This window comes from Elaeis guineensis, chromosome 8, assembly GCF_000442705.2.
Source record: "Elaeis guineensis isolate ETL-2024a chromosome 8, EG11, whole genome shotgun sequence".
NCBI classification, from domain to species: Eukaryota; Viridiplantae; Streptophyta; class Magnoliopsida; order Arecales; family Arecaceae; genus Elaeis; species Elaeis guineensis.
The window spans coordinates 75,243,332-75,384,297 of NC_026000.2; the positions used below are offsets into that span (position 1 = coordinate 75,243,332).

At 39.4% G+C, this 140,966-nt stretch overlaps 1 protein-coding gene across 3 annotated transcripts; it reads right to left on the minus strand.

The window, feature by feature from the left end:
* Window positions 1-33,239: 33,239 nt before the first annotated feature.
* On the minus strand, window positions 33,240-121,003 carry LOC105034770 (serine/threonine-protein kinase CTR1). 3 transcript variants are annotated; one of them, XM_029261716.2, is made up of 16 exons: window positions 120,311-121,003; window positions 114,276-114,574; window positions 114,038-114,182; window positions 113,791-113,894; window positions 112,426-112,634; window positions 101,317-101,769; window positions 100,825-100,865; window positions 76,210-76,278; window positions 36,909-37,009; window positions 36,698-36,782; window positions 36,408-36,506; window positions 35,464-35,532; window positions 35,231-35,362; window positions 34,737-34,831; window positions 34,459-34,644; window positions 33,240-33,797 (listed from the first exon to the last, which is right to left on the minus strand). In XM_029261716.2, the coding sequence occupies exons 1-15, from the start codon at window positions 120,860-120,862 to the stop codon at window positions 34,536-34,538; spliced, it is 2,562 nt and encodes an 853-aa protein (XP_029117549.1). In that variant the 5' UTR covers window positions 120,863-121,003; the 3' UTR covers window positions 33,240-33,797; window positions 34,459-34,535. The 3 variants fall into 3 exon arrangements, with proteins under 3 accessions (XP_029117549.1, XP_029117548.1, XP_029117550.1); XM_029261715.2 differs by having other exon boundaries at window positions 33,486-33,684; XM_029261717.2 differs by having other exon boundaries at window positions 33,593-33,797; window positions 100,825-100,850.
* Window positions 121,004-140,966: the final 19,963 nt, after the last annotated feature.

Below are 140,966 nucleotides of genomic sequence, written 5' to 3' on the forward strand. Positions count from 1 at the left end.
ATGCAGCTACCTGTGTGATTGAGTTTCTCTATCATGAGTCCCGACTGAATTAGGGTTAAGGTGAACTCATCAAACCCAACATCAGTCATATGAATTAATCGATCCATCCGAGTCTGATGTGAAACTCCAATGGAAAACTTTTTTTCATTATTTCACTCTGCCATGGCCATGGGCTTAAGGACATGATCTTTCGATCATCATAGGACTACTCCTCTCATCTACCGAGGTTGATAGATCCCATCTTGGTGCGATCTAGTTCTTATAATGAATATGCTACAGCCAACATATACCTCAGGGTTTCAAATGGCTAGGAGATCAAGTTATGGTGTAGTCAAACTATAACACACTCAAGGTGAACTGTCGATGCACCTCAGGTTAAAGAACTAGACACACAACTGCAGCATCGAGCTAATCATCGACGAGAAGGTAGACTTCCTTATAACTGCTCGAGGTGGTCATGCTCAGTACTCTCGATCTTAATGAATATCTATACTCTCACTCCGGTGTCTCCACACCATAGACTCAAGACACATCTATCCTAAGAAAATGATCGTACACCAACCTTTCAGATCGATCACCATCCTCGTGATGATCTTATGGTCAGGAGCTGTTTATGAGTTAGTTATGTAAATTCATGCTTTAAATTTTTAACTCTTGAAAATATGAATTGACATTCCTACTAACTCAAAGGATGTATCACAGACACAATGTACATAATGTGATAGAAGAATAACCTATTTATTGATTTATAGTCAAAATTATAAATTTATCCTTAGATTTGTATAGAAACGTATCAGCCAATCTGGCATCTAGGGCACACATCTACGTACCATATGAGGAAGACAACTGCGCTCCCACTGACCTTTTTGAACACACATAGTTCCTCCTCATTCTAGATGAAACCAAATATTTTGATCAATCATTGAAACGAGTATTCCAACTCTGAGATGCTTGCTTAAGTCCATAAATGGACCTTTGCAGCTTGCAGATCCTATGATTATCATCACTGGATGTGAAACCAAGCGGCTGTTCCATATAGATATCTTCCTCAAGATATCCATTTAAGAACATCATTTTCACGTCCATCTGCCATATTTCATAATCGAAATAGGCTACAACAGCAAGCAATGTATGGATGGATTTTAGCATGGCTACGGACGAGAAGGTATCCTGATAGTCAATGCTTTCGCGCTGACTATAACCTTTCGCTATGAGCCTAGCCTTGAATGTCTCTACATTTCTATCTGCACCTATCTTTCTCTTGAAGATCCATTTACACCCAATAGGTACAATACCTTCAGATAGATCTATCAAGGTCCAGACTTGCTTTGAGTACATCGAGTCAATTTCTGATCTCATTGCCTCTAACCATTTCTCAGAGTCGATATCTGATATCGCCTCGTCATAGGTCTTGGGATCATCACCATGAACCCCATTTTTCATGAGGAACATTTCCTCTACATCCTCTTGTATGGTACCTAAGTACCTTTCAGAAGGATGGGAAATCCTAGTCGATCTACGAGGTGGAAGAGGTTGTGTTAAGACTAGTTCTAATTGATTTGGTTCCTCAGGTTCTTTAGCTCGTTGCTCTTGGGAGACATTCTCCTTGAGCTTAATAATTCTTTAAATGCCACCATCTTGAATAAACTATTTTTCAAAAAAAATAATATTTCAACTCATAATCACATTGTAATCTTCCAAAATATAAAAATAGTATCCTAATAACTCTTTAAGATATCCTATGAATCGATCTCTAAAAGACCTGAACTCTAACTTGTCTGCCTGCTGTCTCTTGACATGAGCCGGACAACCCCAAATTCTAAGATGATTCAGACTTGGCTTCTTACCATGTCATATCTCATATGGTGTGATAGGAATGATTTTAGAGGGAACCCTATTCAATACATAAATTACTGTCATGAGACAATGTCCCCAAAAAAATTCAGGGAGGTCCGTGAAGCTCATCATAGAACGGACCATATCTAATAGGATCCGATTTCTCCTTTCTGAAACCTTGTTGAGTTGAGGCATTCAGGTGGAGTCCATTGAGAGACTATACCATTGTCCTTAAGATAGTCTAGGAACTTTCGACTAAGGTATTCACCTCCTCAATCTGATCGAAGAACCTTAATGGGCTTTTCTGTTTGTTTTTCTACCTCATGTCTGAATTCTTTGAACCTTTCAAAAGCTTCAGACTTGTGTTTTATTAGAAACACATATCTGTACCTAGACATATCATCGATAAAGTTAATGAAGTAGACGTAGTTGCCTCTAGCCGGTACATCAAATGGGCCGCACACATCCGTATGTACTAGGACAAGTAGGTCTATGGCCCTTTCCCCATGTCCCACAAAAAGAAACTTGGTCATTTTGCCTTGAAGGCATGATTCACAAACTGGATATGACTTGAAAGTCAACGGACTCAATAGTCCAGATTTCTCCAATTTGTTAACCCTGTCTTCCGCTATATGACCTAGCCTTAGGTACCATAGATACCTATTATTTAGACTATCTCTAGGCCTTTTAATTTCTATGATATTCATATTTTGCTCGATATTAAATATAGATACATCAACATGTAACTGATAGAGATCATTAATGATAAAATCATTTGCAACTTTATTATTTTCATAAAAAATATTACAATGGTCCTTATGAAAGCTACATAGCCTTCTTGTGCTAAACATGAAACAGAAATCAAATTCCTGCTTGCTGCAGGCACATAATAATAGTCTCTTAAAACTAAATCTAATCCTAACGATAATCACAGAGGGTAGGTTCTCACAGCCACAACAGCAACTCTTGCTTCATTCCCGACGTGTAGGATCATCTCCCCATCCCTCAGCCTCCTGCACTCCTCAAGACCCTGCATAGAAGTACACAAATGAGCACTAGAACTAGAGTCAAGCACCCAACTGGATGCAGAAGAAACTGTAAGGTTAGATTCTAAAATAAGCATACCTTCAGAAGGACCATCCTTCTTATTCTTTAGGGTGGCCAGGTACTGAGGACAATTTTGCTTCCAATGGCCGTTTGATTGATAGTGAAAATATTTTTCCTTATCAGCAGCCTTCTTCGTCGGTTCTGTCTTCTTCTTCTTGCCATCCACCTTCTGCTTCTTCGTAGATTACTTTTTCTTTCCAAAAGACTTTCTCTTGGAAGAAGTTTGCTCCACAGTAAGAACTGAGCCTTTTGAATCCTTCATAGAAAGCTCAACCATAACCAGCATGTTCATTAACTCGATCAGGGTACACTGCATCTTATGCATATGAAAGTTTATAATGAACTGACCATATGCATCAGACAAAGACTAAAGGATCACATCAATCTGAAAATCTTTGTCTAAAATGATACTGAGTTTTTCAAGCTCCTCAAGGTCCTTGATCATTGTCAAACAATGATCTTGGACTGACTACCCATCACGCATCTTGGCCTTAAAAAGTCTTTGACAGACTTGATACTTGGCTGTACGACTTTGTTCACCAAAGAACTCTTGCAGTTGAGCCAACATTTGATGGATAGTCATAATATTCTCATGCTGGCACTGCAAGTCATCAGACATTGCATCCAACATGTAATACCTTACTTTGTTATCATCATCCGTTCACTTTTTCAGAGACACTCTCTGTTCAGCAGTCGGACGTGTTGGCATGGCAGGTGGGTCCTGGTCCAAGACATGAGTTAATTTTTTGAAACCCAGTCTTTGAAATTGGGTCCAGTTAATCTGTGGGTGTCTAATATTTTGGCCAGGGGGTTGGAGGTAGACATGTTTTCTGTAGAGAGTCGAAAGTTTCTAGTTAGATTTTGTAATCAGACTTAACCAATTTGTTTAGGGGTTTCATTTTTAAATAAATTAGGCTCCCACTATTTTCTCAAATCCCTACACTCTCTTGATAGAGATGTAAAAATCTTCGTGATTAGTGATTTCTAGTGGGTGGTGCGATCTCACCAACTGGCTTATCACCTCACCTAACAGTTATTGGTGATGGGTCAACCGATGAGTGGATAACTCTTGTCCAATGATTCTCTAATCATGGTGCACCCAAAACTTGGTCTCTAATTCATGAAGCTCACCGTGTCCGAAATATTGCTCCAATCCTTAGTTAAGTCAGACCCACCATTTGCACGAACTAGATTCCTGATTGGGTCCCTCACCGTATCCGAAATATTGAGCCCAACCCATCCTCTAATTCATAGCATCCAATTCCTAATGGATATGGTTACATCTTCCCGATGCAACTGAGCCACTGTAACCAGTCGAGAACAATCAACCCTAGGAAGGGCCCGCACATCCACAATGGTGGAAGACCTAGACTTAATATTTTTTTAAAGAGATTTGATTAGGTATCATTAAACTTGACTTGACATAGTCATAACAATTATGACTAACCTAGTGGCATGGGTCAGCTCGAATTGTTAGCCACCTCAAATCAGAACTGGATCGACACATATGGCCAGGTAAGTGAGACCGGTGGAAGGAATATGCCATTAACTCGACAAGAATGTATTCGAGTCAAGTAGCTCCCAATTAAAAATCAGTCGGTCGCATCTGCCCAACTTACCTTAGACACCAAATTATCGAACCAGAATCAATTGGATTAGCCTACAATACAGACTCTAACCACTGAGCCAAATTAGGTCTTAACTTGATTGAGTCACATCTAAATGTGATTCGACCTTGACCCAGACTTAATCCTATTAGGCTGGTCAATTATTAGCTTTCATGATCCCACCTAACTAACTCTTGATTCGGTTTGATCAACCACTGACCTAATTGAGCTACCCAAGCCCGAACCCAATTTTATGAAAATATCTTAGATCTAAAATTTTTAATTTTAGATCAAATTGATTTCATAAACTTAATTCATTAATTAAGTTTGGGTTCATAAACAAAACATGTAAAATAAATCCTAGGATTTCAGGATCTAGGGTTTTGCAGAAAAGTAAGTTTTGATTTCTGATTAAGGATGAACGTGCAGCACCTCTACACATCATAAGAACACCCCATTGAATGGAAAGAGAGGGTCTTAAAACTCTACTTCATTCTTATGATCGGACGGTCATGAGGAACACCTTAATCAGAAATATAAATTTAACTACAAAACTAGTTAGATCTAAATTTACATATCTCATATACAATTTAAGATCTAACTAATACATGCTTTGCGTACATCTCATGTATCAAAAATCAATCTAATTAACATACTTTCAGATCTGATACATCACATGTAATATCTAAAAAATAAGATTTAAATTAAACTATTCAAAATTAAATCTATTCTAGATAAGTTACTAGAACAATTCTACAACTAGTCTAGGCATGTAACAGATCAATTTTATGAAAAAAATAAAATTTTATTTTATTTTTGATCTGATTATAATATTTATAATATTAAAAAAATAAAGAATAAATTAGATTTAATTCATATTTTAATCTCATTAAAATATAAAACTTAAGACTGTTCATGAATTCAACTAATCCTAGTCTAGCCATGCATCTCATGCATGTTAGATCTTTTTAGATTTAATTTTAAATATTTTAATTTTAGATCCTATCATATCTGATATAATATCTGAAATCTTTTAATATCATATAAATTAAAATTAAAATCAGATCTAAATTAGATCTGAAATTGAGCCATCAACCTGGCTCTAATACCAGTTGAAGGAAAAACCGTCTTTTTCCTTTGTAGGATCTTTCAGATTTCATCAAATCTGGAGCAGAATAATTTAAAAATTTTATCCTACACTATTTTAGATCTAATATCTATTAGATTTAATTTTATTATTTGATATTTAAAATCTAAAATTAAATCTAAAAATATGAGAAGTATAGACATACCTCAAGGGCAATCTGATTACCCTGTAGATGATCTCAGCACAGCCCGAGGTTCTGATGTAGTCACGCAAGTACCTGGCCTCTACTGATATTCACTCAAGTAGGATCTAGAATATCTTCTCCTTGAGAATCTATGCTCCAAAAATTAGATCTCTATCTGATTTGAAAGTACTTCAGAACTCCTTCTGAAGTTGGAGCAGCAGCCTATCGAAGATGTCCTGCAGCCTTCCTATTCCAGGCATCACCAGGCCTTTTTCTTGCACCAAATGAATGTCCAACTCCTTGGACATGAAGAGGGGAGATAGGAGAGTCGGAAGGATGTGGCAAAGAAGAAAAGGGGTGGCAGCTATTGGGTTTAGTGCATAAAATAACTTTTTTTAAAACTCTAGGCGCAGAAGGGTTTATATAGACCCTGTATGCTGTGCAGTGCCACATCATTCAACAAATCAAAAAATTCTAATAAATTTTGAAAAAATTTTGATTGGTTGCTTGATGTCATTTGATCACATCAGATAAGAACCCAAGCCTCTATCTCAAAGTTGGCACCAACACTGGATAAGGACAAAGAGAGGTTGGCGCCAAAGAGTCCAATCTTATCAAGACTCTCCAACCTTATCCACTTGGGGTGCCCACTTAATCGAATTGGGCTCACACCATTATCTGATTATAGCACCCAATTTGATATGGTTTGGCTCCACAAAAATCCTCCAATAAGCTCTTGCCAAATGGCCTTCAATTTAAGACCCATATGTCAACTTTTGACAAATGTCCTAAAATAAAATTGGCAGGTGACAGGAATTAGCAGGTGCTTGTCTTAAATTTATCTCATGAATTAAGACAAGCTTTTTCTGAGCTGGACAAGCTTCATTTAGATGAGAGAAACTTTCTCAAGGTTCTCTGGATGAGTCAAATCATATTTGGCTCAGTAGAGACAGAAAAGATTACACGAGGAGAAAGTTAGACTCAATTGTGTACTAGCACGATTTCCTTGAACCTAATTGGATCTTATCCAAATCAATTGGATTAACCCAATTGATGATATCCAGACCCTAACCTTGTTTGTGTGACCCAGTTAGGTTCAATTTCGTATGGTAATGAGACATATCATGATCTCATCATCGACATAATCGAAACTCCTTTCGATGGACCAGAACTCTTCTGATTCAGACAATTAGAATGATCGATTATCAATATCATTCTAATTGCTCCCAAAATTCACCAGTGACACCTAGCAGTATGTGGTGGAAACCCATCAGAACTGAAGATGAACCTCTCAGTGCAGCTATCTGTGTGATTGAGTTTCTCTATCATGAGTCCCGACTGAATTAGGGTTAAGGTGAACTCGTCAAACCCAACATCAGTCATATGAATTAATCGATCGATCTGAGTCTGATATGAAATCCCAATGGAAAACTCTTTTCCATTATTTCACTCTGCCATGGCCATGGGATTAAGGACTAGATCTTTCGATCATCATAGGACTACTTTCATCTATCGAGGTTGATAGATCCCATCTTGGTGCGATCTAGTTCCTATAATGAATATGCTACAGCCAACATACACCTCAGGGTTCTGAATGGCTAGGAGACCGAGTTATGGTGTAGTCAAACAATAACACACTCAAAGTGAACTGTCGATGCACCTCAGGTCAAAGAACTAGACACACAACTGCAGCATCGAGCTAGTCATCGACGAGAAGGTAGACTTCCTTATGACTGCTCAAGGTGGTCACGCTCAGTACTCTTATTCTCAATGAATACCTATACTCTCACTTCGGTGTCTCCATACCATAGACTCAAGATACATCTACCCTAAGAAAGCGATCGTACACCAACCTTCCAGATCGATCACCATCCTCGTGATGATCCTATAGTCAGGAGCTGTTTATGAGTTAGTTATGTAAATTCATGCCTTAAATTTTCAAATCTTGAAAATATGAATTGACATTCCTACTAACTCGAAAGATGTATCACAGACACAATGTATACAATGTGATAGAAGAATAACCCATTTAATGATTTATAGTCAAAATTATAAATTTATCCTTAGATTTGTACAGAAATATGTCAGCCAATCTGGCATCTAGGGCACACATCTAACAAGGTGGTGCACAAATCTGGTTCAAAAAGGATTCCTTATGGTGCATAGATTGGAGGAGTTTCAATCTCACGAGACTCTTATTTAATATGGCTATTTTAAACCCAATAAAATATCAATAAGTCCTAATCATGTAAAAAGATGGAAAACTAAATCTGATTTGGAGCCCAATTAATTTAGATTAGATGTCTCCTAATTGGAGGAGGAATCCAAGTCCTATTGGACTTTTTCTTGGTGCTTAAGTCCAATTCATTTTTATCCTAATCTAATTAAGATTTGGTGCACCCAAAAAAATAAGGATTCCTAGTCCAATTAGAAATTCGTATACCCTAGTCTAATTAGAAATTGGGTCAAACCCAAATCCTAATTCAACTGGGGCTAATCATTCGATTCTTTTGGGGTTATCTTATAACCCTATTGGGGTTGATCAAATCAAACCCAAAATGAGTCAAATTAAATCCAATCGAATTGGACTTGATACAAGCCCCATTACTCAATCAAATTGAGCCAATTAGCAATCTTATTGCTAATTATTCCTCCTATAACTTGTTAACTCTTTAGTAAGTTACATAATGCAACATTTGTATTAGATCAATTATCAATCAAATTGATAATCAAATTCTATTACGATTCATAATCGTAATTCAACCATCTGATCAGTCAAAAGTCTATTTTGTGTATGACCCCATAGGTTCTATTCTGTCTGACAGTGAGATATATTATGATCTCTATCACAATATCATTAAAACACTTTTCAATGGATTGAAATAATTTTAATTTTGCCCACCAAGGATTATTGATCATCAAGATGATTCTCATGAGTCTCACAATCCATCAGTGATACCTAACAATATATAGTGACAATCTAACAGAATAAAAGATGAACCTTTAAGTGTAGTTAACATATGATACAGTCCCTCTATCGTGAGTCCCAATCAGATGGCAGATCATGAATGAATCATCAAACCTCAACATCGGTCATATGATAGATTCAATCAGCTTAAGTCCATATGTGATTCTATGAAAATTCTTTTCTATCAAACATATTGCTATGGCCATAGACTTAAGAACTCAGCCTCTTAAATTTCATAGGACTACTCTCTTCTTCTAGGATCGATAGATCCCATCTTGATGCACACCCCACTCCTATAGTGGATCAACTATCGCCAGCATTCACTACAAGAACTCATTGAGACCCATGTTGATGTATCAGTCAAACTCCAGCAATCTCACTATGAATAGTAGTGTCATCTCAGGTCAAAGGATCAGTCATACAACTGCAGCATCGAGAAGACACTAATGAGTGAGCAGATATCTATGTGACTTTTCATGTTGGTCATGCTCAGTGCTAGTTATTCTCTAACAACCACCTGCACTCTCGCTCCAGTGTCTCTATACTACAGACTCAAGACCCATCTACCCAAAGAAAATGATCCATGCACTGGTCTATCCAGATCAATCACCATCTTTATGATGATCCTATGATCAGGAGCAATTTAAGAATTAACTATTAATGACATATGTCTTAAATTTTTAACTCTGAGAGAATATGTGTCATCATCTTGTTAATCCCTTGGATCATTCATGGACACATAGATATGAATGGTTAAATAACTACCCAATAAGTATAAAATCATGTCCTAGAGATATGAAATATATCAGCCAATATTGGCTTCTAGGGCATACATCCAACAGGTGCATGATGTGGAGAATTTTAGGGCAAAGGTAAAATGATAATTTTAAAACTTTTTTAAAATTACTATTTTACAGCAAAAATTATTAATTAATCTAATTAATTAACATATATAAATCTTACACAAGATCTAAATATGATATATACATAGCATGCATTTAAATTTGAAATTCAAACATCTACAGTAAATATTTTACGGTTATGTGTTCAGAACACATTACCTTTGCGCGGGTAGTCGATCACCGTAATCTGATCATCATCGAAAGGATCTGATCATCGCAACACAGCCACACAGTGTGTGTGGCCTCTGCGGATCATCCACACGAAGCTCTCAATCTGATCGGCTCCTCACAAATGCTAGTTCGTGGCTGAACCCTTTTGATGGCCGATGTTGATCGAACTCCTTCGATCTTGATCTGTCGACTCCTCGGATGCTCTGGATCATCAGTAGATGCACTTGAGAGGTTGATGATACTCTCCCTAAAGTTTGGTAGGCTCACGACACTCGTAGCTCATGTTCTCACTTTTCGAACCCTAAACCAAAACCCTAGGGTACACTCTGAAGAAACTTGCGCCCATTTTGTTTCTTTCTTTTCTCTCCTTTTCTTTTCTTTTCTCATGCAGGAAAGCTCTCTCACACCATCCTTCTTTCCCAGATGATCTTATACACACGCCCTATCTTATCCTCTTTTTAAAATGAGAGGATAAAGATAAGTGGTTGCTCATTTGAATTCAAATCGAATTTGAATTCAAATGCCAACCAACTCATTCCTATCCACTCTATGCGTGAGAAGAGAGGGGCATGGGCTCTCTTGTGCGTGGATAATTTTCATGAGAAACTATTTCTCGTGTGGAAGAAGTGGCACACAAGATAAAAGGTGGGCGCAGAGATTTGTTATCCATTCGAATTCAAACATCTTTTGAATTTGAATGGCCAACCAATCTCATCCTTATCCATTCAAAATGGTGCACAAAGAGAGGGCGTGGGATGGCTTCTATGTGGGAGAAAATTCATGAGAAGTTATTTCTCGTGAATTCAAATGGACGCATGAGAAGTGAGGTGGCATAGGGAGATTAGTTAAGATGGTTTGAACTCCAATTGAACCAACCTTATTAAAATAGGTTAGACACAATTAGACTAAATTAAACCCAACACAATTAGATTTAATTAGGCTCAATAAAATCTAAATCAAATCAGAAATTGACTAAGCCCAACCCCTGATCAAATCAGTGATCAAACCACTTCGATGATTAGGTCAACTCTTAACCTAATCGGGTCAAACCCAACTGAATCCAATTCATTCGGACTTAATCCAAAAATAATTACTCAATCAAATTGAGTTAATTAATGATCAAACCACTAATTAAACCTCTTATAAATATTGAATCTAAATCTGATGAGCAATCGGACATCAGAGTCTATCGATATGAAACCCTGATCAAAAAGTCCCAAACTAGTGGGACTCTTGACCCCGGTATCCAAAATGTGTGGAACTCATGATCAGAGAATCCTGATTCTCGATCACATAATTTCAGACACATAGGATTCAAAGTCTATGAGCATTAAGACTCTTCATCAGCCATCAGATCAGATAGGAACCTCTAATGTGTGTAACCCCGCAAGTTTGAACCTAAGCCGGTAGCATAGGAACCAATTCCTGTACTAATCGAAGTGACCATCTAATAATAGTACCCGACGTCCGGATAGGTCGAATAGTCACAATCGTAATATTCAGAACCTATGTGAATATGGTTACTGTATAATTCATCCCTTTTGATCCCTGTGTTTAGGATGACTCAGGGTTAAACTGTCAACCCTGATTAGATCATCCGAATCGTGCTCAACTCAAACAGTTCTGTGACTCCTCACTAGGACTACCCTGGTCAAGGGTTTGCTAAATTGAAACATGACTGTACACAGCTCCTGAACTGGAGTGGTCAATCCCATCTTGACACACGCACCGACAAGTCAAGTACTTGACTACACCCAGCATCCTTCCGTCACTGAATTAGAAATTCAAGTAGTCCAGTGCCTAAGTGCAGTGAGTTGCTTGCAAGTCACCATGGCAGTCTCAGGTCGGAAGGATAGTTATATCCATATCCCATCGGAGCAAATTTTGACAGCAGAAAAAGCTCTGGAGTCGGTCACGTTCAGTGCAGATGTACCTTTACATCTCACCTGTATGCCATACCAGTGTCTCCACACTCCTTGGTTAAGAAGACAACCAATCCATATGGCACACAACGACCTATGCTTGATAAACGTTGTCGTCCTTGGTAACAACGTATCATTTGGTCGCGAATAGGTTTAAGGACTAAACGATAAATCCTTCTTTGTCGAGTCTAAATAGTCCTAAGGACTTCACCATAATACAGGAGTTCATTAGAAGATGAAAATTTTGTGATGAAAAATATCAAAATAACTTTTATTTATTTATAATTCATATACTAATACAAAAAAGAGCACAACTGTCAACAGACTGATGATTGATTTTGGGACACTATTCCCAACAATCTCCCACTTGGCCTAAAGCCAATCGGTGCAGTATCTAATACCCATCTTTGACTTGAAGTCGTCGAACTCCTTCATCGCAATGGCTTTAGTGAATGGGTCGGTCAGGTTCTCCTTTCCATCGATCTTCTGAAGGTCAATGTCACCTCGATCCATGATTTCTCAGATGAGATGGTAGCGACGCAAAATATGCTTCGTCCACTTGTGTGCCTTCAGTTCTTTCACCTGAGCAATGGCTCCAGAGCTGTCACAGTAGAGCAGAACTGCACCAACGAGGGAGGGTGCTACTCCGAGCTCGATAATGAATTTTCTCAGCCACATCATTTTTTTGGCAACATTTGATGCAGCGACATACTCCATCTCGCAAACTGAATCAGCCACAGTGTGCTGCTTGGAACTCTTCCAGCAGACAGCCCCACCATTAAGGGTAAAAATAAATCCCGACACACTCTTGCTGTCATCATGATCAGACTGAAAACTAAAGTCTGTAAACCCTATAAGTCTCAAGTCCGATTCACCATAAACAAGCCACTGGTCCTTAGTATTTCTTAAATACTTCAGGATGGTTTTAACAACCTTCCAGTGATTCTCCCCTGGATCAGATTGGTATCTACTCACTACCCCTAGTGAGTATGCCACATCTGGTTGTGTACATGTCAAGACGTACATGATAGATCCCACTGTCGAAGCATATGAAATTCTTCCTCTTGAAGACCCACTTACACCCTATGGGTTTTACTCCTTCGGGTGGGTCAACTAATGTCCACACATCATTGACCTTCATGGACTCCATTTCAGATTTCATGGCCTCTAGCCATTTCTCAGAGTCAGATCTCTGCATTGCATCCATGTAGGTGATCGGATCATCATCGTTTTCATCAAGTTCGACAGGATCACCGTTTTGGACCAAGAAACCATAGTATCTATCCGGTTGATGTGGTACTCTACCAGATCACCTTAAGGGTGCAGGAACAATGGGCTCCGGATTTGATCTAACCAAATCCGATTTATTTTCAGCTACTTGTGTCAGTTTTTTCACCTACCGAACTTCCTCAAGTTCGACCTTAGAGGCAATAGTCCCTTCACCAAGGAACTTCTTTTTCAAAAAGATTGCCTTAAGGCTGACAAACATCTTTTGCTCATCAGCTAGGTAGAAATAATACCCTTTGGTCTCTTTTGGGTATCCTATGAAATAACATTTGTCAGACCTAGGTCCAAGCTTGTCCATAATTAAACATTTAACATAAATCGGACACCCCCAAACCCTAAGGTGTGAGAGTACTGGCTTACATCCTATCCATATCTCATATGGTATTTTTGTTACAGACTTACTCAGAACTCTATTTAGAAGATAACAAGCCGATTCGAGCGTATATCCCTAGAGGGAGATCGACAGACAAGCAAACCCCAACATGGATCGAACCATGTCCAACAAGGTCCGATTCTTCCTTTCAGATACACCATTATGCTGTGGTATTCCAGGAGAAGTCCACTGAGAGAGAATCCCATTCTCCCCAAGATATGTCAAAAACTCATTGGAAAGGTATTCACCTCCTCGATCAGATTGAAAAGTTTTAATACACTTCCCAGTTTATTTTTCTACCTCATTTCAGAATAGTTTGAACATTTCAAACGACTCCGACTTATGCTTCATTAAGTAAACATACCCATACCTCGATAGGTCATCTGTGAAGGTTATGAAGTAGAAATATCTATCTCTTGTACTTGAGCTCATGGGTCCACATACATCAGAATATACCAGACCCAAGAGTTCACTGGCTCGCTCACCTTTTTTAATAAAAGGTGACTTGATCATCTTCCCAAGAAGACAGGACTCACATGTTGGAAGTGATTCACAATCACCAACTTCAAGAATTTCTTCTTGAGCCAACATATTTATCCTATTCTTATTGATATGACCTAGCCTATAGTGCCAAAGGTAGACTTCTGACATATTATCTATTCTAAGATATTTACCGAAGGTTTGAACCATATTTACAGGCTGTGATAGTAAGTAAATTTCATTATTTAGTTGTCCAACAAACATTGTAACACCATTCAAAATGATATTGCAAATATTTTTTTTTACTAAAAATTTATAACTGTACATGGTCAAATGACCTACAAAAATAATATTTAATAAAAAGATTGGACAATAGTGACATTCACTCAGAATTACATTACGAGAGTTGATTACAAGGTTCATGATTCCTAAAGCTAGAACTGAAACTTTGCTTCCATCTCTAACGTTCAGGAACCTCTCGCCTTCATCAAATCTCCTACTGACATGCAGACCCTGCATCAAATTACAGATATGATAAGGGCTTCTGGTATCCAATACCCAGGCAGTAGTATCATAAATGAAAAAGTTGCAAGGTGTTATCATATAATTACCTTGCTTCTTCTTCGACCTGTTTGGGTCCAGGGAGACAATGTATAGAGGACAGTTTCTCTTTCAGTGCCCCTGCTTCTTGCAAAAGAAACACTCCGCCTGGCTCTGGTCGGGCTTGCGCTTCTTGGTCTGACCCTGTGCAGACGTCCCAGCATGCGGTTGCACCTTCTTATTCTTCCTCTTCTTGTTCTTCTTCCCTTTCTTAAAGGGTCGACGTCCAGAAGAAGACCCTCCCTCAACATTCACCGACTCCTTTTGGAGCTGGTGGTCCTTCTCAAAGTTCTGCAGCAACCCCAACAAGCCGTGGTAGTTCACTGCAGGCTTTGTCATCTGAAAATAAGTAAGAAAGGGGAGGAAGGACTTGGGTAAAGAATTAAGAATCGCATCCTTGGCAAGCTGCTCGTGCAAGGGAAAGCCCAGTTCACTTAGGCGCTCATTCATTTCGATCATGTACAGTACATGATCGGTGACTGAGGCCCCATCCCTCATCCGAGCATTGAAAATGGCACAACTAGTTTTGTGCCTTTCAACATCGTCAGGAGTGCCAAAGGAGTCGTTCAACATTTGAAGTATCTCTTGCGGCTGGGCATTCTCGAACCTGCGACTGAACTCATTATTCATTGCCACCAACATTATACACCGAATGGTGGTGCGGTCGTTAAGCAACTTCTGGTAAGTATCTCGGACCGTCCCTCTAGCATTCAGGACTGGCTCCTCAGGTGCCGGATCCGTTACTACATAAAGGATCCGCTCATGCTCAAGGATGATTTTCAATTTTCGATACTAGCTATTGAAATTAGGTCCCACGAGCTTGTCATTATCTAATAATGACCGGAGCGACAGGGTAGTGGCCATAGCTGCATAAAGGAAAATCGGACCTCTATTAGTATATAAATTATTAATACTAAAGACTTGGATTTTCGTCTAAAGTTTTTCCCAGTATTTTTATGAACTGGTAGCCTCAACCTCTAATTCGAAGAATTACTTTAATTTCTTAGTGGGTACTAGAATCCATACAGACTACACACGAGCCCAACTTTGGTTGGTCAATCCATATGCATCTATGGGTAGGTTCATAACCAGTTGTTTCTCCAAACAACTTCTAGTATTTAATTTTGCCCCAGAACCTAATCAGTAGGCTTTGGCCTCCACTGAAAAGATCTGGTTAGGTCCAACCATTAACATGACTTGATTTGGTGAATCAGACCAATAAATGATCAGGCCCGACTTTATTCGGCCAACCTGACCACCATCAGAAAGACTCAACCAAATTATCATACTATGAATGATAATTCTATTAGTCAATAAACACCAGGCCTTTGGGCCGCCAGTGATTATTAAACTAATGGACTCATTATCACTCACTTAATGGGAGGCTATGACTTAGTTATCACTATAACTTAATCATTTTAGGGACCTAATAATTTTTGAAGATTTTTTATGAAAGGATAGAAGAAAAAAAATTAACCAGCCAATTTCAATCCTCCCACTAACTTCACCAAGTCAGATTATAAAGGATTTAATTAAAGCCGGCATTAGGAGTACCTAAATCAGTCACACTGATTTACCTAATGACATGGGTGAGCCCTAATCACCAAGTGATCTAATCAAAATCTAACTCACCAGGTTGGCCAGTTAAGTGAGATCAGTGGTGGGGATATGCCATTAACTCGTCAGAGATCGAATCAATGCGAGTAGCTCCCACTTAAGAACCACTAGTCAAACTGCCGAACTTATCTTAGACACCAACCAGTTCATTAGTTTTAATTTGATCAACTTAGTAAATAGGGTTCCACCGCGTAGCCATGAATTAAGTCCATCTTGATCTAGTTAAAGACATGGACCCATTCAACTACAACTATTGGAGTTGAGTCTAGAGTGTCCTTGACCTAATCTAATTCAACTTTTGATTAGATTTGATCAATTACTCTAATTTAGTCTATTTCTTTAAGCTAACCTTAGGTCTAACCCAATTATGGACCTAATCCATCTAACCCATTGACCCACAAGTTTATACAATTATCTTAGGTCTTAATTTATAATTCTAGACCAACTTGACAACACTTAATTCTTTTAATTAAGTATTTGGGCTGATGGGTCAGGGTTTGGCATTTTGAAAATAATTTTCAAATTTAAAAAGTTTTATTTTTTGTTCACCAAATATGTTGACTCATTTCACAAACAGATCAGCACATTTCATAAACAGCAATCCTATTGCTAATTACATAACAGAAAATAACTCAATCAAAATAAATTATGAATATTTCTTTAGATCTAATCTAACACATTCATGATAAATTTTATAATTGAACATTTACAATTAAGTCCTTTCACTGCTTCATCTGCATGGCATATAATTGTAGCGGCACCCTTACCGCCATAGGAGAACCTCATCGAATGGGAGGAGAGGGCCCTTAAACCCTATTTTTCTCCTATAACCGGATGACTATGGCAACCAACCCAATTAGACTACTTGCTACTTGGATCAAGTATATCTAAATATACCAATTTTAAAATTTAAATTTCAAATTTTAAATTTTAAATTTCAAATTTTGAATTTCAAATTTTAAACAAATTTCAAATTTTTGAATTTTTGAATTTCAAATTTTGAATTTTAAATTTTAAATTTCAAATTTGAAATTTTAAACAAAATTTAAATTTCAAATTTCAAATTTTGAATTTCAAATTTTTGAATTTAGAATTTCAAATTTCAAAATTTAAATTTTAAATTTTAAATTTCTGAATTTTGAATTTCGAACAACTTTCAAAATTCAAATTTTAAATTTTGAATTTTAAATTTCAAATTTAAACTTTTAGATTACAACTTAATCAATGCATGCAAATATATATCATATTTTAGAACCCGCTCTAATACCATTTATGGGGAATTTTAGTGCAGGTGTAAAATGATAATTTTAAAACTTTTTTAAAATTATTATTTTACAGTAAAAATTATTAATTAATCTAATTAATTAATATGTATAAACTCTATACAAGGATCTAAATATGATATATACATAGCATGCATTTAAATTTGAAATTCAAACTTCTACAGTAAATATTTTACTATTATGTGTTCAGAACACATTACCTTTGTGCGGATAGTCGATCGTCGTAATCTGATCACCGTCGGGAGGGTCTGATCATCGCAACACAGCCACACAGTGTGTCTGGCCTCTGCGGATCATCCACATGAAGCTTTCGGTCTGATCGGCTCCTCACGAATGCTAGTTCGTGGCTGAACCCTTTTTGATGGCCGATGTTGATCGAACTCCTTCGATCTTGATCTATCGACTCTTCGGATGCTCTGGATCATCAGCAAATGTACTTGAGAGGTTGATGATGCTCTTCCTGAAGTTTGGTAGGCTCATGATACTCGTAGCTCATGTTCTCACTTCCCGAACCCTAAGCCAAAACCCTAGGGTACACTCCGAAGAAACTTGCACCCACTTTGTTTCTTTCTTTTCTCTCCTTTTCTTTTCTTTTCTTACGCAGGAAAGCTCTCTCATGCCACCCTTCTTTCTCAGATGATCTTATACGCATGCCTTATCTTATCTTCTTTTTAAAATGATGCAAGACCGCATCTTTGCAGCATTTTTACCGCGTGAGAGGATAAAGATAAGTGGTTGCTCATTTGAATTCAAATCAAATTTGAATTCAAATGCCAACCAACTCATTCCTATCCACTCTATGCGTGAGAAGAGAGGGGCGTGGGCTCTCTTGTGCGTGGATAATTTTTATGAGAAATCATTTCTCATGTGGAAGAAGTGGCGCACAAGATAAAAGGTGGGCGCAGAGATTTGTTATCCATTCGAATTCAAACATCTTTTGAATTTGAATGGCCAACCAATCTCATCCTTATCTATTCAAAATGATGCAAAAAGAGAGGGCATGGGATGGCTTCTGCGTGGGAGAAAATTCATGAGAAGTTGTTTCTCGTGAATTCAAATGGGTGCATGAGAAGTGAGGTGGCGCAGGGAGATTAGTTAAGGTGGTTTGAACTCCAATTGAACCAACCTTATTAAAATAGGTTAGACACAATTAGACTAAATTAAACCCAACACAAATAGGCTTAATTAGGCTCAATAAAATCTTAATCAAATCAAAAATTGACTAAGACCAACCTCTGATCAAATCAGTGATCAAACCACTTCGATGATTAGGTCAACTCTTAACCTAATCGGGTCAAACCCAACTGAATCCAATTCAATTGGACTTGATCCAAAAATAATTACTCAATCAAATTCAGTTAATTAATGATCAAACCATTAATTAAATCTCTTATAAATATTGAGTCCAAATTCGATGAGCAATCGGACATCAGAGTCCATCGATATGAAATCCTGATCAAAAAGTCCCAAACCAGCGGGACTCTTGACCTCGGTACCCAAAATGTGTGAAACTCATGATCAGAGAATCCTGATTCTCGATCACATAGTTTCAGACATGTAGGACTCAAAGTCCATGAGCATTAGGACTCTTCATCAGCCATCAGATCAGATAGGAACCTCTAATGTGTGTGACCCCGCAGGTTCGAACCTAAGCTGATAGCACAGGAACCAATTCCTGTACTAATCGAAGTGACCATCTAGCAATGGTACCCAACATCCGGATAGGTCGAATAGTTGCAATCGCAACATTCAGAACCTACGTGAATATGGTTACTGTATAATTCATCCCTTTTGACCTCTGTGTTTAGGATGACTCAGGATTAAACTGTCAACCCTGATTAGATCATCCGAATCGTGCTCAACTCAAACAGTCCTGTGACTCCTCACTAGGACTACCCTGGACAAGGTTTTGCTAAATTGAAACACGACTGTACATAGCTCCTGAACTGGAGTGGTCAATCCCATCTTGACACATGCACCGACAAGTCAAGTACTTGACTACATGCAGCATCCTTCCGTCACTGAATTAGAAATTCAGGTAGTCCAGTGCCTAAGTGTAGTGAGTTGCTTGCAAGTCACCGTGGCGGTCTCAGGTCGGAAGGACAGTTATATCCATATCCCATCGGAGCAAATCTTGACAGCAGAAAAAGCTCTGAAGTTGGTCACGTTTAGTGCAAATGTACCCTTACATCTCACCTGTATGCCATACCAGTGTCTCCACACTCCTTGATTAAGAGGACAACCAACCCATATGGCACACAACGACCTATGCTTGATAAATGTTGTCATCCTTGGTAACAACATATCATTTGATCATGAACAGGTTTGAGGACTAAACGATAAATCCTCCTTTGTCGAGTCTAAATAGTCCTAAGGACTTCACCACAATACAGGAGTTCATTAGAAGATAAAATATTTTGTGATGAAAAATATTAAAATAACTTTTATTTATTTATAATTCATATACTAATACAAAAAGGAGCACAACCGTCAACAGGCTGACGATTGGCTTTGGGACACTATTCCCAATAGATGAAGAGGGCACCTTTCTCTTCGACGAACCTCTCAACAGTCTCTTCACTTCTTAAGACTTTATTTCTGCAACAGAGGAGTCAGCATCTGTAAAAATAGGAAGAATGATCATCAAAAAGATTGGAAAATCCTCACCTCTAGGGTCGGTCGGACTAATGCCAGTATTGAAGAGAGCTTGCTCCGATAACAACTCCTTTAATGAGAGAATTCTATATCCCCTTAAGGTTGTGGAACGCTCTAAGTCTTCATCTCCAAGTGTCGGGACTCAGAAAGTAGAATCCCTCAACTGACCCCAATGTGGAAACCTCCACTCTTCTACAGAGGGACCCAAAACAAAAATGAACCAATCCTTCCAACCATGCACCAAAGAAGAAGGCCCTCTTATCAAAGCAAAGACCCTCGGAGGAGGAGAGACGTACCACCAATCATCAGTATACCTCATTATAGTATAGAAGAATCGAAAAAGAGAAAGAGAAGGCTGAACTCCAGCTTTAGAATAGGAAACAGGAAAGCCAATATGAAATGGAAGGAACAAGGGATGACAGAATAAAGAGAGAGATTAAAAAAGTGAAAGAGCTCGACAATGAAGGAATGGATAGAAAGCCTAAGTTTGACTTTAAAAGCCTCTTCATATAGGCCAATCCTATCCAAAGGAGAACTGCTGACTCTACCACTTGGCCAAAAAGACTCTAATTCGAAGGCAATCGGGATCTCATATCATATACGGATATGACTTAAGTCTTCCTTGCCTAATCTAGATCCAAATGCATTAGGAACGAAGGGGGTGTAACATCACCCCTTTCACCCACACCGATAGAAGCTTTCCCCGAAGAGGAAGATGACTCAGAAGACCTATCCTCACTAAGACTCCCAAAAGTCGTCATTAGAAGATGCAAAGGAGGAAGAAAAATGAAAAAGAGGATAAAGAAACAAAAGCAAAATGAAATAAGAGAAAGAGACCAACCTGCTGCAACATGACATAGGAGACAAAAACTGTGATTCCATAAGAAGCAAAGGTGGCAACCCAAAGAGGAGCCATCGGCAACCAAAAAAGCTCTCAAAGCAGAGTAGAGAATCAAAAAGAGAGAAAAAGCTTGGAAGAGTCTGAAAACATGAAGGAAGAAGGCAAAAAACACCATCTCCTTTTATAGGCACAAAAGATTGGAACCATTCGGATATCGAATCCTGTCCAACCATTCGATGACTAACACTTGGCATAATTCCATTGACATGCAGGAGACTTCAGTCGGTCCATTAATAATTTATGCGAAAAACAAGGCATACTGCTTTTCGAATTCTGCCAAATGCCTCCTAGTAATGATGACTTGCTGACATGACCACTCGTTCTACCCAAGAACCACAAGCACCATTTTGGTAGGAAGGCCGGCATGTCTTCGGCAAATTTGAACTCATGTACTCTCTTCATCTGTACCAAACTCGGGAGTAGAGGGCATGTGTTGGAGGGAATCTATTACTTAGGTCGAAGATATAGACTAACACAAGGACAAATGATATGATATGTAAGGTCGATATCACAGCGCAATCAGGAGTGGAGGTATGTGACCCAGAAGGAATATGTTTCTCCTGTACTGTACAAGAAACATCTGAAGTCATCAAATGTACAACTTGGGATCAGTCGTTCCTAACTTCGGCCTCATCCCAACTTCAGTATCAAGTCTATCCTAGCCTCTATGACAACCGATATCTGACATCTGTCCAGCACCTGTAGACAATCGGATGCCTGAATTGGCCGACCTCCAACTTCAGCTACAGATACTTCAGCTTTCATCAGTCCTATCTTATTGAATGCAGCTGACTCTAGCCGCTTCTTTTCTTTGGCACTTGTCTCTATCGGATCACACCAGTCTCAATGAAAAAAGCCGATCCAACCCAATTCACACCCTTATTATAAATTTCAAAGATGCCCGTGATGGTTTCAGAACTGATAACACCCTATCTCAGAAATCCTGGCTGAAAATCCCACCACATTGCACCTAAATTAGCCATGTAACCTATCTAAAATGATTTTCCAACCTTCGCTTACAAAAAGACCTCCAGGGGGCCTCCTAAGGTACGTGCACAAACAGTCTCTCTATACTCTTTCTCACTTGTTTCTCTGATTTCTGACTGGAGCATTGAAAGATCTCTATCGAAGCCAACTCTAATCAGGACTTGTCTTGCAGGATTTTCTTCTGAGAGGACATGCCACTACTTCAGCCTTTTTAATCGAGTCCCAGATTTTAGCGGCAACAGTATTATTTCTCATATAAAAGCTATCACCCTTGCATATGCTTGACAATTTACTAGTGGTTCGTTTTCTCGCTAGACGCTCCATTTGGTTGGAGAATGGAAAGAAGAAAAAGCCTTTTAATCCCTTATTCCATGTTTTTGTTCAGCCAAACACTTGTTTAGATTGTGTTTCATCAAAGAATAGACTGGGACAAGATGTGCCTTTGATTCAAATAAATTTGATTTATTCAAATAATTGTAGAAATATTCTATAGGATAGGATTTTGTGTGTTTCGTTGCGCACAGGATATCCCATATAAAATAAATATGATACCATTTGGTTGGGCGGATAAATTCTTATTTTATAGGTAATTGACAAATTGCCCTTCATTGTGCATTAAAGAGGCTAAGGTAAAATGGTCATTGGATGAGGATTTTTTTTTGATAAAAAATTGAATGAGATAATTACTCACTAGGTCTACATAATAAAACTATTTGACTAGGAAGGTCGGATATTTTTATCCCTTCCAACACTTCTTCCTTCATGATCAAATAAGTTATTTGAGTTGGGCAGGATATCCCCCATTTAGGGGGTATTCTCCTCACCTATTCTAGCATAAAGCTCTTGGATTAAGTTATCTATCCATCTATCCTCCCTCCTGCCCATCATTCCTTCTCTATCTATCTTTTTTCCAATTCAACTTTCATATGAAACTGTGATCACCCAGCCCAATTGGGCCCAGAGTTAGCCAAAATCCAAACGAAAAAAAAAAAAAAACAAGAACAAGGAAACCGGAAGAAGACTCCTACCGGGAGTCTTCTTCTCCGATTAAACCACCATGATCAGAAGTCCTAGGATGATCAGGAGTCTTAGGGCTCTCTATAAAGAGACCTCCCCCTTCCTAAGAGACCCCCCACCGATCTTTTTCCCCTCTTTTCCTCCCTAATTCCTCCGATTGAAGCCGCGGCTCTTGATCGTGCTCACCACGATTTCTCGCCGACGAGATCATCGGAGGCCGAGGTAAGCTTTCCTCCTCTTCCTCTCTTCTTTCTCCTTCTTCTCGTGCCTCTGTGCATGACTGCCGGTGATGGGTGTCGTCGATTTTTGTCGGAGAAGGGACCCCTATTTGGTCTCTTCTTTCCTTTGGTTTTTCGACGCCAGCGATCACTACCGACCGCCGGCCTTGCCTCTCCGAACTCGAGAGAGTTGGCCCCCTCTGCTGCCGACCTTCGTCGTGTCGACCGTGGCCTGAACGGTCGATCAAGGGAGGGGACCTACCGGTCCCCTATTTCAACCAGGAAAGAGCCCGAAGAAGGAAAAAGAAAAAGAAGAAAAAGAAAAGAAAAAGAAAAATAAAAGAAGAAGGAAAAGAAAAGAAAAAAAGAAAAAGAAAAAAAGAAGAAGAAAAAGAAGAAAAATAATAATATAACAATAATATAATAATAATAAATAGGATTTTCTCTCCTCTCTCTTCCGTGAAGAAAAAGAAAAAAAAAAGAAAGAAAGAAAGAAAGAAAAGAAGAAAGAAAAATAAAATTAATTAATTAATAAATAATGATATAAATAATAAAATATAAGAAAGAGAGTTTCTCTCTCTTCCCTCTCTCTCTTCAGCTTGAACTAGTATTTTCTCTCTCTAGAATTGGACTTTCTCTCTTTAAAATTCTCTCTCTAGATTATTTCTCTCTCCTAAGATTTCTAAAATTTTGAAAAGAATGATGATGAATTTAAATGATCCTCATGATGGATTTTTGATCTATGATCGTCGGACGATACACCAACACTCACTTTGATCAGATTAGGTATTTTTAGATTTTATTTCTCATAATTTTATTGAATTGTCCCCATGATAATTTCAGCATGATTTGATCTGATCGATCGGATTTGTTGAATCATATTATCTGAAGAATTTAAGATGAATTTTCTCTCTCTAAAATTTTTTCTCTCTAAAATATTCTCTCTTGATTGATTCTCTTTCTAAAAAGGTTAGTGAACGAAAAAATTTCTTTTAATAGTCCTGATCTGATTCTAATGAAGAATCTTAATCCATGATTGTCAGACAGCGTACTGGCACTCACCTTAATCAGACCATGAATCTTTAGATTTGATCATCCATGATCCCGATCTAGCCATGACTTGATTTGATCATGTTGATTTCATCAATCGAGATATTGGATCAATTGTAATGTTAGATTGTGTCACCTGATCAATTCGAATTGTACCTCATGAATTCTCTCTCCTCTGATTTTCTCTCTCCACTTGATTTTATGAAATCGATGAAGAAATCTCGATCCTATCACTTCTTATCCGATTTGATCTGATAGTCAAACTTTGGATCATTTAGGTCCTAATTAGATTTTGATTAGATGAAATTAGATGATCGGACCCAATCTAAACCGTTGAAATATGGTATTCATATTCTTTCTAATTATTGAAATTGATTCTGTATAGGATTGTGGATGTTTGATCGTGGGATATCGCGATATGATCTACGAACAGAATTTTTGGAAGAAAATTTATAGAATTATGTAGATTTATTGGAATGCGTTCAAGATAAGTAATATTTTACTTTTTCTAGATTTATCGATAAATTATAATATATTTTTCTGACATGATTTGTGAAACGATGCATGAATTGGATGAATGATATTTTATTATGAAAATATCTTATTTGAAATATTATGATGAAGCATGATTTAACATATTGATTCTAAGATGTATTATATTGATTGATTTCGATACTACATGATTATATATTTTATTATCAAAATTAGAATATGAAACATAATTTATGAAAATTCTGATATAAGAACAATAAGAATTGACAACCTGACTATGTAAAGGACTCCGCCAATGGGGGCATATACGTTGGCAATTGATTTATCCTGAGGGTTCATGTCGTCAGAGAGACCACGACAAACCACCAGAGAGACCAGCAGTTTCGAAGGACTTTGCTGCCAGATGATTCGCAGCTCACCGCAAGAAGATACGCGGTGTTATGACCCTGCCACAGAGAAAATATGGTCATAGCTCATGATTGATGAAAAGATTTTAAGAACGAAAGAAATTAAAATCTGGAAAGAAACTTGAATTTTCAAAAAATAAATGAATTTGGCATAAATTATGTTGCATAATTGAAATTGATTTCGAATTGATGAACTCTATATGCTTATTTTCTATAAATGATTATTTACTTAAATGCTTGATGAAATCTGTTGAAAAGTGATCATTGCTTACTGGGCTGTCTAGCTCATTACCTCCTATTTTACTATTTTTACAGATATTGAGGAATTAAGATGATACAAGATATGAATGGAAGAGTGATCAGAAGCAGAATCTCCATATTTTATTTTAAGTTGAAAGTCTTATTGAATTTGATGTAAGGTCTATGAATCATTGTTGAATTTATTAAGATATTAAAGAAAAAATTTAGATCGTTATGTTTTGGATTTGAATTATTGACTAATTATTCCACTGTTGTTTTAAGATAACATGATAAGATGCCTTGCATGCTTATGGGAAGAGTTTTTCATGAGTATGCGGCGGTTGCAATGACTCTGGATTCACAATCTCGGGTCGGAGGCGTGACAATTAAAGTGGTATCAGAGCATAAGTGGATGAATTATGAAACATAGAATCAGATATAGAATGGGTATAAGTGGATAGACACTAGGGACATTATAGTGTAGATCTTTGATGATTGTAGTGGGAGAAATATTTAAAAATTTTGATTAAATATTGAGATTATGTATAAAAGGATCGCAAGAGATTATGACATATGGAGTTTGAAATATGATGGATAATCTATAGATCATGATATGATTAGTTAGATCTTGATCGAAAGTAATCACAAAAGAATTGACATAAAATTTTATAGTGCATTATAGTTATTAATTTGATCATTGGTTATTCAAGTGAATCGTAAGTTCAAATTCGATGTGAGAATAATACTATGATATTACTTCTAGTTGAGAAGTTGACTATTATTGGCAAGATAAAGATTTGATAATAAAATATTGTTCCAGAATGGGCTAAGAAAGTTTTTTTTATGATGCTTGATTGGAATATTTATCGAAAGTGAACTTGGTATGTGGATCATATATAAAGTGGCATATTAGGATGAATGCATATTTGGAGATATTACAAAGAAGTCTATATTTCTTATTGATGAAATCGATTATGAGGTTGTAGAATATTCATCGTACTGAAATCTTTAATCATCATTCTAAGATCTAGATAATAGATCTTATTATGTCTCTTGGAGACTACATGATGTGTATGAAATTTCAATTTAAAGATTTCGTATCTAAGTTGATCAAGAGATTTTCTGATATTATTGTTGAGGTTATTAATGAAAAATTGATATCTTTAGATTAAGATAAAAGATCTGATTTATATTTATTTCAGATTAAGGGATCCATGTGAATTTATAATTTAGAAATTTTGGATTTAAGAATTGATATGGAGTTCCTTTGTTTTTGTTAACGAGGTCCCTAATTGAATCTACTATTAAATAGAGATTTGATTTTTTTAAAGCTTGTATGATTGTTATGAAAAGATATTTGATAGATATTGAAGATCCTGATGACAAAAATTTAAAAAAAAAATAATGATTTAAAATTTTTATATATTTTGATTGTGTCCAAATTTGGAGGAGCATCGAAGGATTTTTTTTCATTGATTTGACTTATAAAGATTTTTGGTTTGAAAATTATCGAATTGAATTGATATGAGAATTAAGATTTGATTCATATTGATTATAGTAAATCTATATGATGGTTTAAATATGATATTGGACTCAAGGGTTAATCAAGATTATTGTATACCAGTAGAAGTATGAATGAGAATCAGAAATTAATCTTTGGCTTCAATTAAAATTTAAAATTTAAAATTTCTTTTCTATTGATAAGATAAAGAAATAATTTGATCAAAATTTTTTTTGGTGAAGCTAAAAAATTTTGATTGTTAGATCAGAGTGCGCAGCGGAAGCATGGTAATCTGGATTACTTTGAGTAAGTCAGGAATGTTGACTCTTTGAGTTAAAAAATTATGATAGATGATATTATTTGATACAATAAATTCATTGATATTGGAAAGAATAATTTTTGGATATCCCTAATGTAATTTTTAAAAGTAGTGCTTCCACCTACTATGCTACAAAAATAATTAGCATCCTAATTCTAGGATGAGTAAACTTTTGATTTTTGATTTTAGATTTAGAATATTTAGAGATAAATTTTTTCTATCCTAGAATTGAATTTTATAATTCTCGATTTATTAGGAAGAATTTGAGATTGTTTATCGAATGATGATTTTGATCTTAAATTATTATACTCAAATATTTAGCTCCAGTGTATAATAAAATTTGAAGTTTGAACTCTTTGATCATTATTATTTCTCTGACTGAATAGAAAAGATTGAGGTTATCTATTGATATTGATGATTATTCTACAAAAGATGGATTGGAGTTATTTATAATTTAATTTGATAATGAATCGATTAATTAAGAGTTGTTAATGTTTAGATAAAAAAAATTGATATACTTTCTTAGAATAGAGACATTGATTTTGATTATAAGAAAAATATAATTTTGATTTAGATCAATTTTTGAGTTATTGATTTTTATTATGGAATGACTTAATGATAAAATTTGCTTCAAGAATTAAAATATTTAAGAGTTTGAGGGTTTGAGTAAGAAAATTTCGATGACTAGAAATAGTGATATTGATTTAATCAACAATGGTGATATTGATCTTTATGAAATGACTTAATGATGAAGTTGCATCGAGAATTAAATATCAAAAGTTCGAGACTAAGATTCAAATGATAAATCTTCAACCTTTGAAAGTATGAATAAGAAAAAATATTTTTGAATTTTGATTGATTTGGGATGTCATCATATGATTCACATAAGTATGTTTTTCCTATCTTATGATGGGTTGAAATTAAGAGTGGATAATATTTAAAAAAAATGAATGAATGATGATGAATGAAGTTCTTATGTAAGGATAGAGACATTGACCTTCTTCTATTCACAAGAGATAGATTTGATTTTAATTTGAGTCATGAGATATTAAACATTAATTTTTACAGAAAATGAGATCATAATTTTAAAATCTTGAAATATTAAAAATCTTTGAGATGTTGATCTTGATAAATAAGAAAATGAATGGTTCTATTTCAGATCGATATTTGATGTACCGACTTTTTCCTTATGAAATGATTTAAGAATGAATTCATATCAAGAATTAGAATATTGAAATATTTGTGGATGAGATTCAAGTAAGAAACTATGAAGACTCGAGCAAGAAAAATTTTGAGGACGAAATTTCTTTTAGAGGGGAAGAATGTGATCACCCGGCCCAATTGGGTCCAAAGTCAGCCAAAGCCCAAACGAAAAAAAAAAAAAAAAAACAAGAACAGGAGAACCGGGAAGAAGACTCCTACCGGGAGTCTTCTTCTCCGATTAAACCACCATGATCAGGAGTCCTAGGACGATCAGGAGTCCTAGGGCTCTCTATAAAGAGACCTCCCCCTTCCTAAGAGACCCCCCACCAATATTTTACCCCTCTTTTCCTTCCTAATTCCTCCGATTGAAGCCACGGCTCTTGATCGTGCTCACCGCGATTTCTCGCCGGCAGGATCACCGGAGGCCGAGGTAAGCTTTCCTCCTCTTTCTCTCTTCTTTCTCCTTCTTTCCGTGCCTCTGTGCACTACTGCCGGTGACGGGTGTCGCCGATTTTTGTCGGAGAAGGGACCCCTGTTTGGTCTCTTCTTCCCTTTGATTTTTCGACGCCGGCGATCACTACCGACCGCTGGCCTTGCCTCTCCGAACTTGAGAGAGTTGCCCCTCTCTGCTGTCGGGCTTCGCCGTGTCGGCCATGGCCTGAACAGCCGATCAAGGAAGGGGACCTACCGGTCCCCTGTTTCGGCCAGGAAAGAGCCCGAAGAAGAAAAAAGAAAAAGAAGAAAAAGAAAAAGAAAAGAAGGAAAGAAAAGAAAAAAAGAAAAAAAAAAAGAAAAAGAAGAAGAAAAATAATATAATAATAATAATATAATAATAATAAATAGAATTTTCTCTTCTCTCTCTTCCGTGAAGAAAAAGAAAAAAAAAAGAAAGAAAGAAAGAAAGAAAAGAAGAAAGAAAAATAAAATAAATTAATTAATAAATAATGATATAAATAATAAAATATAAGAAAGAGAGTTTCTCTCTCTTCCCTCTCTCTCTCTTCAGCTTGAACTAGTATTTTCTTTCTCTAGAATTGAACTTTCTCTCTCCACTTTCTCTCTCTAAAATTCTCTCTAGATTATTTCTCTCTCCTAAGATTTTTAGAATTTTAAAAAGAATGATGATGAATTTAAATGATCCTCGTGATGGATTTTTGATCTGTGATTGTCGGACGGTATACCGACACCCACTTTGATCAGATTAGATATTTTTAGATTTTATTTCTCATGATTTTATTGAATTGTCCACATGATAATTTCAGCATGATTTGATCTGATCGATCGAATTTGTTGACTCATATTGTCTGAAGAATTCAAGATGAATTTTCTCTCTCTAGAATTTTTTCTCTCTAAAATATTCTCTCTCTTGATTGATTCTCTCTCTAAAAAGGTTAGTGAATGAAGAAATTTCTTTTAATAGTCTTGATCTGATTCTAATGAAGAATCTTGATCCATGATTGTTAGACAGCGTACTGGCACCCACCTTAATCAGACTATGAATCTTTAAATTTGATCATCCATGATCCCGATCTAGCCATGACTTGATTTGATCATGTTGATTTCATCAATCGAGATATTGGATCGATCGTAATATTAGATTGTGTCACCTGATCAATTCGAATTATATCTCATGAATTCTCTCTCCTCTGATTTTCTCTCTCCACTTGATTTTATGAAATTGATGAAGAAACCTCGGTCCTATCACTTCTTATCCAATTTGATCTGATAGTCAAACTTTGGATCGTTTAGATCCTAATTAGATTTTGATTAGATGAAATTAGATGATCGGAAACAATCTAAACCATTGAAATATGGTATTCGTATTCTTTCTAATTATTGAAATTGATTCTGTATAGGATTGTGGATATTTGATCGTGGGATATCGCGATATGATCTATGAACAGAATTTTTGAAAAGAAATTTATAGAATTATGTAGATTTATTGAAATGCGTTCGAGGTAAGTAATGTTTCACTTTTTCTAGATTTATCAATAAATTATAATGTATTTTTCTGACATGATTTGTGAAATGATGCATGAATTGGATGAATGATATTTTGTTATGAAAATATCTTATTTGAAATGTTATGATGAAGCATGATTGAACATATTGATTCTATGATGTATTATATTGATTGATTTCGATACTACATGATTATATATTTTATTATCGAAATTAGAATATGAAATATAATTTATGAAGAATTCTGATATAAGAACAATAAGAATTGACAACCTGACTATGTAAAGGACCTCGCCAATGGGGACACATATGTTGGCAATTGATTTGTCCTAAGGATTCATGTCACCAGAGAGACCAGCGACAAACCGCCAGAGAGACCAGCGATTCCGAAGGACTTTGCTGCCAGATGATTCGCAGCTCACCGCAAAAAGATACGCGGTGTTATGATCCTGCCACAGAGAAAATATGGTCATAGCTCATGGTTGATGAAAAGAATTTAAAAACGAAAGAAATTGAAATCCGGAAAGAAACTTGAATTTTCTAAAAAGAAATAAATTTGGCATGAATTATGTTGCATAATTGAAATTGATTTCGAATTGATGAACTCTATATGCTTATTTTCTATAAATAATTATTTACTTAAATGCTTGATGAAATCTGTTGAAAAGTGATCATTGCTTACTGGGCTGTCTAGCTCATTACCTCCTATTTTACTGTTTTTACAGATGTTGAGGAATTAAGATGATACAAGATATAAATGGAAGAGTGATCAGAAATAGAATCTTCATATTTTATTTTAAGTTGAAAGTCTTATTGAATTTGATGTAAGGTCTATGAATCATTGTTGAATTTATTGAGATATTAAAGAAGAAATTTAGATCGTTATGTTTTGGATTTGAATTATTGACTAATTATTCCGCTGTTGTTTTAAGATAACATGATACCTTGCATGTTTATGGGAAGAGTTTTTCATGAGTATGCGGCGGTTGCCGTGACTTTTGATTCACAATCTCGGATCGAGGACGTGACAGAAACAGAAGATAATACTATACATTTTATTTAATATATTTATCTCTATTTTAAAAATAATTTACTCCTGTAAAGTGTGGAATAGATTAACGCTCTAATTTCCCCTCAAACTTACATCTGGATTGTTATTTTCAAAACCAAGGCATCCTAGAAAGTACTTGTCACTGACAAAATAATAATTTGCATTTGGTTGCGAAACAAGTTTATTTAAATTCAATGTGGTAACTTGCTCCTAAGACATTTTAATTCAGAACAAACTACTTCACTTTGTAGGATAAAATAGTTTATTTTAGATCAAATGAATAAATGATTTTCCAACTTCTAAAAAATATTCACTTTTCAGTCAAAAAAGTTGACGCTTTTCTAGTTTTGGTTGATCAAACTGGAACAAATCAGTTAAAGGAAGCTTGATTCCACTGAACCGTACTTTAACCATCCCCTTAAAATGACTCATTTTCTCTCGAAATAACTTAGTCACTTCTTTAGTATTTGATGGATTAAAATGGAATAAACGTCCAAAGGAGCTTTTATTCTACTTAACCCTCCATTAAGGCTGGCCAAATGCATCTCTAATTCCCGCATGGACGAAGACATACGTCCTTGTCAGGGGGAAAATACAAGTTTGCAGACACCAGGCATTTGATGGGGATGAACCCAGATCTTCATCCATCTTAGCTGAGATAGAAAGTATGGAATATTTTGAAAGAACAAGCTCTCATATCTCGACAAATTTTTCTGAACTGAGTCAAAATTTCAACTCACATGGTAACTCCAAGATTAGCAACTTATTTTGGGCATTTACTTTGCAATTTCTTGTGGGTCTCGACAGTAAGTAAGGTGTTGCACTTTATGACTTTGTAATTTTTTAGTCTCGGCAAATAAGTTAGGGGTGGCAATTTATGCCTGGACCTGCCAACCCAAGCTATGAACGATCCACTTTAAAAAGATTCAGTTTTTATATAAATAAATTTGAATCATAAATAAATCAATTTATCTACACTTATATATTAAATTAATTGAATTTAAGTTTTGACTTTTGACCTGTTTAACTCATTTACACCCCTTTTCAATCAAATCATAACCCATCCAATTGTAAGACCCATTTCTACTTAAAACCTACTTAATCTGTCTCTATCATGTTTAAATTCATTTAATCCATTAAAAATCTCCCTTACCTATTTAACTTGTTTAACCTGACTTGATCTTTCCAATATATATATATATATAATACATGTCGAAACAAATTATCTATTTAATAAATAGATCAATTTTTTTAATCTATTTAATATATATGTCTAAGCAAATCAGATTTGATTGACAAATTTCTGATCCGACCATATCCAAACCAACCAATATCTGATCCGACCTAATTGCCACACTACATCAAGTGCTTCCAAAGCACCGTTCAAAGTAATGCCTTTACTCAAGTCTCAACATCCAGTTAGAGGTCAATCTGAAGTTTTACATCAGAATGTATCAATCACTCACAATCCTTTTTTTTTATTGTAATATTAATTTCAAATTTATTTTTATCAAAAAAGAACTTCCAATATACCATCTATAATTTACTAAAATGAATATTAATTACTCGTATAAAGAAAAAAAAGAATGACTGGTATAGGTTACCTTGGAAGTTCTGTTCTTATAAGCCAAGATAATAGAACATTGAGATTTTTCATACCAGGACGTACTTAATGTGGATACATATTGAGATCTCACTTCGAGACGAAAACATGAAAGGAAAAACAAGATTTTAGTATAAAACGTAAAACTTCCAAAATAAAAAGTACAAAAGTAGCTATCTAACACCTATAAATAGTAACCATGTAGAACGAACATCAAATGTCATAGTGATTTTAGCATTATGAAGTCATGTCAACCACAAAGAAATGTGTTCTCCAGTGCTGAATGTGCTACACCAACGAGCAAATTATCATTATACATAAAGCTGAATGAGGAATATGTACTGCTTACAAATATAAATTAACGAAGACTGGTGGGTGGCTGACGACCTACAAACATGCCCACACCCCTAAATCAACTGCTATGAAGTTCAAACAACAAGATTCCTGCAAATAAGCTCATTCTCTACAATGACTTGCATTTAGTTACAAGATATACATGAGTGCACCACCAGTGGATAAGACATTAGAATTTACTTGATCATCATAAGATTGGTGGATGACCAGTCCAGCAGCACAAGAACCATCGGCAGCTTCCTATTACATTGGAAATCTGTCTTCTCAATCTTAACACGAAAGGATGGCATGCTGATGATCCTGCCAATAAATTGAGACGTAATGATTAAATAGAATGCTGCAATTTAACTTGTACTTTGGCCTCCAAGGATATGGATCTAATAATCAATTGATTGAGTCTTGACCAGCATTACCTGAAATAATTTAACATGCCTTTAATTAACATCATCATTCTTGTGTGATGATAGGATTAGCTTTAATAATTATTCGGCTAACGGCATCAAAACAACTTTATTTAATGAAAAAGGAAACCTTTGCATACTCAGTTCTTAAGCTAATAAATCAATCTCCGCATTTTTTACAGATAGAGATTGAATCATATGGATCAAAGCAAACTAGTCCTTAACAAGAGTCAAAACCAGTACAATGACACATTCAGCCATATGAGCTTTTCATTGTTTGGCTTCATATCCATCCCATGGAGCAGACTAGAGAAATGATGATGATCATCATACAGTGTGAAGTACTTGCTGCATAGATGCTTGCATATCAGATAAACTTGCCAATACATGCATATTTGGATTCATGATTGAGGCAAATACAGTCATCGTAGCTCATCCAAAATTAACTATCATTGATTTTACAGCAGTAAAGTCTGAAGTTATATTGCATGAATATTCCAGGTTCATACTCTTTTTTTCCTTATTTAACCACACTGAACGATAAAAAAATAAGAATTATAAATTTACCTTAAGTTTAAAGCATATTTAGACTTTTAGTATATATTAGTGCCATCAACTGAAAATTGATAACCAGACAGGAGAGGACTGAACAGTGCAGATCAAAGAACAGGACCTTAGATGATAGCAGTACAAACTCTGCCTCCATTTATATCATTACAGAATGCACAATCTTGCAACATATGCTCTCTTTCAGGTAACCCGTGATATTTCAGTGCGTACTGGTTGAGTTGGTGGAGATTTAATCAGAGGCTTCAAGGATTCCATGATACTGGCAAAAGAAGGTCTTTTCCATGGCTCACTGCAGATTGATGGGTTATCTCATATTAAGGAAAGCAAAATGAGGGGAACATTTTGAAGCAGAACTGTTAAAATAATTGCATTCTTACATACTTGGCCCAGCAAGACTCAATTATGGCAGCCACCTGTGGATTTACATCCCTCGGAATCTCAAGCCTTCTGCCCTTGAAGCCAACGGCAGCAACCACCTGCAAGAGGATACCACCATAGTTAAACTAAGATGATTCAACATTGTAAGTTGCATATGGGAAACACAAAATTTTGCATGGGCTGCATCCTAGAAACCACAAATCAAACCCATTGTACAATTATTGATTACCATAGTGATCATTCAAAGAAGCTCATTGATGGTCCAGGTTACTATAAACTTTTCAAAGAAGTCCACTAACCATCCAAATGGCATGCTATTAGCAATCTCCTCACATCAAGATCAGCACTGGGCATTGCCATTATGTATTATAAACTTCCAATAAACCAACATTTTTTCTGATGTATAACTATATGCCATATCGCCTAATGTGTCAAATATCATGCATTATACATAAACTAATGAACTTCAACTTTTGATCGATAGAGAGACTGCCAACCTGAGCTTGATTTAAATTACTCCATGGTTGTTGCATTGTCATAAGCTCCCATAAGATCACACCAAAGCTGTAAACGTCTGACTTCTCATTTGATGGTTCATCACGGAGAACCTCTGGTGCCATCCACTCAGGCTAACATTCATAAAATAATAGGTAATTTAAAAATTCAATAATACATAAACATATAAAATAAAGAAAAAAGATATTACGACAATTAGTTTGAAACAACTTACAGTCCCTGCCAGAGATTTGGAGGATAGATATGTGCTTGCCTTCAATCGTGATAAACCAAAATCGCATACCTTAGTTATCAGAAATTAATTTCTAATTAAAACTGATGGAAACCCCAGCTCTTTCACACAAGCAAAAGATGATAAATGAATTTCAATAAACAAGAAGCTAATCAAATTTGATACCCAAACCATCAACTTTTTCCCTAAGGCTACCAAATGATAGCACTGACTTCCAAGGGTATAGAAGGCTGACAGCATATAGGAGACATAAGAATTTAAAAGATTCTACAGCTTAGCTAAAAGTGTTTTCATACTATAAAAAAAAAGTGAACGGGGGCTTGCTCTACTGGTCACAACCCAAGGTTCTCGGTTTGATTCTTTGGTGGTGCAGCCTCAAAAAATCTGAACTTGGGTAATTATACTCTAGGTGGGTCCCCCCTTCTCTCTCTTATAATTAAGATATAAAAAGAGAAGGGAAAAAAAGATATATCTAAAACCACAGACCATTTCCCTTTTTTTGTCTGGTAAAACCACAGATCTTGAAACAGTTAATCCAGAATCAAAACTAATCCTTACAGATCACCTTAGAAGGACACTAAATGCAAATTAAGATCATTAATTCTGAGCCCAAATTGACAGGATGAGGCTTGTTATTTATATATATACTAGACCGATCACAGAATCAGTTGAACCAAAAAAAACCTGAATAATAATTCACTAAGTTCTCTATATCACTCCATAGATGATATAAAGCCCATCTAAGACAGGACAGTCAGGCTACTCCTTAAAATTAGACTTAGGATTATTGGAAACTTAAACTTCATCACTAGAAGTTATTCAAAGGGTGCAGAGGTTCACGCTTATGAGAAAGCAAACAAATGAAAGCTTAAAAAGATGCAAGAACAGTTCCAACATCACAAATGGAAGCAGTTTACAAGTCTTACCTTCACTGTGTATTTTTTGTCCACAAGAAGATTTGGAGATTTCAAATCTCGATGGACAATTGGGGGATTACGCTTGTGAAGATAGTTCATTCCCTTTGCCTGTAAAAGGAAATATTTACATGTACATACATCAAGTAACTTCATAATGACCTCATACAATGTAAGCTGTTACCAAGTTTGGATGACTCTTTAAATTGTCCAAATTTTGGACAAAGCACTATGCACATTATATAAATTAGAATTTCTTAAAACAAATAAAATTAAGATAAATAATTTATAGAAAGACATACCACATCAAATGCCATATTCAATCGACGCCTCTCATCTAAAATTTCCTTGGCATCAGTTTTACGTAATAGCCTATATAAGCTGCCTCTGCAATTTATAGAGGAGTAAACTACATGTCAAAATCTCCTGAGGCAGACTGGACTTGCTCCAGTACTGCAAAAAAGTATAGTATAAAGAAATGAAGCATAAGAAGATTATATTAAAAAAAAATACCTAGATAAATATTCAGTGACAATTGACAGATTTGGAGGCTGAGTAACAGCTCCCATGAAGAGAACAATATTGGGATGCCGCAGGCTTTTCATTATCGCAACCTGACATACATCGACACAGCATTAAAATCAAAGACAAGATAAACAAGAGTACAAATTTCAGTCAGTGCTATTTAATGCTTTTAAGCCAATGAGAATCACTGTTTCTGTGGTTTCCTACGACACATGACTTTTTATTCTGAAATCACTTAATAAGAAGCCAAGAAACAAACCGAGAGACAAAGTTCTCAAAATTACCAACTGAAACACTCCAACTAATCTGGACTCTTCTTGTGATATCCAAAAATATTAGTGCCTATCATATGATCATTTGCAAATGAGATCATTGAAACAAATCTTGTATATGGAAATTTTAATAGTAAAGACTTCAATTTAATGATTGATACGACCCTAAGCATAAAGTAAAAAGGTTTAAGGATTAAATTGCCAATAAATTAATGACCACCTTGTCCTTAATGCCACCACATGCTTATGATCACCTCATGCTTGTCTAGTGGCTGGCATCTCTGCTCTCTTTACTGAGGTGCCACCTTGTACATACCAATACAATTACCATATCCTACTGGTACCACCTTGTGCTTGAACTGCTACCTCATCTTTCTTGGGAACAGCCACCTTGTGCTAATTTCCTTTAAGCTGTCATTTCATGTTTGTTACACCTCATGGTAAAGAAGCAACCTCATGCTAGAAATTCAGCCCCCTAGCTGAACCTGGACTTGACACCTAGATACTAATTTGGGAAAAGCTAGAAACCTCATGCTTAGAAGCCATTTATAAATAGGAAGGTGGTGCGTTCTTATACTGTTTTGCAACTCTAGAAATCCCAGCCACTTATAGCAAGTAGCTAGTGAAGAAAAGAAATACAGCAGAGAATAGCAGCAAGCTAGGGGAAAAAGAGAAGATGTAGTGTGAAGCTTGGGAACAGAGTTTCCCGTACCGGCCCGAACCGGCCCATACAGGACGTACCGAACCAAACTGAGGGGGAACCGGTGCAATTCACCCCCCATTTTCGGTAAATTAGCCAAACCACACCGAACCGCGAGAAACCGGCCAGTTTCTCTCGATTCAAGTCAGTATGGCTCAGAACCGAGCCGTATACCAACATCAGCATGGAGGGGGGGAAGTGGGGGTTGAGGTGCGTGTGGATCAGTAGAAGTGCAGTACCCAGTGTCCACTACAAATTGATCATGTATATGTTTCCGTTTCTCCACCCGAAGAGTATGGGAGATTCGTAGAAATAGTGGGAGTCTTGTTTGTTTATTAAAATCCCTATAACAAACATTTACAAGTACAAACATCTAATTCAAAATTATTTTCTCTCTATAGTTAATTAACCATGTCGAGTTCAAACTCTCTAGTCCGAATCCTTGACACCAATAGGTTGACCGGATTAAACTACAAAGACTGACTTCGGAACTTGAGAATTATTCTCAGCTTTGAGAAATTGACCCATGCCCTAGACCAGGAGATGCCTGTGTTGCCGGCTCGTCCATCCCCTGATCAACGAACTGCACTTGACAAGTGGATGGATGAAGACAACAGGACTAGGTGCTATATTTTTGCATCCATATCCAATGATCTTCAGCACCAGTATGAAGACATGAGCACTGCCAGACAGATTCTGACTCACCGATAAGAGTTGTATGATGATCAGAGTCGCATGGCTCACTTTGAGGTCTCCCGAAGATTTTTTAGAGCAAAGATGCGTGATGGACAGTCCGTGCATGATCATTGTCTGACAATGATCAAGGACACTAAAAAGCTTCAGAAGCTCGGAATGAATATGGATAAGAAACTGCAAGTGGATCTGATCGTGCAGTCCTGGATTCATATGGTCAATTCATCATAAACTATCATATGAATAAGATTGATAGCATCTTGCCCAAGTTGTTAAATATGTTGGTGACAACTGAAGGCACCTTGAAAACTTGAAAAACTCAAAAGGAATGATTTTTACGATAGAGCAGGCTTCTTCCAAGAGAAAGTCTATTGGAAAGAAGAATAAAAAGCCTGCAAAGAAGTAAAAGACCGAAGGCGGGAAGAAGAAAGCTTCGAAGAAGGCCAACAATAAAGAAAAATATTTTCACTACAATGTCAAAGACCACTGGAGAAAAAATTATCCTACATACTTGACGATAGTGAAGAATAAGGATGCACCTTCTAAAGGCACGTCTGAATTGCTCGTAATTGAAACTAATCTAATGATTTTCTCTTCTTCTAGTTCGATTTTAGATTCTGATTCGAGTGCTCACTTGTGCACTTCGATGCAGAGTCTAGAGGAAGTTAAAAGACCAAGAGAATGTGAGATCACTCTTCGAGTCAGCAATGGGGCAAAAATTACTGCTATAGCCATGGGGATCTACTCTTTGAAGCTACCATTAAGATTTAGTTTATTTTTGAAAAATTATTATTTTGTACTTATAGCCAGTAGGAATTTGATTTTCATTTCTATACTGGCACAGGATAATTACAATTTTCATTTCAATAAAGATTTGTGCATGATTTATTTTGAAAATAAATATGTTGCATGTGCCTATTTGATAGACAGTTTTTATCATTTGCATGTAGATGCAAGTGTTAACGTTAACAAGCAAATTGTGAATACCATAGGACTAAGAGACTTAAGGATAGGATTAGCCAGAAATATCTGTAGCACCTTGGACTAGACCATATCGAAGAAGACAAACTTAACAAATTAGAGAAAGATGGTCCCATCAGACCATTGACTTCTAAGTCTTATCCAATTTGTGAGTCTTGTCTTCAAAGAAAGATGGCTAAGCTATCCTTTATAGAACAAGGAGAAAAAGCCGCTAATATATTAGCCCTGGTGCACACTAATGTGTGTAGTCCATTCGATGTACAGGCTAGAGGTGGCTATCTCTACTTCATAACCTTTATCGATGATTTCTCACGGTATGGATTTGTGTATTTGATGCATCATAAGTCTGAAGCCTTTAAAAAGTTCAAAAAGCTCAAACATGAAGTGAAGAAACAAACCGAAAAACCCATAAAGGTTCTTCAATTTGATCGGGGAGGAAAATACCTTAGTAGAAATTTCCAAATCTATCTTAAAGATAACGGTATAGTATCATAGTGGACACCTTCAAGGACACCACAGCTCAACGGGGTATCCGAAAAAAAGAATCGGATCCTATTAGATATAGTCTGATCTATGATGATGAGCTTCACGGATCTTCTTATTTTTCTCTAGAGACGTGTTTCTTTCTGTTATTCATCTTCTGAATAGGGTTCCCTTTAAATCCATTCCTACCACACAATACGAGTTATGGCATAGTAAAAAATCGAGTCTTGATTACCTCAAGATTTGGGGATGTCCAATCCATGTGAAGCGACAGCAGACAGATAAGTTAGAGGCTAAATCAATTAGAACTCGCTTTATAGGATATCTTAAGAAATCTATGAAATACTATTTTTATCTCCCAGAGAATCACAATGTGATTGTGAATCATCATACTATTTTCTTGAAAAAAAAAAATATTCGAGATGGAGGCAATGGGAGAAAATTTGAGCTTGAAGAGGTCTCTGAAGAGCATCGAGTCTAAAAATCTGAACCTATTAATGAGCCAGTAGATGTGGTACCTCCACCTTGTAAATCAAGTAGGATCTCCCATCCTTCTGAAAGATATTTAAGTATACTTACAGAGGATCTAGAAGAAGCATTCCTTGTGGACGGTGAGGCGATGTTAGATATAGACTCTGAGAAATGAAAGGAAACAATGAAGTCAGAAATTGACTCCATATATTCCAACTAGATTTGGATCTTAGTATATCCACCTAAAGGTATTGTACTTATTGGGTGTAAATGAATCTATAAAAGAAAAATATATTTGGATAGTAATGTAGAGACCTATAAGACAAGATTGGTTGCGAAAGGTTATAGTCAATGCGAGGGCATTGACTATCAGAAAACTTTTTTGCCTATTAACATGCTAAAATCCATCCGGACATTGTTTGCTATTGTGGCTTATCATGATTATGAAAACTAACAGATGGATGTGAAAACTGTCTTCCTAAATAGATATCTTGAGAAAGATATCTATATGGAGCAGTCTATGGATTTCACATCCAATGATAGTCATCACAAAGACACGAGAAAAGGGCCACTGAGATATTAGTCCTAATACACACCTGATGTGTGTGGTCCATTCGATGTACAGACCAAGGGTGGTTTCCTCTACTTCATAATCTTTACCAATGATTTTTCATGGTATGAATTTGTGTATCTAATGCGACATAAGTCTAAGGACTTTGAAAAGTTCAAAGAATTCAGATGTGAAGTGGAGAAGCAAACCGAAAAATTTATAAAGATTTTTCAATCAAATCGAAGAGAATACCTTAGTGGGAAATTCTGAGCCTATCTCAAAGATAACGGTATAGTCTCACGGTGGTCATCTCTAGGTAGTCTCACAGTGGACATCTCCAGGAACAGCTCAACGAGGTATCCGAAAGGAGGAATCGGATCCTATTGGATATGATCCAATCCATGATGAGCTTCACAGTTCTAATTTTTCTCTGGAGATATGCATTGCTTTTTGCTATTCACCTTCTAAATCGGATTCCCTCTAAATCCGCTCCTATCACACCATACAAGTTATGGCATGGTAAGAAATCGAATCTGGATTATCTCAAAATTTGATGATGTCCGATCCATGTCAAGCTACAGCAGGTAGACAAGTTAGAGACTAAGTCACTTAGGACTTATTTTATAAGATATCCTAAGAAATCTATGAGATACTACTTTTATCTTTCAGAAAATCATAATGTGATTGTGAGCTGTCATGTCGTCTTCTTGAAAAAGGAGTTTATCCAAGATGAAGGCAGTGGGAGGAAGATTGAGCTCGAAGAAAAGATTTTCAAAGAGTATCGAGTCCAAAAGCCAGAACCCATTAGTGAGCCAGTTGATGTGATACCTCCACCTCGTAGATCTAATAGGATCTCCCATCCCCCTACTTAGGTATTCTTACAGAAGATCTAGAGGAAGCATTTCTTATGAGAAAAAGAGACATTAGAAATGCTCCTAAGACCTATGATGAAGCGATGTTATATATAAACTCCACAAAACGAAAGTGATAGAGTCAGAAATTAACTCCATACATTTCAACTAGATTTGAACCTTAGTAGATCCATCTAAAGATATTATACCTATTGGATGTAAATAGATCTACAAGAGAAAAATAGGATCGGATAGTAAGATAAAGATCTATAAGGTAAGGCTGGTTGCGAAAGGTTATAGTCAACACGAAGACATTGACTATCAAAAAACCTTTTCGCCAGTAGCCATGTTGAAATCCATCCGGACTCTGCTTGCTGTTGCAGCTTACTACGATTACAAAATCTGACGGATGGATGTGAAAACTGCCTTCCTAAATAGATATCTTAAGGAAGATATCTATATAAAACAGCCTATGAGTTTCACATCCAGTGATAGTGATCACAAAATATGTAAGCTGCAAAGATCTATTTATGGACTCAAGCAAATATCTCGAAGTTGAAACATCCGCTTTAATGATGTGATCAAATCGTTTGATTTCATCAGAAATAAGGAGCGTTGTGTACAGAAAAATTAATGGGGTGCTATCATGTTCCTCGTATTATACGTGGACGACATCCTCCTGATTGAAAATGATATTCTCAGGCTGACTTCGATCAAAGTATGGTTGTCAAAAAAATTCTCCATAAAAAATCTTGGAGAAGCTTCTTACATTCTTAGTATAAAGGTCTAGAAAGATAGATCTAAAAAAATGATAGGACTTTCTCAGAAAATATACATAAAGGTGCTGAAGAGTTTCAGCATGAAAAACTTCAAGAAGAATCTTTTGCCCCTTAGGCATGATGTTTCTCTCCAAGAAGATATGTCCTAACACACCTGAGGAGATCCAACGCATGAGCAAGATCTCTTATGCTTCGGCTATAAAGAGCCTCATGTATACCATCTGTATACTGGACCTGATATAGCCCTTGCCGTGAGTATCACGAGCAGATTTCAATCAAATTCAGGTGAACACTGGATTGCAGTTAAAAACATCCTTAAGTACTTGAGAAGAGCTAAGAATTTGTTCTTGATCTTTGATGGAGGTTCGAAGCTGAAAATAGAAGGATACACTGATTCAGACTTCATGTCTAATATCGATGATAGAAAATCTACATCGAGGTATATTTTTCTATATAATGATAAATCGATTAGTTGGAAGAGTTCCAAACAGCCGGTTATTGCATATTCGACCATAGAAGTCGAATATATTGCCGTCTCTGAAACTGCTAAGGAAACATACTGGTTTAAGAAGTTCATTACAGAGCTGGATGTGATGCCATTGGATGCCATTGCACTACACTACGACAACAATAGCTCCATAGCACTCGCTAAGAAGCCCAGATCTCACTATAAGTCCAAGCATATGGAGCGGCGATTCTACATCATACACGACAACCTCGAGAAAAAATTCATCAAGATGCAGAAAGTCGACTCCACACAGAACATGACAGACCCACTGACGAAGCCTCTTAGCTAGGAGAAGATCAAAGCTCACCTTGAGAAGATGGATTTAAGATATATGACCAATTGGCTTTAGGTAAAATGAGTTTGTTAGATGTGTACCTTAGAAGCCAAGTGTTGGCTGACATATTTTGTAATTCCAGAGCTTAATTTTGTACGTATAAGCTTTTATTATTAATAAAAGAGTATTTTTATTTTCAATCATATTTATATATCCATGATTTATCCTAAAAATTAACAAAGATGATATTGTATATTCTCAAGATATTGAGAATTTGTATTAGTGGTTAGTTTCTAAATGCTCCCGATCTTAGGATCGTCACGGAAGACCGTGATTTTGTTAGATGTCCTAGAAGTCAATATGACTGACACATTGTAATTAATTTAGAACATAATTTTGTACTTAATATATTAATATGATCAATAAAAGGATAAATTCTTTTTCATTCAAGTGTAATGTGTCCTTGAATCGTCCATGGAATTAGTTTAGATACATACTCTCAAGATGTTGAGAATTAGAGACATGTATTTAATTCCTAAAAGCTTCCGATCGTAGGATCATTATGAGGATGGTGACAGATCCGGATAGACTGACGCACAAATCACTTCTTTCGAGATAGATGGGTCTCTAATCTACTATGTAAAGACACAGGATGACGAGTGTGAATGGTTGTTAGAGAACAACTAGCACTGAGCGTGACCATACAAAAGATCACTTGGATTTCTATTCAATCGTCAGTGATTATCTTAATGCTGTAGTTGTGTGACTGTCTTTTAACTTGAGATGGTACCATTGCTCGCAGTGAGGCTGCTAGAGTATGATTGACACATAAATATAGATCTCAATGAGCCCTTGTAGTGGATATTGATGACAGTTGGACCACTGTAGGAATAAGGTGTGCATCAAGATATGATCTGTTGGTGCAAAAATCCGCTAGCGCCGGAGAAGCTGGAGTCGGGGAAGCCGCGGTCGCCGCCGGGACCTGCAAGGGAAGTCTAAACCGGAGGTGGGGTTGCTCCGGCAAGACCCTCCGACGCTCAAGTCAGTTCTCTGCCTCAACAAGAATGGAGTGCTCGAACGGAGAATTTAGCAGAGTTTTGAGATAAGAAAAATGAGCTTAAAGAATAACGTATCTGGGTCTCCCTTTTATAGGCGGAGGAGGCAACGGATTGATGGCGACGTTTGTAACCGCCTGGTAGTGGGCCGCCCATGGTCAGGGGAATTGATTGCGAAAGGTGGTGGAGCAGACACGTGGTCATCACCGCGGCCCGCCACGTGGAATCTGTTATGAGGGGTGGAGCAGCGTCCGTTGTCGTGACTTGCCAGCGGATAGGAGAATCGCATGGTATCCGTCGCAGGAGGTGGAGCAGGTTCGCGGCCGTTATTGTGGCCTGCCAGGGGATAGTGGAGCTGTGCGGAATCCGCCACAGGGAGTGGAGCAGGGTGGCGATGGTTACTGCGGCCTGTCAGAGAATGATGGAACTGCGCGGAGTCCGCCACAGGAAGTGGAGCAGGGTCGTGGTCGTTTTGGTGGCCTGTCAGGGGGCGTGGATCTGTCGATTGAAGCTCGGCAGCGGCCGGAGCCCGGTTTCTGTTGAGGTCCGGGAGAGGTCCTCCTGGCGGTTGGGGTCGTGGGTGGAGCCCTACTCCCGGGGGAGTCCGGGCGGAACCCTCTCGGAGCCGAAGTTGCGGGCGGAACCCGACTCCCGTAGGAGTCCGGGCGGAGTCTGCTTGCGGCTGTAGTCGTTGGCGTCGGAGATGAAGCTCGGCTCCCTTAAGAGCACGGGCGAAGTCCTCCTGCAATTTAAAATTAAAGGCGAAGTCCGGCTCTCGTAGGAGTCCGGATGGAGCTTACCAGCAGTTGACACTGAGAGTGGAGCCCGGCTCCCGTAGGAATCCGGGCGGAGCTGCGCTGTTGTCGGCGGTGGAGCCCGGCTCCCGTAGGAGTCCGGGCGGAGCTGCGTTGCAATCAAAGTTAAAGGTGAAGTCCGGCTCCCGTAGGGGTCCGGACGAAGCTTACCAGCAGCTGACATTGAGGTTGGAGCCCGGCTCCCGTAGGAGTCCGGGCGGAGCTGCGTTGCAATCAAAGTTAAAGGTGAAGTCCGGCTCCCGTAGGGGTCCGGACGAAGCTTACCAGCAGCTGACATTGAGGTTGGAGCCCGGCTCCCGTAGGAGTCCGGGCGGAGCTGCGCTGCTGTCGGCGGTGGAGCCCGGCTCCCGTAGGAGTCCGGACGGAGCTGTGCTGATGTCGGCGGTGGAGCCCGACTCCCGTAGGAGCCGTGCTGATGTCGGCGGTGGAGCCCGGCTCCCGTAGGAGCCCGGGCGGAGCCGTGCTGATGTCGGCGGTGGAGCCCGGCTCCCGTAGGAGCCGTGCTGATGTCGGCGGCGGAGCCCGGCTCCCATAGGAGCCCGGGCGGAGCCGTGCTGATGTCGGCGGTGGAGCCCGGCTCCCGTAGGAGCCAGGGCGGGGCTGTGCTGATGTCGGCGGTGGAGCCCGGCTCCCGTAGGAGCCGTGCTGATGTCGGCGGCGGAGCCCGACTCCCGTAGGAGTCCGGGCGGCGGTGGAGCCCGGCTCCCGTAGGAGTCCGGGCGGAGCTGTGCCGCTCGAAGTTGATTCCGTCGAGGATTTCGGCTGTGGGTATTTTATACCCAACACCAGTCCCCCCACTTCCGAGTTTGAATTTCAAGCGAAGGAAGTACACAGAGAGAAAGGTGGGTACAGCCGGAACCGTCTCTTCGAATTCTGCGCACTGCCGCCTCCAGATATTTTGGCATTAAATGAGCGCGTGCCGGAGTCTTTTCGAATTGGAGCGGTACGAGGGGACGCTTCGAAAGTCCCGCAGGTACACTGGCCTAGGTACGGCGCAATTATGGTCCTGCCAACCGTCAGCTGCTTTTAGCCGCCCGCCGGATCCCAGGGTCTATTTAAACCCGTCCTCCCCCCCTTCAGGCGTCCTACTCCATTTCTGATTTTTTGCTGGCGTCTGTCTTCCCTTCGAGAGCCTGCTCTAGTGAACGTCTTCTCGAGCCGTAGGCGCCTCCCGCTTCTCACTCCCCAGGTCCCCAGAGCAATATAGGTTAGTGCCAACCTTCTCCTTACCGCCTAGGGGCTTCTCCTCTTTTCATTACTTTTGTGTCTTCTTCTGAGTTGGCCTTCGGCGTCTCGTTCCCCCTTTCAATCTGCCTTTCTAGGATCCTTTAGGTTCTCCCTTCGAAACTGCTCAAAATGTCTTCCGACTCCTCTGCCCCCGTTAGTTCTGAGGGTTCTTCTTCTGCGAACCCCCAGATCCCTGTCTCTGCGGATGAACCCGCATCCGGGGCAGGGTCCCGCCCGGTTTTTGCGTCGGGCGCCATTCCATGTTCGTCGACTCCGGATGAACTCCTTCTGATAAGGGCTCGGTACGGGGTTCCTTCGGAGTACGACCTGGAGCTTCCTGGCCCCTCTGACCGGGCCAGCGCTCCTCCTGGTCGCTTTTGTTTGTATCAGGAGGCATTTCGTGCCGGACTCCGACTTCTGCTTCCTGTCTTTGTTGCCGCCTTCTTTCGCTTCTTAGACATTTCTCTCGCCTCTGTGGCTCCGAATTCCTTTAGGTTTTTGATAGGGTTTCTCTCTCTCTGCCACATAGCCGAGGTCCAGCCATCCCTCTCCTTGTTCAGGCATTTTTACACCTTCAAACGCCATCCTTCAGCGAAGGACTGGTGGTACTTCTCCCCCCAGTTTGGTAAGAAGGGGTTGCTGAAGGACGCCCCTTCTTCGATTCACAACTGGAAGGGGAAATTTCTCTTCGTCTACTGCCCGACCCTGGAACTGGGTCTGCCCCCTTGGGGGTCTCTGAGGGATTCCGTTCGTCGGGCTCCCAGCCTGGGAGAGGATGACCTCCAGGCCGCCCAGAAGCTTCTAAGTTATCCCGCTCCTTCCCTTCCTAACCTTCTGAGGGAGCAGCTTCTTTTCAACATCGGCCTGAGCCCCCAGGATCCAGCAAGTATTTATCTTTCTTTTTCTCGCCTTCTTCTTCTCTTTGTTTATTATTTATTTATTTTTTTTTTTTTTTAGCAATGGACGCCGAAGCCACGCGGATGCTCGCCAAGGCTATGAGAGCTCAGAAGAGGAAGGGCGCGACGACCTCCGGATCGGCGAAGAGGGCCAGGGTGGAGGAGACGAGCTTGGCCGCGCCCGTCCAGGCGACCCCGGCCATCGACATTCCTTCGGATGCCGAGCCAGCGGTCCCCCGAGCTTCCTCAAGGAGCCCGCCGACTAGGGCCCCCGTTCCGGGGGCTCGCCCCACGGAGGCGCCCGCCGCGGGAAGGAGGAAATCGGTGGCTCGCAGGGCGAGCAGCCACCGAGCTGCTGCAGACGAGTCCGTCTGCTCCGAGGGGGGATCGGAGAACCCCTTCAACGACAAAGATCTGATCAGGCGGCTGCTCGATGGCTGCATTCTGTCCGATGTCGTGGAGAGGATCGACCGCGCCGATCCGGAGCAGCGGGCTTGGGACTCCTTGGGGTCCTTCCTTGAGGTAAGCGGATGTTTATTTGCATGGTCACTCGGCCTTTGTTGTGATTCTCTATCCATCCTTGCAGATTGGGCACCAGCTCTTCGCCTACGTCGAGGCGTCGAGCCGCATGAGAAGGGACCTCCTTCAGGCGGAGGAGCGCTGCCAGGCCGAGATTGCCCGCCTTCAAGCGAAGACGGCCGAAGTAGCCGCCCTCCAGGAGGCCCTAGAGAGAGAGGGGCAAGCCCGGGAAGAGGAAAGACAAGCCTGGGAGGAGGAGAGACGAAGCTTGGAGGAGTCGGCAAGGAAGGCGGAGGCCGAGGTCGCCCATTTGGCCGAGCAAACTCCGGTTCTGGTCTCGGAGGCCAGGACCCTTGCGGTGGAGGAGTTCAAGGCCTCCGCGGAGATGAGGGAACTGAACGTCCAGTTCGGCCTGGAGGCGTTCACCAAGGGATTCGAGCTCTGCCGAGAGAGGGTGGCCAGCAGATACCCCGACCTTGATCTCGGCTTTCTGGAGGAGTCTGAAGACGAGGCCGGCCCTTCGTCCGCCGCTACCGCAGTCGCACCCCCCGCGCCGAGCTCTCCACCCCCTGCCCCCGAGGTGTGAGACCTCCGACCTTGTGTCTTTCTTTTGTCGCCATATTTCCTTTCCGTTTGTCTTCAAAATTAATCAATAAAGTCGGATTTCTTATTGTGGATGGCCTCTCCTCCCCCCTCCTCCTCCTTTCTGCCTTTCTTCTCGTAATGAACTGGTCTTTGACGTTTGCACCTTCCGATGGTAGTGCCCTGCTGAAGCACTCTCCTTGCCCCTGGGGGTCCCGCTGAAGTCAGCTGTCCAGCGGCTGAAAAAGGAGGTCCTCCACCTGACGAAAAAGTTGAAGAAGTCGGAGGACGAGCTCCGCAAGTCGAGAAAATGCTATTCCGAAGCCGCCGCTGAGGCCGCCCACTTCAGGAGTCTCCAAGTGAAGGCAATCATGGATTACAGCCGGAGGAAGGCGAACTTCACAAAGGAGCTCGAGGAATGTAAGAAGAGCGCCAGCGACCGAACTTGGGCTCAAGAAGCCAGGATCAGCGCCCTTAAGGTGGAGCTATCAGCTGCGAAGAGGAAGATCGGCCAGCTGGAAGGAAACTCATCCCGGCTCCTGGCTCGGGTTGATGATGAACAAAAATGGTCGCAGAAGGTCTCCGACCTCCAGAAGCAACTCCAAGATACTGAGATGAGCCACGATGTGCAGCGGGCCAGCTGGCGCCGGCAAGTGGAAGAGTACAAAGGGAGATTCCGTCAGGCGGCGGACGAGGTTGTTCGTCTCCAGAGGCAGTTGGTTACTAGGGCGCAGCTTACTAACGCCCAAGATGCCGAAGAGCTCCTAGCCCTGAGAGGCACTGTCGAAGGGATTTCCGTCTCCCTTGGGGAGAAGACGGCCGAGCTTCAACAAGTGAAAATCCAACTGGCGCTCGAGCGGAAGGCCGTCACGGACGCAGAAGCGGAGTCCGAAGTTCTGCGGAAGCGGCGTCGAGAAGCGGAGGCGGAGAGCCGACATCTTCGTCAGACGCTCCAGGATACGCTGCGAAAGAAGGAAGAACTAGAAGAAGTAGTGGAGAACCTGAGGCAGTCCTGGTTGAGGGATGGAGGTGATAACCCTAGGTCGGAGGGAGCAGGACCTCCTTAGAGTTCTTTTGTAGTCATCTCTTTTTTGTAGTTGCTTTCTTCTTGTCGTTTTGTCCCTCTTTCCCTGGCCGTCCTGGCCCTGTAGTACGTATATCGGAAATGAAGAAAAAGCGCTTTGTGTTACTTTGTCCACGCGTAGCACCGATATTGTCGTCCGTTGACCCTTTCTCGTCGTTTGGCTTGTTTGGCTTAGATGTCGTCGTGGGAAGGGGCTCTTCCCTCCCCTCCGATCTCGTCATGTGGCCAAGTCTCGCCACCATTTTTAACCCTTGCTGGCGAAGTAGCGGATGGAGCCCGGCTTCCGTAGGAGTCCGGGTGAAGCTTTCCTGGGCGGCGGAACCCGACTCCCGTAGGAGTCCGGGCGAAGCTTTCCTGGGCGGCGGAACCCGGCTCCCGTAGGAGTCCGGGCGAAGCTTTCCTTGGCGGCGGAACCCGGCTCCCGTAGGAGTCCGGGCGAAGCTTTCCTTGGCGGCGGAACCCGACTCCCGTAGGAGTCCGGGTGAAGCTTTCCTTGGCGGCGGAACCCGGCTCCCGTAGGAGTCCGGGCGAAGCTTTCCTGGGCGGCGGAATCCGGCTCCCGTAGGAGTCCGGGCGAAGCTTTCCTTGGCGGCGGAACCCGGCTCCCGTAGGAGTCCGGACCTTCCATTTTGCTTGAGCCGGCGCGAGGTTCTCGTTATCAGCCTGGCTTGTGGGGGCGCGTTAGGGCGCTGTAAGGCCTCTCCCCCCTCCGGTCTAAAAGAACCGGGCCTTCAACTTTGCTCATGTCAAGACGAGGTTCTCCTCCTGTTCCTGACATGGCTGTGGGGGCACATTAGGGCGTTGCAAGGCCTCTCCCCCCATCCGGTCTAAAAGAACCGGGCCTTTGACTTTGCTCAAGTTAGGGCGAGGTTTTCCTCCTGTCCCTAACAGGGCTGTGGGGGCACATTAGGGCGTTGTAAGGCCTCTCCCCCCATCCGGTCTAAAAGAACCGGGCCTTTGACTTTGCTCATGTTAGGGCGAGGTTTTCCTCCTGTCCCTAACAAGGCTGTGGGGGCACATTAGGGCGTTGTGAGGCATCTCCCCCCATCCGGTCTAAAAGAACCGGGCCTTTGACCTTGCTCACGTCAGAACGAGGTTCTCCTCCTATTCCTGACGTGGCCGTGTTCTTGGAGGGATCATATCTAGTCATAATACATCCACGCTAGGTGGGAGGAGCATGTTAGCTAAAAAGAAAAGTAGATTCAAAGCGAAATAGTAAGCGATACATTTACAGTATTCCCGCTCCTCCTTGAAGCCCTCCGGTGATGGAGTCGATGGTCCCGATGGGTGGCCGGTCCCCGGGCTGCTCCTCCCTTTTCTGCGGTTCAGGCGGCGGGAGGGCTCTTGGCCGGTCTCTTCTGTCCTCAGACCTGCGGCGGATGAATCTGTCAAGTCGACCTCGCCGAATGAGCTCCTCGATCTCGTCCTGGAGCTGGATGCATTCCTCCGTGTCATGGCCGTGGTCGCGGTGGTAGAGGCAGAACTTGTTGGGGTTGCGCTTCCCGGGGTGCGTGCGCATCCTCTCCGGCCTAGGGAGCTGCTCCCTGACCTCCATCAGCACCTGGGCCTTCGAGGCGTTGAGGGGGGCGTAGTTGCGGAATTTCCCCAGCGGGGAACCCCGCCGAAACCTGTTGTCCGGGCTTCTCTGCCTGCGTGCCTGGGGGGGAGTATGGGCGCGCTTATGTCCAGGAGGGGATCGGGAGCGAGGCCGGGCTTCCTTTGGCCTCTTCTCAACTGCGGGCTTACCAGAATCTCCCGCCTGACGCTCCCTCGCAGTCTCTTCGTCCTTCATTTTGAAGGCCTCTTCCGCTCGGGCGTATCCTTCAGCCCGAGCCAGCAGATCAGCAAAATCCCTGGGGTACTTCTCCAGGGAGTACAGGAGATCATTCTTCTGAAGGCCACCCTTCAGGGCGGCCATGGCAACTGACTGGTCCAAGTTCCGGACCTCCAACGCCGCGATGTTGAAGCGGTTGACGTAGGCCCGTATGGACTCCCCTTCCCTCTGCTTGATGTTGATGAGGGACTCCGAACCTTTCCGGGGACGTCGGCTGCTGACAAAATGGGCCACGAATTGGTGGCTCATTTGATCGAAGGAGAATATGGTACCCGGCTTCAGGGCCGAGTACCAGTTTCTTGCTGCTCCCTTTAAAGTAGACGGGAAAGCCCGGCACAAGATGGCGTCAGGAGCACCGTGAAGCAGCATCATCGTTCGAAAGGCCTCCAGATGATCAATCGGGTCCGACGTCCCGTCGTAGCTTTCGAACTGGGGAAGCTTGAAATTCGGCGGGATCGGTTCCTGCATAATCATTTGGGAGAAGGGAGGGTCAGTGCAAATATCCTCACCATAAGCGGGAGGCGCGTGGCGGAGTTCTTCGATCCGCCGGTTCATCTCCTGGAGCCTCCGGTCCAGGAAGTCCTCTCGACTTCGAGTCTCGAGGGTCCTTTAGCAGAACGGGGGCAGGGATCTTCCAGGGGTGGAGTCGTGGTCCGATTGAGGGCTCTCTACCCTCGGATTCGCCTTCCCGGGAAGGACGGGGCGGCTGGCCCAGGTGGCCCGCCCCACCGCCGGGTTCTGGCATTCCGGAGATGCCCCCTCCGGATGCGTCGACGCCTGCGGTGGCTGCTGCTGCATTGCTTGCACGGCTTCGACGAGGCCTTTGACCTGCTGCGCCAGCAAGTCAAACTGCTCCGCGCCGACCGCCGTCGCCGGAGGGGGAGGAGGAGGCTGAGAAACGGGAGGGGAGGCCGGAGCCTGAGATCTGGCCGCGGAGGCCGTGGACCGCCGGGTGGATGCCCTGCGCGGAGGCATCGGGTGTCGATCTTGCGAGGGGGGGGATTAGGAGTGGATGACGGAGAAACGGTCGAAGGCAGCTCCGTTGAACACTCCTTTAAGAACAAGGGTGCTGCGAAGGCACAGGACCCTTCCTCTAGCGCCAATCCTGTTCGTACAAAAATCCGCTAGCGCCGGAGAAGCTGGAGTCGGAGAAGCCGCGGTCGCCGCCGGGACCTGCAAGGGAAGTCTAAACCGGAGGTGGGGTTGCTCCGGCAAGACCCTCCGACGCTCAAGTCAGTTCTCTGCCTCAACAAGAATGGAGTGCTCGAACGGAGAATTTAGCAGAGTTTTGAGATAAAAAAAATGAGCTTAAAGAATAACGTATCTGGGTCTCCCTTTTATAGGCGGAGGAGGCAACGGATTGATGGCGACGTTTGTAACCGCCTGGTAGTGGGCCGCCCATGGTCAGGGGAATTGATTGCGAAAGGTGGTGGAGCAGACACGTGGCCATCACCGCGGCCCGCCACGTGGAATCTGTTATGAGGGGTGGAGCAGCGTCCGTTGTCGTGACTTGCCAGCGGATAGGAGAATCGCATGGTATCCGTCGCAGGAGGTGGAGCAGGTTCGCGGCCGTTATTGTGGCCTGCCAGGGGATAGTGGAGCTGTGCGGAATCCGCCACAGGGAGTGGAGCAGGGTGGCGATGGTTACTGCGGCCTGTCAGGGAATGATGGAACTACGCGGAGTCCGCCACAGGAAGTGGAGCAGGGTCGTGGTCGTTTTGGTGGCCTGTCAGGGGGCGTGGATCTGTCGATTGAAGCTCGGCAGCGGCCGGAGCCCAGTTTCTGTTGAGGTCCGGGTGAGGTCCTCCTGGCGGTTGGGGTCGTGGGTGGAGCCCTACTCCCGGGGGAGTCCGGGCGGAACCCTCTCGGAGCCGAAGTTGCGGGCGGAACCCGACTCCCGTAGGAGTCCGGGCGGAGTCTGCTTGCGGCTGTAGTCGTTGGCGTCGGAGATGAAGCTCGGCTCCCTTAAGAGCACGGGCGAAGTCCTCCTGCAATTTAAAATTAAAGGCGAAGTCCGGCTCTCGTAGGAGTCCGGATGGAGCTTACCAGCAGTTGATACTGAGAGTGGAGCCCGACTCCCGTAGGAATCCGGGCGGAGCTGCGCTATTGTCGGCGGTGGAGCCCGGCTCCCGTAGAAGTCCGGGCGGAGCTGCGTTGCAATCAAAGTTAAAGGTGAAGTCCGGCTCCCGTAGGGGTCCGGACGAAGCTTACCAGCAGCTGACATTGAGGTTGGAGCCCGGCTCCCGTAGGAGTCCGGGCGGAGCTGCGTTGCAATCAAAGTTAAAGGTGAAGTCCGGCTCCCGTAGGGGTCCGGACGAAGCTTACCAGCAGCTGACATTGAGGTTGGAGTCCGGCTCCCGTAGGAGTCCGGGCGGAGCTGCGCTGCTGTCGGCGGTGGAGCCCGGCTCCCGTAGGAGTCCGGGCGGAGCTGTGCTGATGTCGGCGGTGGAGCCCGGCTCCCGTAGGAGCCGTGCTGATGTCGGTGGCGGAGCCCGGCTCCCGTAGGAGTCCGGACGGAGCTGTGCTGATGTCGGCGGTGGAGCCCGGCTCCCGTAGGAGCCCGGGCGGAGCCGTGCTGATGTCGGCGGTGGAGTCCGGCTCCCGTAGGAGCCCGGGCGAGGCTGTGCTGATGTCGGCGGTGGAGCCCGGCTCCCGTAGGAGCCGTGCTGATGTCGGCGGCGGAGCTCGGCTCCCGTAGGAGTCCGGGCGGAGCTGTGCTGATGTCGGCGGTGGAGCCCGGCTCCCGTAGGAGCCCGGACGGAGCCGTGCTGATGTCGGCGGCGAAGCCCGGCTCCCGTAGGAGTCCGGGCGGAGCCGTGCTGATGTCGGCGGTGGAGCCCGGCTCCCGTAGGAGCCCAGGCGGGGCTGTGCTGATGTCGGCGGTGGAGCCCGGCTCCCGTAGGAGCCGTGCTGATGTCGGCGGCGGAGCCCGGCTCCCGTAGGAGTCCGGGCGGAGCTGTGCTGATGTCGGCGGTGGAGCCCGACTCCCGTAGGAGCCCGGGCGGAGCCGTGCTGATGTCGGCGGTGGAGCCCGGCTCCCGTAGGAGTCCGGGCGGAGCTGTGCCGCTCGAAGTTGATTCCGTCGAGGATTTCGGCTGTGGGTATTTTATACCCAACAGGATCTATCAATCTTGATAGAGAGTAGTCCTATGAAATTTGAGAAGTAAAGTCCATGAATCTGTGGTCACAGTAGAATGATCGATGGAAAAGAGTTTCCATAGACATCACATCTAGACTTGAGCTAATCAAATCTATTATATAACTGATGTTGAGGTTTAACGATTTATCCATGATCTGCCATCTAATCGGGACTCACGATAGAGGGACTGAATCACACGTTAACTACACCTAGAGGTTCATTTCAGTTCTATTGGATTGCCACTACATACTGCTAGGTGTCACTGATGGATTGTGAGAGCTCACTAAGATTGTTCCGGATCGACAATCCTTGCTGAATTAGAGTAAAATTGTTCCAATCCATTAGAAAGAGTTTCAATGATATAATGATAGAGATCATTGTATATCTCACTATCAGATAAAATTGAACCTATGAGGCCACACAACAAAGAGATTAAGCCTGAAATAAGAAATTAAGCTTATGAAATGTCAATTGGATTTAGAGAAATGGGTTCATGGTAACCTTGCTAGCACATGGTTGGATCCAATTCCTCTTTCTGTTGGGATTACTTATTTGATAAATTAATTCTAACTTAATTATCTGCTGATTACCTACATAAATAAAACTCCAATTGTTGGGTGTCTAAGGTTATAGATCACATAAATTAAAGATGCAAGTCTCTTATGAAACTCCTTGGTAGTTATTATAGGGCGCCACTTTGAATTGTTCAATTTGAACGTGTCCATTGATTAAAGGACCTTTAGTTCTCATATGGGGTGTCTCTTGGGTGCAAAATAGGGTGTCTAATTATGGGTGCAAGGACTTCAATAGTTGGGGCCTAATGGGCTTCCTAATGTAAATTAGATAACTTAAGTTAATAAAAATCCTAATGCAAGTAGGAGTTGTATTATTTGATTAAATAGGATTCAATCTTTGTGCCTATAAAAGGAGACCTCCCCTAAGGTCCTAAGATCATCCAAGCCAGCCCCTCTCCACCCCAAGAGAACCTCCCACGCCCTCTTTTCCTCCATTTTTCTTCTCCTTAGGCGTCCCCATGCCATACTACTTGGGACGCGCGTCCCAAGTTTTGCACACGCCCAAGGTGTTGGGCAGCCCTTCATCTACTGGTTGTTGGTCTCTTGTAGCACTACAAGACAAAAAGAAAGGCTAGAGAAGAAAAGAAGATAAGGATCAAAAAGAAAGATCAAACGTTGATCACGATCCAAGCTTCGTTCAGATTCAGCTGGCTGAATTTTGGAGAATCAAAATTCAAATCTTAGAAGACTGTTTCAGGCTGATCCCGAGTGAATACTCGTAAAGGCCGGACACTTGTACAGCTAACAGAGAGCCTCGTCTCTTTCAGATCCAAATTTGAAGAAAAGAATTGCGAAAAAGATATGTGATTTGATCACAATTTCAATTTCAGCATATGAAATAGATTCATGTGGTTTTATATTTTTATGTATACAAAATTTAGATTAAAATTATTTTAATCTTATTCTCCGTTGCGGTGTTTAAAAAATTAAATTTTTGAAACACATATACATGCTTCAAACTCCAAATTCCATCAGTGGTATCAGAGCCACGGGTTTTCATATGCTGAATTTTGATATACATGTTTTTGAAAAAGTTTAAAAATCAATTTTTTCTTAATACATAAGATGTATGGATGGATCTTCAAATCTGAAATCTAATTTTGGATTTAGTTTTAAAACATATAGTTGATATATTGTTGCATGCATAGATCTAAATTTTGATCCAAAAAGAGTTCTAGTTAATGTTCATGTGAAATATAGATACATGCATGAAATCTGAAATTTTTTTATCTGAATTTCGATTCATATATGTGATATATGATTGCATATTTAAATCATAAATTTATTTTTAATCTCATTCATGATTAGTATATGAGATATATAATATCATGCTTAGATCTGAAATTTTGTTTAGATTAATTATACATGCATATATATGATGTATGTTTGTATGTTAAAATCTGAAAATTATTTTCATGTTTTAAAACTTACTTTCATGCAAAGAATTTAAATCTGAAATATGATTTTAGAATCTGAAATTTATGTTTGTGCATGAGAGTTTTGACCATGAGAAAATCAAAAATTAGATCATGTAATAGGATTACATCTAAGATTTTTGATTTGAGTCATATGGATCTAATTTGATTAAGTAATTGATCAAACCGAGTCAAGTGTTGAATTGAGTTAGATCAATTAAGTTAATGATCATACAATTGTTGTTAATCAAATCGATCGAGTCTTATATGTAGAATCGATTAATCTAAGGACTTAATTTGGCTCGTTGGTTTGAGCCCGATATGCTTGAGCTAACCAATTCTGATCAATCGATCTATTGGTGTCCAAGGCAAGTTAATGAGACATGGTTATTTAATTGGTTCCGTTAGCCGACTAGGCCAATTCATTAATGTCTAAGGAAGACAACGGGAGGACCCCCACTGTTCTCCACTTACCTGACCAATTTGAAAAATTGGGTCTTTGAATTAGGTTGCTTAACAATCTGGTTTAGCCCATGCCAGTTAGATCAGTCATATGATGACTGATTAGATGAGACCTAAACCCAAACCTCTCCATAAATATTAAGTCCATAGGTCTTCCACTGTTGTAGATATGCAAACGTGCTACCGACGTTGATTGTTCTCGGCTGATCATAGTGGTTCAGCTACATCGAAAATACGCAACCACTTTATTAACGAAAAGTTGCTCTAAGATAAAGATGAGGTTGGACCCAATAATTGTTAGGTGAGAGATCCAATGACGGCCTTGCACTTACTTGTGAATGGTGGATCGGACTTAACTAAGAAGTATCGGTAATAACTGTTAGGTGAGCCCACATGACTTAGAGACCAAGTTGCTGCAACATGCTTAGTGAAGCATCTGGACAAGGAGTTGCCTACGCATCGGTGTGCATGTTACCAATAACTATTAAGTAAGGTGCATGTCATCGGTAGGACCGCAACACCCACTAGGAATCTTTTGTCGCGTCAGAGTTTTCGTTTTCTTTTCGAAGAGTGGAGAAATCCGAAAAATTAGTGAGAGTCATTATTTGCATCTTAAAGTCTCTAGAAGCAAATTAAAAAATTAAATACAAAAGTCTAACTTGAATCTCTACTCTTGCAGTTAAATCATTATATCAGCCTCAAACCCTCTAGCTCGCATCTTTAAAACCAATCGTTTGATCGGTAATAATTACAAAGACTAACTCAGAAACCTCAGGATTGTTCTGACTTCAAAAAAGTTAAGCCATGTTCTCAACCAGGATCCCGTTGTGTTGCCAAACTGTCCTACTGCTGAGCAGAGAGCTGCTTTTGGGAAGTGGACGGATGAAGATAGTCGGGTTAAGTGCTATGTGCTGGCGTCTGTCAAACGAGTTGCAAAGCCAGCACGAGCATATGCCCACTGTCCGGGCTATGATCACTCACCTACAAGAATTGTATGGTGAGCAAAGTCATACTGCGCGCTTCGAAATATCCAAAAGACTCTTCAACCTCAAGATGCACGAGGGGTAGTATGTCCATAAGCACTGTATTACAGTGATCAAGGACATTGAGGTACTTGAGAAACTCGGACTAAATATGCAAAAGGAATTGCAGATGGATCTGATCCTTCAATCTCTTACCAGTTCATATAGTCAATTCATCATGAATTTTCATATGAACAAACTTGACTGCACTATTCTCAAACTTGTCAATATGTTGGTCACAACGGAGGGTACCTTGAAGAGTTCAAGGAGCTCTGTTCTTACTGCGAAGTAGACTTCTTCGAAAAGAAAGTCTGTTGAAAAGAAGGCTAAATCCGCAGAAAAGCAGAAAAAAGAGAGCAAGCCGAAAAAAGATGGTCCAAAGGTGGCTGAGGCAAAAAAAAATGTTTCCACTGTCATGCTGAAGGCCACTGGAGGAACTATCCGAAATATCTGAAGAGCCTAAAGACCAAAAAGGATGATAAACCTTTCGGAGGTATGCTCGTAATTGAATCTAACCTTACGATTTCTTCTACTTCTAGTTAGGTATTGGATTCTGGCTCGAGTGCTCATATATGTATCTCAATGCAGGATCTGATAGAAAGTAGGAGATTGAGAGAAGGTGACATGATCCTTCGGATCGGCAATGAAGCAAAAATTGCTACAGAGGCCGTTGGCACTTACCCTCTTCAATAAACGTCAGGCGTTAAATTAGATTTGAAAGACTGTTATTATGTTCCTGTAGCTAGTCGGAATTTAATTTCAATGTCTGTGCTAGCACAGGAAGGTTTCAAAATTAGTTTCAATAAAGACTTTTGTTCCATTTATTTGCAAAATAAATTGATTGCACGAAGTCTTTTAATTGACAGTCTTTATCACTTGCATGTTGATACGAATGTGAATCTAAATGAGCAAATAGTGAGTGCCGTAGGTCAAAAGAGATCCAGAGATGAAATTAACTAAAAATACTTGTGGCACCATAGACTAGGTCATATTGGAGATGACAGGATAAACAAACTGAAAAAAGATGAGATTCTTGGCTCTCTTTGCCCAGAATCATATCCAACTTGTGAATCTTGCCTTCGAGAAAAGATGGCCAAGTTACCCCTTGTAGGACATGGGGAAAGGGCCACAGAATTACTTATCCTGGTACACACCGACGTGAGTGAGTCATTTGATATGCAGGCCAGGGGTGGTTACACCTACTTCATTACCTTTATCGATGATTTGTTTAGATACGGATATATGTATCTAATGAAACATAAGTCTGAGGTCTTTGAAAAGTTCAAAGAATTCAGACATTAAGTAGAGAAGCAAACGGATAAACCCGTTAAGGTTCTTCGATCTAATCGAGGAGATGAATACATTAGTCGAAAATTTCTGAGATATCTTAAGGACAACGGCAGTCTTTTAGTGGACCCCTCCTGGAACATCTCAGCTCAAGGGGATATCCGAAAGGAGAAATAGGACTCTATTGAATATGGTCCGATCCATGATGAGCTTCACTAATCTATCATTATTTCTTTGGGGACATGCCTTGTTAACTGCCATTCACTTGTTGAATAGGGTTCCTTCAAAATTCGTTCTTACTACACCGTATAAGATATGGTTCGGTAAGAAGCTGAGTCTGGATTATCTTAAGACTTGCAGATGTCCGACCTATGTCAAAAAACAGATGGCAGAAAAATTGAAGGATAGATCTATTATAGCTCGTTTTATAGGATATCCAAAAGAATCTATGGGATACTACTTTTATTTTCCACAAGATCGCAATGTGATTGTGAGTCGATATACCGTATTCTTAGAAAAATAGTTTATCCAAGATGACGGCAGTGGGAGGTTAGTAGAGCTCGAAGAGGTCTCTGAAGAATCCAAAGCTATCGATCCTCAGGAATCTGTAATTCATGAGCCAGTAGTTGACATCCCTCTACCACCTTGTAGATCTAACAGGATCTCCCAACCTCCTAAAAGGTACATGGATATGCTTACGAAGGAAGTGAAGAAAATATTTCTTATCGGAGATAGGGATTATACTGATGACCCTAATACCTTTGACGAGACGATGTCTGACATCGATTCTGAGAAATGGTTAGATGCTATGAAATCAGAAATTGACTCGATGCACTCGAACCAAGTTTAGACTTTAGTGGATCCACCTAAAGGTATTGTATATATTGGATGTGAAAACTACCTTCCTGAATGGATATCTTGAAGAAGATATCTATATAGAGCAATCTATGGGTTTCACGTCCAGTGATGGTGATCACAGAGTCTGCAAGCTGTAAAGATCCATATACGGATTAAAGCAGACTTCTCGGAGTTAGAACCATCATTTTGATGAGGCAATCAAATCATTTGATTTCATCAAAAACAAAGAGAAACCTTGTGTAAACAAGAGAGTCAGTGGGAGTGCAATCACCTTCTCGTACTGTACGTATATGATATTCTCCTCATTGGGAATGATATTCCCATGCTAACCACGATCAAAAGATGGTTGTCTAAAGAATTCTCCATCAAAGATCTAGGGGAAGCATCTTATATTCTCGGAATAAAGGTATATAGGGATAGATCTAAACGGATACTTGACCTGTCACAAAAGCTGTACATAAAGGTGCTGAAGAGGTTCAGCATGGAAAACTCCAAGAGATGTCTTTTACCTCTTAGGCATGGTATTCGTCTCTCCAAGACGATGTATCCGACCATATCTGAGAAGATTCAGCGCATGAGTAGGATTCCTTATGCTTCGGCAATAGAAAGCCTCATGTATGCCATGCTATGTACTTGATCTGAAATTGCCCTTGCTATGAGTGTCACAAGCAAGAATCAGTCGAATCCAGACAAGGAGCACTGGATAGCTATAAAGAACATCCTTAAGTACTTGAGAAAAACTAAGGATTTGTTCTTAATCTTTGGAGGTTATTCTGAGTTACGATTCGAGGGTGTATCCTTGTTCGATTTACTAGAAGAATTCTGAGTAATCGATCAATGGAGGCTGAGTGTGCTATAGATGTGTAGGATGAATTCTGATTTTAATGTTAGTTGTAGAATTGAATATCACGCCATGACATAGTACTGCAAAGACAATGGCACCATAGCCCTTGCTAAGAAGCCAAGGTCTCACCAGAAATCCAAACACATAGAGCACCGATATATGCGACTACCTCATGTCGAGGTGCGAAGAGTAGACTCCGCGGATAACGTGGCAGACCCACCGACTAAACAGCTAAGCCAACCAAAAATGAAAATCCACCTTGAAAAGATGGAACTTGGATTTATGGCCAATTGACTTTAGTCCAAGTGAAAAATTGTTAGATGTATGTCCTAGAAGCCAATATGGCTGACACATTATAATTAATCTAGGGCACAATTTTGTACTTAATATATTGATATGATCAATAAAAAGATAAATTCTTTTTCATTCAAGTGTAATGTGTCCTTGAATCGTCCATAGAATTAGTTTCGATACATACTCTCAAGGTGTTGAAAATTAAAGACATGTATTTAATTTTTAAAAGCTTCCAATCATAGGATCATCATGAGGATGGTGATAGATCCGGATAGACTGACGCACAAATCACTTCCTTAGGGATAGATGGATCTCTAATCTACTGTGTAGAGACACAGGACGACGAGTGCGGATAGTTGTTAGAGAACAACTAGCACTGAGCATGACCATACGAGAGATCACTTGGATTTCTATTCAATCGTTAGTGATTGTCTCGATGCTGTAGTTGTGTGACTGATCTTTTGACTTGAGATGGTACTACTGCTCGCAGTGAGGCTGCTGAAGTTTGATTAACACAAACATGGGTCTCAATGAGTCTCTGTAGTAGATATTGGTGATAGTTGGTCCACTGTAGGAGTAGGATGCACATCAAGACAGGATCTATCAACCTTGATAGAGAGTGGTCCTATGAAATTTGAAAAGCTAAGTCTATTAATCTGTGACCACAGTAGAGTGATTGATGGAAAAGAATTTTCATAGATATCACATCTGGACTTGAGCTAATCTAATCTATCATATAACTGATGTTGAGATTTGACGATTTATCCATTACCTGCCATCTAGTCAGGACTCACGATAGAGAGACTGAATCACACATTAACTACACCTAGAGGTTCATTTAGTTCTACTGGGTTGCCACTAAATACTGCTAGGTGTCACTGGTGGATTGTGAGAGCTCATTAGGATTATTCTAGATCGACAATCCTTGCTAAGAGTAGAATTATTCCGATCCATTGAAAAGAGTTTCAATGATATAATGATAGAGATCATTGTATACTCACTACCGATAGAATTGAACCTATGAGATCATATAACAAAGAGATTAGGTCTGGAATAAAAAATTGAGCTTATGAAGTATCAATTGGATTTAGAGAAATCCATTGGGTTCATGGTAACCTTGCTAGCACATGGTTGGACCCAAATCCTCTTTTCGTTGGGATTACTTATTTGATAAGTTAATTCTAACTTAATTATCTGGTGATTACCTACATGAATAAGATTCATGAGACTCCAATTGTTGGGTGTCTAAGGTTATGGATCACATAAATTAAGGATGCAAGTCCCTTATGAATCTCCTTGATAGTTATTATCGGGCGCCACTTTGAATTGTTCAATTTGGGCGTGTCCATTGATCAGAGGGTCTTTAGTTCTCAAATGGGGTGACTTTTGAGTGCAAAATAAGGTGTCTAATTATGAGGGCAAGGGCTCCAATAGTTGACGCCTAATGGGCTTCCTAATGTAAGTTGGATAACTTAAGTTAATAAAAATCTTAATGCAAGTAGAACTTGTATTATTTGATTGAATAGGATTCAATCTTTGTGCCTATAAAAAGAAACCTCTCCTAAGGTCCTAAGATCATCCAAGCCAGCCTCTCTCCATCCCAAGAGAACCTCCCATGCCCTCTCTTCCTCCCTTTTTCTCTTCTCCTTAGGCGTCCCCACGCCATACTACTTAGGACGCGCATCCCAAGTTTTGCACACGCCCAAGGCATTGGGCAGCCCTTCATCTGCTGGTTATTGGTCTCTTGTAGCAGTACAAGGCAAGGAGAAAGGCTAGAGAGGAAGAGAAGATAAGGATCAAGGAGAAAGATTAAATATTTATCACGATCCAGGCTTCATTCAAATTCAGCAAGCTGAATTTTGGAAAATCAAAATTTAGATCTTAGAGGACTGTTTCAGGTTGTCTCGAGTGGATACTCGTAGAGGCCGAACACTTGTGCGGCTAACAGAGAACCTCGTCTCTTCCAAATCTAGATTTGAAGAAAGAGATTGTGAAAAAAGTATGTGATTTGATCATAATTTAAATTGCAGCATATATCAATTTCAACATATAAAATAGATCCATGTGGTTTTATATTTTTATCTATGTAAAATTCAGATTAAAATTGTTTTAATCTTATTCTCCGCTATGGTGTTTAGAAAATTAAATTTTTGAAATATATATACATGCTTCAAAATTCAAATTCCAACAGATCTATCCATTTAAGATCGGTGCACGAATCACCTCCCTTTCGGATAGATGAGTCTCAAATCTACGGTGTAGAGATACTGGGATGAGAGTGCAGGTAGTTGTTAGAGAACAACTTGCACTGAGCATGACTAATATGAGAAACCACTTAGATGTCTTCACACTCGTCAATGATTTTCTCAATGCTGTAGTGATGTGAGTGATCCTTTGATCTGCGGTGCATTGACTATTTGCAGTGAGACTACTGAGTTTGACAGCATGTTCACTTGATCCCTATCCATTTGGATCCTTGCTGTATATGTTGGCTACAGCAGGCTCAGGTTCGTTGTTTGAAGTAAGATGGAATCTATCAATCTTGATAAAAAAAATAATCTTATAAAATTCGTAAGACAGAGTTCAAAAAGTCTTCGATCAAAACAAATGTGAATGGTGGAAAAGAGTTTTCACGGAATTCACAAATGAATTTGAATCGAGCCAATCTAGCATTTGACTGACAATAGGATTTAACGAGTTCTCCATGACCTTCGTCGAGTCGAAACTCATGATAGAAAGACTGAATCATATGATAACTAGACCTAAGAGTTCAGATTTTTTTATTCTGCTAGATTGCCACTACATGCTGCTAAACGTCACTAGTGAATTGTGAAAACTCACTACGATTATTTTCGGATCAACGATCCTTATTAGGTTGAGTTGAAATTGTTCCAGCCCATCAAAAAAAATTTCGATGATACTGTGATAGAGATCACAGCATATCTCACTACCAGACAGAATAGAACCAAAAGAGACAAAAGGAGCTTGACCTGATCAATGATTTTAATCAAAGTCAAATTATCAATTGGATTAATAATTTGAATTAATTTATAAGTGTTACAAATTTAGCAACTACTAATTGTTAGCAGAGGGACTTAATTGCAAATGTTGCAATTTAATTGAGATTGATTCAATTATAGATCAAATACTAATTAATTTAAATCTAATTTAATTTAATTGATCTTGATTTAATTTAAGATTAATTGGGTTTAATTATCCTAATCAGATTTGGATTTCAATCCTGATTGGATCAATTTTCACAATCTTTCGAATTTGATTCGAAACGGACTCAAATTGAATTCGATTTGAATCCAGATTAAACCCAATTGAACCTAACCTCTTGAGCCCAGGTTCACTGGGCTTCTCTCTCCACTTGGCCAACCAAAAAAGGAATGAAGTGCTGATTTCTTACACATCCCTCTTTGGCACGCGCGTGGGTTGGCACCGCCTCACTTTCTTGGTTGGTTGGGACTCCTTCCTAATAAGGAATGATCTGAATTTTGATTTCAATCAGATCTTATCAGGTTTTGGCATGAGAAAGGAGATTTTATGCAACAAAAATATAAAAAGGGGGCGTGAAGGTGTGAGAAAAATAATTCCTTGTTTGTGCATTGATAACAACCTTACCGCCCCTTCTTCACGCCAACTCCCTCCTTGTTCCCTCTCTTCCACGCCCCAGTACCTCCTCTAGATCAGATCTGAGAGAAGAAAGGGGCCTTAAAGAGAGAGAAAGGAAATCAAGAAAGGGTTCTTAATTCTTCTTGGTTGTTGGATCAATCCCCATAAACCTGCAACAAGGCTGCTTCAAGTGATATAAAGGATCATGATCCAAGCCGAAAAATGAAGCCTGCAAGGGAGCTAGCACCCTGGGTGCTTCAGAGTTCTGATCGAGATCATCTCTACATGGATACCAACAAAGGCCGGACACGCGTGCGGCTACGACAGGAACCCTAGACATCCGCAAGATTTGATCCAAGGAAGAACAGGAAAAAGCGATCGGATATATTTTCTTTCTTCCTATTTTTATTTCAGATCTGATTTATAAATTTATTTATGCATGTTAGACGATCTTAGGTGATTATGATTTAGAATCAGCATCCTTAGATTACATAAAAATTGTTTTCATGTTCTACTTCCACTATAGTTAACGTAACTAGTTAAAATTGCATGTGACCGACACCACTAACCCATAAATATTGGTGTCAATAAACCCTTGTCCTATGGGTACAATACTTGGTCTCCATGAAGCTTAGCTATTGGGCCTATTGATAAGCGGACCCCTAACCAGCATGTATAATAGTTGGTTTCAATAAATCCCTTATCAGCGAGTATAATAGTTGGTTATTAAGCAGTTGGTATCAGCATTCGCCAAACCACCTCAAATCAGATAGTTCAGGGTGTGTAACTGTTGTAGCTTGAAACACCGACAAAGATGGAGCGAGGGAGAAAGAGAGAGAGAGGAGGGAAGGAAAGAAAAAGACTGACGATGGTCTGTTGAGGCCATTGGAAGGCCGTCAAGGCCTCCGGCTCCCAGTCCTCCACAAGAAGCGAAAAGAGGAAGTTAGAGAGGGGAAAGGAGAGTAGAAGAGGGAGCCGAAGACAACGGGAAGGCCATCGGAGGGCCACTAGATGGCCGCCGTGGCCGTCGGATGACCCAAAATAGGCCCATGGCCGCTGCAAGTTCGAAATAGAGATTCACCCCTATTTCGTCGTGTTTTTTTTTTAAACATGACAGTGTCGACTTCATTGCGTATCATGTTTTTCAAAAAACACGATAAAACAGGGTTAGCTAACTCGCAGCCTCTCCATCGCTTTCCGCTCCCTCTTCTCCCCTTCCCCTCTCTCTCTCTTCTCGCATTCTCTTATAGAGGACTGTGGAGCTTGGGAGGCCTCGTCAGCCCTCCAACGGCCTCCGCAGTCCTCCAATGGCCATTGCCGGTATCTCCATCGACCCCTTTCCTTTCCTCTCCCTCCCTCAAGGTCCGCTGTACCTGTATCGATGCACATACCGATGCCAGGCCAGTACAATACGGTATCAATACCGTATCGTACCGACATATGGTACACTCCGACGTACCGATTCGGTACCGGTACAATTTTTTTTATTTTGTTTCATTTTTTTTGGATCTCCAAATTATTAATTCATAATTATAATCCCAAAATTATATTATATTGCATATTATTGACATATTTTGATTTAATTTTTGAGTTCGATAGCGGTACAGAAACTCTTGATCCAAAATTTTAAATATATATTTATTTACATTATATTACAACTCTATCATCCTAAAATTAAAAAAAAATATAAATATGCATTAAAATGTATCTAAACTTTTAAAGTACAAAGCACAAAAAATAATATACTAACCTCAAGATCTGCTCTGCATTTAATATCTCGTTGAGTGTTTGTGATGCTCGTAGATATCTAGATCATTGGCAGTCTGAAGGAACATCAGTCCATCCTTCTAACCAAGATGCACTGTACTCCTAAATATACATCCCATAAGGCATCCTCTCTCGATTATAAGATATCTCAGATCTCTCACTCAAACTCTAGCTCTGAGAAATATCTTCGGAATGGTGATATGACTATGGAGGAGCCCATCCAAATATGCCGGTAGCAATATCTGATCCGTAAGATGCTCCAAGCTGCATAGGATAGTAACCACTAGAAGACGATGCCTCGAATGCACCATATCCATATGGATCATAAGGTGGCTGCGGATAATAAGATCATAATGCAAGGATGATCTAGATACATTCATGGATCCTACTCCATGTGCAAGATCGTCTACAGCTGCATCGTGTGCTTGACGACCTTTAGGAGCCCATCGTCTATATGAAATCGACTCCCTACGATCTCTACCGACTCATCCACCATGATCCCTATCTTATGTGGCATGTGTAAACCGGGACTCACCAATGAATCGAATATCACCCTGCGGTTGTCTCATTAGCAGTGATCTTCTATCCTCCAGTTCCTTCCTAATCATCAGATCCATGACTACTACTATTAGTATCATCATCACTCTCTCTGATCTCCGAATCTGAGCCAGATAGCTCCTGTACTCTCGAAAATGATGCACGTGCAACTGTCTTTTCTTTCCCTACTTGTGCTCCTCTGTGACTGAGTTTCTTGTGATTGGAAGGATAGATATTTTGTTGCTGACTGCCGACCTCGTCTCAATATTTGTCGCTCAAATCTCTGCGAAGATGTATCGGACATCGAGTCATATGATAAATGAGTCCTCTATGTCTCCTCAAGCTGTGACTGATCAGCAGAAATCTTATGTGAAATATTATTTTCTGCCCATTGCCCTGGATCCACCATGATCTCCCTAGCTACCATACTGACTAGTCGTGGAGGAGACCCTAGCTCATCAAGCTTTAGCTCCTACTACTGACCTACAAGCCATTTGATAATCGGATCATCATCCTCGTCAGCATAATCATCTAGTATCGGATTAGTGTACTTCAATTGTACTTCCTTCTGAATGTATTTTAGCCTCAACCTCAGATTATAGTGAACATATACAAGATCATTGAGGCACTTGTATCAGATGATTTCTCTGTTTGCTGTGGCTAAGGACAAAAGTCAATCAATTGTGTTCACAGCCACTAGCAGAGACCGTCTGAAAAAAAAATGTGGACAGTCACACCTCTCAAATATTCTGCAGACATTCCAAAATGAATCCACCATTCAGCTACCAAAGCAAAATTACATATCAAATTTTATAATATTATTAGATATTTAATGTCAATCTATACTGCTCACTATTGATATATAATTTACCTGAATTCATCTGCTTTTTGCTTACGACAGTTAATGAGACTCCAAAACTGTCTGATCCCTCTCTAAACTGTTTCATCTGTAAAAAAATATATTTATTAAATTTATAAATATATCGTTGAGTACAGATCGAATTCAGTTGAATAATCTATTTTAAACTAGCATACCTTTTGCAGACACAAGAATGCGATTTCTGGATTGGACACCATCTTATTTATCACATTACAAAGAGTAGCAAAAAGCTCGTTATCCATATCTATCCCAGAAATGGTATACTGAAATTTCAAATTCAAATAATAAACTGCAGATAAATTTCATAATTGATTAAGTATACTTTTACAAATATAAAAAAAAATATTTTAAAATATTCTTGAATCCGTGCTTGTCAGGTAGATGCAAATCTCTACCCATCTGATAATCCCAATGGTGCTTAATGATGTTAATAAATTCTTGAGCATACTTTAAATCATCCTAACTGATCTGTTTCTTTGCCCTCTCCATCATGTAATATAAAAAGCCTATCTGGGGGTATCTTTCACTATCCACGGTGTGAAATACCTCATATAATGGTTTAATAACCTTCACTATTTTTTCAACCTGCTATCAGAATGATTGACTCGTCATCAAGTTCTACACATGACTTCCATCAATGCCGGCCCTCGCATATCTGCTCTCCTGCCACTCGACACTGACAAACATCTGACGTAAGGCTGCTTTCTTCTGAAGAAGACTATCAAGTGCTATGTAGTTAGTAGCAAATCGTATGATATCCGATCATAAGATCTCCCCCCAAGTATACGTCCGCATCAATGAAAAGATCCATATGTGATTGTAAATGAATCTAGTAATAGTCTGGACAATCTCCACTACCTGCTGCACCCTACGAATCTTTCCAATATCTATCAATATAAGATTAATGCAATGTGCAGTACATGGGGTTCAGTATATCTGCAGTCGCTACTCTATCAGCAACTCTCCAGCAGCCTTATATTGTGATCCATTATCTGTGTTGACTTGCATGATATACTGCTCATCCACTGAATCAATCACCTCCTTCATCAAACCAAGGATATATGCGATATCGTGCATCTTATCTGAAGCATCAATTGATTTATGAAAAAATATTTTTTCATCACAATATGTCAAAAAATTAATGATGCTCCATCTATTCTTATGTAGGCCATTGTCAGTCCGTATGTAGGCCATTTATTCTTATAAGAAGCAATCGATCTCTGCAGATCTTCCTTATTACTGTCAAGAAGCTGACCATAGATGTCCTTAAATCCTAACGAATCTACATCCTGATCGGTAGCCTCTATGACTGAAATGATAGATCGATAGTAAGGATTGGCTGCTGTATTTGCTGGAATATGACTGAAATGAAACCATAATCCAATTAGCTCACCACATATCCTTCTTATCTTTTTTCACAAGTATCAATCCTCTGCTACTTTGAATCCTTACTGGAAAAAACATATAGATCCAAATCATGGATGGTGGCTCCTGTTGGAATATTTCTGGAGGACCTCCTATTGCCAAAACCTCCCAACAAAGATGACATGTTGTGTCTGCACCCTTTACCATGGAACTCTCTACTGAGGTAGTCCTCTTGAATTCGAATTCTCCCCCATCGATCGCTGATCCAGACCCTGATTCATAGCATGATGGTCCAAATCGCTCTCTATACCTGACTCTCCTCTTATCAGTACTGATCAACCAAGCTTGCCTGAATGACAGTCTCAATCTGTGCCTCATCATCTGGAGTGAAACCTCCTCTGACTCTTTAGAGTGATAAGAATGTGGCTCTGCAGCTCAACGATCCACTTCTATCCTCTTCTGCTTTGCCATTTCCTTCGCTGCTTTCGAATCAGCGAAGTATTTCATCAAATATCAGACCTTCTGTGGAGATTTCCAATATATGGACACATCAGGATAACCACCAATCAAGTGCTACTTCGACCTAATCACCCCTCCTTTGAACTCGTGTTGCATCATTTGCATTTTCAATGATGTCGAGCTGAGAGCATCTCGCTATGATCCCAATCAATGTCATACTCTGAATCTTTCTTACTCATTTCTGCAAGTATAATAAAATATGACAGTTTAATAATTATTCAAAAAATATTATATATAAATTCAAAAAAATTTCAATAATAATTTTAAAACTCATAAATTCAAAAAAATATGTTATATGCTTCAAATAATATTTTTGAATTAACTATAATGTAATAGTAATTATATATATTTTTTATTTGATAATACTTTTTTATTATTTAAATAAATATAAAAATATTTTTAAATTTTTAAAATTTCAAAAAAAATTCGAGATTAGATTCAAGTAGCTTGAATCATTCTAAACATGATTCTGAAACTATGATTTTTTATTTTTTAATTTATTTTTTAATATTTTTTTATGAATAAATATATATATTTAAAAAAATATATAATTAATGAAAATCAACGAATGTCATGCTCTGAATTTTTTTTACAAATTTCTGCAAGTATAACAAAACACGATAATTTAATAATTATTAAAAAAATATTACATATAAATTCAAAAAAATTTAATAATAATTTTAAAACTTATAAATTTCAAAAAAAATATTATATGCTTCAAATAATATTTTTGAATTAACTAAAATATAATGCTATTTTTACATATTTTTTATTTGATAATATTTTTTTATTATTTAAATAATTATAAAAATATTTTTTAATTTTAAAAATTTCAAAAAAAAATCCAAGGTTAGATTTAAGTAGCTTGAATCATTCTAAACATGATTCTAAAACTCTAATTTTTTATTTTTTAAAATTTTTTTAATAATTTTTTTATGATTAAAGATATATATATTAAAAAAAATATAATTAATGAAAATCAATGATTTTAGTGTCATCATGTAGATCTTTCAAAGATCTATCACATATGATCAAATCATACTAAAATCATAAAACTTTGATATGATTTTCTCTTATTTTCATACTACGTTCTTATCATTTTTTAACAACAAAAATATAAAAAATAAAATAATTACTAAAAGAATAATATATTACCTTACTTCCGATCAAAAATCAACATCTCCTCGAATCAGTGCTGCAATTTGATGAAATTTTCTTCTTTTTCTAATTTTTTCTGTGTCGTCGAACGCCTGAGCTCAGTTCTCTGAGAGAGCTCTCGGATCTCTCAAACAACACCTGGGTTGTTATTTAGTGATAGCCCAGACCTCACTACATCCCCCCACACCCCCCACACCCCATGTGATTTTTGTCGATACGGTTCGATTCAACGTCGAACCAAATCGTACCGAGCCGTGCCAAACCGCCCGGTTCGATGCTGTTCGGACCTAATTTTTGAAAAGAATGGCCGAATCGGATCGGCTAGCCATCGGTCTGGTTCGGTACACCCCATACCGGGCAGTTCGGCCCGATACAGCATTCCTTGCCCTCCCTCCTCTCTCTTTTCCTCCTTGGTTCATCCTTCGTTTCCAAGTCTGTTTAGGTCCGATATGGAGGCGTATCGACACGTATCGCCGGCCGACCAACACGAGATCCGATTCCAAGTCGGTGATCTTGATTGATATTGAAATGATCACATGAAGGAAATGTATTCAAGTGTATCCTAGCGTATTCGAGTATTTCTAGGTATATTTCAATGTTTCCCCAAAGGAGTGCTTTCAATAATTTTACATAAAGGGCATATATCTTAGTGATGTATCGTTTCAAAAGCACTCTGTTATTTTTTCAAAACATAGTCCGATAAATGTACTTAACCAATATCTCTCATTAGATATTGTTAGAGTTTTAACAAGTGTGGATCCCTTACCACCTCTATTTTCTACTTTTTTTAATACTATATTATTTGCTATGTTTGTCTACCTACTAAGCTGTGTAGAGCACCCACTTATTATGTTCAGAGCGCAAGAGTGATCGACATTAGGCTAGTAGCAAGCTTGAAGTGTTGTTGGTGTATATAATTGAAGCTACAATTACAAAGAAAGACATTGATCCTTTTGTGTACTTTAAGGTAGGCTTTTAATCAAAGAAGCGGTTGTATTAGTAAAGTAAGGAGGGCTTTAGAGATGTGTTCAGTTACATGAATACTATTATATATTATATCGTACGCTATTTGTAGATGAACAAAGTTTCGATAATTTTCTGATCTTTTCCCAAATGTTTAATAGCAAGTGAATTTTGAAAAATGTGTTTTCGATCACCATATGGCATCTGAATACTGTTAAGTCATCATGATTTAAATTTAATGCATCAAAGAGATTGCTATTGACTAGAGTCATTCAAAACATTCATTAAAAATTGCATTGCCTACAAGCAAAAAGTTCCCTCATTGAAATAAAAACTTCTGACCAGTCAGTGGACCCCCAAACAGCGAGCGGAATAGTTGGTTTCAGTGAATCCTACCAGCAGGTACACTAGTCAGTATCAGAGGGTAAAAACAGTTGATCCAAGGGAATGCATGGCTAAGAGGCCTATTGATTAATGAAACCTTGCAGTGGATATAATAGTTGGTTTCAGTGAAATCCCTGACCAACGGATATAATAGTTGGTTACTGACCAATTATTATTAAAATTATTGTAATAAATGTCTCAAAATTTCAGTCTTTAAGTGTATCCCAATGTATTCAACTGTTTCTAAGGGTATTTCAGTGTTTCCTCAAATGAGTTATTTCAATAGTTTTATATAAAAAAAGGCATGTACGTTAGAGATGTAGTCGTGTTAAAAGCATTTAAGTGTTTTCAAACAAAGTGGCATGTTTGGTAAATGTACCTAATTGGTTTCTCTTTATGATTTGTTTACTAAATATTTGAGTCTTAACAAGTGTGAATCCCTTACCCTTACCATCCTCATATATTTTCTAATACTACATTCTTTGCTATGTTGGACTATTTTCAAAGATGTCTACCTCACCAACTTATTATATTTCAGAGTAAAAGATTGATCGACGTTAGGCTACCAGCAAGCTTGGAGTGTTGTTAGTTTATAATGCAACTGCCACTAGAAAGACTTTGACCTAAAGAAGGCAGAACCGGAATCGAGACCCGTGCCGGCCGACCAATGGTATGAGTCAGTATGGATCCGTACCAGACCGGACCGACGCGAACCGACATAGAGAAGAAGGGAACCAGGGAGAAGAAAAAGAGAGAGAAAAGGGGGAGGGTGGCTAGAGAAGACACCGGCAGTGGCCACAGACAGACCACGGGCACGCTCAGAGAACCACCAAGACCTTCGCTTCCTTCGCCAATGCTCGATCGAGAGAAGAGATAGAGAGAGAGAGGGGAGGGAAAGAAAAGGAGGGAGGGAAAGCTGCCGGAGAGAACGCCAAAGGGCCTTCGGCCAGCCACCGTGGCCGTCGGATGGTGCAATCGCAGCCTGCAACACCGAGGGCATGAAACAAGGACGATCGTCCATGTTTCACGGAGATTTTTTAAAAAACTCCAACCATAGTGAAGCCGGTAAATCCAGTGAAGCCGGCAATGAGTTTATCAGCTTCACTTAAGTGAAACCGACACACCCATTATCGGCTTCACTGTTTCTAAGATTTTTTTAAAAAAATTCTCAAACAGTGAAGCCAGTAATGGATTTAAGTGAAGCTCGCAATGAATTTGCCAGCTTCACTATTTATCATCGTTTTTAAAAATAGGATGACTGAATAGGAATGATCGCCCCTATTCTACGGCCGTAGCTTCGCCCACACCTTTTTCACTGCCCGATAACCACAACGGCTACTCGGCGCCCTCCAGCAACCTCTCCACTGACTGCACCTCCCTCTCATATCATCACTCCCCCTCTCTCTTTCTCTCTTGATTAAACATCCTGTCAGGCGACACCGAGCTGCGAAGGCCTCCGTGGCCTTTCAACAGCCTCAACAAGCCATCGCTGGCCTCCGACGATGTCATCCCCTCTTTTTCTCCCCTCCTCTCTCTCTCTCTCTCCCTCCTCCAGTGTTCCGATTTGCCCAGCCGAACCGTCCCAGTTTGCCGCCGGTATGGCTTGGAACATCCTGAACCAACCGGTTTGGGACGGTTCGGCAAATGCTGCTTTGACCCTTTTGAGCCTTTTACGGTAAGGCTTATACTCATAGCAGTGATTGTATTAGTAAAGTATGGAGGGACTTTTAAAGGATGTAAAATGTGTCTTTAGATGAACTAGTTTGTGCATTACAAGATGATGGAATAAAGTCTTGGTTGGTTTGACTTCAAAGTTGTGTTGTGAAAAAAAATAATAAAATAAAATTTGGATGAGATTTAACTCTACTTCAAACAGATGGCCTTTATTGTATAATTACTTGCCTCAAGGTTTCAACTTATAATTTTGTGCTTCTGCATCAACAAACTGAGAATTCAGGCCATTAGTTTATCAAGATTGCAGTCGCCCTAGGGAAGCTAGGTCCTGAGTCATGACACTTCTGATAAAAGCTTTCTGTTTAATTCATCCCAACGCGATGTTAAAAACAATGCTCTAACGTATTCGACATGCTCAACCTTGGAATTTTGGCAAAGCTAGGTTCCAGGTCATGACACTTCTGGTAAAAGCTTGCGGCTTAATTCATCCCAATGCAATGTTAAAAGCAATTCGCTCATGTATTGATATGTTCTAGCTGATGACGCTTTCCCTTTTTCTGATAAATCACAAATTTTTGCTCTGGTTTAAATTAATCCTGATCCTATAAGTTCACTGAGCATACAGCTGTGATCTACATTTATGAAGTTAGGGGAACCAAGCTTGATTTGGTCTAGGTTTGATCAAGCTTAGCTTGAAATTTATTTTGAGTAATTAAGTTTAAGATCAAGATTAGCTCACTAATTATTTGATTGAGCCTAGCTGAGCTCAATTTCAAACTGAGCTTACATGTTTGTTTTGGTTGGTTCATAACCTCAAACAGAGCCAATATCGCCTTAAGCCCACATTAAGCTCGAACAAGCTCGGTTTGAGCTTGATTTCAGCTTGAATTATAGTTTAACCTGATTCTCTGTGTTCAAGTTATCCACTAATTAAATCCTTAATCACTAATCATAAATTCAAAAATAAACAAATAACTGATCAACTATATCATCACTTTATCAAGCATATATTAGACATACACTTCCATGCCTTGTCAAGCTGAGCTTTTATCAAGTTGGGTTTCTTTTAGGCTCTTCAAAAATAATTTTGAGCCTGAGGACCAGATTCAACCTCTGCTTAATTAACTTGGTGTGAGGGCCTGATTGAACTAATATTTGACCCTAACTGAATCTGCCAGAGTCAATTGATAAGCCCTAGTAGGGGCCCATAAGATGGTAGGCGATATCTATAATAAATGGATTTCATCCTACAGCTTCCAGGCACATACTTGTCTACCCAAAGTAGTATTTGAGTTTCTAGCATGTAGTCTTCAATGTCTGTAAAATATGGTTTACACAATAATACTTGAATATCAGAAAAAACAAATCATTAAGAAGATTGCATTGACAATTTTCTGTATGAACTATGAGGAGCAATTATTACCAACAAAAATCTGACTGCAAGTACAAGATATGTGCACTTTGGATATCCAAAGAATAATTTAAACTCAGCCAGTTACAGCACTCTACTTACCGACAAACTTAAATAAACAAACATAATGTTTTGAAATTGAGATGCTAATGGAACTATAGCAGTATGACTATACCAGAGATGGCCATAAACACAAGCCAGGCAGAACATTGACAAGTTGAATAGTTACAACACTGCCAAGGCTGTTAATCAGCAAAAAGCTTATGTACTTGCTGGAGCCAGCTAAATTATTTGGAACAACTAATTTGGTTAATAACTTAAGTTCATCAACTTGCTCCATGTTCAATGCATGCATATTTTGTTAACAAGAGCCCGGTAAACCAAAAAGACCACAGGAGGTTGAACCTGACCAGCTTATATCAGTTTCACACCTGGAAACTGATAGGCTAGCTTGGCTATAAACAGATAAATGAACAATGAGAAAAAAAGGAAGGCCAGGGGAAGCACATAAAATAACCTGCAGAAAGGTTATCTTGAGCATACCTCTCTCAGAAACTCCTTGAAACGCTCTGGATGGAAATCTTGCTCCATGAGTATCTTCACAGCAACATCCTGCAGTTTATATTTATTTTATAAATAACAAATTTCACAACTCCAACTTTATAAATGAGAATCATCCTAAACCATAAATCACCGGGTATTGATGAAAAACATTGCTTCTCAGTTTTAGGAGTACTATAGCTAAGTTCCGAAGTATGGATTGGCAAATCTGGATGCATTTCAGAGCTACAAGTCTTCCTTAACAACTAGATGTCAACCTAATGCGACTCCACCAATTCCATTAGGGCTTGGAGGTGGTATTGGTAATGGTTGGACACAAACATGGATCAACCCAGAGATAAGACATAACAAATGTCATGGAACCCTTTTGCATTTTCTTAAGCTAGGTCAGCTTGCTGGCTACTACTGGGCTACAGAAAAAGGGTAGGCCTTCCCCAACAGACCAATCATAGCAGTGGAGCCACGTCGAAATGAGAGTCAGCAAAACAGCACACACCCACCCCCCACCACCCAAAAAAAAAAAAAATCTGCATCCTGAAACATCACTTGATACCTTAATAGACATCTCCTGTGGATCCCCAATAAATGTTCTATCACCCACCACCCCCTCCCACCCCTAGGTACTCTATTGGCTCCCAAATTTATAGGTATTGCCTTATACATTAGTTTTACAACGACAGACACACACACACACACACACCCCCCCAGGTACTCTATTGGCTCCCAAAGTTATAGGTATTGCCCTATACATTAGTTTTACAACGACACACACACACACACACACACACCCTCCCACCCCTAGGTACTCTATTTGCTCCCAAAGTTATAGGTATTGCCCTATACATTAGTTTTACAACGATACACACACACACACCCTCCCACCCCTAGGTACTCTATTGGCTCCCAAAGTTATAGGTATTGCCCTATACATTAGTTTTACAACGACACACACACACACAGACACACACCCTCCCACCCCTAGGTACTCTATTGGCTCCCAAAGTTATAGGTATTGCCCTATACATTAGTTTTACAATGACACACACACACACATACACACACACCCTCCCACCCCTAGGTACTCTATTGGCTCCCAAAGTTATAGGTATTGCCTTATACATTAGTTTTACAACGACACACACACACACACGCACCCTCCCACCCCTAGGTACTCTATTGGCTCCCAAAGTTATAGGTATTGCCCTATACATTAGTTTTACAACGACACACACATACATGCACACACGCACATGCATATATATATATATATCTTTCTATTGAAGTCTCACTGATCTCTTTATCCATATACAGCACATCCTTCCTCTCCCATATCCCTTGACTTCAGACAAGATCTAGTCTTATCTCACTGTGATTCATTCCCTTGCACTCTTCCCTCTGGTTGTTAGATGTAAATCATACACCCACCATCGAATCTAGGGAAAGTTCAAAAAGAAAATCATGGAAAAAACTTAATTTGGTTAAACTAGTTAATTTACTAAGTTCTCTAGAATTAATAAAACTACAAAGTGAGAAGCATAACGTCGTCCTCAATCCAAAATCGCACCCAGAGTCAGAGCAACCACCCGTATACTCATAGAGAACTCTCCCCACAAGCACGAAAGACATCTCATCAAGATATCATAAAGCAAGCAGTAAAATAAATAATCCATTAAGTAAATCCAAAATTTAAATAACTAAAATCTAAACTTAATGTATTATAAAATTCCAATAGTATCCAATCATCTTATGTTAAAGTTAAATAAAACTCTAAAATAAAAAGGCAAGAACTTTGCTTCTAATCACTCTCCCAGAAAATCTCCGTGCCATCTTAGTTCTCAAAATCTATAAAAATAATAAGATATCGAGTAATAAGCTAAACGGTCCAGTAAACAATAAACACTTTAACTAGATTAATTAGACAATAAGAAAAATAATAATTTACTGAAACAAGCATGCGAAACACATCAATACAAAATCAAAACCAGATATGCAACATTATCTAGGCATCATAAATGTGAATCCAATCTTTCTCAAAATTCAATTTTCCTTTCATGAATCCCAATTTCTTTCAAAATATCAAATTCATTTCGTCGACCATAAGTTATGACCATATTTTTTCTATAGTAGGGTCATGGTACCACACATCTTCTAATGGTATAATCCTTCAAGATAAAATATATGCTAATGTTTAACCCTCATTGGCAAGATCCTCATGCCGCACCACTTTAGCAGCAAGCTACCCCTTGCGCAACGTAAATCCTATCAGATGTATGTCCTAGAAGCCAATTATTGGCTGACACATTTTTATTCTATGACACATATTTGTACTTAAACTATTGATTTAATCAATAAAGAGCATGTTTTCATTTTTTATTCAAGTGTTATATGTCCTTGAATCGTCTTTGGAATTGATGCTACGATACATATTCTCAAGTGTTCAGAATTAAAGACATGTATGATCGATTTCTAAATTGCTCCCGATCATAGGACAATCGTGGAGACGGTAATTCATCTAGATAAACCAGCGTACGGTTCGCTTTCTTCGAGAAAAATGAGTCTTTAATCTACAGTATAGAGACACTGAGCAAAAAGTGCAGGTAATTATTAGAGAACAACTTATACTGAGCGTAACCACATGAGAGATCATATGGATTTCTATTCGATCATCAGTGATTATCTCGATACTGTAGTCGTATGATTGGTCCTTTACCTGCAATGTCACAGTTGCTTACACTAAGACTGCTATAATTTGACTACACATAAATATTAACTCGATCATGAGTTTTTATAGTGGATGTTGGCTTCAGTTGCTTGAGCTATGCGAGCAACGTGTGCATTTATATGGGATCTATCGATCTTGATAAAAAATAGTCCTATGAAATTTGAGAAACTGAGTCCACAAGTCTATGGCCATAGCAGTGTGACTAATGAAAAAAATTTTCATTTGAAATCACTATTGCACTTGAATTGATCAGATCTATCATATTACTGATGATGAGATTTGACGATTTATCCATGACCTGCTATGTAGTCGGGACTCACGATAAAAGAACTGTATCATACATTAACTATACCTAGAGATTCTATTTCAATTCTGCTGGATTGCCACTGCATATTGCTAGATATCACTAGTGTTGGAAAATGTGTCCTAAAGCCAATCATTTAGGTTGTAGATGATTGTGCTCCATACATGTATATGAATTATAAAATGATAATTATTATCTGGCAGATTCATCATAAGGAATACATCTTAAATAGAACTCATATGTTATGATGAAGTCCTTAGAGCTACTTCCAAAACGATAAAGGAGGATTTATCGTGTGGTTCTTAAATCCTGCTCACGATCAAATGATACAATTGTTACCAGGACGATAATTGTATCGAGTGTAGATCGTTGTGTGCCGTATTAATTAATTGTCCTCTTAATCAAAATGTGTGGTGGCATAGATATGACATACGGATGAAATGTAGGAGTACGTTTCACTGAGCGTGACCACCTCTGGAGCACTCTGCTGTCAAAAATTGCTCTAATGGGATGTGGGTATAAGTGTCTCTCTGATCTGAGACTGCCTCGGTGACTTGCAAGCAACTCACTGTACTTTAATATCGGACTATCCGAATTTTTAATTCGGTGACGAAAGATTTCTAAGTACAGTCAAGTACTTGTGAAGTCTAAGTACGAGTCAAGATGGGATTGACCACTCTAAGTAAAATTGGAGATGATGCATCACTGTGTTTCAATTCAACAAAACTCTGACCAATGTAGTCCTAGTGAGGAGTCACAAGATTTTTGAAGTTGATACATAATGTGGACTACTCTTTCTGGATTGATAGTTTAACCTTAAGTCGTCCTTGAACATCGAAAGTCAAAAAGATGAATTATATGGTAACTATATCCACGCAGGTTCTAAAATATTGCTGAGCATACATTCGGCCTATCTGGATGTCGGATCACCATTGCTAAATGGTTACATCGATTGATACGGAAATTATTCTTATGCTGTCGGCTTAGATTCGAACCTGTAGGATCACACACATAGAAATATTTGTCTGATCAAATGGCTGATCGATGATTATGAATCGTTGAAGGATTTAATTATCAATATGATTGATGATTAATCCAGTGCAAAGATTGCAATAAATTATTTACTAATTATTGGTAAATTAGAAGAACAATTAATTAATTTGATTATTATTGACTCAATTTGATTGAGCAATGGAGATTGGATCAAATCAATTAAATTGGATTCAATTAGATTGGCTTTGGATTGATTGGATGCATCTCTATTGGATAACAGGACTTATTCCAATTGATCTTAGGGATGAAAAGAATTTAATTTGAAATTTAGGTTTAATTGGATCAAACCTTATTGGTTGGATCAAGCCCTATTAATCAATAGCTTTCCTGATATCCATTAAGAATCTATCCCTGGATTGATAGGGTTCTTAATCTAACTAATATTCTAATTGAATTGGAGCCTAATTGTTTGCATAATTGGACTAAGACCTGATTAGTTTGTTAAACTAATTCCTTAGTTAGAATTAGGTCCAAGGATTAGTTAGAGTTGGAACAAGATTCATGAGCTCTATTTGGAATAAGACTTAACCAACTCAATACTACCCATCTATTTAAGATTCCTCACGCCTCCTCTCCTCTTAACCATGAGTATCCATGCCCCACACAAGGTGCCACGCCCTCTCCTCTCATTCGTGTAAGAAAAAAAGCCGTCCCCCTCTTTTGGTTGCCAAAAAGAAAGAAGGGGGCATCCAAGAGTTGGACACCCCATAACTCCACGCGTGAAGCTCCTTTTCTCCTCCCCTCTTTGAAGGGATTTTCAAGGCTTTTGCTGTTGGTTCTTAAGCATCAAAGAGAGGCTCCTCTACTGGTTTTACAGTAGAAAAATTGAAGAAAAATTCTCAACAAGAGAAAGAGAAGGAAGAAGAAAGGTCTTCTTTCTTGTGCGCAGCCTTGAAGAAGTTGTTCTCTCATATTTTTTTCCTTATTTTTGTCTAATATAAAAATCAGATTGGATCTGATTTTTAAATGAGAATTTAGAAAAAAATGCCAGAAAAATCTGATTGGGTGTTTGGGGTTTCCTAGGATTCTAGATTAAAGAGAAAAAAGAAGAAGAAAGGAGAATAATGGTTCTTTTCTTGGGTATCTCTTTTGGGTTCTTTTAGAGCTTACGATTTCATGTAATTTTCTGCATAAGAAATCAGATTAAATCTGACTTTCATCATGAAAAATTAGAGGAGAAAAGTTCTTTTTAAAGGCATGAAAGGAAGAGAGATTCTCTCTTGTGCGTAGAAGAATTGAGAAAAAAAGATTCTTCTCTTGATCTCTATCATAGAGATTTGATGCGTGGATTCAGAAAGAAAAAGAGAAGGTCTCTTTGTTCTTCATCTTCTTCATGTTCCTCTTAGATCAGCCAAAGCATGGTGTCTTCGCGAGCTAGCATTCTCAGAGAAATCGATCAGCACAAAAGCTTCGTTTGAATACTTGTAGAGACCAAACAAGTATGCGACTACTGAGCATCATGAAGAACCAACTACTATAAATTTCGGATGCAGTAATCTGCTACCCGCGCTCAGATATGGAGTTTTAAACTCAATTCATATTTAGATATGATCTAAATATACTTCAAATATGATTTGATTTGATATAGATGTGATCTATGTTTGCTGAATTTTAGATTTCAGATTTACATACATGCATATTAGTTCATGTCATAAATCCTGTATGATAGTTTTAGATTAGATCTATGCATGCATTGTAGATTAAATTGTTTAATATATGAATGTTTCGCTGCAAAATTTTAAAAATGCATGCATAAAACCACCACGCTTCCCTTCAATTGGTATCAGACCGAAGGTTCGTTATGACATGAACATATATGCATGTAAAGTTGAAATCTAGATTTAGTAATGCATGAGATGTATTATGATCTGATTTTAGATATGATCTAATGTAAAAATCAGATTTGATATAATTTAGATTAGATCTAAATTTTTGCATATATGATATATGAGTAGATTAGATGATTCAATTAACAAGTACTTGGATTGGGTTGATCACCAAGCCGTTCGATCATAGAAGCAAGAAGGGTTTAAAGATCCTCTCTTTCTATTCGATAAGGTGCTCTTATTGCGTGTAGGGATGCCATGTGATTTAATTCCATAAAGAAGAACGTGAAAAGAAGAATTTACATTTCTGTAAAACCCTAGATGATGAAACCCTAGAATTTGTTGTATGTGATACAAAGCATGAGTTGTATGAAAAGTAGAACATCTAATCTGTATGATTAAAATTGTTTTAATGATGAAAAATAAAATTTGAAATCATAAAATATTTAGATATAATTTAAAATTTGTTTATGATTGATTTTATTTCAGTTTATGCGAAAATTTTTAGATCTGAAACTATATAATACTTGTTGGCACGCCAACTAAGCCGACTCAGTTTTGAACTGAGTTGACTAGTCTCCTGATTTAGTCCGCTCAGTGTTGACTGGTCCGATCCAATTGTCTCAGGCCGAACAATAATAGTTACTGTTCATGATCAGTTAGTCGATCAAATATCAGACTAAATCGATCAATTGAAGTGAGCCAACTCAGTTCGAGATGAACCGACCTAGTTTTCAGAACAGAAAATTTTATATAAAAATGATGTAAAATTATTTTACAAAATTGAGATGGTTTTAATTAATAATCTTAACCCATGTTAATGCTATATTTAATTAAAAATTAAGAAATATATTTTAAATCTAGAATTGTGATTAAAGATCTAATAACATTGCATAAAATATAGAGCATGGGTTAGCTCAAATCAGGTCCTTTTTAATTGAGTTAGACCTAAGGTTAGAATCAAAGACCTAATGGACTAAAAAGAGTAGTTGATCAAATCTAACCAATAGTTGATTTAGATTAGGTCAAAGATACTCTAGACCAAACACAATAGTTGTAGAAGGTCGAGTCCGTGTCTTTGATTAAACCTAATGGACATTGATTGAGGCTCAATGGTTAAGTCCGAGTTATTGGACTAATTAGAACGCTGGGTGACTTGAGTTGACCCATGCGTTAGGATTAATCAATATGACTGATTTAGATGCCCTGGACCGACTTGTCTTTAGTCCTTCTCATGACTTGGTGAAGTCAGTGGAAGGATTTACGACTTGTCGATTGGACCAGCTAGTCTCTAATCCTTTACGTGACTTGGTGAAGTCAGTGAAAAAATTTATAACTTGCAGATCGACTGATTACTTTTAAAATAAATTAATCAAATCTTCTAAATTATTAAATTTATAAAATGAGTTAGTTATGGAGAAAACTAGATCATAGCCTCCAATTAAGATGCATGATAATGCATCCAATATTCTAAATAGGCATTGAAGGCATCACATGCCTAATGTCTATTGGGTATTAGAATTATCATTCATCATATGACCATTTTGTTGTGTCCTTCAGATCAATGGTCAGATTAGCCGAGCCACACTCGGACCTGAACATTGTTTGCTGGATGCACTTGATGTAATCAGGTTAATGGTTGGACCTAACTGAGTTTTTCAGTAGAGACGCCACACGCCTGCTAAAGAGATACCTGGGGCAAAATCTGATTGCTAAAAATTATTTAGAGAAACAATTAGTTATGAACCTACCCATGGATGCACTAGGAATGGCCGAGCCACACTCAGGCCCAAATGCAGTTTGTGTGGATTCTAGCACTCGCTAAGAAATTAAAGTAATTCCTCGAATTAGAGGTAGAGACTACCAATTCGTATAAAATAGTGAGAGAACTTTTACACTAAAATCTAAGTTTTTAAACTTAAAATAGTTCATATACTAATAGGTCAATTATTTTCTTTTCAAAAATGGCTAGAATATTATCGCTCTGTTCACTGTCTAACAGTGACAACATTATCGGATCTAACTTCGATAGGCAGTATCAGAAGTTAAGTATAGTTTTTGAGTTAATTGATCAAAAAGTCTAAGACTAACCATAATCAGACAGAATGCTTCTTTAAAAGAAGATGGATTATTTGAAGAGGAATGGTCCTCGATATTTTGGTTCCCTTGACCCAAACAGGCCCAAAAGAGAAATCAGCAAATGATTGCTAGTCAAGATAGTTATATGGTAACTCCTTGAAATTTCTCTATTGATAATACTACTACTTGGGTATAAGATACCGACAGTACAAGCCATGTTTGCAAATAGTTGCAAAAGACTTAAAAATAATAGAAGGTTTGAAAACGACTAGAGACTCCTGAATATAAGAGATAGAAGTCTGTTTCGGTCTTAACATTAGGAATCGTCGAGCTTGTTTTCAACTCTAATGATGTCATTTTAAGTGATTGTCACTATTGTCCAATCTTATTGATAGTGTCAATAAGAATGATTATTATGATATCATTGTGAATGATACTACAATAATGAGTGAAAAATTGAAAATGATATAAACTCAGTACCATAGCCTGTTAGTGCAAAGTATACATCTAACTAGCATCCTAGATTAGATAATGTCACTGAAGCCTACCTTTGACATAGTTGACTTAGTCACTTTTTATTGAAAAGGGTGAATGAGCCAGCAATGTTCTAAGATTGATACATATTGATGTATTGGCACTCATGAACACAAATGCCAGAGGGCTTACTATATTAAAATCTTTAACAACATATCTTCACATGGGTGCATCTTGCTTATGAAGCACAAGTTCGAATTGGTTGAAATATTCAAACGATTCCGTAATGAGGTAGAAAAACAAACTGCAAAGAGTATTAGAACTCATTGATTTGACCAATGAAGTGAATATCTTTACAGTAAGTTTTTGACATGTCTTGAAGAGAATTGGATTCTCTCTCAATGGATCTCTCCTGAGACATCACTATTTAAAAGGGTGTCTGAAAGGAGGAATCAAACTTTATTAGACATAGTTCGATCCACTATAAGGTTTGCTAGTTTGTCTGAAGTTATGTTTTAGAGACTACTTGATATATGCTTAAGAACGTTCCGAGCAAATTGATCATCAAATTTTCATATAAGATATGGACTTGGATAATTCGATACTCTCTTACCTTATGGTTTGGGGTATCAAGCTTATGTGAAATGTTCACAAACCGGTTAGCTTGGATCTTGATCTGATAAATATTATATTAGAGATATGTCTTCTACCTTTCTGATAAATATGAGATGTTCATGAATCTTAAGGCATTCTTTTTGAAAAAGTTCCTTGATGAAAGAACTGATGCCATTAAGAACAAGTTTGATGAAACTTGATAGGTAGAGGAACCGACTCTGAAACAAACCAACAGAATCAGAGTTGATTAGATCAAATCCGAAGCCCGATGTAAAGGCATCCTTGAGTAGATACAGTAGAGTATCGTATCAACCGAACAGATACTTCGGTTTCTAAATTCGAGATGGAGATTTGATCTCCCATACGGATGCTATACAGGGATCTAATTTTGAGAAATGGCTTGGAGCCATTAAATCTGAAATGAAATCCATAAAGATCGACAATGTATGGATATTCGTTGATTTACCTGACGGGATAAGACTCATAGGGTGTAAGTGAATTTTAGATGGATAAGAGACGCAGACAGAAAGATGAAGACCTATTAATTCTGTCAGGTTACCAATGATTTCATCAAAATTATAGTATTGACTATGACGAGACGTTTTTCTTGTGGCAATCCTCAAATCCGTTCAGATTGAATTAAACTTCTCGGAGTTGGAATATACATTTTGAACATATGGCTTCATTGAGAACGAAGCAAAATCCTCCATGTACAAATGGATTAATAGTTCTGTATTAATATTCTTTGTGTTATTTGGGATAAAATTCTCTCAATCAAAAATGACATCCCTACATTACGGGAAATAAAAGTTTGGTTGTCATCTCTGTTCTCCATAAAGATTTGAAAGGTCATGAGAACTATTCTTAAATATTTATGAAATACTAAAGACCAATGGCTCGTTTATAGAGAATCTAACTTAAAACCTGTGGAATATTGATTTCAGTTTTTAGTCGGATCGAAATGACAAAGTTATATCAGATTATGTTTTTATCCTAAAAAAGAAGCAACATGCTGAAAAGATTCCGTGCAGTATTCAATAGCCAGTTTCATTTGCGATACAAAGTTCTTTGCGGCATTTGATGCTGGTAAAAAAGTTGTTTAGTTATGGAAGTTCATGCAAGCTTGGAGTGGCATCCTTCGTTGATGGTCCAGTCCTTCTGTATTGACAGCAGTACTGGAGCCATAGCTCAAGCTGAAGAACTGATGTTCCATCTGAGAATTAAATACTCTGCATTGCAATTACCTTATTTGAAAAGATTGAGGTAAAGTCGACCTTAGGAAGATCGACTGAAAGGAGAACTTGACCAATCCATTGACTAGAGCAATCGATCTAAGGAGTTCGATGATCACAAATGGAAGATGGATATTTGATACCGATCTGATTGGCTTTAATCCAAATGAGAGTTGTTAAGAAATATGTCCTAAGACCAATCATCTAGGTTGTAGATGATTGTGCTCTATACATATATATGAATTATAAAATGATAAATATTATTTGGCAGATTCATCATAAGGAATACATTTTCCTAAATAGAACTCATATGTTATGATGAAGTCTTTAGAGCTACTTTCAAAACGATAAAGGAGGATTTATCGTGTGGTTCTTAAATCTTGCTCGCGATCAAATAATACAATTGTTACCAAGATGATAATTGTATCGAGTATAGGTCATTATGTACCATATTAGTTGGTTGTCCTCTTAACCAAAGCGTGTGATGACACGAGTATGGCATACGAGTGAAATATAGGAGTACGTTTCACTAAGCGTGACCACCTCCGAAGCACTCTGCTGTCAAGGGTTGCTCTAATGAGATATGGGTATGTGTCCCTCTGACCTGAGACTGTCTCGATGACTTGCAAGCAACTCACTGTATTTTGATGTCGGACTATCGAAATTTCTAATTCGATGATGGAAAGTTTTTGGATACAGTCAAGTACTTGTGAAGTCTGAGTGCGAGTCAAGATAGGATTGATCGCTCCAAATAAAATTAAAGATGATGCATCACTGTATTTCAATTCAGCAAAACTCTGACTATAGTCCTAGTGAGGAGACAGAATTTTGAGATTGAGACACAATATGGACCACTCTTTCTGAGTTGACAGTTTAACCCTAAGTCGTCCTTGAGCATCGAGAGTCAAAAGAATGAATTATACGATAACTATATCCACGAAGGTTCTAGAATGTTGCTAGGCATACATTCTAGAAGAGAGGTGGGCGACATCTCTCCTTGGTGTCAAAGGTTGGCGCCAAGTTGTTAGTTTCTTCTTCTTCCCAAGTTTGTTGGAAGTTTGTTACAACCACTTCTTGGTTGTTGTTTTTCTTAATTAATTGAGGGATCAAGAAAGGTACTTGACTTCTTCAAGAATCAAAAAAAAAAAATCAAAAAAAAGATTCAAGGGTTGATCTCTATCTAGGCTTGGTTCAAGCCTATTTAGGCTTTGAGTTCAAGTGAGTTGTATCAAGAGGAGCTTATCCAGATCGGCCCTGTGGATATCCGTAGAGGCAGAACGCTTGTGCTGCTGATTCAGAACCTGCTCAACCCCAGATCCAAGGATTGAATTGGATTCAACTCCAGTTACAGGTTTGAGGTAAAAGGGAAAGCAATTCAAGTATGTGAATTGATTACAGGCTTTCATTTATTCATCCTAAAATTAATTTATGTTAAGTTCAGCATACGAACTAGATCTATAGGTGCTTTCATATGATGAATGCATGCTTAGATTAAAAGTATTTTAATCTAATTTTTTCATTACGTTTTTGGATTTAGAAAAATTTTTGAAATCCACGTATACTGGCACCTGTAGAAAATCCAACAGTGGTATCAGAGCCACATGTTCATATATATGAAAGTAGCATGAAAGTTTTGAAAATTATTTTCAAAATTCTAATTTTAGTTTATACATGAGATGTATATGTTTATGTTATGATCTGAAAAGTGTTTTAGATCTGAATTTTATTCATATATGCGATATATAAAAGCATGCATAGGTTAGAAATTAAATTTCTACGATCTGAATTTTTCGTATATACAATACATGATGGTATGTTTAGATCTAAATTTGATTTTTGAAAAATCTAAAATTTTTCATGTATATGATATATGATTGCATGCATGTTCTGAAAGTATTTCGAGAATCAAAAATTTACTTTTTATGTAATGAATTTAGATCTTAAATTTGTTTCCATGACCTGAAATTAGTGAGTGCATGAATTGTTGGGCATGGATAGTTTTGCATTAGGTCAAGGAATTACATCTTAGGTTAAAATTAGATTATATTGGGTTGAAATCGATGTAGCTATTGATCAAACCGAGTCAAATGTTGATTTGGATTAGATCAATTGGGCTTATAATTCTACAAGTGTGGTAGATTGAATTGATTAAACCCCATATGTAGAATTGAATCAATCTAAAGACCTAATCTAATTTTATGGCTTGAATCCGATTCACCTAAGTTGACTAATTGAAACTAATAAGCCATTTGGTGTCTAAAGCAAGTCTCAATCGATAATTTTTAATTGGAAGGCTACTCACCTAGACAATTTTGCCTACGGTGAGTTAATGGTATACCCTCCTACCGATCTCACTTACCTGGCCAATTGGATGATTAGGTTCATTAGCTGCTAAGACGTTTTAGTTTAACCCATGCCAATTAGATCGGTCATGTGATGACTGATTAGATGAGACCTAATCTAAACCTCCCTAATTAATATTAAACCTTATGATCTTCCACCATTGTAGAAATGCGGGCGTGGTACTGACGTGGACTATTCTCGGCTGGATACAGTAGTTCAATTGCATCGAAAACACGTAACCACTCTATTAGCAAAGAGTTGCTCCAAGATGAAGATAGGATTGGGCCCAATATATGTTGTCTGAGGGACTCAATGACGGCTTCACACCTGCTTGTGAATGGTGGATCAAACTTAACTAAGAAGTGGGGCAATATGTGTTATCTGAGCTCTCATAACTTAAAAATCAAGTCGCTGTAATATGCTTAGAGAAGCATCTAGACAAAGAGTTGCCTACACATCGATGTGCGTTTCACCAATAACTATTAGGTAAGATGCACGGCATCGGTAAGACCGCAGCACCCACTAGAAATCTTGTATTGATTGGGTCGGATTTTCGCTTTCCACCTAGAGTGTTAGAATCCGAAAAAAATAATGGGAAGCTATTTACATCTAAAAATCTCTAGAGCAAGTACAAATTTTAAGTACAAATGTCTAACTAAAATCTCTACTCTCGCAGATAAACAATGTCGGCCTCTGACCCACTAGCTCGAATCTTTGAAACCAACTGACTGACCGGTACAAATTATAAAGACTGGCTCAGAAACCTCAGGATAGTCCTGACATCCGAAAAGATTGGGTATGTACTTGACCAGGATGCCCCAACCCGTCCTACGACAGAGCAAAGTGCTGCTCTGGACAAATGGACGGATGATGACCTTAGGGTGAAGTGCTATGTTCTGACTTTCATGTCAAACGAGCTACAGATTCAGCATAAGCACATGCCCACTGCCCGTGCCATGATCACTCACCTGCAAGAGTTGTACGATGAGCAGAACCGGACCGCACGCTTCGAATTTTCCAAACGATTGTTCATATGAAGATGCGCGACGAACAGTCAGTCCACGATCATTGTATGACAATGATCAAGGATTTAAAGGAGCTTGAGAAGATCGAGCTTAATATGCAGAGAGAATTAAAGGTCGATTTGATCCTCTAATCCCTGATGAGTTCGTTTAGACAACTTATCATAAACTATCATATGAATAAATTGGACTGCAACTTACCCGAGTTGGTCAATATATTGGTCACTGCTGAGGATACCTTGAAAAATTCAAGGGATTCTGTTTTTGTTGTTGAGCGGGCACCTTCCAAAAGAAAGTCTCAAAAAAAGAAAAAGAATAAGCCTGTAAAGAAGCAGAAGAAGGAAAGCAAGCCTAAAAAGAACACTCCGAAAAAAACTGTAGAGAAAGAAAAGTGTTTCCACTGCAACTCCGACAGCCACTAGAGGAGAAACTGTCCGTCTTACCTGGAGAGCCCGAAAATGAAAAAGGATGATCAACCTTCTGAAGGTAAGCTAATAATAGAATCTAATCTAACGGTTTCTTCTACTTCAAGTTGGATATTAAACTGATTTTAGTGCTCATATATGTACTTCAATGCAGGATCTAGTAAGAAGTAGGAGGTTGAGGGAAGATAACATGATCCTTCGGATCGGCAATGAAGCAAAAATTGCTGCAGAAGCTGTTGGAACCTATTCTCTTCGATTACCATTAGGCTTTAGATTAGATTTAAAAGACTGTTATTTTATTCCTGTAGCTAGCCAAAATTTGATTTCGATCTCTTTACTAGCACAGGATGGATTTGTTTTTCAATTTAGTAAAGACTTTTTTCCGTTTATTTATGAAATAAATTAGTTGTATCTAATCTTTTGAATGACAGTCTTTATCACTTGCATGTTGATGCTAATATAAACTTAAATGAGCAAATAGTGAATGCCGTAGGCCAAAAGAGACTCAGAGATGAGTTTAACCATAAATACTTGGGGCACCATAGGCTTGGTCATATTGAAGAGGACAAGATAAACAGACTGGAAAAGGATAGGATCCTTGACTTAGTTAAATCTGAATCGATTCTGACCTGTGAATCATGTCTTCGAGGAAAAATGGTTAGGTTACCCTTTATGGGATACGGGGAAAGGGCCACTGAGTTACTAGCCCTAGTACACACCGATGTGTGTGGCCCATTTGATGTGCAGGTCAGAAATGATTATAGCTACTTCATTATCTTTACTGATGATCTGTCATCATATGGATATGTATTTCTTATGAAACACAAGTCTGAAACCTTTGAAAGGTCGAGAGAAAATAGACGAGGTAGAGAAGCAAACAGGTAACCCATCAAAATCCTACGATCCGATCGAGGGAAATACCTAAGTGCTGAATTTCTGAAATATCTTAAGAAAAATGAGTCTCTTAATAGACTCCTTCCGATATACCTCAACTCAACAGGGTATCCGAAAGGAGAAATAAGACCCTATTGTATATGATCCGATCCATGATGAGCTTCACTGATTTATCCATATATCTTTGGGGATATGCCTTACCGCGATGCATATTTTAAATAGGATTCCTTCTAAGTCTGTTCCTACCACACCATATAAGATATTGCATGGTAAGAAGTCGAGTCTGAGTTACCTTAAGACTTGAAGATATCCAGCCTATGTTAAAAAACAGAAAGCTGACAAGTTAGATCAGTTGTAGCTCGATTTATAGGATATCCCAAGGAATCCATTGGGTAACTATTTTAACTTTCCACATGACCATAATGTGATTGTGAGTCGCAATGCCACATTCATAGAAAAATAATTTATCCAAGATGGTGGTAGTGGGAGGTTAATTGAGCTTGACGAGAATATCTCTGAAGAGTGACGAGCTATAGATCCTCAAAAATCCGCCAATGATGAGTCAGTAATTAATGTTCCATTTTCACCTCGTAGATCAGGTAGAATCTCCTATCCTCTTGAAAGATACATAGGTATACTAAAAGAGGATGTAGAGGAAGCATTCTTTATGGGAGATGGGGGTCATGGTGATGATCCTAGTACTTTCGACGAAGCAATATCTGACATCGATTTCAATAAATGGTTAGATGCAATGAAGTCAGAAATTAACTCAATGCACTCAAACCACATATAGTCCTTAATGGATCTACTGGAGGGAATTGTTTTCATTGGATGTAAATGGATCTATAAAAGAAAAATAGGTGCTGATGGTAAGGTAGAGACCTATAAAGCAAGACTGGTGGCAAAGGGTTATAGTCAGTGCGAAGGTATTGACTATCATTATACTTTTTCACCTGTAGCCATGCTGAAATCCATCCGCATATTACTTGCTGTTGCAGCTTACTATGATTATAAAATCTAGTAGATGGATGTGAAAACTGCTTTTCTGAATAGATATCTTAAGGAAGATATCTATATGGAGCAGCCTCTGGGTTTCACGTCCTGTGATAGTGATCACCAAATCTACAAGCTGCAAAGATCCATCTATACACTAAAGCAGGCTTCTCGGTGCTGGAATCTTCGTTTCAATGATGCGATCAAATCGTTTGGTTTTATAAAAAACGAAGAACCTTGTGCTTATAAAAGGGTCAGCGGGAGTGCACTTATCTTCCTCGTATTGTACGTCGATGACATCCTCCTTATTGAAAATGATATTCCCATGCTAACTTGGGTCAAAGCTTGATTGTCTAAGAAATTCTCCATGAAAGATCTTGGAGAAGCGTCCTATATCTTTGTAATAAAGATCTATAAAGATAGATCTAGAAGGATGCTTGGCCTGTCACAAAAGCTGTACATAGAAAAGATGCTAAAGTGGTTCCGCATGAAAAACTCCAAAAGAAGTTTGCTATCCCTTAGGTATGGCATTCGATTCTCCAAAACGATGTGTCCCAACACTTCTGAGGAGATCGAGCGCATGAGTAGGATTCCTTATGCTTCGATGATTGGGAACCTCATGTACGTCATGCTATATACTCGATCTGATATTGCTCTTGCTGTGAGTGTCACGAGCAGGTGTCAATCGAATCCAAACGAGAAGCACTGGATAGCTGTGAAGAATATCCTTAAGTACTTACGAAGGACTAAGAATTTGTTTTTAGTTTTTGGAGCACCTGAATTGCGGATTGAGAGTTATACAGATTCGAACTTCATGTCGGATCCTGATGATAAAAAATCTACATCAGGATATATATTCGTATGCAATGATGGTGCAGTCAGTTGGAAGTGTTCCAAGCAAAGCATCATCACAGATTCGACCATAGAGGCTGAGTATGTCGCCGCTTCGAATGCTATAAAAGAAGGCTTCTGGTTCAAAAAGTTTGCCGCGAAACTTGGTGTAACAACATCGGATGCCATACCACTATACTGCGATAACAATGGAGCCATAGTACTTGCTAAAGAGTTTCGATCTCATCAAAAATCAAAGCACATTGAACGGTGGTTCCATATCATACGCGACTACTTTGAAAAGTAATATGTCGAGGTGCGAAGAGTAGACTCCGCGAATAACATGACAGACCCACTGACAAAGCAGTTAAGCAAGCCTAAAATGGAAGCCCACCTTAAGAAGATGGGACTTAGATTAATAGTCAATTGGCTTTAATCCAAGTAGGAGATTGTTAGATGTATGTCCTAAAAGCCAATTGTTGACTAACATATTTTTGTTCTATGACGCATATTTGTACTTAAACTATTGATTTAATCAATAAAGGACAAGTTTTCATTTTTCATTCAAGTGTTATGTGTCCTTGAATCGTCCTTGAAATTGATGTTACGATATATATTCTCAAGTATTAAGAATTAGAGGCATGTATGATCGATTCCTAAATTGCTCCTGATTATAGGATAGTCATGAGGATGGTGATTCATCCAGATAAACCGATGCACGGTTCGCTTCCTTCGAGATAAATGAGTCTCTAGTCTATAATGTAGAGATACTGAGCAAAAAGTACGGATAATTGTTAGAGAACAATTTATACTGAGCATAACTATACGAGAGATCATATAGATTTCTATTCGATCGTCAGTAATTATCTCGATGCCGTAGTCGTGTGATTGGTCTTTTAACCTGCAGTATCACAGTTGCTCACAGTAAGACTGCTGTAGTTTGACTACACAAACATTAATTCGATTATGAGTTTTGTAGTGGATGTTGGCTTCAATTAATTGAGCCGTGCGAACGTGTACATTTGTATGGAATCTATCGATCTTGATAGAGAGTAGTCTTATAAGATTTGAGAAGCTGAGTCCATAAGTCTATTGCCATAGCAGTGTGATTGATGGAAAAGAGTTTTCATTTGGAATCACTATTAGACTTGAGCGGATCGAATCTATCAAATGATTGATAATGAGGTTTAACGATTTATCCATGACCTGTCATGTAGTCGAGAACTCACGATAAAGGAACTGTATCATACATTAACTACACCTAAAGGTTCTATTTCACTTCTACTGGATTGCCACTACACATTGCTAGATGTCACTGATGGATTGTGAAAACTCAATAAGATCGTTTTAGATCAATGATCCTTGTCGAGTTAGAGTGAAATTATTCTAACCCACTAAAAGAAGTTTCAGTGATATCTATGATAGAGATCATGATATGTTTCACTACTAGATAGAATTGAACCTATGAGATCACACATAAAGGAAGAAGACATGCATTGGTTAATAATTAGACTTATGAAGTACTAATTTATATGAATTTAGAAAAATCCTATTGGATTCATGTTAACCTTGCTAGCACCTTGATAAATCCAATTCTTCTTATAGTTGGTTTGCTTATATGATAAGCATTAACCAATTCCTACACTTGATTTGAACCTAATTGAATATGATTCAATGACCTCAAATGGTTTGATGCTTAATTTATGATTTGGATTAAATCAAGAAAGAATTTCTTGATTTTATTCATTAAGAACCCTTAAAGTGAATTTATGAAACCATATAGATTGGTTTGAGACTTTTTATTGGATCCCATATGATGGAACGCTTAGCATTGGCTATGAGTATGGATGAGTTTTGAATGGCACCTTATTTATTTGGTCCAAATATATTTAAGCTAGGACTTCTAATATGATTAGGAGGGATCCTAATTTGATTAGGACACTCTTATGTTGTCTATATAAAGGACTCTAGCCTTACTTCTCTCATAATCTCACTTCCTTCCTTGCCGCCCCCCTTACTGTGCCCATCGCCTCCCCTCCTCTTTCTCTCTCTAGCCCACGCCCTCTCTCTCTAGGCGTCCCCTTGTTGGAGCTAAAAGAGAGGTGGGTGACATCTCTCCTTGGTGTCAAGGGTTAGTGCCAAGTTGTTGGTTTCTTCTTCTTCTTCCTAAGTTTGTTAGGAGTTTGTTACAACCATTTTTTGATTGTTGTTCTTCTTGATTAATTGAGGGATCAAGAAAGATTCTTGGCTTCTTCAAGAATCAAGAAAGAAAGATCAAAAAAAGGGTTCAAGGATTGATCCCTATCCAGGCTTGATTCAAGCCTATTCAGGCTTTGAGTTCAAGTAAATTTATCAAGAGGAGCTTATCCAGATCGGTCCTGTAGATATCCGTAGAGGCAGAATGCTTATGCTGCTGATTCAGAACCTGCTCAACCCCAGATCCAGGGATTGAATTGGATTCAACCCCAGTTACAGGTTTGAGGTAAAAGAAAAAGCGATTCAGATATGTAAATTGATTACACGGTTTCATTTATTAATCTTAAAATCAGTTTATGTTAATTTCAACATATGAACTAGATCTATAGGTGCTTTCATATGATGAATGCATGCTTAAATTAAAAGTGTTTTAATCTGATTTTTTCACTGCATTTTTGGATTTAGAAAAATTTTTGAAATTTACATACACTAGCACGTGTAGAAAATCCAACAAATCCTTCAAGACTAATCAAGTGCCAACATACAACCCTCATTTGCAGCATACTTTACATAGTCAGGCTAAGAGTTCAATACCATCTCGAATCAAAACTCTTTTACGAAATGTTTCATATTTTAGATCGACTAAAATACATAAAACCATGCGGTACCGAAATCAATCAAGCAAACTCAAATTTTATCAATCATGTATTCCAAACTATAGCATACTTAATGATAAAATACTATGCATCAGTACATAAATCATAAATAACTCAACTTAGAAAATACCAATAATCTATTGATAAATCAAGAAAAAAAGTTACATCACTTATCTCACAAGTACACTAATATATTCAAATAATTCTGAAAATTCTTTATCAAAATCCTTAATTTATAGGCCATGTCATCGTATCCCCTCGCTGGATATCTTTTTGTCTAGATAATTTTACCCCTACGTAGATTCAACTCTAACAATTAGAGAGAAAAACGATGGAAAATCATAAAAATGATGGAAAGGTACGAGGAAAAAGTGAAGTAATAGGGGTTGGCCCAAGAATGATAACCGACAACTCTGGTTGGTTCGATCAAGATAATTTCAACTGATCGAGTTTGGAAGAGGATATAGATGGCTCAATAGAATCAGGGGTGACCTTATAATGGTGTCCAACAATAGCCAGTGTAGAGACGGGCACACTGCTTGATGGCCATGGGTCAAGATCTTCACCAAGATCAATCAAAGTCACTAAGAAAAGGCCCTTCTCTTAGATCCAACAAAACCCTAAAGATACAGTAGAGAGAGGAACCATGTAGTAGAGAAGAAAGAGAAAAGAGAGCAAAATCTCTCTCTTTAATAGAAAAGGGGAATCTCGTGGGTGGTGACCGTCGGCAGGACCGATAGCCACTGTGAGCAACTGTCAACGATAGCAGATTGTCGGCGATGAGAAAACCAGCCGGACAAGGGTCCATTCGAATAGAAATTTTGATCTCAAAGCCAAAGAAATCCAATGGCAACCAATGGCTGGGGCTCCAACTATGGCTACAAGCCATAGAAAGAGATCGGACAAAAGCCTCAGAGACAAGCTTTAGCAATCTGGAAGAAAAAGAAGAAATCCTAGCAATGTCAAACTCCTTGGAGTCGGAAAAGGATATGACTCCCATCAGGACTCCGGCCCTCCTTAAGCATGTGTAGTTCAACATGCCCCCCCCCCCCACACACAACAAGCACGTGTCATGCATGTGCTGGGTTTAGATTTTTCTTTTCTTTTTTTTTTTGGTGGGGGGGTGGGGGTGGTCGGGGGATGTTTGGGCTATATTGCGCTTGCTAGGCCGGTAAAGCAAACTAGTCCTAGTTCAATATTAGGCTCTAAAGGGCATATGGGTATTACACATAATGATACCCCTGATGGAACAAAAAAAAATGAGAAAAATGAGAAAATTTGAGAAACGATTGACATTAACTCTGGGTAATCAAAATAAAGCTCTTTTTTCTTATTGAACCAATTAGCAAAATGATATGAAAAACAGAGAATCTACATGAGGGTCTTTTTTGGCTTGGAAGCAGTATACAATTGAGTATCATTATGTGATTGATGCTTAGAAGCACATATAACCAACAACTTTTATGGTGACCAAAATAATACTTATTAAATCCTCCATCAAATCTTGTTTCAAGTCCCACTCTATGCTTATATAGATCATACATCTTAGTGAGTTCAAGGGAAAATATTTTAAGATTTCAATAAAATAGTAATAGCAATCAAGCAGCTTGGCTAATTATTTATTGTCGGACATATGAAAAATGGTTCACCAAGAATTCTGATTTATGACCACCTTGAACGTTACAAAAGAGAGGCTCTAGCATTCACAGACACCATACTTGGATCCATTACAGAGTTTGAAATGTTTTTATGATTGCATATCAACCAAATTTCAACCCTCCACCTTAATCAGAGCTTGGGACCAGCACTGGTGATGTTTTTACTGTTTGAATGCTACTCAATTAAGACACTCTCACAAACAATAGATCAATCTAGCAGAGATAAGAGTGCTATGAATTATTATGCATATGTGGTAAAAATAATTTGGATAGGTGACAAAGCAATTGTATCAATCTATAGTTAATTATAAGTGGCAAAACAGTTAATTATGATTCCACACAAGACTAGACACAACCATGTGTTGTAATTAATTGTAAGTCTTTTCAATCTATAGCTTACTAGCTTACCTCCTTAAATTTATTAATTTTACACAATGAACACCACAATCTACATCCTAGATACACTAAGCATTGAAAAATTTGAAATATACAACAAATAAAACCTAAAAAACCTACATTTGAGTTCAAACATTTTTAGAAACCTAAAAAATAAAATAAAAAATGGATTTTTAGCTGAACCAGTGCCTAATCAATACACTCTTGTATACCATCTGTCGATACAGTATGATATCAGATCATACAGGCCAGTACCTGACATGTATGGGTCATGGTACCAATTTAGCCAACATTGCCTAGAAGGACTCAAACTTCGCTTGTAAGATGAGTGAGACATTAAACAAAGACCTATGCCGGCCACCTTAGGTTTTAGGTATGATAAAAATTGTAAGAAAAGTCTAGGCCAAGGTTGCAACCTCCCCTTCTCTCTCTCTCTCTAATCCTTTTCTTGCTCTCTTTCCCTCTTTTATTCTTCTCATTATTTATATCATCTGCACTCTGCAGTCATATCTCTGTTTTTTTCCTGTGCTAAGAATAGATTATAACCACTGCACTTAATTCATAAGTAAACATGTTCTGGAAATAGGTTTTATTTGTTTAAAACTTTAAATTGCTTCGCTCATATTCAATAACATGTGGAGATCCATGTCAGGCTAGAATATCATCAAAACTTATTTTTTTCACCGTCCTTTTCTCTGAAGATTTCAATTTGGGCCAATGCTTCACCAATCCACCTACAAAATGTCATGGAAACCTAAGAGTTCAATCTTTGGTCATCACTTTCTTTCAAATGTTTTATTGTTGGTTCTTGACGTATTCTCGATGTACTTGCCGTTGTATTTCTAGAAATCATGGTTCATTGTACCATCATGTACCACCCTGTACCATGCATACTATATCACACTGATACCAAACTGAGACTTAGTACAAAGGTGTATCGAGTCTCAGTATGCCAAACTGACCCGCATACCAACACTGTACCAGCATGATACCAACACGAAATCCAGTACTAAGCCAATCTCGCTTGAAACCATTAAAATTAATCAGCTAAGTCCTCTATTCAAGAAAATTTATGATTTACTTTCTGAGTTCTACATAACTTTTCACTGAACCTGAATTTCGTTTTTAGGTCAGTATTGCATTGTTTTAGATTGCGGAATGCTGTAAAACATTTACATTCGGATTTCTAGCATCTATTGGAATCCTCTCATAGTAAGGGCAGCCTTAAATCACTTTTTATCAGCCTTTCATATGTAATTTTCCCTTCCTTGCACTGTTTAATGACACCAGAAATGCAAGCATCATAGTGAACCTAAACTCTCGAAAATCTTTACTCTAGATCCTCAAATGCATCGCCGACCATCCACTAAGTGGTCATGCATCTTTATTACAGTAAGTCCTAAGAAGAACCTTTGCACTAACATTCAGAAATCTCCTTTCAGCTTTCAACCATTTCAATTATTTGTTATCTAACCAAAACAAAATACTATTATTGAACGTGATGAGATATGTTCATCCTTTCTTTCCCTCACTCAAATTCACATATACTTACGCCACCTTTTGAACTTGGCCGATAGATTAATGTTCTCCGAGAAGGTACAGGAGGTCATACCAGCTAGTGACTGATTCGGTATGGTATGGGACTGCACCATGCCATTCAAGAACGGACCAAAACAAGGTGAGAGAGAAAATGAAAGAAAAAGACGGAGTGCGAGGGAGGAAGGGGGAGGGTCGAAGGCTAAATCCTAACCCTAGCAGAGCAAGAGAGGGAGGGAGGGAGAGAAGAAGGTAGAGGGCCAAGGGCTAAACCCTAACCCCAACCGTAACCCTAATGAAGCAAGAGAGAGAGAGAGAGAGGGAGAGATGATCTCAAACATGATCGCAAGGGGACCGAACCAGTGGAGGGGTTTTATAACCCATTGCAAAAGGCATCAGTTTGGTTCGATACAGGCTAAACCACCCAATTCAGGCCAATTCAGCAATCACTAAACCAGATATACTACTATTCACCAACTCCACATCATTATTGCTAACTATCTAGTATCCATCTTTTCATTTATCTATCCTTTAAGCAATTTATGCTGCCATTTTTTTTGTAACTATTAATATCATTACTTTTTGGATTCACACTTCACATAAATCCTACAGCTTTTAGTTCTCCTAATGAATCTCTAGTTAGTCTATCTACATCAGAAATCACACTTTAGTACAGCTTTCAAGATCCACAGGCTATTCATCACTAAGTTAACTCTAAGGACATCAGACTTTAATAACAACAAAAAAGGAATATGATGCTAATAAGAAGAACAATCAAACTTAAAAGTGACAACAGAACATACTATTATGAACTGTATCATTAGTAGCACGAGGATGGAAATTGTAAGAAAATTTTGGAAAAGCTTGCAGGAGCATCAAAGATAACTCATAATAGGAAGGATTGGACAAAAGCGCTTCACAAAGCCAACCCTAAAATGTCAAGGCTCAAGTATCAAGCTTAAGGTTCACATAGCAGAACTTGCCCGAGTTCTGGCCGCAATCCAACTTACCTGTGAGAAAAAAAGAAAAAGGTTCCATGCAGTAATAAAATTGTAATAATTACACAATCTCTGATCCACACTCAAAAGCTTTCATCAAAGTATGAAAACAAGTTAAGCCACCTTATATGCAAATCACATGGCCAATGGAACACACATTTTACCAAATCATTTCTACGGATTGCAATGTTTGGAAACATTTTGGTCATTACAAGCACACAGAAAGAACATCTTAAATCTGCATCAGCAGTTTCAGAAGCAATAACACATTATGGAGATATTTTTTGAATATAAAGTGCTAAAACAACATTCTGAACTTGGGGAAAGAGAAGTTGGCTACATACCGAACCATGCCAATCAGCACGATGAACTGTTCCAAAAGAACCTGAAAATGAATTCAGTAAGTGTTTTCAAGTAGAGCCACTTACAAAATCAAGTACAGAACTCTATAACAAGCATGAGAGACAAATATTATCTATACCATCTAGGTCTTAACTATATAAATGGCTACCAGACAAAAAATGATGAATCCAGATTGTCTCCACTTCACAGTTGAACTGGAGAGGTCCAGTTCCACATCACCCTCCATCCCTGTATTGCACCTGGCCAGTGATTGAACTGGACCTCTCAGCAACTGGATAGGATCCAAACCAGTGTTTGCCATACTGCCGGCATACCACCCGATACAGGGCGTACTGTGCCATCCTAGTACACCATACCGTATCATACCAATACTGTCGTACTGCATACCAACACTGTAAAAGGATAATACCGATACAGGCTTCAATACCAAGACGGTGAACCTTGATCCAAACTCAAAATATACACACATTTACCTGCTCCAATCCTCTCCTTTAGAACCAGATCACTCCATGGAATGGTCAGATCATCCACAGCAAGAGTTATATCACTGGTGGGTTTATTTCGCCCATGATGGTGTTCCTCCATGAACCAGAAATCCTTCCTTTTTTCAGATTTTGAATCAGAGAAGGGAATAAGTGGTAAAACATCTCTACGTGCATCTTGTGGGATGAGTCTTTGTTGTGCTGCTTCTTGTATTATAGGTTCTGAGCCTGTTACATTCTGCTGAAGATTTTGCATCTTTTGTAACTGAGAGATCCCTTCTTGGCCATTTGGCCGAGCAGTACTTTGGACATGAGGCTGAGGTATCTGAGGGAGTTTCACTTTACCACTTGTTAATGGTGAAGAGGGTTTCACATCTACATACTTCTCATCAGAATGCTTAGAGGAAGATGGTTCCATGGCATCTTCCTGACCAACTACTGTACCTGTAATCATGCAACATGCAATCCTGTTAAAGTTTTGCATTAGATATACATCTTACCCATTTGAGGTATTTCTAAAATTTGAAACCTATGATTTTTTGCCTCATTCGAAATCAGTGATTTCATATAAGATGTAATCAGAGGAAGTTACCAACACCATAGAGGCATAGACAGTAGAGTTCTCAAAAACTTCTATAAAAAAAAATTAAAAAAAAAAAAAAAAAAGAAATCTTCTTGTAGGTTTTCAATATATACTCAGATGTTGAAAATAAACAGATTTAAATGTAGTCTTTAATCTATATAACACCAAAGTCAAATCAAAATCAGATTAAACTATCATTGAATACACTATCAACAGCTGCATCAACTACAGTAGTCATGACTAACCAACTTGCTGCCAAACAAAAAGCTTTCCAAACCCAGTCTGCAGGTATCATACAAATCTTTATCAACTATGAGATAAGGCAAAGAGAGTAAATGCAGTTCTCCCTGTCAACCTGACAAACAGCATATACTATTGTTAACATGATACCCTAACGGACAGGTAATAGGAGATTTTATAACACAGGCTGTAGGAAGGATGGCAACAAATTTTATTAGAAAACTTAAGAGAGAATTGCTGCATTTAGAATTCATGGGAAAGGAGAATATGCAAAATGTGAGATAGCCAATGCAAAAATGTCATCGAGAAGCATATGCTTGTTGGATTCTTGGGCCAGTTTGGAGTTCACTGAGGTAAATTCTTCACCTACAGACTTGCAGGTTTGCTCCACAAGGCAGCAGTTCCAATGAATCAGCTGCACAATTTGAGAGATCCACAGTGAACAAATACAGTAATTTTGTAAACTTAAAAAGGATGTCCAGCACTTTTATCAATAAAAAAGGATATCAAGAATCAGTAAACAAAAGGATGGGAATAATTACCGGACTAATTTCCAAGAAAAGAGCATGACAGCATCTTGCACAGTAACTCAAAGTACTTTACCTCATACACAAAAATATTGATCAAATTCGTATTCAAAATAACTTAATAGAGACAGGGAACTAAGAATACAAGTCATATCACTAAACTCCACCCAGCCCTTTAAAAAGAGGGGCCTCAAAGGGAGGGTCTTTATCAGCATTTGCCATATCGTGCCGAACCGGCCGGTACACCCCGCATCATACCGGACCGGCGGAGAACCGGCATGATTCAGCCAGTAAATTCGGTACACCGATGGTACGGAAGAAAAAAAGCGAGAAAGTGAGAAAGAGAGAGAGAGGAGGAGAGGGAGGGAGGTGGGAGCCACCGGAGGCCGACGATGGCCGGCTGCCGCAGTCGGAGGGCTTCCGAGCCCAGTATCGCCCGATAGGGCTTTCAAAAGAGTGAGAAAGAGAGAGAGAGCGCTCGGGGGGAGGGACCTACCGGACGGACGGTGCCTCCTTCGCGAGGCCCCCAGTGGCTGGCGAGCCGACGCAACAGCCTGAGGGCGATGGCGCGGGCTTCTTCTTTTTCGAAACAGACGGTCTATTTTAATTTTTTTTTTTATTTTAAACTCATGAAGTCGGCAACACAGTTGCCGACTTAATAGATTTTAAAAAAAAAAAACAAAAATCATGAAGCCGGCAAACTATTTGCCGGCTTCACTTAAAACTATCTTTTTTAAAAAATCACGAAACAGGGGCGACGCCCCTGTTTCAAACCCGCGCGCTCTCCGTCGGCCACGGCGGCCAATTGGAGACCGTCCGACGGCCCCGCCGGGTCCTTTCCCTCCCTCCTTTTCTTTCTTCCTCCTCTCTCTCTATCTCTCTCTTTCTTTTTCTTCCTCCAGTTCGGGTCGCCTTCGTCGGTTCGGTACGGTACGAAACCATACCGAACCGTACCACCGGCCGACCGATACAGCCGACGGTACCGGTTCAGCATACCTTGATCTTTAAAATAGATAGAAGGCTTAAGAAGAGTTTACGTATCTGACCAGATCTTCGAGAAACATGTTACTTTAGAGTACTACTTGAAACACACTTCCTTGACATTTTCTCATAGTAATAAAGAGGTATTCATTTGTCAGAGCTTCGACTGAATAAATGTCAAACATTGTAGTCTCCTGTTGGAGTAGCTTCCCCAGGTTGTAGACGTCAGGAAACAACAAGAATTAGGTCGTGGAGGTCCTTGAAGGCCCGCAACCAAGCAAAATAAAAACAGCCTTCAGGATTTCAGCAGCCTTGTAAATCCTGTCAACAGGATTTCTTTCTGCGATTTGAACCCCTTCTCCACCAGCTCTGAAATTCACATTTTGGGATCTGGAAGTACTCTTGATGAAGCCTCCAAAAAACAAAAAGATGAGACTTGAAACTCTTCTTGGGCGGCCAAGAGGGGGAACTCAAAACAGGGGCGTGCACAAAAGGGGGCGCTGGTTTCTAGCGCCTCCTTTCTTTCCTTTTTGGGGTGGCGGCCAAGAAACCCTAGGTTTCTTGGTTCTTGAACGTGGAGAAGACCGGAGAGAGAGAGAAAGAAAGAGAAAGAAAGTTAGAGAGAAAATAATTTTGTATTTCTTTCAATCCATCGAGTCCAAATACAATGTATGTTTATATACAGGGTCAATGTGACCCAACCCAAAAACTCTCTTAGCTAACTCAATACAAGATTGTGCTCACCCAATCCCATGTACACCCATGACTTGACCCAATCTCATAATCTTGGACTCAATCTTAACCCAAATATAAGTTAGTCCCTCAAGACCTAAAATCCCTGAATCTCAAGATCCGAAAGACTGACAGTCTTTTGTCCTAGGGCCCAAACTAGTCCTAAAAACTCCATGACCACTTCACGGGCTTTGGACCTTGGCCTTAACTTTGGTCCCTTGAGCCTTGGAAACACCACATAAGGCCCAACAATCTCCACCTTGATGTCCTAAGGCCTTAACCAACTCCGTCCTGTTCATCAAGTACATCAGTGTCACACATTTTCGAAAACTATCCCATGAAAGTACCTTCGTCAGTGCATCCGTTGGATTCTCCTTGGTGTGGACTTTCACCAGCTCCATATCTCCTTCTTCCACAAGCTCTCTGATCCGATGATACCTGATATCAATGTGCTTCGTCCTAGCATGGTAGACAAAGTTCTGTGCAAGTAACAGTATACTCTGACTGTCGCAGTGCACCCTGACGGCCTCCTATGTGAGGTCCATCTCCAACACCAAACCCTTCAGCCATAGGGCTTCTTTTGCTGCCTCCGTAACACCAATGTACTCCGCCTCAGTTGTAGATAAAACCGTGATGGGCTGCAAGCATGATCTCCACGAAACGAAACCTCCAAACAGGCGAAATACAAAACCTATCGTCGACCACCAAATGTCCACGTCTCCACTGAAATCTGCATCCACGAACCCTCCTATCAGCCCCCGAGCCTCTTTGGATGTGTTGGAGTCCCTCAGCACCTCCTCGCTATCCGTAACAGATGCTGACTCCAACAGTACCTGAAGATCCCCTTCAGTGCTCGCAAGTGCTTCCTGTTAGGCTGCGCCATGAACCTGCTAATCTGGCTCACTGCGTAGGCGATATCCGACCTACAACACACCATGACATACATAAGGCTTCCCACACCAGAGGCATATGGCACTCTCCATCTCCTGAGCCTCCACCTCAGTCTGTGGCAACAACGTCTTCGAGAGTCTAAAGTGCCCGATGAGTGGCAGCTTCATCGGTTTCGCTTCCTTCATCCTGAACCTCTCCAAGACCTTCTTGATGTAACCTCCCTAAGATAAATACAGCACACTCTTGGCTCGATCTATGAAGATTTCCATGCCTAAGATCTTCCTCGCAGGCCCCAAATCCTTCATCTCAAACTCTTGAGACAAAGCTGCCTTCAGTTCCTACACAACCTTCCTACTCTTGCATGCTATAAACATGTAATCCACGTACAAGAGTAGAAACACCCTAGACCCATCCTCCAAAGATTTAACATAAACACAAGAGTCATACTCGCACCTAGAAAGCCCAATGCTCCTCACATAAGAATCGAACCGCTTGTACCATTGCCTCGACGATTGCTTCAGCTCGTACAGTGATTTCTGCAATAAACAGACCTTCCTTTCTGCTCCTAGCTCTCGGAACCCAAGTGGCTGCTCCATGTAAATGCTCTCCTCCAGATGCCCATGGAGGAACGCCGTCTTGACATCCATCTGCTCCAGCTTCAAGTCCTAAGCTGCAACGATGCTCAGCAGCACCCTAATGGAAGTATGCCTGACGACGGGAGAGAAAACCTCGTTGAAGTCGATGCCTTCTGAGAGTATCCCTTGACCACTAGTCTCGCCTTGTACCTGATACCTCCCTGCTCCGAAGGCCCCTTCTTGCGTTGGTAAACCCACTTGCAACCAATGGATTTCTTCCCTTGTGACAACTGCACCAATCGTCATGTCTCGCTCTTGTGGAGAGACTGCATCTCCTCGGACATTGCTTGGACCCACCTCTCTCTGTCCTGGCTCTCCATAGCCTCTTCATAGGTGTAGGGGTCCCCATTCACTATCACCAGAGCATATGACACCGTCACTTCGAAGCCATATCATTTTGGTTGCCTGACGTTCCTTTTGGACTTATGCAATGCAACCCCGATATCGGTCCTAGGTCCAGTTTGCTCCTGCCAGACCTCCTGACTTCTTTCATCCATCCGAGCTCTCTCCACCTGTGGAGACACCTTTGGGGAGTGCTCCACCTGAATACCAAGTCCTCCTGATGCATCTGCAAGTGGCAAAATAGAATAGGATGTTAGTTGTCCAGCACTGCCCTACTGGACCTCCTGCTGCTCCTCCATGCCATCTCGTCTTTGGATAACTAAATTTTCATCAAAGGTGACATCCCTACTGATGACTGTTGGGCCTCATGTGGCGCTCCCAAAGCTTAGGAGACCAAGGCTAAGACTAAAGTCCATGAGGTGTTCATGGGATTTCTAGGACTAGTTTAGGTCCTAGGACGAAAGGCTGTCAGCCTTTCAGGTCATGGGGTCCAAAAATTTTGGGTCTTGAGGAGCTAACTTGTTTTGGGCTAGATTTGAGTCCTAGGTAGATGAGATTTGTTCAAATCATGGGTGTACATGGGTTTGGGTTAGTACAAATCTCATATCAAGTTAGCCAAGGGAGTTTTATGGTTGGGTCACATTGACCTTGTATAAATACCTTTGTATTTAGAGTTTGTATGAAGGGTTCAATCAATCAAATCATTTTCTCCTAGAACTCTCTCTCTCTCTTCCTTCCTTCCCCCTCTCTGGTCTTCTCCACGCCCTAGATCCAAGAAACCTAGGGTTTCTTGGCCGCCAACCCAAAAAGAAAAGAAAGAAACCAGCGTTGCCTCTTTTGCACCCCCTGTTTTGAGCGCCCCCTCTTGGCCGCCCAAGAAGAGTTCCAGGTCTTAATTTTTTTGATTTTGAAGGCTTCATCAAGTGTGCTTCCAGATCCTAAAAGGTGGATTTCAGATCTGATGGAGAAGAGGTTCAAATCAAAAAAAGAAATCCTGCCGACAGAATTTACAAGGCTGCTGCAACCAGAAAGACTGTTCTTCTTCAATGTGTTTCATCTCCTTCTAGGGAGTTTTCTTCATTGATCTCCTGGTGGGAGGTACTCCACACACCTGAGAACGTGGCACAATAAGTGGTATCAGAGCTCGTGTTGCGTGAAAAAAGAAGAACGAGATGCCAGAAGGTGAAGATCTTCAAAGGCTGAAATTTCAGCAAGATTCCTGTCAAGGTATTTCTCAAATCCCTTGGAGTTTTCTGTTATGATTTGATTTGGATCCAACCATAGCAAGCAACATGAAGGTCAATTTTGAGAAGTTTGATGGAAAATGAAATTTTTCTATGTGAAAAGTTAGGGTTGAAGATCTCTTGATTCAGACAAATCTAGATCAGGCATTGAAGGAGAAGCCTGAAGGGATATTGGATCGTCAATAAATGTCCCTGAAGAAGAAGGCTTGTTCGGTGATTAGAGGATGTTTGGCGGATGCGGCTTTCTATTCGGTATTAGAGGAGAAGATCCCGAAGGATTTGTGGTCGAAGTTGCACACCATATATATGGGAAAAAACATGTGCAACAAGCTGATGTTGAAGAAGAGACTGTACAGCCTTCGAATGCAAGAAAGCGGAGATGTCTTGGGTCACATCTAGAGATTCGACCAAATATGTAATGAGTTGCTGAACGTCGGGGTGAAAATGGAGGAGGAAGATAGATCTCTATTATTGCTATGCTCGCTGCCCCCTTCCTATGATCCATTGGTGACAACCCTGTTGTATCGCAAGGAGACTCTGAAGTATGAAGACATGGTCTCGGTGCTGCGCTCCAATGAACAGCGAAAAAAGATGACCAAGGATGAAGCTCCCCAGGAGGCTTGGTTGTGGGGGAGTGGTCAGGAAAAGGAAAAGAAAGGGGCAAATCAAGGGGACGATCAAAGTCCCGAAAGAGTAGAAGCAAGAAAGAGGCTTTGTGCTACAAGTGCAATGAAATCGGACACTTCAAGCGAGATTGCCCGCCGTGGAAGAGCAAGAAGGGAGACAATGGAGGATCTGATGCACTGAGTACGGTGGCTGATCGGAGGTGGAAGATGACCTCTTGGTGGTATCTGATGGTCACAGGCGATACACAGATGTATGGATCCTAGATTCAGCCTGTTCATATCACTACACCCCAAACCGATCTTGGTTCGTGACATACACCAAGATTGATGAGGGGACCGTGACACTCGGAGATGATCACCCATGCAAAGTTGTTGGTATAGGGAGCATTCGGATGAGGATGTTTGATGGGATTGTGCAAACTCTCACAAATGTGAAGCACGTCCCAAAATTGAAGAAGAATCTGATGTCACTGGACTATTTGGAGCGGAGTGGCTTCAACTTCAGCAGTCGTGCCAGAAGTGGAGTCTTGAATATCTCAAATGGAGCCATGGTGGTGATTAGAGGTAGAAGAATAGAGAGTAACCTCTACAGGTTGGAAGGATCTGTGGTGACCGGAGAATCTAATGCAGTAGCTGCAATGCAGGATCAGCAGGGGGCTCATCGGTTGTGGCATTACCGCCTAGGCCACATGAATGATCGTGGGATAAAAGAGCTGAGCAAGCATGGTCTGATTCCAGATCTGGATGGAGGTATTTCAAAGGTATGTGAGCCATGCTAGATGGGAAAGCAGAGGAGAATACAGTTTGCCAGCAGTTCAACCCACAATGAAGCCCCACTGGAATTAGTTCACATTGATATGTGGGGACCGACCTCGATTTCAGCCAGAAACGGGGTAAGATACTTCTTGACCTTTATAGATGATTTCTCAAAGAAGGTATGGGTTTACTTCATGAAAAAGAAATTAGAAGTCTTCACCAAATTCAAGATGTGGAAAGCTGAGGTGGAGAAGGAGACAGATCGAAGCTTGAAGTGTCTATGGTCCGACAATGGCGGAGAGTACACCAGTAGGGAGTTCCATATTTTTGTGAGTGCAGCATCAAAAGGCACTTCTCCGTGAGAGAAACTCGTCAGCAAAATGGAGTGGCCGAGAGGATCAACAGAACCCTTTTGGAAAAGACACGGTGCATGAGGCTGCAAGCAGGGCTTCCTAAGGCGTTCTGGGTTGATACAATGGATGTGCCTGCTATTCGACCACAAACCTTTCGGAGTTCTCTCCTCTAACACCGAATAGAGTGCCGCATCCGCCAAACATCCTCTAATCACAGAACAAGCATTCTTCTCCAGGGATATCCACTGATGATCCGTCATCCCTTCAGACTTCTCCTCCAATGCCTGATTCAGATCTGCTTGAACCAAAAGATCTTCTATCCGAACTTTCTACATCGAAAAATTTTCTTTCCCATCAAACTTCTCAAAATCAACCTTCATGTTGCTTCCCATAGCTGGATCCAAACCAAAAACACAACAAAACTCCAAAGGATTTGAGAAATACCTTGACAGAGTCCTTACTAAAATTTCAACCTTTGAAGATCTTTAACTTCTGAAGTCTCCTTCTTTTTCCACACAACCCATGCTTTAATACCAATTGTTGGAGCAGCTTCTCCAGATTGTGGACGTTAGAAAATAGCAAAGATTAGGTCATGGAGGTCCTTGAAGGCCAGCAACCAAGCAAAACAAAAACAGCCTTCAGGATTTCAGCAGCCTTGTAAATCCTGTCAGCAAAATTTCTCTCTGCGATTTGAACCCCTTCTCCATTAGATCTGAAATCCACTTTTTGGGACCTGAAAGTACTCTTGATGAAGCCTCCAAAAAACAAAAAGATGGGACCTGGAACTCTTCTTGGGCAGCCAAGGGGGCGCTCAAAACAGGGGCGTGCACAAAGGAGGGGCGCTGGTTTCTAGCGCCTCCTTTCTTTCCTTTTTGGGATGGCGGACAAGAAACCCTAGATTTCTTGGTTCTTGGACGTGGAGAAGACCAGAGAGAGAGGAAGGAAAAGAGAGAAAGTTAGGGAGAAAATGATTTTGTATTCCTTTCGATCCATCGAGTCCAAATACAATGTATGTTTATATACAGGGTCAATGTGATCTAACCCAAAAACTCTCTTGACTAACTCAATACAAGATTGTGCTCATCCAAGCCCATATACACCCATAACTTGACTCAATTCATAATCTTGGACTCAATCCTAGTCCAAATATAAGTTAACCCCTCAGGACCCAAAATCCCTGGACCTCAAGACCCGAAAGGCTGACAGCCTTTCATCCTAGGGCCCAAACTAGCCCTAGAAACCCCATGACCACTTCACGGGATTTGGACCTTGGCCTTAGCCTTGGTCCCTTGAGCCTTGGGAACACCACATAAAGCCCAACAGTCTCCATCCCTTAAGTGGAATCGTGGACATGAAATTTGGCAACTTGGACCCGTGCATAGCTTCTTTAAGGCTATTACAATTTTCCATGGTGGGACAATAGGAATTAGCACCTTGAGCCTTTATCTTCTTAAAGGGCATCACTTTCTTCAGGCAGATCTTATGAGGACTAAAATAAATCATATCATGCACTCCTTCCAAGACTACAATTTCAGAGATTACAGCCTATGTCATATAGAAATTCAGGAAGCCAATTTCAAACCAGGTTTTAGACGAGCAAAATGAATGCTATTAAGGACTGTATCTAAGGAGAATAACAATGATTTGATTTTGAAGTTTCTATTTGTATTCAAAAAAGAAAAAAGGGACAAGATTAAAAAGATGAGATAAGAGAAATAATAGGATTTGTAGTTCCAATACAATGAATTTAAGTAGGATTTATCTCCATCAAACATTAAATTCATCTCATAAGGAAAGAAAGTTCCTTATTTTACAACATAAGCTTTTGCTAGAACAGAAAAAGATTAAATCACTCTTAAAGCAAATGAAAGCACTAACAGAACAGTATATCCATTAGCCAACATTCAGAAAACAAAAAGTAACCCAAAATATAAAGATTTGTCAGCCTAGACATCCAATCAAACCCCATCAGCGATAACCCAGAAAATAATCCATTTTACAGTTCTAGGCTTTACTCTGTCTGCTATACAGGAACCTCATTAAGGGCCTGTTTGCATATCTGGGCCCAAAATCCTATGGGATTCATGGGTTGGGCCAAGACAACTAGCTAAATTAGACTAGACTAGAACTATTTTTATAAGAACCCAAATCTAGTTTGACTTAACTGGTTATCTTGGTCCAACCCACAAATCCCATGGGATTTTGGGCCTAGACATGCAAACAGGCCCTAAGCAATATTTGGTCCTCGCAGCTGCAAACTCCTAAACCAAAAGTAAATTCATTACTGCAAAACAATATGATCACTTAGCATCATATGCATTTAACAAAGAAGTACTGGTGCTGGATGGAGTGTCAGAAATTGGTTAGCATGGCCAGGTCTTGCCATGCTGTTATACATGTTGCAGCCATGCTGAAACAAAAAATGTTAAAAAAGATAATAATTTTTTTAAAAAAATAGCTGTTATACATGTTGCAGCCATGCTGAAACAAAAAATGTTAAAAAAGATAATAATTTTTTAAAAAAATATTACAAGTAAAAATTTGAAAACGATTTCATATGCCATACTAATCATATAATGATGCCCATATTGGCCCATTATAGACCAGCATGGGCTTGTTAACTTACCACTAGACCACAAAGCTTAAGCTAATAGGGAAGGGTCAAGAATGTATATGAGGCTTAACCCCATCCACTCACGTGTAGCCCAGACCACAAACATGGAGGGCAACTGAGTCAAAAGAAGCCAAAACTAGAATAACAGAGATACCCAGGGTAATTAAGTAAATAACTGAACTCAAGAGAACTTAAACTAATGACCTCTAGCAAACCTGACCAACAATATCATGTTAACTTGCAATTACAACTATAAAGTTTAAGCTGATTAGGAAAGGGTCAACAATATGTATCAAGCCTAACAAGGCCAACACTTGAAACCTTGCATTTAACATTGGTTCTTGAGGTTATAGAGTTGTCAACGACAATTGTAAAATTTAACTTTAATTGATCTGCTCTGGAAAGATTAATTTTATATCATGTAAAGCAAAGAATTATACTATTAACCGCATTCAAAAGAATTTCATATTTCAAGAAGTCAAGACCAACATATTGACCAACATAAAATGAAAAGCATAAATAGGATTATATAAAGGTGTGTTCAACAATTAATAAATAATGCATAGATGGAGTCACCTGCTGAAGCATTACTGAAGATGAGATTGAGTGATTGACAATCCGAAAAGTATTGCTTGGCCAAAGATCTAAGGTTACTAGAGACTTCAACTGATTTAAATTTTGGAGGATGCATTGGTGAAGAAATTGACATACAATAGGGACCGTTAAGCAGAGAATCAGGCTCACAGAGTTGGCCTGGCTTTCCAATCAAATCAACCAAATATTCCCTGCCACAGTTGAAATTTGTGAAATCAGAGAAATTTTATGCTTTTCAACAATCAACTCAACAAGTATATCAAAGGTTAGAAAAAAATCGGCACTTGGTTTTAACATTAGAACTAAGACAAGCATGCAGCTACCAATGTAAACGCAAGGCACATCATGCACAGACATGATGATACAAACCACTCCAATTCCTACAAACATATTAACTCTCTCCAAATCTTTGTGCCATGAAGAAAGTTTCCAAAGAAAAGAGAACTAAATCTGAAAAATAAATATCCAAAAATGTCCTATATACTGTTCAATTTGGACCTTTTTCTTTTCACCTCTTTCCAAGAAATCTAGGAAAGTTGAGAATGAAGGAATTAAACTTTGAATGTCTCCTGGAAAGCTTATCACCACAAGGAAGACTGGCCAAAAGAACATAGGTCTATGTATTGGCAGTGCCCAATGTGAATTATTAGTGGAAGAGAGACCATTCCATCATTCCACAATATCTCTGGTTTAGGTATTCTATGTTGAGGACTTAAGAACACATCTCCAACTCGTTCTCTTAAGGAGGGGAGAAGAAGAAGAATGGGGAGGGGAAGGGAGGCTCTTAATCTGTCAGGCTATAGAGGCTGAAGCTAGAAGGAAGGCTACATATGCTGAGGCAAGCTGAATAGCATATGGGTGGAAAACAGATGTAATGCCATTAATCGCATTTTGTCCAGGACTCGATTTCTTCAGCATAGTAAAAATCCCATCTAAAGCAAACAAATTGAAAAACAAAAGATAAAAGATTATGCTATGAGCAACTGGAGGAACAGCCAATTGACTGAACTTCAGAATTGGGATGGATGCATTTTGGTCATTGTGATGTTCCGGTGCTACCTTGTGCAAACTAGCCATCCTAATATCATAGGATGCAAATCTAGGTCAACAAAGCATTTTGGTATATTATGCTACATGTATGCATGCATGCAGAGGTGAGCAGGTCTATTCCACTGCTCAAGGAAATGCTCAATGCACCTGAAGTTACAACCACTTATTTTTATTCCAAGTCACCGTACACTGCACACTTGTTTTATAGATGCTAAATGCTGATCAAAGCATTGATTGGCATTGTTTTTTTTTCCCTTCTTCTCTGTGTGTGCTGGGTGGGGGAAGAAAACCATGCACCTGTCAAGACCAATGCGCACCAAACATGAGGAAGCATCATCACTTTTGCAGTAAGCACAGCCCTTGGCGACTCGGCATGGAAGATTTATCATGTCAGCTAACATCTTCAACACATGATGAAAAAGAGGTTAGAACTGTACACAAAGTAAGTAACCATCAGTAACAAACAGAACAAAAAAGGAAAAGGTGTATGTCATACGAAACTCCCTTAAATTGAATCTGAAAAAAAAAGAGATCAGCAATTTACTTTGAACAGCAAGGTTCGATGCCGACAAAGACCAACAGATAGCTTTCCTATTGGGAGCACAACCGAACAGGAACTAGCCTTGAGAACCTCACTGAATTCTTTCCAGCGAGGGATCAGACTCTCTTCCTCATCAAAAGCTGCACCCCTTGTGAGACAAATGGATAGTTAATTACCGAAGCAACAGGCAAGAGAATTATGATTTCCACACATTCACTTGTAGGCTACTAAGCATACTCACCCCATCTGCCTGCATACAAGCTTTGCAAGCTGTTCTGCCATATCTTTTTTGGTAGAACAATTACATGAAAGGGAAGCCATCAAATTCTGTAACTTGCATAGATCCAAATCACTTTTTCTATCTATGAGAACCACCTCAATAGATAAATCACTGGGGTGGACAGTTTTTAGTGATTCAACTGATGGAATCCGACTCTCTTCCTGCACATCAGTGCATAAAGTCCATACAAATGGATCCATTCCCTGAATCAGGTAGAAGCCATCTGGAATCTTATCATGATATGACAGACAGCCATTTACCTGGTAGAGGATTAAAACAATGAATTATGATGCAAGATAAATAGTATGACCATAACAGAATACACAAGCAAAATTTTTCATGCCGGCATACAGAGTAAGAGAAATTTTCAAAATAAACAGAAATGATGAACTATAAAATGCTACAAATGCAAGAAGTAATTTCACAAAGTAATAGACAGTGCTAGAGAAACATTTTCATTCCATTAAATGGATTAGCTAATTCCCATCAGGTCCTAGCAAGGAACAGAATGACACACTGGCTAATTAACAGGTACATCCTCTGTTCTTTTTTAATTGAAAGAAGTTGAAAGCAAATAAGATAAGTGTTGGGTCGAAGGGAATGCTAATATGGAAAAGGTAAAACAAGTACATAGTTGGAGATGAGTATATCTGGAAAAGATCAATAGTCACACGAAAGGAGTAAGGAAAAATATCAAATTATTAGTTACACAATTATCCAAAAAGGTGCCAGAATGCCTAGATGATTTGAGGTTTCGAACTGTACAAAGAGTAGAAAGGAAGGTCATCCAAGTTAGAGAAAAAGGGAAGGGAGGAGGAAATTTTAAATGAGAGGGAAAAGGAACAACCATCCCTATTGTATACTAGCAGATTTGAAAATGATGGAATGCTACCATTAATCCAGCTCTACCATTTATTTCCTTTTAAGTGCTACCCTCTTTGTCAATGCAACACATATGATAATATCACACAAAAATAGCTAATACATGTCTAAGTAAATTGTCATTTCACTTGGAACATGTGGTGTCAAAATCTCATGATTAACTCTCTTTTGCCAACTAAAATTATGTTGAAGAATTCATGAGTTGCAATCATCCTTTCGTTACCAAAGAAGTATTCATATGCAAAAGTTTTGTTGCATTTGCGTGGTGGGCAGTAGAGAATGGGAAAAACTGAACTGCATAAGGAGAAGGTAGCTGACAGATGAGGTCCAGAATATTGTTGCTAAAACATTTTATTTTAATATGAAACACTAAATTTAGAAGCGTCAGGTTTTACTAGTCATTGCAATTTTTACCCAGTTCTCCCCAATAAAGTATCAATCCCACTATACCACTCATTTTATAACTTCTTGCTAGATGGGTTTCATAGTAATCATCTAAGTAATGAATCCAAGGTTCCTTGCTTGCTTTGAAAGAATTGCACTTTTCAAATTAAAAATAGGATGAAAATCACTATTATTGGTTAAAGGAACTGCAAAATATATATTGCCTGTCTTCTTAGTATGGAGCTATCTTTGTCCGTCTCTTGGCCCCTCAAATCTATATGATGTTAGTAAGAGCAATGTTGAGTCTATTGCTACATCGTTTTTGAACCAAAACTGCCATTTATTTTTTCAAGCGAAACATTGATCATAAAAAAATGCTATAGTATCATATTAGTTTAAATATTAGAAAAAAAATATATTTAACTACCAGTAACATACTTTCTCTTAAGAGCATGGTTCGCCGAACTGATCCAAACTGGGCAGTTTAGGACGTGCCAAAGCATACTAGTGGCTAACCAGTGCAGTTCAATCATTGGATTCGGAACACTAGCAAAAATGAAGTGAGGGAGAAGAAAAGAGAGGAAGAGAGAGTGAGAAAGAGAAGGAGAGGGAAAGGCCAACGGTGGCCCGCAGAGGCCAGTATGGGATCCGGTTCCAAGTCGGCAATCCTTGCTTAAGAAAGCATGTTTCTCAACAAACTCCATCAACCAACTTATTCCGATTATCAATTAGTCTAATGATTTTTGATCCTAATATTGCATTTGCACTAGCCTGTATACTACATTCTTCAAATCAGCTTTGATCTTTGTAATTATATCACAAGTCGAGATATAAAAATCAAGCTGAAAAAACTGTGTTCCTTTAATTCTTCATCTTCATGTGCTGCCATTTCTTTCTTTTCTGTAGAACTTGTACCACGGTTTTATTTATTCTTTTTGTTTAATCCAGTTTATTTCAAGCCAACTTTATAATGCTTTATTCTTCATCCTCATATCGCATATCGAGAAATATGGAATTTCCAATACATTGTATATTACACGTTCAGCATAGCTCAGCATATAGGCAGCATTAGTTGATCAAACTATACTCATTAATTTGTCACCCTAATCAAAAACTGGATCCATTATCCAGATATATCTATCTGCAATTTCACTTAAAAAGAGAAATACTTTGTTTCACTAATTTGTCACCCTAAAGAGGTATGCAGGTTCTTTTCACACCTCAAGTAAGAGGACTTAATATTGTTGAGTGCTTGAATGAAAAGAAAAGTAAAAAATGCACCAATTACATGAACAAGATAAATAAAAAGGGATCAAAACAACCTTTATTCAATCTAAATTCATACAATATTAACATTTCTGATAAATATATTTGAGAAAAGCAAGATAACATAATATAGACACAAAGAGGGAAATTAGATTAGAAAATTCACACAATATTGATACACCTAATACATATTGTTAAGGAAAGCAAGATAACATAAAATGGTCACCAAAAAGGGAATTTAGATTATAAAGAGGGAGAACGGTTGTTCTTCATTCAATCTGACTTCAAGCATCTTTAATACACCATTATCAAGATGCACTCTAGACTAGGTTGCACCTTCACCCTAAAGAAGAATCCTAGTTCTAAGATAAGAGGTTGAAATAGCCTATTCAATATGGATACTATGGTAGATCCGTCATAGTGTTATGTAAGAATGTGAGAGAATCGAAATGAAGTCTTCATGATATCTGTTAGCACGAAAGAGGAAGATATTTCCAGTCTTGGCTTCCCTTGGATGATTGCTTCTTGTCTTGGTAGCTTTCTTGGTGACTGTTGGCAATTCCTTGGATGACTAATTTCTCCTTTGTCCAAATAACTTCCTTTAGGAAGTTAATTCCAGCAAAAAAAAAAAAAAAACCCAACCCTTAGATGGTCTCTTGTATGAGTGATAAGTGGCCAACCATGAGGCTCCCATGTGTCATGCATAAATAATTAATTGAATCTTGTTGGTTGATCAATACTTTTTTATTTTTAATATAAACAAATGCCCCCATTGCTTAATGAAATGGATATTTTTGTTGAGCTAGATAAACATGAGCCAATACTTGATCGATCAACCATAAAAAATACTAACCAATATATATTGATCATGTTTATCAACCGGCTAAAGTAAATAGTAAGTCATGCAAAGTGATAAACCACTTTACGGTCAATCAATTAAATTCACATCTATCGACCATGGCCTGGGTTGATTAGAAAAGCATATATTATTTTATTCAGTGACCAAATATGTGTTATGAACACAAACCACCTACCTTTAATTCTTAGTAAATAGGCTCCTAATATCCCAATAGGTTAAATTACTTAGGTGGCATTTGTTGCATTACATAGGTAATATTGCTATAGTAATGTGATTGCAGAGGGAATGTGATTACCTGATAAAATTACAGAAAATCCTATATTGCAGTGTTTGGTATGTGCAATATTGTTGTTGTAAAATTACAGAGAATCCTACATTGCAGTTTTTGGTATATAATTTAGATTATATGATATATAAGCTAATTTTTTCCAAGTACCCTCATCCTTATTGATTACTGTCTATTTTCTAGATGAACAACTTAATTTTGAGACCAACCATTTTTCGTGACATCACCCATTATATTTTCTTTTCTATTTTCACCATCTGGGACTACCCATAATTTATTTTGATTTATTTTAATATATTTTGATGGGGGTATTTTGGTCCTGAAGATATCTTCTTGCAAGATTGCAAATTGTAAGATTACATGTAATCACATAGTCACCTCATCCTAAGCAATCAGATTACCTCTTTTTGAGGTAATACTGCATTACATGTAATGCAACATTACCTATGAAAATAACGAAACAAACAATGTAATCTGATTACCTGTTACAAAATAACATGTAATCCTATCAGGATTACATGCTACCAAACGTCCCCTTATAGCATGAAAAATGATTGTAGATGGATCACTGCCACGATTCGTGCTATTACATGTGGTTGGCATGAAGAAATGTTTTGGCTAAATAGTTTTTCTTTTTTTTCAATATATTAACTATTTTAGATTTATTAACCTTTCTCCTCTCAATTGATTTAATATTTTTGATTGAGTGGCCCTTTTTGGCCTTAATCAATCAACAATTATTTTTGCTGATTGATCCATTTTGGCCTTGGTCGATTGACAATTATTGGTTGATCAGTCTTTCTTGGCCTCAGTTGATCTGTCATTGTTGGTTAATTGGCCCTTCACAATCTTGGTCAATTGAACATACTTGGCTGATTTATCTTCTTTTGAATTTGGTTGAACAACAATTCTTAGTTGATTAATTTTGTCAATCAAATTCAGCATACATTCCTAAAATATTTCTGCCATTTGTTAATTGGCCTTTACAATCAAGTTTAAATGATACCTTCCAACTTCAAGATTGTAACAAACATCTTGATTTTTATATTTGGGTGAACCGACCATATGTTTTTAATAAGTATGCCTTCCAAATTTAGGACTAGAGGTATAGTCGATTTTTAAGTAAATCAACCATATATTTCCAATGAACACACCCCCCCCCAAAAAAAAAAAAAATTATAGGATTAGATGGCGTATTTTGATATTGACCACCAATTTGGCTATTCCCAAACAATCGACCATTTCCAATTCATATGAGACTGATCATTAGGAGAATAACCCTATGTTGGTCTAACAGTAATTTTGTGCAATCTGAGATAATCTAGCTATTGTACATCATGTCTGATTTGAGACATTTTATTGTTTTAGTGGCTGAATCATAATAATCTTTTACTAAACAGTGATACTCAGACTCATTCACTCACAGATGCCAAATCACTTCTGTAAGTGTAGCCATAGTTGGCATTATAAATTAATCACTCATCGTCCCAGCAATGGAACCAAAAAAATGTTTGCATATTTTAAATTTCCTCTCACAATCATCCTTGGTTTTGATTGATTAAAGAAGCATTCATCCTTAAGTAAGAGGACTAGATATTTCTGGATTGGAGTGAAGAGAAAGGTAAAAGATGCACCAAAACATGAACAAGATAAAAAGAAAGGGATTTAATTAATCTTCGTTTCATCTGAACTCATAGAATAATGATCCATTTCATACATATGATTGAGAAAAGCAAGATAGGCACCAAACAGGCAAGTTACATTAGACAGAGAGACAGCACTCAACTTTCATTCAATCTGATTTCAAGCATCTTTATACACAAACATTAGATGCATTAGAACAGGTCACACCTCCACTATAGAAAAGAATCCTTGTTCTAAGATAAGAAGCTGAAATAGCCCATTCAGTATAGACACTGTAATCGATCCATCATAGTCTTGCGTAAGGATATCAGAAAATTCAAAAAGTCTTCTCATTGCCTTTTTGAAGGAGGAACTTATTTTTAGCAATAACTTCCCTTGGATGGTTAGTTCCTGTCCTGGTACTCCTTTGTCCAAATAACTTTCTTTAAAAAGTTAATTTCGTAGCCTCTCATATAAGTGATAAGTAGTCAACCATAAGCCTTTATTGTGTCATGCATGAATAATTAACTGAATCTAGGTTGATTTAATTGGTCCATCAATATTTCTTATTTTTAGTGAAAACACTACCAGAATGAATTAAAAAAACTGGATCCATTATCTAGATACATCTACCCACAATTCCTCATCTTCATAGATTAATTCAGAAAGAATATTAAGTAATGGCTGTATCCATACCCAGAAACGATGAGACATGGACTCCGCCGAAGCACGCTCTGCTGGGGCCATCTGATCACCAGCATCCAAGAAATTGGGATAGCTGGCGCAGGCTGCCTCCGAGCAGAGCCGAAGAGCCAGAGCGAGCTGGAGCTGGTACGTCTCCTCGGCCTGCTGTGCCCAGCTTTTGGATGACGACGACGACCCGATCACCTCCGCCCCCTCCTTCGCCCGTGCCTCGCCAGCGGTCACGATCCGATTGAAGGCGTCCTCGTCGATGGTGGCCGTTATGGATGAGAGCGTAGTGGGGAGGTAATAATCCCCTGACAGCGAGCTCTCCCCGTAGCTGCTTCCGCTGGATTGCCTCTGTAGCCCCGCCGAAGGAAACGCCGACGGCCCGATCCTCACCGCGCGGTGGTCGCCGGAGACGATGGCGTCGGATGATAGTGACCAATCGAAGGGGGACCGGCCGCGGCTCTTGTCAGACGGCGGCGATTCGAATTTGGGGGGCGGCGGGTCGTCGGGGAATTGGCTGAGGAGGGAGTAGCTGGATCGCCTCCCGGGCATTTCCATGGGGCTGGTTAGGGAAGAAAAGGGCGATATCAAAACCCTAGGGAGGAGGTTTTTTTTTTTTCAGGATTTTTTTTTATTTGACGACGGCGATGGTGGGTGACGTCTTCGATGGAGACCACCGACGAGAGCGCTGTTCCGAGTCCGCTAATTGCTTTTCAACTCATCGTCTCTGAAACTCTCCGTCTTATTCGCGTCCGTTTGGACGAGCCAGCCAGCCTTTATGGATATTTTTGGGGACAGCAACCGAGATATTCGCGCAGGTAAACGGAATCTTACATGGACCGACAAAAGAAACTAAAATGAGACCCATGATCCATTTTTCCTATTATCTCCTGTTTACTCGTGGAAGCATTCAGACACCGCTTCCACTCCGTCTTATCCTTGCCTTACGGTCATTTCGCAGCTCGCACGAATCAAATAGGCGACCGAATTTTTTTAACTTTTGCTTGATTTTATTTATATTTTTTATATTTTAAAAAAATATCAAATTAATTTTTCTACCCACCAATATATTTCAACATGATCCAACGACCTATCTTAGTTAATGAAATAGTATCCGTTGGAGTAAATCCATCGACTCCAATTTTGATCTTCACGATTCCGACTGATCGACTCGACTCGGCAATAGCCGACCGACCGAACGTATGACTCCAACTGATTGACTCCGACTCAGCAATAGCCGACCGATCGAACTAACGACTCCAACTCTTCATCAACCGATTGAACAAATATCACCGACTTATGACCGGTGACCGACCATACGGCAGAATCACCAACTGATGACCGTGCCTACTACTGACATACAGTCGGCTAATCTGCTCAATATGCTTTAACCATCATGAACAATTACTGGCCGCACATCACGGTGCAATAATTAGAAAATCAATGACCCATTACGCGATTATAGCCTGATGATTTAGCATCATAAAACACGGGATCACATCCGACGATTACAAGAACCTTGTTTATAAAAGGGATAAGGAAAACGAGACTGGTAAGCCACTTTTGGCCAGAACTCTGCTACTCTGAATATTGACATCTACCGTTCACCAACTTCTCTCTCTAACTTAAGCATCGAAGGGTCCCCGCCGGACACAAATTCGATCAGTGCGGATGTTGTCTTGCAAGTGTTCGTTCCCGACGACAGGCAACAGGGAGTTGGCCGTAATAGATTGATGCACCAGGAAGGGGGAGAAGAGAGAATATTCACTATAGCGAAAATTAGAGCCCAATATTCGACTGCAACCAGATCAGCGAGACACTCTTCTCGTCAGGAAGAGATTCCTCCCCCTCCTCCAATAGCAGAGCCTAGTTCCTCACGTTCTGTGGTCACCACGGATGTCTAGATTACTGTACTCGTACAGCAGATGACTGTTCTTACGAAGGTAGTCGGAAGCCTCCAGCAGCAGCAGACTCAGCCACCACAGCCATCGATGGAGCAACCGATGGCACAATCGGTGCCATCCAAGCATAGCTGCTATCATCCACGGCAATCACAATCTCCTTCACCAGAGCGACCATCTCGACTCTCTCATCGAGATGAGCAGCGACACTCACGACACTTTTGACACGCCACCCACCATTCATGGCGTCCCTCTCCTTCTCAGTTGGATCGAGCAAGGAAGGGAAAACGATCGTGAACACCATCTGTTTTCCCCTCTAACTCATCGGGAGGTTCCACCCATAGAATTTTCCAACGGCGACTTGATGATTACGAATGTAAATTTCAAGAGATCAATCACCAACTTGCTCAGCTTCAAGTGGAAGGTCGAAAGTCCTTCAACGACTACGACTTCCACACCGTCCAGCCGCTTTCTCGGTACATCTTGGACCAACCGATTCCATCTCGATTCAAGATGCCTCAAGTGGAGTCGTACGACGATCCACCGACTTGATCAACCACCTTGAGAGCTACAAAGCTCTCATGACAATTCAGGGGGCCACCGACGCCCTCTTTTGCATCGGCTTCCTGATAACTCTTCGAAAAGCTGCTCGAGCCTAGTACTCTGGGCTTCAGTTGGGAAGCATATATTCTTTCGGACAGTTAGAACATTCTTTCACGGCTCACTTCAGTACCAGTCGAATACCACCACGTACTTCTGATAGTCTCTTCTCGATTAAACAAGGAGAGACTGAAATACTTTAAGATTTTGTGGCTCGCTTTAATGCGTCCACGCTTGAGGTCAAAGATCTCAATAAATTATAGCTATCTCGACCATGAAAAGAGGTTTGAGGAGATCTCGATTTACATATTCTTTGGACAAAACTCTTCCTCGGACTTATGCTGAACTTCTGAAGCGTACATACAAATACATGCGCACAAATGAAGGAGCTTCTGACTGGCGCCAGATAGAAGGCAAAAGTTAGAAAAAGAAGAAGCAAAAGAAGGAAGGAGCTCCGACCGAATCAAATCGGCCACCATCCAATAAGCAACGATGGAGTTCTATACTGAGTTACGGTAGGTATGACTTCTATACTCCTTGTTGTGGTGTAGAGAATGCTTCTTTAGTTCCACATCGATTATGAGTCCAGAGGGAATATGGCTTATATAGATTGAAACCTTCTCTCCTAATGTGAGGCACTTTTTAAAGGACAAAACCATGAGGCTCTAAATAACCAAGGCCTGCTGAAGCCTAAAAGCTCATTGAAGCCTAAAAGATAGTCATGAGTCAAAGCGGACAATACCTCACATATGCGGAGGTGGAGGCATAAGCCAACCATCTGAGCCATTCGACCCCTTGACCCATGACCACAATATTGGCACCGTCTGTGAAAAAGCCTCCTATTCACACATACTCCCTCTTGACTGAGGGGCTGTATTGTGGTGTAGAGAGGGCTTCTTTAGTCCCACATCGATTATGAGTCAAGAGAAAATATGACTTATATAGATTGAAATCTTCTCTCCCAATGTGAGACACCTTTTAAAGGGCAAAACCGTGAGGTTCTAAATGACCAAGACCCACTGAAGCCTAAAGGCCCATTAAAGTCTAAAAGATGGTCATGAGTCAAAGTAGACAATACCTCACGTATGCAGAGGTGGAGACATAAGTCAATCATCTGAGCCATTCGACCCCTTGACCCATACCACAACACTCCTCTTTCTACTCCTCACACGTAGATCTTCATGGAGATCGAAGGAGCGGAATATCAATGACACCCCCCCACCAATGAAGGCATTGTCGAGGAACCACGATCAGAAGAAATATTGTCGGTTCCATCATGATCACGGTCATAATACCGAACAATATATTCAGCTCAAGAATGAGATAGAAGCCCTGATTCGACGAGGCTATCTCGATAAATACTGAAGAGATCCACCGACTCAACCTCCTGCTGATCGACGACCTCAACTGCAAACTGAGGAGGCTGTAAATAATCAACTGACTGTAGGAGTGATCAACATGATCTCCGAACAACTGGACAGGGAGGTAACTTTCGAAGATGAGTCGACAAAGCAACGACGACTCAACAATGTAATGACTTTTTCAGAAGAAGATATTCGGAGAGTTCAGACTTTCCATAATGATGCTGTTGTTGTTTCAGCAATAATAGCAAACTATGATGTAAAAAGAATCAGATAATGAAAGCTCGACTGATATTTTATTTTATTCGACTTTCTCTCAAATGCGACTACCGAATGACCGATTTAGAAGAGTCTCAACACTATTGGTTGGCTTCACAGGAGATGCTGTCACAGTAAAAGAAAAAATCTCTCTCCTTAACCACTGGGACCGAACCACAACAGAGCACTGTTTTCATAACATTCACGATAGTTCAGGTACCCTCAGCTTATAATGCCATATTCGGACGACTCGGGCTTAATACCCTGAAAGCAGTAGTTTCGACATACCATCTATTAGTCCGATTCTCAACAAGACATGGAGTCGGAGAAATATGTGGAGATCAACAACTTATCCGACGTTGCTTCCTTGTCTCCACTCAGAATAACAAACCTGAAGACTCTTTGCCTGTTGATAAATTGGACCAAAGAAAAAATCAAGAGAGGGGTGAACCGACTGAACAACTAGTTTCCATCCCATTAAAAGAAGAAAATCCCAAGAAAATGATTCGAATCGGATCACAATTACCCGATTCAAAGTGGTAACAACTAATAAAATTGCTCAGGACCAATGCCGATATTTTTGTTTGGTCGGCCACCGACATTCTCGAAATTCCTCTAGAAATAATAATTCACCGACTTAATATCAATCTAAATGTTAAGCCGGTAAGACAGAAGAAACGACTTTTTGCTCCTGAAAGATAAAAGATCATTGATGAAGAAGTCGACAAACTCCTTGCAGCAGGCTTCATCAGAGAAACTACATATCCTGACTGACTTGCCAATGTGGTAATGGTGAGAAAAGCTAATGAAAAGTGGAGGATCTGTATCGACTATATTGATCTGAATGTAGCTGTCTAAAAGACAGCTTTTTTTTGCTAAAGATTGATCAATTGGTCGATGTGACTTCCGACCACCAACTTCTGAGTTTTATGGATGCCTTTGTCAAATATAATCAAATCCGTATGGCACCAGAAGATGAGTACACGGCTTTTTGACCGACAAAGGCATATACTGCTACAAAGTAATATTTTTCAGTCTGAAAAATACTGGCGCTACCTATCAATGACTTGTCAACAAGATCTTCAAGATACATATTGGGCGGAACATGGAAGTATATGTGGATGACATGCTGGTGAAGAGTCCCCAAACTTCAAATCATGTTCGAGACCTAGAGAAAGCTTTCAGCACACTTCGGCAATATTAGATGAAATTAAATCCGACCAAATGTGCATTTGGAGTAACCTCCAAAAAATTCCTCAAATTTCTTATTTTATAATGAGGGATCGAGGCTAATCCCAAAAAGATCAAATCTGTTGCCCAGCTATGCAACCCAAGAGGGGGGGTGAATTGGGTTTCTAAAAATTTTAAGCCCAACAGATAATTTATGAAGAACAAAACAATGGCTTTAAATCAATATTAATTACCTAAAGCAGTATTGCAAGGATATAATAAAGAAATAAGATAAAGCAATAAAGCACACCACAAACACAAGGATTTATAGTGGTTCGGTGCTAACCTTGCACCTACATCCACTCCCCAAGATCCCACTTGAGAATTTCAATCCACTATCCTTTGTATTCAACCCGAATACAAAACGTCGGAAACTCCGACACTAGCTATCCCAAGCTAGAATACAAGACGTCGGAAACTCCGACCCTAGCTATCCCAAGCTAGAACACTTATTTCCCGGGTACAAGCAAACCCAAAACACTCCGATTTCAGGTTCGGATCAACCTTTCCTTGTTTTGAAAATCCTCCAAAAATAAGAGCAAAAACTCACAAAGAGTAAGAATATTTAGAGCACAGATGAATACAATAACAGCTCCTTAAATGAGCAAATATAACAATAAAAGCTTTACTCAAATGAAGAACCCCTTTTTCAGATTTTCTCAAGATGAATGAACGGTTGAACGCTTGAGAAGAGGTTGATTGTTGATTGAAGATCTCTTGAAAGCTTTGAACGATCTCTAGATCAAGGTTGAAAATAATCGACTTGAAAGATTCTCTCTTTGAATGCTCTTGCTTTTCTTTTTCACAAACTCTCTTGAATATTGTGGATCCTCTCTCTTCTTCTTGAATATTTCGTTGATCTCAGATTTCGGATCCTCTCTTCTCTTTTGATCTCACGTTTGATCTCCCGATTTCCACACCTTTTCTTTGCAATTTGATCTGCTATTTAATCTGCAATTTTCTTTCACCATTTTAAGCATTTTATGGCATTAGTAGCAAGAGAAAATAATTTAGGCAGATAAAGAGCCGTTAGAGGATTTTTAGGAAGCATAAAAGGCAATTAAAACGGGCAAAAAAATAGCCGTTGCTGACATTTCCCGTCGCAGGGGTCGACTCATGAGTCGACTCATGCTTCAGGAGTCGACTCATGAGTCGACTTCTGTTGCAACAGACCAGAAGGTCTGATTTCTGATTTTTAGGTTCAAATCAGCAGAGGTCGACTCATGAGTCGACTCATGCCTTGTGGGTCGACTCATGAGTCGACTCACAGTCGTGCCAAGTCAAAAATCCAGCGTGCCATGGGAATTTTTTGCGTGCCATTCAGCTCATAGTGTCATGAGTTGACTCATGAGTCGACTCATGCACTTCAAACCTTCATAACTTCAAAAATATAAGTCCAAACACAATAAAATTTTCACCAATAGATTTCAAATCATTTGTTCTACCAAATGGTACTATCAAATCAGGATTTTAGTGAAATTATGATTTTGCCCTTGAAGAGCATAAGGACTTTTTCAATTGTTTGTATCCCTTCAATCTGCTTTGTAATCATCAAAATCAATCTAGGAGCAACAATCTCCCCCTTTTTGATGATGACAAAACATATGAACAAAAATATTTATGTTAATGCATTAATTTCAAAAGAATCCATTATGGGTGTATATGCTTGAAAAGAGTATGATTCTTTTGGCATGTAATATAAATGCAAAAATAGTTTGTCCATTTTCTTAAAGATTTGAAAAGGGTATTAGATCATTTTGAGTTCAAGATATTTCAGAGCAAGAGAAGATAAATAACTTTTTCTATGTATCAGAGCAAAAATAATTTTTACAATGATATCAGAAAAGATTTTATAATGTATCAGAGCAAGAAAATTTTTAATGTATCAGAGAAAATTTCATACAGTATCAGAGCAAATGTTATAATATTTTAGAGAAACCTTCACACTGTATCGGATCAAATGTTATCATGTATCAGATCAAGTTGAAAGAAATTGTAGGATGTATCAGAGTAAAACAAATTTCTTATTGATGTCTCAAGGTGAGTAAAATTTCAAAAGCAAGTTTGAATATCAGAGCATATATATAAAAAAATACTTATTTGCATTGTACTCATGATTAAAGTTCTGTCTGATACCAAATTTCTCTGTCTGATACCAAATTTCGATACCAAAATTTCTCAAAGTTTTGTTTAATCTTTCAATCCTTGTTTTTGTCTAATTTCTCCAATATTTGTTTAATTTTTTCAATATTTGTTTTAATTTAATTTCTCCCCCTTTTTCTCATAATTTAGGGTTTTGCTTTTTGTCTAATTTCAATTTTTGTTTAATTTTAATTTCTCCCCCTTTTTGACATCATCAAACATAGTTAACTCTTTCTTTTCCTTTTCTGAAAATATTCTTTAATTTCTTCCTCTTTAGAGTTTTTCACAGATGTTTGCTCCCCCTTAATATAGCAATTATCAATAGCAAACAACAACAAGGAGAAGATAACATATCAGAGATTGAAATATAACCAAAATATAATCATTACAAAGATATAGGTAAAAGATGATTTCATTAATATCATAATTGTTTCAATACATAAAATTCAACCAGCTAAATGTCAATACATAGCCCCAAGGAATAGATCCTAGAACAAGATACTAACTCCTAGGACCTAGTAGAGATCAAGATAAGTCAATGATCAAGACAAATCATGGATCGGAGTCATCAGATCTGGTATGAGAAGATGATGGATCAGAAGTGCGTCCTCTACCCCGTCTGCCTCTGCCACGAGTAGGAGAACGAGATGAACTGGGAGGCTGAGAACGCTGAGATACTAGGGCTGATATCATGAGTCTGATAGAATCAAGTACGTTCAGTGCTCTGGAAACAGATTGAAGTAGAGCAGTGAACTGGGTGGTAGCATGCTCACTCGATCCTCTGATCTCTTTCCTCAGTAGCTCATATCCACCTTCTAATGCTCCTCTGAGCCTTCCAGCCTCTGCAGTGAGGTCTGTGACCTCAATGGTAGACTCCTGTGGCTGGGGATGGGCCAATGCAAGGACTTGCCCCTGCAAGTCAAGAACTCTGCCAGTAAGTCTCCAGACTGTATCCTCAAGCTGCTGTATCCTGACGGACTGATCTGAAATCATCTGAAATATAGTGGAGATGTGGGGAGTAATGGTCTGATCAGAAGAAGTAGCTCCAGGTGCAAAAGAAGTACTACTCCACTGGCTAGACAACAAAGAAGCCACATGCTGAGATATATGCTCGATCTGATCGTCAGCCAGTCTGAACTCTGAATGAGGTGCTCTGCTCTCTGGCTGATACACTGGTGTGGGCATCCTAGTAAACTCAGAAGGGCCAGCCTCAGTATCATGAATGAACTGGGTATCTGGTGAAGCTGCCCTGAAATCATGTACAGGAGAAGATGGACCTTCTTCTTCTACTCTACCTTCAGTTCTGTCCTCAGCTCTTATTTCAGCTCTATCCTCAGCTCTCTCCTCAGCTCTTTCTTCAGAGCCCTTGATCCAACCACCAACAGTCTTTGTAATTCCCATTCGGTGCAGGCTGTGTTGGTTGAAAGTGTCCACATGTGAGAGCTTGGTAGGTGTCTCCCCTTCACAGTTAACCATAAACCTCCTAAATACTCTAGTAAGGGCCATACCATAAGGCAAGTGTGCCTTGGATCTGTTCAAAGTTTCTCTCATGGCCTCTATCATAAGTGCAGGGAGGTTTAGGGGGGTCTGAGTGATGATATGAAACATGACACATACATCTCTGCCAGATAGTAAGTCATGTCTACCACTCCTAGGAAAGAAGAGTTTCGTTACAATCTGATGCAGGACCCTCATCTCAATGGACAGTAGCTTTGCTTCCAATCTGTTTAAGCTTTCTGAAAAATCTTCTCCTAAGATAATTCTGATCCCTTCTTCTTTAATTGGGAGTTCCATATATGAGTATCCTTCACTAGGCAACTGAAGTATCTCTCCCAATATCCTAGAATCCAAACAGATGTCAATCCCCTTTACAGTTGAAGTCACAGACCCGTTTCCATAATTTAGGTTCTGGTAGAACTCTCTGACTAGATCAACATAGGTGACTTCCTTAAGAGAGCAGTAGAGTTCCCATCCTTGATTTTTGATCTTACTTGCAAAAGTAAAGCCTTCTTTCTCAAAGAACCGAAAATCTATATTTTTCCCGGTTTCTACTTTTCTATCAGAAAGAAGATTTACACTGGGGCTTATGGAGGATTGAGAGGGACCTTGAGCAGGTACTGAAACTGGATTGGGAACAGTGGAAGACTGAGCATGCCTTTTCTTTCGGACAATTTCCTCAGGCTCTCGGATTGATTTCCTCCTTTGGGGAAGTTTCATCTTTGGAGCCATATCCAATAAAGTAGCAGACAAGAAGACTTGAATTCAGTGGAGGAGGGATCACAAAAGAGTAAAGAAGAATTTTGGTGGAGAAAAGAAGTGGATTTTGAATGAACGGTGAAGTTCTAGGGCACGTTCCACCCGCGCCTATCACTGCAAGAAAGCACAGAAAAATCCTTTTCAAGGAGGTGATTTTTGGTGGAGAGGAGGAGGGAGAATTGCCTCAGAATTGATCCTTGGATTTGGAGCAAAAAGAGTTGGAGAGGACGGCTTTCGGAAGGAAGACGACGAGAAGATGAGTCGTCTCATAAACAAGGTTTCCCGTTTTAAAAACAATGAACCCGATGGAAGTTGGTGGGATTTACAAGTTTGCCATTGAGTCGACTCATGGGGGTCGACTCATGAAGTTCAGAAAATCAGGAAAAATGCAAATAAATTCCAAAAAAATTCAAAATTTTGGGAGAATGAATTTTGCTCAATGATAAGTTTTTAGAGTGATAAAACTGAGCTTTTGGAACCAGGATAGTTGTTGGAAATTGAGCTCTAAGAATATTTGATAATAATTAAGAGAAGTTTAGGCAAATGGATCTAGAATTCCTAGATTTCTCCTAATTTCACAGAATCTATCCTCACTAAGGGCCTTTGTAAAGATATCGGCTAATTGATTTTCAGTGCAAACATATTCAAGAATTATATTTTTGTTTTGAACATGTTCTCTTATGAAATGATGTCTTATCTCAATATGTTTAGATCTTGAGTGTTGTATTGGATTTTTAGATAGATTTATAGCACTTGTATTATCACATTTTATTGGTGTTTCATTAAGTTTGATTCCAAAATCTTCGAGTTGTTGCTTAATCCACAAGATTTGAGCACAACAACTTCCGGCTGCAATGTATTCGGCCTCAGCCGTAGACAGTGCCACCGAATTTTGTTTCTTGCTAAACCATGAGATTAGGTTAACTCCAAGAAATTGGCAAGTTCCACTTGTGCTTTTTCTATCTAATTTACATCCAGCAAAATCAGCATCAGAATATCCTAACAAATTAATTTGTGAGTCCTTAGAGTACCATAACCCTATAGTTTTGTACCATTTAAGTATCTAAGGATTCTTTTAACAGCATTCAAATGAGATTCCTTAGGATTAGATTGATATCTTGCACATAAGCAAACACTAAACATGATATCAGGCCTACTTGCAGTTAAATATAATAATGAGCCAATCATACCTCTATAGTATTTTAAGTCTACGCTTTTACCTTCATCATCCTTGTCAAGCTTACATGAGGGACTCATTGGTGTGCCAATTGGTTTGCAGTTCTCCATTCCAAATCTTTTGAGTAGTTCCTTGGTGTACTTACTTTGGATGATGGAGATTTCCTCTTTTGATTGTTTGATTTGGAGTCCGAGGAAGAAGGTGAGTTCTCCCATCATGCTCATCTCGAACTCTCCCTGCATAAGCTTAGCAAAGTCTTGACAAAGGGATTCATTAGTAGACCCAAAAATTATGTCATCAACATAAATTTGTATAATTAGCATATCATTTTGGTTTCTTTTAATAAATAGAGTTGTATCCACATTGCCTCTTGAGAAACCATTATTTAGTAGAAATTTGCTTAGCCTTTCATACCATGCTCTAGGTGCTTGTTTTAGACCATATAAAGCTTTATTTAATCTAAAGATATGATTGGGAAAAGCATGATTTTCAAATCCAGGGGGTTGTTCTACATATACTTCTTCAGAAATATATCCATTTAAAAATGCACTTTTAACATCCATTTGAAATAGTTTGAATTTCATAAAGCAAGCATAAGCAAGTAGAAGTCTAATGGCTTCTAATCTAGCAACAGGTGCAAAGGTTTCATCAAAATCAATTCCTTCTTCTTGATTATATCCCTTAGCAATCAGTCTTGCTTTATTTCTAATTATATTTCCATGCTCATCTAATTTGTTTCTAAAGACCCATTTTGTGCCAATTATTGAATAATCTTTAGGTCTTTTCACTAAGGTCCAAACATTATTTCTTTCAAATTGACTGAGTTCTTCTTGCATAGCATTAATCCAGTTATGATCATTTTCAGCTTCTTCAAAAGTTTTAGGTTCAAGTTGAGATACAAAAGCACAATGATTAAGTACATCTCTAAGTGAAGAACGTGTTTTTACCCCATGCATAGGATCACCGATAATTAATTCCTTAGGGTGGTTGTGAACATACCTCCATTCCTTGGGTAAGTCATTTGTACCTTGAGGTTGTTCTTGAATTTCTTCACCTTTCTCATTTTGTTCATCTTCTTGATCCTTGTCTTCTGGAGTTGCTGAATCTTTCAGAGTGATCTCCTTCATACCTTCTATTAGTGGATCTGCATCATCAACACCCTCATTCTTCCTTGAAGGAAGATCGTTAGATTCATCAAAGACAACATGTATGGACTCCTCAACTACTAAGGTTCTTTTGTTGAACACTCTAAATGCTTTACTAGTGGAGGAGTAACCTAGAAGGATTGCTTCATCTGATTTTGCATCAAATTTACCAAGTTTTTCTTTGCCATTATTTAATACAAAACATCGGCAACCAAAACATGAAAATAGGCAATATTTGGTTTTCTTCCTTTCCAAAGTTCATAGGGGGTTTTCTTTAAAAATTATCTTATTAAAGCACGATTTAAAATGTAACAAGCTGTGTTAATAGCTTCCGCCCAAAAATATTTTGGAAGGTTGCTTTCATAGAGCATGGTACGGGTCATTTCTTCTAAGGTTCTATTTTTCCTTTCAATTACCCCATTCTGTTGGGGTATCCTAGGAGCAGAGAAGTTGTGGCCAATTCCATTTACATCACAAAAATTTTCAAAGTCATGATTTTCAAATTCTGTTCCATGATCACTTCTAATATTTTGAATTGAAAACCCTTTTTCATTAGTGACTTTTCGATGAAATTTCGTGAAAATTTGAAAAGTTTCATTTTTGTGAGCTAAAAAGAAAACCCAAGTAAAACGAGAGTAATCATCAATTATTACAAATCCATATCGTTTTCTTCCTAGACTAGTGGTTTTAGTTGGTCCAAATAAATCCATATGTAAGAGCTCTAAAGGTCTAGAAGTTGAAATAGTGTTTTTGGATTTAAATGATACTCTAGTTTGTTTACCTAATTGGCATGCATCACAAATTCTATCCTTTTCAAAATTTAATTTTGGCAAACCGAGAACTAAATCCTTTTTGATTAATTTTGAAAGAGAATGCATGCTAATATGTGCAAGTCTACGATGCCACAGCCAACTAGTCTCATTTATTTTAGCATTTAAGGAAACTAGGCATTGCATGTCTAATTTAGTTAAATCATTCAAGTCTACCATATAAACATTGCCATGCCTATGTCCTATAAATTTAATGCCATCGTTAATAGGACTCGTCACAATGCATACAGATGATTCAAAACTTACTTTATATCCTTTATCACAGAATTGACTAATGCTGAGTAAGTTATGCTTTAAACCTTTAACAAGTAAAACATTCTCAATGTATTTGGAGGGAGTGATACCAATGTTACCTATCCCGATGATCTTTCCTTTGCCATTATCTCCAAAGGTGACCATCCCTCCATCCTTAGCATCAAGCGTGATGAATTGTGATTCATCACCAGTCATGTGTCTCGAGCATCCGCTATCAAGATACCATTTTCTGTTTCCTTCTTGGGATGCTAGACACACCTGCAAGCACAGATCAAGTTTCTGTCTTAGGTACCCAAGCTTTCTTGGGTCCTTTCAGGTTAGTCAGAATGGTTCCTTTTGGAACCCATATTTCTTTGTGTTTGCATATTTGTTAATAAGACATGTGTATGATTTATGTCCTATTCTTCCACATTTAAAACAAGTAATATTTGTAGGCTTTTTGTTTGAATAATTTGCATAAATATCCTTCAAAAATTTTTGTTTCTTCAGGGGTTTGTAACCAAGTCCAGCCTTATCATATATAGCTTTCTGATTATCAAGGATCATATTTAGCTTGTTTGAACTTAAGGTGAACTTATCTACCATAGATTTCAGCCTGTTAATTTCATCCTTAAAGTTTTGATTTTCTTGAATCAATGTGAATTTTTCAATTGAAAGAATTTCAGCTTGTTTCACTAAGGACTGATTTTCCAATTTCAGCTCTTTGTTTTTCTTCCCTAGTTTCTTTAATTCATCAATTGAATCATAGAAAGCTTCATGCAATTCTTCAAAAGTAAATTCACTAGTGGATTCAGAAGTTACCTCATTTTCATGTGCCATCAGGCACAGATTGGCTTGTTCGGTTGAGGTTTCCTCGTCGGAGCTTGAGTCATCACTCGCACTCCAGGTCGCCATCATTGCCTTCTTTTTGAATTTCTTTGGACCTTTCTTCAATTGAGGACATTCGGATCTGAAATGTCCTGGCTTCTTGCACTCATAGCATATAGGGGTTTGATCTTTCTCCTTTTCTATGCTTTGATCCCCTTTTGTAAATTTCTTTCTCATCCCCTGTTTCCTTTTTCTTAGAAACTTCTTGAATTTTCGGTGATGAGAGCCATCTCCTCATCCTGATCTTTATCTTCAGAATCATCTGTTTCATAATCAGGTGAAGTTGTGGATTTGAGGCAATGGTTCTTTTCTTTTTGATTTCATCCTCTTGATGTTGCATCATGCTAAGTTCATGAGTCATCAAGGATCCAAGAAGCTCTTCTAGAGGTAGAGTGTTCAAGTCCTTTTGCTTCTTGGATGGCAGTCACCTTGGCTTCCCAAGTTCTTGGCAGTGACCTGAGAATCTTCCTTACAAGTTCACTGTTAGTATAAGATTTGCCAAGACTCTTTAAACCATTGATTATATCAGTAAAACGAGTAAACATAGCAGTTATGGACTCATCATGCTCTATTTTGAACAATTCATATTTATGTACAAGCATGTTTATTTTAGACTCTTTTACTTGATTTGTTCCCTCATGGGTGACTTCTAACCTATTCCATATTTCTTTAGCAGATGCACAAGTAGAAATGCGATTAAATTCACTAGCATCTAGTGCACAATAAAGAACATTCATAGCTTTGGCATTTAATTGTGCCAATTTCTTGTCAACCTCATCCCATTCTTTCTCGGGTTTGGTTGACTCCTCACCATCTATAATCTTGGTGGGTGTGTGAGGACCATTCACTATGATACTCCACATATCATAGTCGAGTGCTTGTATGAAAATCTTTATCCGAGCTTTCCAATAGGTGTAATTAGACCCATTGAAAAGTGGAGGTCGGTTTGTTGATTGCCCCTCAGCTAGAGAAGTTCCAACATGGGTTGCCATAGATCTTTGGCTCTTTGATTGTTAGATCAAAGAAGGGCTAGAGCACTGGCTCTGATACCACTTGTTGCCCAGCTATGCAACCCAAGAGGGGGGGTGAATTGGGTTTCTAAAAATTTTAAGCCCAACAGATAACTTATGAAGAACAAAACAATGGCTTTAAATCAATATTAATTAACTAAAGCAGTATTGCAAGGATATAATAAAGAAATAAGATAAAGCGATAAAGCACACCACAAACACAAGGATTTATAGTGGTTCGGTGCTAACCTTGCACCTACATCCACTCCCCAAGATCCCACTTGGGAATTTAATCCACTATCCTTTGTATTCAACCCGAATACAAAACGTCGGAAACTCCGACACTAGCTATCCCAAGCTAGAATACAAGACGTCGGAAACTCCGACCCTAGCTATCCCAAGCTAGAACACTTGTTTCCCGGGTACAAGCAAACCCAAAACACTCCGATTTCAGGTTCGGATCAACCTTTCCTTGTTTTGGAAATCCTCCAAAAAAAGAGCAAAAACTCACAAAGAGTAAGAATATTTAGAGCACAGATGAATACAATAACAGCTCCTTAAATGAGCAAATATAACAATAAAAGCTTTACTCAAATGAAGAACCCCTTTTTCAGATTTTCTCAAGATGAATGAACGGTTGAACGCTTGAGAAGAGGTTGATTGTTGATTGAAGATCTCTTGAAAGCTTTGAACGATCTCTAGATCAAGGTTGAAACAATACGTGAAGAATTCTCTCTTGAATCTCTTTTTCTTTTCACAATCTCTCTGGTATATTGTGGATCCTCTCTCTTCTCTATGGATATTTCGTTGATCTCAGATTTCGGATCCTCTCTTCTCTTTTTCTCTTTTTCTCCTTTCCACACTTTTTCTTTCATTTGATCCGCTATTTAATCTGCAATTTCTTTCATCATTTAAGCATTTTGGCATTAGAAGCAAGAGAAAACAATTTAGGCAGATAAAGAGCCGTTAGAGGATTTTTAGGAAGCATAAAAGGCAATTAAAACGGGCAAAAAAATAGCCCGTTGCTGACATTTCCCGTCGCAGGGGTCGACTCATGAGTCCGACTCATGCTTCAGGAGTCGACTCATGAGTCGACTTCTGTTGCAACAGACCAGAAAGTCTGATTTCTTGGATTTTTAGGCTCAAATCAGCAGAGGTCGACTCATGAGTCGACTCATGCCTTGTGGGTCGACTCATGAGTCGACTCCACAGGTCGTGCCAAGTCAAAAATCCAGCGTGCCATGGGAATTTTTGCGTGCCATTCAGCTCATAGTGTCCATGAGTTGACTCATGAGTCGACTCATGCACTTCAAACCTTCATAACTTCAAAAATATAAGTCCAAACACAATAAAATTTTCACCAATAGATTTCAAATCATTGTTCTACCAAATGGTACTATCAAATCAGATTTTAGTAAAATTATGATTTTGCCCTTGAAGAGCATAAGGACTTTTTCAATTGTTTGTATCCCTTCAATCTGCTTTGTAATCATCAAAATCAATCTAGGAGCAACACTATATGGCACACAATGACCTATGCTTGATAAATGTTGTCATCCTTGGTAATAACGTATCATTTGGTCGCGAACAGATTTAAGGACTAAACGATAAATCTTCCTTTATCGAGTCTAAATAGTCCTAAGGACTTCACCACAACATAGGAGTTCATTAGAAGATGAAATATTTTTATGTTAAAAAATATTAAAATAATTTTTATTAATTCATAATTCATGTACATATACAAAAATGAGCACAATCGTCAACAGACTGACGATTGGCTTTGGGATACTATTCTCAACTATCTCCCACTTGGCCTAAGGCCAATCAGTGCAGTATCTAATACCCATCTTTGACTTGTAGTTGTCGAACTCCTTCACCGCAATGGCTTTAGTGAATGGATCGATCAGGTTCTCCTTTCCATCGATCTTCTAAAGATCGACGTCACCTCGATCCATAATTTTTCGGATGAGATGGTAGCGGTGCAGAATATGCTTCGTCCACTGGTGTGCCTTTGGTTTCTTCGCCTGAGCAATGGCTGCAGAGCTGTCACAGTAGAGCAGAACTGGACCAACAAGGGAGGGTGCTACTCCGAGTTTGGTGATAAATTTTCTCAGCCACACCGCTTCTTTGGCAGTATCTGATGCAGCGACATACTCCACCTCGCAAACTGAATCAGTCACTGTGTGCTGCTTGAAACTTTTCCAGCAGATAGCCCACCATTAAGGGTAAAAATAAATCCCGACATACTTTTGCTGTCATCATGATCAGATTGAAACTAGAGTCTGTAAACCCTATAAGTCTCAAGTCTGATTCACCATAAATAAGTCACTGGTCCTTAGTATTTCTTAAATACTTCAGGATGGTTTTAACAACCTTCCAGTGATTCTCTCCTGGATCAGATTGGTATTTACTCACTAACCCTAGTCAGTATGCCATATCTGGTCGTGTACATGTCATGACGTACATGATAGATCCCACTGTCGAAGTATATGGAATCCGACCCATATGCTCTCTCTCTTGAGGTGGTTGTCGGATAATCTCTCTTCGAGAGAAAATTTCATGGCCTATCAGAAGATAGCCTTTCTTGGAATTTCTCTATGTTGAACCTCTTTAGCATAGTATCAATGTACTGGGACTGTGATAAACAAGCAATCTTTTAGATCTATCCTATAGATCTCATCCCTAGGATGTAGGAAGCTTCTCCCAAGATCCTTCATGGAGAACTTTGACGACAGCCAAATCTTTATTCACTGTAATGCAGGGACATCATTTCTGATTAAGAGAATGTCATCCACATACAATACAAGAAATACTACTACTGGACCATTAGCCCACTTATAAATGCAGGGCTCTTCTCCATTCTTAACGAAGCCATACGTCTTGATCGACTTATCAAAATGTATGTTCCAACTCCGTGATGCCTGCTTAAGTCCATAAATGGACCTCTGTAGCCTGCACACCTTAGACTCATCTATGGATGTGAATCCTTCAGGTTGTATCATATACACCTCTTCGTCTAGCTCTCCATTTAGGAAAGCTGTCTTCACATCCATCTGCCAGATTTCATAATCCAGATGGGCAGCTATCGCAAGCATAATCCGAATGGATTTGAGCATTGCCACAGGAGAAAATATCTCGTCATAGTCTATACCATACATTGACGATATCCCTTGGCAACCAGATGGGCTTTATAGGTTTCCACCTTTCCGTCTGCACCTCTCTTCCTCTTGAAGACCCATTTACACCCTATAGGTTTTACTCCTTCAGGTGGGTCAACCAATGTCCACACATCGTTGACCTTCATGGACTCCATTTCGATTTCATGGCCTCTAGCCATTTCTCAGAGTCGGGTCTCTGCATTGCATCCATGTAGGTGATCGGATCCTCATCATTTTCATCAATTCGATAGGATTGTCATCCCGGACAAGAAACCATAGTATCTGTCCGTTGACGTGATACTCTACCAGATCGCTTAAGGGTGCTTGAACAATGGGCTCCGATCTGATCTAATCAAAATCCGGTTCAGGTTCAGCAACTTGTGTCGATTTTTTTACCTGTCGAACTTCGTCAAGTTCGACCTTAGAGGCAACAGTCCCTTCACAAGAAACTCTTTTCCAAAAAGATTGTCTTAAGGCTGACAAACACTTTTTGCTCATTCAGCTAGGAGAAGTAATACCCTTTGGTCTCTTTGGGTACCCTATAAATTACACTTGTCAGACCTAGGTCCAAGCTTGTCAGTAATTAAACGTTTAACATAAGCCGGAACCCCCAAACCCTAAGGTGGGAGTACTGGCTTACGTCCTATCCATATCTCATATGGCATTTTGGTTACAGACTTACTCGAAACTCTATTTAGAATAACAAGTGATTCGAGCGCATATCCCCAGAGGGAGATCGGCAGACCAGCAAACCCCATCATGGATCGAACCATGTCCAACAAGGTCCGATTCCTCCTTTCAACATGCCATTATGCTGGTGTTCCAGGAGGTGTCCACTGAGAGAGATCCCATTCTCTCCAAGATATGTCAGAAAAATATTGGAAAGGTATTCACCTCCTCGATCAGATCAAAGAGTTTTAATACACTTTTCAGTTTGTTTTTTCTACCTCATTTCAGAATAGTTTGAACATTTCAAACGACTCTGACTTATGCTTCATTAAATAGACATACCCATACCATGATAGGTCATCTGTGAAGGTTATGAAGTAGAAATATCCACTCTGTGCACTTGAGCTCATGGGTCCACATACATCAGAATGTACCAGAGCCAAGAGTTCACTGGCTCGCTCACCTTTGTCTAGTAAAAGGTGACTTTGGTATTTTACCAAGAAGATAGGACTCACAGTTGGAAGTGATTCACAATCGCCTACTTCAAGAATTCTTTTTTGAGCCAACCTGTTTATCCTGTTCTTATTGATATGACCTAGCCTAGAGTGCCAAAAGTAGACTTCTGACATATTATCTATTCTAGGGCATTTACCGGAGGTTTGAACCACATTAACAGGTTGTGATAGAAAGTAAATTCCATTATTAAGTTGTCTAACAAAATTGTAACACCATTCAAAATGATATTACAAACATTTCTTTTTATTAAAAATTGATAACCGTTCATGGCCAAAAGGCCTACAAAAATAATATTTAATAAAAAGCTTGGACAATAGTGACATTACTCAGAATTATATTTCGAGAATTGATTACAAGGTTCATTGATTCCTGTTGGTGCAAAAATCCGCCTGTGTCGGAGAAGCTGGAGTCGAAGAAGTCGCGGTCGCCGTCGGGACCTACAAAAAAAGTCTAAACCAGAGTTGGGGTTGCTCCGGCAAGATCCTCTGATGCTCAAGTCAGTTCTCTGCCTCAACAAGAATGGAGTGCTCGAATGGAAATTTTAGCAGAGTTTTTGGGATAGAAACTAGAGCTTAGAGAATAATGTATCTGGGGTCTTTTTTATAGGCGGAGGATGCAATAGATGATAGTGACGTTTGTAACCATCTGGCAGTGGGCCGCCTGGAGCCAGGAGGAATCTGTTTATGAAACGTAGTGGATTCGAATCGTGATCATTACTGTGATCTACCACGTGGATTCAGTTGTTGGGGAGTGAAGCGGCGTCCGTTGTCGTGACTTGCCAGAGGGTGGAGAAGCCGCGCGGTATCCGTCGCAGGAAGTGGAGCAGAGTCGTGGCCGTTACTGTGGCCTGCTAGGGAGTAATGGAGCCGCGCGAAATCCATCACAGGAAGTGGAGTAGAGTCGTGGCCGTTACTGCGGCCTGCCAGGGAGTAATGGAGCCGCGCGGGATCCGTCGAGGAAAGTGGAGCAGAGTCATGGCCGTTACTGCGGCCTGCCAGGGGTCCAGGCCTGTCGGCCGAAGTTCGATCGGAGTTTGATCCTCCGTAGAAGTCCGGATGGGGATCAATTGTCGAGAAGTCTCGGCCAAGGCCTGTCTGCTATAGAAATTCGAAAGGAATCCATCCTAGATGGTAGCTCAGCCAAAGGCTTACGGTGGAATCCGTGCGGACCGCTCGTGGTAGGAATTTGAAGTAGATCATTTGGAGCAGAAACTTAGAGTGGGTCGCTTGCAGTAGGGGCTCAAAGTCGACCCTTGTAGGAGTTCGGGGTGAGGTCCACCTGCACAGG

What these genes read in the sequence shown, in the direction of transcription:
- LOC105034770 (XM_029261716.2), bottom strand. Translation starts at nt 120,862, where the DNA reads ATGGAAATGCCCGGGAGGCGATCCAGCTACTCCCTCCTCAGCCAATTC. An exon ending in ATCGAACCTTGCTGTTCAAA is followed by an intron (nt 113,895 to 114,037) that starts GTAAATTGCTGA and finishes CATGTGTTGAAG; the next exon opens with ATGTTAGCTGACATGATAAA. An exon ending in GTAATTTAAATCAAGCTCAG is followed by an intron (nt 34,832 to 35,230) that starts GTTGGCAGTCTC and finishes ATCCTCTTGCAG; the next exon opens with GTGGTTGCTGCCGTTGGCTT.